The 129161-nt window shown below is 51.4% G+C and overlaps 4 protein-coding genes across 7 annotated transcripts; all 4 read left to right on the forward strand.

The window, feature by feature from the left end:
* Positions 1–15565: 15565 nt before the first annotated feature.
* EDA (ectodysplasin A) lies at positions 15566–95966 on the forward strand. 3 transcript variants are annotated; one of them, XM_054839764.1, is made up of 8 exons: positions 15566–15877; positions 64075–64180; positions 81724–81753; positions 85350–85529; positions 86885–86919; positions 87305–87356; positions 90265–90395; positions 92429–95966. In XM_054839764.1, the coding sequence occupies exons 1-8, from the start codon at positions 15596–15598 to the stop codon at positions 92678–92680; spliced, it is 1068 nt and encodes a 355-aa protein (XP_054695739.1). In that variant the 5' UTR covers positions 15566–15595; the 3' UTR covers positions 92681–95966. The 3 variants fall into 3 exon arrangements, with proteins under 3 accessions (XP_054695739.1, XP_054695740.1, XP_054695741.1); XM_054839765.1 differs by having other exon boundaries at positions 90265–90389; XM_054839766.1 differs by having other exon boundaries at positions 90274–90389.
* Positions 95967–97837: 1871 nt separating this feature from the next.
* On the forward strand, positions 97838–100764 carry LOC129211940 (transforming growth factor beta activator LRRC32-like). Its single transcript, XM_054839756.1, has 2 exons — positions 97838–97989; positions 98753–100764. The coding sequence occupies exons 1-2, from the start codon at positions 97870–97872 to the stop codon at positions 100733–100735; spliced, it is 2103 nt and encodes a 700-aa protein (XP_054695731.1). The 5' UTR covers positions 97838–97869; the 3' UTR covers positions 100736–100764.
* Positions 100765–109536: 8772 nt separating this feature from the next.
* On the forward strand, positions 109537–116264 carry LOC129211944 (protein Wnt-11b-like). Its single transcript, XM_054839762.1, has 6 exons — positions 109537–109553; positions 111976–112108; positions 112613–112848; positions 113288–113565; positions 114221–114513; positions 115063–116264. The coding sequence occupies exons 2-6, from the start codon at positions 111978–111980 to the stop codon at positions 115235–115237; spliced, it is 1113 nt and encodes a 370-aa protein (XP_054695737.1). The 5' UTR covers positions 109537–109553; positions 111976–111977; the 3' UTR covers positions 115238–116264.
* A 6457-nt stretch (positions 116265–122721) lies between these two features.
* IGBP1 (immunoglobulin binding protein 1) lies at positions 122722–128145 on the forward strand. Of its 2 annotated transcripts, none has more exons than XM_054839768.1 (6): positions 122722–122937; positions 123185–123490; positions 124951–125146; positions 126156–126241; positions 127242–127354; positions 127618–128145. In XM_054839768.1, the coding sequence occupies exons 1-6, from the start codon at positions 122750–122752 to the stop codon at positions 127764–127766; spliced, it is 1038 nt and encodes a 345-aa protein (XP_054695743.1). In that variant the 5' UTR covers positions 122722–122749; the 3' UTR covers positions 127767–128145. The 2 variants fall into 2 exon arrangements, with proteins under 2 accessions (XP_054695743.1, XP_054695742.1); XM_054839767.1 differs by having other exon boundaries at positions 122742–122937; positions 127621–128145.
* The last annotated feature ends 1016 nt before the right edge of the window (positions 128146–129161 follow it).

Consider the following 129161-nt stretch of genomic DNA (forward strand, 5'->3'; position numbering starts at 1 on the left):
CTCGGCATGCAACAGAGCTAGGACACTCCGCTCCAAATTGAATGCTGCATGCCAGGCTGCAAAAGGCCATGTCGTAAAACTCTGAAGTTACACTTTGGCCATTCCCACCCCGAGCTGAAAATTCTCAGTTTGGAAAGAAGATGAGGAAAAGAGAGGGGTGGGGAGAGGGAAAAAAAAAAAAAAAAATCGTGAAATTGGACGGAGATGGAAATAATTTTTTAAAAGCAGAGCGGTGCAGAAGGCAAATGCGAGGGGAGGGCGCGGGAGGGGAGATGTGGGGAGCACGGCCGGGGAGGGGGGTGCCTGGTATGTAACTGCACAAGGGGCTGGGCGGGCAAATAATTAGCGGGATATCTCACAGCTGGAACCGAAGGCATCATTTCCTGGCCTCTGACAAGGTTCTTGTTCCTCTCTGCCCAAACCAAACCGTCTACACGAGACAGGTTTCCTTTGTGGAAAGGGAAGGGAAAAGGGAAGGGAAAAGGGAAGGGAAAAGGGAAGGGAAAAGGGAAGGGAAAAGGGAAGGGAAAAGGGAAGGGAAAAGGGAAGGGAAAAGGGAAGGGAAAAGGGAAGGGAAGGGAAGGGAAGGGAAAAAAATTGCCCCACAATGAGCCAATATCCACATTCAGCCCTTCAGCTGCAAAATCCAAAGTATTCCAGGGCTGGCCGTCCCTGCCGGCAGCACGCACACGTCCCATGTGTGGCCGCGGGTACACGCGCGTCTTCCCTGGCCACCAACGGCGGCAGGTGGGTGGGTGCCCGGGTTTCATTTCCACGGTGCTTTGCTCGGGGTGCCCGCTGCCTGCGTAGAAGATGGCATCCCACCTCCTCTCAGAGGGAGCCGTTTCGTTGATATGACGGCTTGATGGTCTCTTTGTCCTCAAAACCCAGAGGCAGGAGGTTCGGGATCCGGGGACGGGCAGTTGGGAGGGTCACGGTGCTACTCCCGGTTCGGGCAGCTAGAGACGGGCATTATCCAGCCCGTTTTTAACTGAAACCACTCTGTTCACTTGTTTCTTAAGTCACATCAAGCCACCTACAGCCTCTCACAAGGTCTCCAGCAGCAGTAACTGCGAATTCCCACCCAATTCCTCAGGTAACCCTCACGGCTGTGGTAGGGAAGGGGGGGACGGTGCAGATGCCGTACAGGAGCGTTGCCGTTGCAAACCAGGGACGGCGGCGTCCTTTGTTCCAAAATCCTTTTGTCCTGCTCCGTTCCAGCCTATTGTTCTGATTTTCAGAGAGTACCATGTTCTGGTGCTGCTGATGCGTAAAAATAAGGCAAAGTCAAGATGTTCTCCAGGATGAAGCGTGAACATGAACATCTAATGTAGATGCGTGATGGCCAGCAAACAGAACTGGGGGATCTCATTGTTTGCATAGAGGGGATCATGCTCATCCCACGGACAAACAGAAAAGCGTACACCAGAGGCTGTCTCCAGAATAGTGCTCAGGTGCCTCAGGTTAGCACATACCCTGCTGAAGGCACTTAAATCCCACTCAGGTAGTTGCTAATGTGGCCCCTCCACTTGCTTTTAATCTGCTCTCAGTAGTGGTTCCTCACGGGTGTGTCCTGATCTGGCCCCAATTTGAGCAGCTCGGGGCCTCAGCTGGGCTCTGGAAACTACATAGAAGAGTCCTGCAAAGGGCTGGAGCTGGTAAATAGCCTCAGGACACAGAAAGTACCAGTTTTCTCAGAAAATGTGTTTGGGATCACTTTTTCCTTTGGGAGTACTGCTGGCAGGATGGGTCCCAGCAAGGCACATGCCATCGTTTGTTCCTACCAACCTCCAACCGCAGCGATGAGCAAGCACCGGCTGGCGTCTCTGCTGTGCTCGGCACCGGGTAGGTGGTGGTGGTGGTGATGAGCTGTGAAGCCTTTCAAAATGGTCCTGCTGCTGGACATCAAAAGCTTGAGTGCCTGGGAGGGGGAACGTGGCCAAAGGGTGGGAGATGCAGCTTGAGCTGCTTGCCTAGGCTGTAGGAAATAATGCCATGGTGTAGCTCTGCTAGGCTGGGCTCAGGGTGTGCTGCTGTGGCAGAGGTCTAAGGAAGCCCTGTGAGGGTAGGGCAAGCATCTAGCAATGCTGCTCCTGAAATATCCGTACACTAATGGGCAACTAATGGGATTTCTGAGCCAAATACAAGGGATTTCCTGGTATGTCTTTATGTAACAGCTCTGGATTGATGTTTCACCGCTGAATTTGCGTTGCTGCGGTCTTGGACCCAGCCGCTCCCCCGGTATCCCCCCTCCTGTGGCAGTGACTGCTGGAGTGCTGCGTTGCATGCTTGAGAAGGTGTTTGTTCTTGGCAGCTCCTTTTGATGCCCCTGTGTCCTGATATGAGACGCTGCGTCCCTCAGCCACGCTCTCCAGGTCTCTCCTGGTTGAACAGCCCCCAAGCCTCTCTCTCCCCTTGCTTGCTGCCTTTCCAGGGAGAGAGGTACCATGAGTGTGTCCCATCTCCTGCCCCTGGGATGCCCTGAAAGAGGGCAGGTCCTCTTGGGGCTTGGAGACTGTATAAAAAGAAGCCAAGACTTATGGGGGCCAAAAGATGGACAACTGCCCAGCCTGGGAGGCGGCGATGCTGTTCCTGAGCTTGCCATGAGCATTGGGCAAAGCGAAGAGTCTCAGCGGCCATGTGGTGATCAAACTGATGCAGCAGCTGAAAATCCACCCGGGAACTTGCCAAGTTCCCAGGGATTTCATTAGCAGCCATTTAAAGTTGATGCGAGTTAAGTGGATATAAATTTTCATGCCTATAGGCCTGCAGACATCAAAGCTGGAAGGCGGCGTGGAGCGAGAGAGAAATCTCTCGGCTATAAATTTGCCTTGTGACTACATAAAAACTGAAGTGGGCAGCGTGAAAATATTTCTGCTGGAAAGAACATGGAAAATGCTGCACCCCTGAGAAAACAATACAAAGTGCTGCAGTCCCAAATCGAACTCCAGGCTTGGAAATGCTTTGAGGTGCAAGATGGGACCCTCCAGACACTGAAATCATGGCTGGGGTCTGGATTTCTAACATCGTCTCTTCTGGATGTGAACTAGGCATTCTCTTTGTTCCTATATTTACTGATATAGTTTAATAGGCAGCAACCAAGGTTCTGCATTCTGGTTTATCAAAAAAGAAAAAAGCATTACGCACGCGCATCCTGAAATCGTGCTAGCTGCGTAATTTTATATCTGAACAATTTCATAGCTCCTGAAGCTTCTCTGGCTTCCCTGGGCACCGAAATACTTGGGATTCACGAAAATCAGGCAACTTGTTAACGTGGATCTAAAAATGTGCGTGAGGGCCTCGTCTTTCACGTCCACGTTTGAACGTGTGAGACTAAGAATCCTGACGACAAACTACGTTTTACCATCTTTCCTACTCTTCACCCTAGCAATGCAATTTCAGGCTGTTTTCCGCCTACCAGGAAGCTCAAGGATGTTTCTAAGCCTTTCAAAGTCTGCATGTTCTGGATCCATTCAAATCAGAGCGCCTGATGTAGGCGAGGACTTGTTAATTTATTTTTATGTGATCAAACAGGTATTTTTTTTTTTTTTGTGGGTTTATGGATTCTGTGACTGGAAAGCTAGTGTGATGCTGCCTCAGAAAACTGATGAAAATCTTGCAGTTCAGAGTTGAAGAAATTATTAATGATCATCATTTTCCACATTTTTTGCCTGGGGAACTCCTTTGTTCTCTTCTTTTTGTCTAAAATTTGCGTTAAGTAAGAGCTTACAATTTATTTTTCACTAGCAACCCCCTTGCCATAGCAGAGCAGGAGTTGCCTGGATGGGCTGCAGGAGGTGGGTTTATATGGTTTTGTATGTCAGATGCCGTGAGCCAGGTGGATTTTACTGTGTGGCTTCATTCTCTTTCTCTGTTTTTTTTCCTGGTCTCTCCTTTGCCCACGTTGGATCATGGCCTCAACACTGCACCGACGATCTGTGTCATTCTGCTAGATCTGTTTTGGTTAAATGAGGAAGATCAAGGTCATACTGGTGTTTCCTCCACTAAAAACATCGGTGTCTTCAATACAATTAAAGCTGAATTAATAAAGTGAAGCCCCTTGATGGGAAAAGGCTGGGAATGGGGTGATTTTCCTGCCTTCACCTGAAAGCAGTAGAAGTTCCTTTCTTTAATCTATATTCATAGAGATGCATATTTCAAGGAGGGGGTCAGGCACAGAAGGAGAAGGGTCTGCTGCTGCCACGTGGAACTTGGATGATTGTCCTCTCTCATGAGCTTGCCCCAAGCCGGGAGTTTACTCAAAAACCCTGTTAATTACACCATATACAGGTGAAAATGTAGGTTCCCAGTATTCTAAAATAAATAAATAAATAAATAAAATACAAAAAATCAAAAGCCTGAGTGTGAAGCACTGGACATGGGATGACCTCAGTCATTGTGTTCCCGGAGTCTACAGAAGGGCAGATCCCCAGCTACTGAGAAGATTTGGTGGTGGTCAGCAGGAACGTGCTGGTTCCATCCTGGGCACCTCTCTTTAAATAATGGCAGAGGAGACGAGGTAAGGTTAGGCTGGATGTTGTAGGCTGAGTTTGGGAGGGACTGGGCACAAGCCTCATCCTCCTGTTGCCCTAATGAGCAAATAAATCTGGAAAGTGGGACATGCTTAGGTACGAGTTATTTCCAGTCCAACTGTATTACCCAAAAAGAAGTCTACTGTTGTGTTTTATTCCCTGTCAAGCCCCCTGCTCTTCTTGGGCCCCAAGGAGTCTTCCCTCGTGTAGCCCTGTTCCAGCTATAACCCCTCAGATCGGTGTCCTGTTCCTGTCCTCCACAAACATCTCACCCCTGTTATACAATGAGTCGTACGGTGAGAAAACTCACTTCTGGTGAGAGCAGTCAAGAGTGTTCAGCTGGTGAGGGCTCACAGGAGGAGATTCTGGAGGGGAATTTGGTGGTGGGTTGGGGAGCAACACAGACGTGCCGCATCCAGGATGCCACGTGGCTAACGCTAGATGAATACAGCACGGGTCCATCCCTTGCACTCGGGGCAGCTTCCTGTAAGGAAAAGTGTGTGGGATCTGCTCTTCCTTTGAAGAGCAAAGTGTTAAGTGCAAGCAGAGATCACAGACCTGATAAATCCAAGGGATGTCAAATTACAGCAAACTTTCTTCTCCTAATGTGGAAACATCAGGACTGTTTGTTACGGTGCTCTAAACTGTTGCTGACTTTTACTTGCTATTCTGCTTAATGCACGTATAAGGGAATTATCTTGATAAATGCACCGTGCCGCGTTAGGGAGAGGTTATCTTTGTATTATCCGTGGCACATCGCCTCATTTACACCCTGCTTTCCTTTTCCCTGCCCATCTCGTTCGTGTTTTTAGTGCAAAATGGTCCCACGTATGTGATAATTGGGATTATAACCTCCGTGTGTCTCTCGGGCTTCCTAGCCACCCTTCACACCTGATCTGCCACCTTTTCCAAGCTTTGCTCTAGCAAGTTCTCTCACTCCCCTTCCTCCAGTCTTTCTCAGCCTCTTCCCACCACCCTCCTCTATCACTCAGCCTTCTTTCCTCCAACTTGGTCTTTGCTCCAAAACTCACTGGGGTTGACCCACGCCTTCTCTACGCAGGCGTCGTTCGGGCATTGCTACCCCGGCATTTGTTCCTTGCAAAACCAGTTAGCGCTGTCTTCTACCATGTCATGGTGCTAAGCCCAGGCTAGGACGAGCGTACAGTAAAGCCACAGGTAAGCCTGAGACCAGCTTGGAGGAAAGTCTTGCTGTCAGAAGATCCCCTGACATGTTTGTACTCACAAGCTTGTCAGCATTTGGCTCTTCCCCCCCCCCCCCCTCTTCTCTTGGGGAAAATTGCTACTGTTTCTAACACCATTTCAGATCCTCCTAGCCTAGTTGTGAACAAGTCTAGCATTGGTGCTAAAACGCCAGATGCCGTGGAGACCCGTTCTGGGTGAGTCCGTGCTAGAAACTGTCACTACGTTGGCATTGGGGATGGTGGGGTTAGGGAAGCCAAAGCGAGAACCTCTTTTATATAAACTGTAAGTTTTTCATAAAAGCCTTTCTAATTTGTACCAAAGAGACTCTAGCACACCCTTGGGACTGGTAAAAATAATAATAGCTTAAGTGGTAGAAGACTGTGAATTTGAAACAGAAGGTTATGAGATTTAGAAGTATTACAAAAACGTCAACATTGTATATCAATAAACGTAATTTAGATATACAAAGGAGATAGCAGAGATTTCAACAAAGAACTGTCAAGTCTTACCTCTTCAGATCTCTCTGAAATAAAGCAGATGTCTTCATCCAATTGATGCGGAGAAACTGGCCTTCGCATCCAAAAGTAGGTTATTTCAAATCACAAATGAATTACTCCTTTCAAAAATTACATGGTTTGCTATTTTTCAATTTTTTTTTTTTTTTTATTCTAAGATGAAACACACATGTTTCTATTGGCTGCTTTAGCCTAGAAATGCAGCATTCCCCAAAGCTAGCAATCCAGAGCTCGTGGAGCCACCACTGCCGGACCCGTAATAAAAGAGATGAAGGCAAATGGCACTCATTAGAGCTGTATCTGTTTGCTGTTTGAAAGATGCCTTTGTAATAAGCAATTTAATTCTTACTATTCCATACCATAACAAATGGCTACTGCCCCTTTCCAAATCCTCTACCCGATGCTCAGACGGTGCTCTTTATCGAGCCTTGATCCGACGTGGGCTCCGCAGAGGAAATTGCTGGTTTAAGGCTGTGTTACTATAGGATATTATGTCTGAGCCTTGTGATCTTTTTCCTCGCTTAAATCTGCGACTGCTGGGATGCATCTAAGAACAAACGCTTGGGGTTTCCTTCCCCTGGTTATTGCTGTCATGTAATATTAACAGTCTCGAGGTTGCAAATCACTGAAATCCCAGGTCACCTGGGAACTAAGCCCTTTACGTGGAGGTCTCGTAGGTGGATCAGGGTCTTGGGTGTGCAGGGGTTTTTTTCTGCTCATTTCTTGAGTTATTGGATAGTTCCATATGTCCTCCTTATGACCACTTTGATATAAATTCCTTGGATTTATCCTTTCCAAAGCCAGGGCTTCAGTTCTTTACCCTGGACTCACTCCACTTTACCTGAGATGCTTAAAAATTCAAGTTTAGTCCAAAACTACGTGGGAAGACTCTGGTCCCTGTCTCCCAAGAGCTGCTGAGCTCTCCTCCCCACGGGCACCTTCGCAGGCACAGGTTTGGGGGGCAGAGAGAAACACTTGACCTTCAGGAACGCTGGAGCCGGGGCGTGCGGGGGCTTCCCTCTGCCATCTCCCAGCCCTGTGGGCTTGGAGAGCGGACTGAGGCCACACGGTGGCTGCGGGCAAGGGCTGAGCTGGGACCCTCCACATCTGGCCACCGAGGAAACACCGCTGGGAGTTACCAAACTCATGTGGACGTCCTGTGTGCATCAGGCATGAGGGCACGCTGGTCACCGTGCTACCAAAACCCACTGCGATCTGGCTGATTTTTTTTTTCATTATTTCATTTTTCTTCAATGACACTTAATTTTTTTTTTTTTTTTTTCCTGCTTAGCCCCGAAGAGCTGCTTACAGCAGCCTAAATCATCTGTGGAGCTGTGACCAGAGAGACGTGGTGAGTTATTGTACCAGAACGAAAGCTGCCTTAGGAAGTGCGGGGACCTCCTTGAGACCCGGGGCTTTTGAATGCTGCTAACGAAGCGCCATTAGCGCATACGCACCGCATCAGAGATGTGGAAGGGATGCCTGAGCCAGGACAGGATGAGTGCTCCTTGCAGGGACCTGGGGCTGGTGGCTCCAGGGGTGGTTCTGGAGGGCAAACGGGTTTGTGTGACATTCCCACCGGGTGACAAAGAGAGACCGCAGCCCACAACGCTTCCCCCATAGCAAGTGATGGTGCTTCGCGTGCTGACTGCTTGTCCTGCGAGCCCGGGCTCTGGGAGAAGGGATTAGCGAGGGGGAGATGGGATGTGGGGCAGCCCCACGGGGCACCCCAGAGCCCAGCTGGACACCTAGGAATACCCTGAGGAACTGCAGCGGTGCAAGAAAAGTCTCTGGGTTTCCTTCTAGGTGCAGAAAGCATGTAAGTTTAGTCCAGGGAGCACCAAACTTGTAGGTGAGCTGAGCTCTGGGACAGGGCTGTCAGGCCAGGACAGCGCAGGGCTGGGAAGAGCCCCGCACGGACTGGGCTGTATCGGGGAGAGAGACACGAGCACAGGGCAGTAATCGAGCTTATGTCATTTAGAATTAATTCCACCGACACAGTACTGTGTTTTGTGCATGGACTTATCCCTGCAGAGCAAGTTGTAATCCCGGTTTCATGGCCGTAATGTCCCCTCCAGCCAGAGGGAAATCTGACGGGAGATGTCCTGGCAACCCCCCTGCCCTAGGTTTGGGGGGGGTGTGGGGGGTGTGTGCGTGCGTATTTCAGCCTCTCCGGCTTCTGCTTCTCTTGCTTTAGAGATTTAAATTCTGTGGATAATAATTTAATCAGGATTGCTTCTTCAAAGAGGTAATTTGTGCCGTGCATTAACAGAGACAAATATCAAATGACCAAAATCACTTGCAGATGGAGCAGGGCTGCAGCTTCAGCCCTGGTATGGGTGCAGCGAGCTGCAAACCCATCTGCTCCTGCTTTGAGGGCGGTCGTTGCGTTCGGTTTAGGTGGGAAGGGGCATGCTTTGGGGGTCTCCCACCCGGACAGAGCGAGCGTGGCTCTGCGGGACGGCTTCTTTCCCCGCGAGCAGCACCTAGGGAGAGGGGAGCAGCAAATCCAGAGCCGTGCTCCCTGGCAGGCAGGTCAGGCAAACACCTGAACCAGAAATGCTGGAGCCTGGGGAAAGCCCTGCCATCCTCTGGCAACGGGCAGAGGAGAGGAGCACCCTCCTCTTGGTCCGCTGAAGTCAAGCTGAGCATCAGCTGCACGGCGCAGCTCCCTCCTCCTTGTTTTCACACGGGTTGTTGATGACTATTATCGATGCAAACAAGGGGCAAACCAGGCTCCGGGCTTTCTGAAAGGGTGTCTTTGATATATCACGTATATTCCTTCAGGCAAAGATCATATCCTCTTTCCCTGGCAACAGCGAATCCCGAAACCGGCATTCCAGGACAATAACTTGGAGGACTCCTCTGCTGCCCGCTCGCCTGAGCAACCTGGGATGTGGGGAGCCGAAGGGTCGGGGGCGACGAGGCGGCGAGTACCGGGGAGGTTGTATAACGTGGTGTGGAATATCATTGTTCCAGCCAGGATGAGTAAGAGCGCAGCTGACGCTGGTCACCGACTGCACTTCCATGTGTCTGAGGGAGGGGGAGGCTGAGAGACGGTTGCACAGTTGAAAATAAAGACAATAAGTCTATAAAAGTTTAAGAACTGAATAGATTCCTAACATTTGTTTCTCATTATCACCAAATAACATATAAATAAACATACAACAGAACCAAGAGCAACATCCTAGTTACCCTCTCTAGAAGAAGCTGTGTTTAGGCTTAACGTAGCGTTCTTTGGCCAAACCTCCTCCTTGTACGCTCTGTAAGGGAACAGCAGGGCTGGCTAAGCAATTAGGCCTCCATCTTCCTCTAAAACAGAAAGCAAAGCAAAGGCCTCTCTGTACAGGAAGGCCAGACGTCAAGGTGCTGCTAGTTCTTAGAAGTCAGTAGTACGGGGGGAAGAACACGTGAAAATAAGCACAGTAAGCGTCAATAGACCCTTTTTTTCCCCCCTCGTCAAAAGGACGTGAGCATACATAACCCCCCTTTATTTTTTTTTGTTAGTATTATCGCTTGTTGATAATTATTAGTGTGTCTCAAAGGAAAAAAGGCTGTCAATACATAGCGGTAGGTTTTGCTTTTCCTGTTTTCATTTTTGATGATGTAAAATGGACCTCGAGCGATGCTGTACGTATTGTACTCTGTAAGCACTGCCTAGTGCTTATGAGAAAGAAAAAAAAAAAAAAAACCATTCAGGCTTAAAATGCGGTGGCTGCTTAGCTGACACTGGGCTATCGAGTGTTTTCTGATCATCCTCTGTCCCGCACATCTCGTCGAAGCCTTTCGCAGTGACTGCCAGTCACGTGGGGGGAACGGGGTGATGCTGGTGCAGGGGACGTTGAGGGCTGAGCGGCTGGGTAGGTGTCCGTGCAAATGACGGTTATAAGGATCCACGGAGTAAGATGAGAGGGACAGACATAATGGTCAGTGATGGTCTGAGAGGGGGAAAAATCTCGGGAAAGTCCTGGACAGAGCCAGGAAAGGGGCATCCCAGGAATGCAATTGTTCTTATAATGTGAACGTATTGTTCAATCCGTGCCCCTGTGGAAGCAGTTGGACACAAATAACCACTTTTCCTGCGCAGGCAGAGCTCATTGTTATTAAAAAGACAAGCTTAAGTAAACCAGATTGTATGAAACATCTCGGCTCTCACCGAGGAAAAATAATTGTAATTGCAATGATGTATGGAGGCTTTATAGAAGACAGGACCCTTTGTCCTGGGGGCTTATAAACGTATCTGAGGACACGCTGTCGGTATGCTATGACTTCAGGAGGCTTTATTGTATTAACGTTGTTGGTAACATCACCAAGAGAGTAAAAGAGATGGCTTTCCTGCAATTTAGCGGAGCTTTCCTCAAAGGAAAGTCATGAATTCCAAAGCTTTTAGGTCACACATGTTAAAATCTACTCTGTTGCTGCTGCAAATATTACAGCTGTTGCCAAAATGTAAATGGGAAATGGGCTAAAATCTTCTTTGCAACATCCTCCTAAGAGATTCACTGACCTGTTAAATATGCATAGCAATTGGCACTTGGGCCTGCCATAAAGTGCCCTGTGTTATGCTGAGAGAGTTTTACCCATTCCAAAAGAAAGGGAGATCTTCCAAACTGACAAGGCTGCTGTAGCAGCTATAGGTCCTCCTCCCACCTTTGTTAAATAATGCTTGGATGGGAATGCTCCGTTGCACCGTGATGCTGGAAAAGCCAGCTAGCGTAGGAATCGAGAGGAAAACAGTCCCCTGGCATTCAGAGATGTTGCCTCTGCGGGTTCTTCTCCTCTCCAGCCTCTGCCCACCCTCCAGAGGACTCTGTCGCACTACGTGGGCTGGAGGGAACAATGCCTTTATTTTTGGAATGTTTCCTTTTTTCCTAGATTTCTCTCCATTGTTCATGGGTAAGAAAAGCAGGGGCAGCTGGACTCAATAAAGTCTAGCAGATAGAGGCAGAATTTGGGTGGGGGGAACCTCTTCCCTGTGAAAGAAGTAATGCTATTTTCTGATTAAAAAGAACTGTTCTTTATTTTCCTGTTGTGGACCCTGCCTTTGATCAGCCCATCCAAAGTATTACGATTCTCTGTCATTTCTGCAGCCGTTACGAGTTCAAGGCTTTTCTGTCCTCTGGCTCCTGCTTCTCCTGGACCAGGACTCCTCGGAGCGATGAGGCCGGGCTGCAGAAGACAAACATTTGAAGTTCTTCATCCATATAACGCAGTTTATCAGGTATGACATTGTAAAAGGGGACGGAACTTGTGAAATAAAGGGCACTGGTTGCGTTTGGCAGAGAAAGAGGACTCGTGGCTCAGAGAGGAAGCGTCTGTGGCAGGGGAGGGCTCTCCGCCGCGCGCTCCCACCAAAGCCTGAAGCTGGCGGCAACGCTTAGAAGAGGAGAAATTAAAATAAAATACTGGAGAAACAGTGCAACGCCTCTGTTTGTGGGGCTTGACCGGCGCCACGGGGTCGATGCGTGAGGACCTCTCTCAGGTCTGGGATGACCTGTATTAATTATATATTATATCATCAGATGGGTTTTCTTTTTAATTGGTGGGATGCTGCACGATGACCTGCTCCAGGAGGCAGAGGTAGCTCGTTTTGAGGATTTGGCAGACGTCCCTAATGAGATCCGAGCAGAAATGGTGAACTCAACTCACTTCTTATGAACAGTTAATATTAATAACTGATTGACCCAGCTACGCAGCTTGGACTTAAGACATTTGCAATACGGGCCTGTCTTTAAGACGCCATGAACATATACGGTACAAAGTATTTCAGGGACTTCTGGGCTTAGCGGACCTCTAAAATTCATCTTAAAAGTAACACAAATTACTCTTGAAAATGGAACCAGGCTATGGCAAGTCTGAGTAGGTCAATGTATGATTGTTTTTAAATAATTTGGATCTCTATCTTGAAAGACAGTAACAACCCTAAGCATTCAAGTAATTATAAATGGTTCTAAAATAATTACAGAGTTTTGTACAGAGGGTTCATTGGCTTTTATTTGCTTTTTGCTCTTGAGTTGTTAGGGTTGGCAGTGGGTAATGCTTCCAGTTTTTTCTTCACAAATATTAGGGAAACATTTCTTTCTTAAATGAAAACAGAGACTCTCATATAATTTCATGACTATTACACAGAACTTAAAGAGGAAAAAAAAAAAAAAAACCACTGCAGAAAAATAAGGCTAGGAAGGACTACAAGGAGGTCATCTAGTTCATCCTCCTCCCCAAAGGCAGGATAAACAGCAACCATACTATTCTTTATGGCTGTAATCTATGAAATACTGAGCGATGAAGACCCCACAAATTCCCAGGCAATCTGTTCCAGGACTTGGAAGACTTTTTCCTGAAGAGGCCAGCCCCATGTAAAACTCGCCCTACCCCTGGGATGACGGGAACGCAGACCTGCAAGGGACCGGGTCCAGCCCTGCAGCAGCAGGTGCCTCCAGGTGGGCTCCCAGGGCAGGTCCCTGGGCATCACGGGACACGCGGGACCTCCCCACGGCACGTCTAGCGCGGGACCTTCCTGCAGCACGTCTAGCGCAGGGCCAAGAGCCGCAGCTCCCGTGTCCCAGCGGAGCTTCGCCAGCATCGGCCACCCGCACCTCCTGAGCCTCGCGGCTTTGCTAGGCGATAGTCCTCGGTGCCGCTACCCTTCCTAGGGATCCGACGATAATGATAACGTTCCCTCTCAGTGCTTGCTTCCCCAGCACCGATGATCTGCTCTGGGTTCTCTGATCCAGCCCGGCTGGAAGCGCTCCTCAGCAGTGCCACCTAGCCACCCCTGCCTCCCCTCTGCAGCCTCAGCCGCTCCTTCTGCCTTGCATTAAGGCCTTTGCCTTCTTTTTTTTCCCCCCTCTCCTATTTTTTTTCCTTTTATTTTGCCAAACTGTATCCTATTTTCTTCAGGCCACCTCTCCAATTTGTTTAAGATAATTTCTAACGCTGCATTCAAACTTCCTTGCAGCCTGTGTCGTGTGGGCATCACACAGAAATTTATTCATCTCGCTCTCTATTTCATTATTGAGTAAACCCACTGATTGGTAATAGAACCAGGAAAGATTTTTGCAGAGCTCCTTTTGGTATGTTGCTTTCCTGACTGTAAACTATCGATAAACTGCTCCCTGGGGTGCAAATGCTGATTTAAGGGGTGTCCCTTGCTCAGCCGCGGGTTCCTGCCTTCCTCCCGCATCTGGTGGGATGGTGGGCCTTGCGGTGACCCGGAGGAGGGAACCGGTCAGCAGCAGGAATGTCAAAGCATCGTGGAAATCAAGATAAAGCAGTTGCCAGCTTTGCTGGTCACCAAGGAGGTCAGATTGGCCTGGCAAGGTGACCCTCAACAAATCCCCGCTGGCTGGCCTTTCCTTCTCACCGGCCGGGTGCTAACACGCACCGTGATTATTTGCAATGTTTTGGGGATATTTAACCAAGCCGTGTGGCCTCTATAATAGTTTCCCAATGTGTTATTCATCCTCACACGGTCTTCTAAGCTCTCCCTGACCTCACAAATTCCCAGTGATAACCCCTAATGATTTGGCTAAAACATCGTCGTCATTAGGCCCAGCTAGTCGCAAAAATCCTCGTGTTTCTATTTCTACTCACCTTCCCTCCCTCGCTCTTACCTGGGGCTGGTGTTACCGCTTGCCTGACTGAAACTTGAGGGTTTTTTTTTAAAATTTAATTTCCCACTAAAATAGTCCCAGCCCTTCTGTTCGTTTCCATTTCGGCTCTGCGTGTTCCTCCTCGCTGAGAAAACCACCTGGTTTTTCCTCTCCTTGTTTACGGACATACTTGGTGGTGGTTCCTTATCTCCCCGCGCCACTTGCTGTCTGTCCTCGCGCTCCCCCGCGGCCGGAGCCTTGCTCCTTCCAGCTCTTGTCCCCACATGCTCGAGCCATTCTTTTACGCTCGGTATTAGGGCCTGGTCTGATTTATACTTTCTGTGCGTGTTCCTTATTGTGTTCGAGATGACCAGGCTGATCTCATGCTATTCTTTCTATCTCGCTTCTGCATTGGGATGGTCTGCAGATGTGCCATTACTCCAATTCCAACAAGGAAGCGGCAACTCCCTGGGCGTCTTCCCCCACCCCTTGTTTTCTGAGGGATATATACCCAAACTCACGGTTTAGTCAAGCCTGCTTTCTTCAAGTTCACAGTCTTCCCTCTCAAAATCCACGCTTCTTCCTGATTAACTTTTGCCCAAGCTGCTTTCCACTTTGATTTGTTTCTAGCAGTCAGAAGCCTTAAAAAAGCTGGAGCCCCAAAACGCTCATAAAACATTCTGGGCACCCAGCACTCAGCTGCATTCACCTTCCAAGCGGTGCCTACAGAATTAAAGTCTGCCTGCTGAGCCCTGGGTGTCTTTGGCATCTACTCTCAAAAATCTTCCTCTGGTTTCTCATTGCAGAGAATCCTCCTCACATGCAGCCGCCTGGCAGTGAAACTCCCTTTGAGAGGCTAATTTGCCTAATGCCACCGCAATCTCAGGTGCTTACAGTCCCAAGGGGGGGTGCAGCCAACTGCCCTTCCCACCAGCCGAGCTCTCGGTCTCCACGCTCGTCTCGCTTGTGATGTATATAGAACTAGCGATGTATATAGAACCTGCGCCGAGCAGCCGCCCAGCCCGTTAATGATTTTTGGCTTTGGTCTGTAACTCTTTGCCCTATTTGCTTAAAGAAAAGCACAAAGTCGTGGCTGGAGGCCGGAGGCGTGCTGGGCCAGAGCAGGGGTACGGCTAACCCGGCGGAGGATGCCTGAGAGTGGGAGATGCGGCATATGGCGTGCAGCGCGGGCACCGCCTGAGCCGGGGGGCTACGCCTGGGCATTTCATACCCCTCGATGGGCTTTTGCTCCTGCGACGCACATCCCATCCCCTGGGAGCTCTCAGCATCCTCAGCGCCTCGTGCCAAGACACCGCACCTTCACCCAGCGGCGCGTAACGCGCTTACAAAATAAAGGCTGCCCGGAGGAGCAGTGGCGGTGGCTGCAGACGTGACAACCCCTGCCACATCTGCGGACATCCACCCATCCACCCACCCATCCACCCACCCATCCACCCATCCATCCATCCATCCATCCATCCATCCATCCATCCATCCATCCATCCATCCATCCATCCATCCCTCCTTCCGTGCTCCTCCCGCGGGGCCGCAGCCGGCGGCGGCCGGACCTGCCCGCACCGGGGCGGGGCTCTGGCGCGCTTTGGCCCCGCCCCGGCCCCGCCCCGCGCGAACCCCCGCCCACTGGCGGGGCGCTGGGGCGGCCCCGGCCGCGCAGCCCCGCGGCGGCACGGCGCGCCCCGGCCGAGCATGGAGCAGTAGCGGCTCGGCGCCTCGCCGCTCCGTACCGCCGGCCATGGGTGCGGAGCGCAGGGGGGAGGCGGCGGCGGCGCCCCGCGGTGGCTGCGCCTGCGGCGGCGGCGGTAGCTGGCGGCTCTTCCTCGGTTTCTTCGCGTTGTCGCTGGCGCTGCACGTCCTGACGCTGGGCTGCTACCTGGAGCTGCGCTCCGAGCTCCGCCGCGACCGCGGCCCGCAGCCCGCCGCCCCGCCGCGTCGGGACGGTACGGCGGCAGCGCCGGGCTCCCCGGCCGCCGGCCGCCCGCAGCGGCCAACCGAGGGCGCGGAGCGGCGCCAGCAGGTGGGTGCCGGGCGGGGGGCGGGCGGGGGGGGGGGGCCCGGCCGGGCGGGACCGCACTTGTCACGGAGCCCCGCGCACCCCACCCTGCCCCCCCGCCCCGGGCACCCCGGCGGTGTTGGCTCCATCTCTCCGCCCGCGGATGCGGTTTCGGGCCGTCCCACTGCCGTAGGCGCTTTTAAAAAAAAACACCACCAAAACAAAACAAAACAAAAACAAAAAAACCACCCCTCGCTTGTGTTTATTTAGAAAAAGGGGGAAAATAGCCCCAAGCCCGGAGTTAAATTTGGAGTGCGCTTAGTTTCCTTTTCCGTGGCTGGAAAGCGCGAAGGGGGAGCCGGTGCCGCGGGGGTCTCCGCGGGGCTGCCGGGGGCCGCCCGCGCTCCACCTGCCGCCCGCCGCTTTCCGGGCGCTCCGTCGTGACAGCCCGCGCTGTCGGCTCCGCTCCCGACACCCCGGGCTCGCCGGGACAGGGAGCGGGAGGCAGCGCCTCTGCCCCGGGCGTTCCTCCGCCGTCGGTGGGGGTCTGCTCCGGGCGGGCGGTACCGCAGCTGGGCACGGCTCAGCTTTAACCCCGCTCCTCCTGCCCTCCTCGGTTTGTGGGGCAAATCCTGTTCCCTGCGCTTGTCTCTCTGCTCCTGGGGCGGTTTTGAGTATTTGAATTTTTTTTTTTGGGCCCCCCCCCGCCCTGCCGCCAAGGTGCACCAGCCTTTTCGGTGATGGCTCGGCGTGCCCCCCCCTCCAGGAGCTTGTAAGTGGGAGCTGTGCAGGACAGGTTGGCTTCTGCCTCCGGTTTTCCTCGCCGGTGTACGGAGCCCCTGGGAGCGGTGGTGCCCGGAGGGGCTCGCCTGTCCCGAGAGCCTCTGGGAGAGCAGGAGCGGAGCTGGGGCCTCCGCTCACAAACTTAGATCATTTTTTCCAGGCACGAAACCTCGCTGCAAGCAGGATAAGCTGGAGGAAGGAGTTTCCTCCCCTTCGAGCCTCGCAAGCAGATGGCCTGTTCCCCGAAGGTGCCGGGTGGCTTTGCTGGGGGGTCCCGGCAGGGTCCCGCGGGTCAGGGGGGGAGCAGAGATGCACAGCCCTGCCGCAGCGCCCGGCAGTCCTCGCCTTGCTGGTTATCAGTGTGTGTGGGGGGGAGAAGGACAAAAATAGCTTTGATAAAGCTGCGAGTTTGGAAACTCTTCCTCCCGCTTGGCAGCGGGCAGCCGTTCCGCTGCGCTGGCCTCGGCTGCTCCCGGGAAAGCCGGGCTCACGCCTTCCAGCGGGTATTTGGATTCTGCAGCTTCCGATAATAAAATCTAAGTAAGCATTGGACCGGAGAGAAGCTGTGCTATCTGGTCATCGCTTTTTTTTCCCCTTTGGTACTGAAGCGATGTGAACGTAAAGTGAGTCGGAGCAGCTTGGTGTCGTGTTTGAATTCTTAGGTTGTCTTGTAATAGCATGTGGCTGAAGTTCCTTTCGTGTTATCGTGCTGGATCTGCTTAGTCTTCAGAGCTCTTCTTTCTGTAGTGAAATACCAGGGTAAATAGTTGAGGCATTCATAAATTACAGCGTTAGATAATTTGTCTCTGGATGCATATGAAGATCCAAGCGTCGCTCGCTACAGCTGACATACTCCAGATAAGGTAACGCTAATTATTTATTTCTTTATTTTACATCTGGCCTGCCGGGCGAAAGACAAAAAATTCTTTCGGACATATTGAAGCAGTTGATTGTGAGAGAAAGTTTCCTCGTAGTAAGGGCATGTGAAACGCTGAGCTTACTGGGCAGCGTACAGCTCGCAGCCCAGGCGCTGGCACCGACAGCGCTCTGTTGGGAAACTGGTGCTGTGACAACGTGTAATTAATATTATTTGTGGTAGCGCTGCTCTCCTGCTTCTCACTGACTCTTCTGCCTCGCCGTTCGCTCGAGTCTACGAGCAGCTAAAACCAGCCACCTTCTGTCTCCTAAGGTGCTGTGGATGTATCCCTTCTGTGGTTAAAGGAACTATTTGCAAACAGCTTTATTTAAAAAGTTATCGTCGGCAAGGTTAAAACCTTCAGGGTGGGGGGGGGGTTCCTAGCTGCTTTCCAACCCGTAGCAGCCAAGCTGCGCTGCTGGTAAACCCAAAGCGGGGTCCCGTGCACGTGTATCAGGAGACGGATGCTTACATAAATTAAGCAGAAATTACTAAATAATTACTTCAAGAGATTTGATCAATGGCATCTCTCTCCCAGGAACCCGCGGGGGAGCGGTCAGAGTCGGGGTGCGTTGGGGGGACCCAGCATCCCAATGAACGCGGTGCTGTGAGCCCTCAAACGCTCCTTTCGCCGTGTTTAGCTATGGAGGCCGAGTAATGACCGCGTGTATTGGGACTGTACGAGCTGATATTAAAAAAAAAAAAAAAAATACTCCTTTCCTTGACCTTTTCCCCTCCCCTTCCTGACCTGAGGCAGGAGGGAGAGGAGCAGGGGGAAGGACGGGGAGCGATGGTCAGCGCCGAGATTTTGGCAGAAATCTCGCCTGGCCGCGTGCCAGAAATGACCTCATGACAGGAGTGAGATTTGGCAGCTCGATAACACCCCGCTTCCCTATCTTACAGGGTATTCAAATATGTAACTCATTTAAGATACGAGGGCAATTTTTCATGGCAAAGGTTGAGGCATCGTAGTTCACATCTTTGTCCCAGAAGCTGCCGGGCGTTGCATCGCCGGCTTGGCGTCGAGATGAAAACTTTGCTCGTGCTGTCCCCTCCGAGATGCGAGAGCGGACCTGGGGAGCGGTGACCGTGGTACCGCGGTGGTACGTCCAGCCTTGACCCATGGTATCAAATCAAAGTAAGGATCCATCCTGCAGATGGATGCGCTGCGGAACACAAAAGCGATTCTGTGCGTCTGTTCGTTAGCGTTTGGTAGGCGCTTCGCTAATGACTCTGCTGGTGGAGAACTGGCAGCAGGGTACTATGCGCAGCTCGTTAAAATATTTTATGCCTAAACTAGATCGTGTTTTGCTGTCAAAAAAATCATCCTTGTAACATTGAGACTCACGGAGCATCGCCTCCGTGCTTTTTCTCCGAGCGCGTCCGTGTTGCGCTACGTTTCTGCAAAAACTTGTTTTTTGCAAACGCTGGGCGAAGCGCACGCCCTTGTGAGTGTCCCGAGACGGGCTTAAAAGTTGCCAAAGTCTGCTTCTTGGACTGGGATCAAATATTCATCAGATATGTCAGATCAAACTAATTGTGGAGGCGCTTGCGGCTGGTCGGGGGGGGGGGGGGCGCGAGGGGCTGCCGAGTCATCCGAAAAAATGTGCTGAGCAGGAATTTGGTTACCATCCACACCAAAGGTGTCCGTTCCTAGGTCTCCACCTCTCGTCTTTTTAACGAGGGATGTACTCGCTTTCGAGTAGCGCTTACATCAGTGTTCCTGGCGCTATCATTGCTTTCCTGCCAGTATTTTTTAATTCCACCAAAGCAACGTGTATAAACCCCCTAATTGTTCCTTTACTTGTTTTTCTTCCCTTTCCCACCTGTATCCCTCCACCTCCTGAAGCCGCGGTCGGGGTCCTCCTGTTCCAGCAGTCGTTAAGGGGTACACGGCCACCTTAATTTATCTCTGTCTTCTAAAAGCCTGCTCGCTCTTTTGATAAGGAATTTATAGGAATAAAGCTTTAGAGGCAAAGTAGTATTTTGCTGGTAGTCGCGGATAAAGAAATATAGTGAGAGCGTGCAACTGAGATACGCGCGCTGCTTTTTGTTAGATTTAGTAAAAATGAATAACTGGCTTTATTTGAGGGGGAGGCAGGAAAAGATTTAGGGAGTAATATACAGGTTTTTCCCTGTTTCTGGTCCGGATGCTGTGGCGGAGTAATTCTTGGTGGATTATTTGGATGGAGAAGGGTTTTTCACCTGGTTTTTTTTCCACAATTATTTCACCTGGAGAAGGGTTGTGGCGTGTTGGCCTCTAACTGGCCGCGGGCAAGGGCCGTTGGTCGTAGAGGACAGGCGGATGTCGCGTTGTCTGTCACACTTGGCCCTGTCGCCCGTTCTTTGCCACCCAAGGGCTGTAACCGAAAATAGGGAATTGCGGCCAGGTACTTGCTGCCGTCTGTTCTCAAAATAATTGTACGGTGTTTCTCAAAATAACGTTTTGAATAATAAATATAATAATAATCAGAAAACAATAATAATAGCGTGAGTAGCTCTGTGCTGAAACGGAGTTTGGAAGGTTGGCCAGAACTTCTGGGCAAGACCGATCCTGGTGTAAAAGCAGGAGGGTGTTAGTGCTCCTTGGTGTCTTTTGCCTCACGAAGGTGAAACTGCAATTATTTTGCCCTTTCTTCTTAGTTCCAGCTCCGCAGTGAAAGGCAGCGTTCCGGCGCGATTTGCACAACACGCTGTCAGAGTCTAAAAGGCATTAACGCCGCTCCAGAGACTTCTCCCTCCCCGAGCACGCCTCCAGCTCATCCACGTGCGTTCATCCCCGCGACGCTTGTCTGGTTCCCGCATCCCGAGATGGATCGGGGTAGAGCTGGGACCCGACAGCGCGCCGAGAGCTTTGAGCAGAGGGTTTTGTTGGAAACGCTGCTCCAGCATCAGCCTCCTCGGGAAGCAGCATCCCTGTGGGGCGCAAGCCTGGAAATACCTGTTCAGGGCTCCTGCTTTGGGATTTCCTGACTTCTGATCCGGGGTTCTGGAAACCCCGGGTCCGTGCGGGCGGGCTGCGGAGCAGAAGGAGGATGGTGTTTTGGGATGCGTTTGTCGGTGGGTTTTCCCTCGAATTATATTTGGCGGTCTTGGTTGCAGCTGAAGGAAGCTCTTACAAGGGCAATAAAGGGAGACCGCGGCGCGCTATCTGGCTAATCACACGTCGGGGCTCTGGTAACCTTCGTTCGCATCCCTCAGCAGAGCGGATAACATTCCTGAGGCTGCCTGAGGTTTGGGGTCTGTGCCGGGGAGAGGGGGCTGCAGCGGGGTTGCCCGCCATCAAATAGAAAACATATTTCTGCTACTATGCCTATGAATATTCTGTGCATAACCTGGCACGAATCCATCAGCTCCTCCCTTTAAAAAGAAAATGGTGCAGAGCGTCAGGACAAGGGTAGTGACTGCCGGGTACGCCGCATTAATTGGAAAATTAAGTGCGGCGTGAGCTTTGCCTGGAGGGTTTGAGGTGCGTCCGTGTGCATGCCGTGGGTTTAACTCCCGGCGTGCGGAGGAACCGTCTCCTTCTCCTTCGGCCGCGTGGGAGCTGCCCGGCCGGGGACCCTGTGCCGAGACCGCGCTGCCTTAGGCACCTTCTGCTCATTTGCAGAGATTTACGGTGCTGCTTGGGTGCCTACACCGAGGAGGCGAGACGGACACCGTGTCGTATGCGGTGGGATGTCACCACTCCCGAGGTGTTCAGGAGCTTCGGAATTCCCTTTGGAAAGGGGGAAACTGTCAATGAGAGGGAAAAAATAGCTGCGGCTCTGGGGTGTCCAGCGCAGGTCGGCTGCGGGCACGTCTCGCTGGGGAAACCCTCAAGGTGCTGGGGATGCTGGTGAGAGTAGTGAACAGGCGGGAAAAGGAAAATCTCACGTGTAGGAGAGAAGAGGCGGTTGGAAAACATGGAATTTATTTTGCAACTGCTGTCTTGAAGCTTGTGTCAGCCGGCAGCAGTATGCAGGGGGAGCGCGGGCAGCCGTGCTCCGGGGCCGGTGGGTGCTGCCCTCTGTGCTCGGGTGCCCCGGAATGAAGCTGCGGGGGGACACACGACCGATTTTGGAAAATAACTACAGGAGTGAGAAAGGAAAGAGTAATTTTTCTGGCCAAAAGCAGAGGGAAAGCGGAGAAGGGTCAAGGAAGAAATTAATTCAGCGATTCTCGGAAGCTCACGGAGAAATGTGGGGATGCTGATGTCGTGCTGGAAACAGAATAATGCAGGAATAATGCAGGAATAATGCAGGAATAATGCAGGAATAATGCAGGAATAATGCAGGAATAATGCAGGAATAATGCAGGAATAATGCAGGAATAATAACGCATCCATTGAGGCAGGGTCGGCCCCGGCATCCTGCCTGCGCGGGGAGGAGCGGGTGCGGGTAGCAGCGTGCACAAAGCGCCGGTGCTATGGGAATAATTAAGGGAGGGAAGAAGCGTGCGGCTGACCAGGGCACCCGTTGCTGCAGCGGCTGGGCAGGGGGTGGACGTGGAGCACGGGGCTTCCTTCCCCGCGGGGCTGCTCGGGGCTCTGCCCCGGCCTCCCCTCCCAGAGCTGAGCCGGCCGGCGTGTCGTCTGGATTTGTGTATTCTGCCCGTTCCACGAGGGATAAAGATTGCAAGTTTGTGCAAGGACTCGGGACTCTTTATCAGCATTTATTGAATTCCTTGACGGAGAAGGTCGTTGTTGCCAAAGTAAGTGTTTGACTGACACGTGACCAAAGTTGTGGGGTTTTTCCACAATTTTGCGATGAGCTAACTGGCAAACGCTCAAACCCATGTTTCTAAGAGCACTCGGTGGCATTCCAGAGTTATCTTTCGCTTAACCTCGGAGTGCATAGTGCTTTATCAAACCGATATTATTCTAACCTTTTAACATTATTTTTCTTACCACATAATACTATAAATCTTCTCTGCTCTTCCATACACATGTAGTATCTTGTAATGCTAATTAAACTGCGCACTATCCTGATTTTGCACTCCTACTAATCCAATATATTTTTCTTGACTGGAAGCCAAACCTTGAGAGCTTCAGAGCATGCGAAGCTCTCATTCCAGTCTTATTATATGTTAATGACTTTATATTTTAATATCTTTCAACACTTCAAGAGGATGTTATTTTTAGAGGTGTCTGGCTGCGAAAGGTAACCCGTACGCGAGAGGCTGAGGGGGTTTTGTGAATGTAAAGCGCTAAGTCAACTTGGTGCAGTGAGTAAGTGGTAAGCGTGTCTCTGCAGATGTGTAATCTGTCAGAATTCATTGTGCACGACTACAAAATGACAGTGAGATTTGGATGCAATTTTAAAATAGTTAACTGTCTTTATAGGAGAGGAAAATAAAACTCTTGCCTAGACTTTTACATGTTGCAGTCGTTAAGTGCTCTCTTGTTAAACTCTTGGGGAAACGCGCTGTTTTTGTATGCTGATGGTGCTGATGCCAGTTGGGCCTGAATGCTACTAGAACAGCAATAATTACTCACAGATGGGTGGATATTAAAATGAGCTCTTTCCATAAGCCCAAATAAAATTCTGTTGTAAGTGCAAAGTACTAAATATGCAAGATTGTATTGATGAAATGCCAGTGCTGTAATGTATTCCAAATGGCAAGTGCCAGCATCCTCCTGCTGAAGCTGCACCTCGGCTGCAGCTTGTCGTTCTCCAGCATCTATCTGCACTTCCTCCGAAAGGGCTCTCGCAGCAGGAGGAGCGGGCCGGCAACTTGCAACGATACGTAAATCTGCAAGCGATTTAGCTCTGCGCGCTGTGCCTCCTTGTGTGCGCGTGGTAAGGAGGAATACCGTGCAAAGCTGAACCCCGGCCTCCAGCGCTTTCTTCTCGTTTGGATTCATTTCAGGAGACTTAAATGTGCTGAGAAAATTGTGGGACGCCAGCGGCGGGCGTTGTGTTGCATGGCTTTGCAGCGGCGGGTGCTGCATGGTGTGGGGTTGCGTTGCATGGCTTTGCAGCGGCGGGTGCTCCATGGTGTGGGGTTGCACGGCACGGCTTTGCAGCGGCAGGCGTTGCACGGCACGGCTTTGCAGCGGCAGGCGTTGCACGGTGCAGGGTTGCAGCGGCAGGGATTGCACGGCGTGATCTTGTGCCGCATGGCTTTGCAGCAGCGAGCGTTAAGCAGCACGGCGTTGCGTGGCTTTGCAGGGGTTGCTCGACGTGGTGTTGCAGCGGGCGTCGCGTGGCGAGGTGTTGTGCTGCACGGGATCGTGGTGACCGCGTGTTGTCGCGTCGCACGGCTCTGCACGGCGGGGCTTTGATGGGGCGGCTGGTACCTGCTGGCTGGTTGCAGGTGCGGGAGGAGGAAGAGGCGGGGGGAAGGCTTACCCCCCCTGCCCCGCCGGGCAGAGCTGCCTCTAGTTTGGCCCGAGCGTGGGCTAAATTTGGGCCAGCCACAGAAGCGATGGCAAACGCGGCTTTGCAAGATCAGGCCCTCGTCTCTGCCGCGCGTACCTCTCCGCAATGCCCGCGGTGCCCCCGGGCTCCCCGAGCCTTCGCAGCCCAGGCGGGGTTACGCGCCCGCTGCCCTGTGGCAATGCCGTGCTGCCACAGCCCTGGCCCCTGCCTGCAGCCTTTCCCTGCCCGCCTTTAATCCCTCTTTGTGATTCATGTCACCGCTGTGTTTTAAATCTTGAGGCACAGAGCAAGGGGGAAGAGAGCGAGAAAGTTTCTTAAGCCAGCGCTTGAAGTAAAATCCACCTCGGAGCACGTAACAGGTTTATAATGGTAAATTATATGGGTGGAAGCAGCGGCTGTGTCGGGGTTGTGGTCTGCACCGTGGCCAAGGCTGAGCCACGTCCGTGGCAGCTCCGGCTCCGTGCTGGGACCAGCAGTGATGCTCCTGGCCCCGCTCCGGGACGTCTCGTGGCTTTTCTGGTTGCCCCGTGACGGTTAAGCTGGGTGCTGCTGCTCCTGCGTGCAGCTCCCTGGCTAAACCTCATCACGCGTCGCAGTCAAGGTTTTATTCTCTTATCTCTTCTCCATTTTCCATTTCTTATTTTCAGGAGGGCAGTGTGGGCGTTCCTTCTCGGAGAGCGTCTCCTCCGCTCCCTCGCAGCCCCCCGCCGCTGCGCCGGGGGCTCCCCCAGCCAGAGCCCCGCCGTCAGCCGTGCCGCCCCCAGGAATAAGCCTTGCAGGTAGAAGGGCAGTCCCTTGGCTTTCGGGTGTCCGGTTGTTTTATTCAGCGTTCTCCATCCCCGTTACAGTCAGTATTTCTCTAGAGGTCTGCACGTGTGGGGGTTTTTTAATGTGTAAATGATACCAAGCGCTTGCAACAGGAAAAAAAAGATGAGACCAGCGCTCCTGATGGTAGGTGCTGGAGGAGGAAAATGGGGGTTAAAAAAAAAATAACGTCACGCATCCAGATACACAGCAAATACCTGATTAGCTTAAGGGTGAGATGATGTACCTTGTCCAGCAGAAAAGAGAAAAAAAACCCAAAAACCAAAACACCTTTGAATTCTTCCTTTTATTTTCTCATCTGTGAAGCGGCAGCGGCTTTTCCCGGGTTTCCCAGGGAAGGGAGCGTGGGGCCGTGGACGCTTCGTGGGGCAGGCGCTGATGGCCTGAACAGACTTTGCGTGATCCTTCCCATCTTCTCCGCATGCTGGGCTCAGTGCAATTAATCCAGAAATAATCTTGGAGCAATTATTTCCTTCAACCTCGCAAGTAAGTTGCTGAGCTACTGCTAACCTTAACCGGCACTTTTTTCTTTTTTTTTTTTTTTTTTTTTTTTTTTTTTAGTTTTCCCATAGGATAAATCATTTAAAGCTGATGGCTGGAACTGTTGCTGACACTGAGAGGACTAAACAGTTCAGACTCAAAAATGAGATTTTTGTTTTTCACTGCAGTTGCAGGGTGCCACCGTTCTGCCCGTTGGCGTGTTTACCCGGAGTCTCGTTGGGATTTAAGAAATCTGGGGCTGCAGGAGTTAGGAGGGGTGGCGTTTCTGCCTGGAGAGCTTTAATTCTCATACTTTCCCGTAAAACGTACCCTATGGCGGAAAAAAATCAGATCAAAATAGGACTTGCTGGACGTGCAGCTGATGAGGTGTATCTAGAGAGCGGGGTGGAAACCCATAAAGAAAATAGTTGGTTTTCAACTGCAGCTGTTACTATCTTTTTAGTGATAATGAAGTAAATTAGTACGTTGGCTGCCTTGGAGCTATGGATGGGCTTGTTGGTGCTTGCCGGGCGTGCGGTGTTAACTCTTGCCGGGGAGATCCCGGCTGGGGAGCCCCACGCACGGCTCCTACCCGGAGCCGGATTTGCTCTGTGTGCCATTGGAGTAAAGTGAGGGAGACCTTCTCTTCTGAAGATGGAAAGGAGACCTTTTCTGTGTGCGGGGGAAGGTAAAGATGTTAATTGTCATTTTTAAAGGATTATTCTATCATTTTAGCGACATCTTTATCGCCGACTTAGAGTTTTCTTCCATTTCTTCTGTTGTCGAAAGGAGTTGTCGTAACTCAGAACGCGGCTCGTGCGCAGATCCCCGGACTGTGCAGAACTTGGCGGCGTTCAACAGAACGAGTTTGAGGAAAGTGCCGCTGTTTTACTGGTGATGCTCTGCTTTAATTCCAGCTCCTCTGGTGGGATCCTTGCTGGTCCTCTTCGGTGGCTGCCGACCCCTCCGCATCCTTTCCCAAAGCCCCTCTGGGTTTGCGAGTCGTGGAAGTTAATTTTGAAAGCCCAAACAGACGAGTAAACTGCCCGTGAGAGATCTGAACTCAGATGTAGGGATCAGTGAGTTTTGCAGCGTTGCTGCAGTTTTCCAGGCTCTGACGGTAGCAAAGGGCAGGTAAAGGAGGGGAAAAGGGATTTTCTGCACCAAGGTTCGTGTGCCAGAGCTCCGAGGCGCTTCTGCAGGAAAACATTTCTGATGTGGCAGTGATGGGCTTTAAGGCGCGGGATGCTGCGGCACCGAAATGGGCTGGACGTGCAGCATCACCCCAGTGAGGCTCAATCCTGCTGCTGCAATAACTGCTAGGAAAAAAATGAGACACTCGAATGTTTTGGCTTTTTTTTTTTTAAAAGCAGTCCTGGGTGACTCGTGCTTCCCGAGATGTGTGCTGTGGGTAGCGGGTGTCTCGTGGGGCCGGGGAGGGCTGGGTGTCCTGGGGTGTTCCTGGTGGGAAGAGCATCCCGGAGGCTCGCTGTGCCGGCGCTCGCTGCTGAGCAGCCCTCAGCCCGGGCAGGAGCGAGGTGGCCTCTGCGCTTTCCCAGACGTGGCTAGAAGCAGGTTCTGCTGGCTGCTGCTTTGGGGCTTTTTTGGGGTTTCTTTTGGGTTTGGAAGGAGAAGAACAATCCAGCTGGCCTGCTGCGTGAGACCGAGTAACCCCGAATCACTTTGTTCTGGTGCTGCTTCTGTCGCTGTTGAATTATTCTTCTGGGGAAAGCTTACATCGCTTGAGCGCTGTCCTGGGATTGCTTGGGGTTTGGGAGGGTTTGGTGGGGGTTTGGTTTGTCTCTGTTACTGTAAGCGTGGGAAATCCCAGGAACGCTGCTAGTGGACAAGGCGTTTGGGTAGCAGAACTCGCGGGAGGATGGAGACCTTCCCTTGTTGAAAGAAAACGCACACAAACCTCTTCCCTTCTGCGTGCTTTTCTTCTAGGCTATCTACCTTTTCATGAGTGAGTTTCCTCTCATTTTTCTTAAGCAAAAGATGCAGTAAGTCACAGCTGGACTTTGCTTTTACTGATGCGGTGACGGGATTCAGGCTCATTCGTCAGCAGTAACGATGCTGAGTCTTGTTCGAAGCAGAAGAAGGGAACGTGTGCAGGAAAAGTCCTTTGACTAAAGCCTGTAGCTGAGCCTCCGGAGGCCCAGCACTAACCTTGCTCAGCTGTGCTTGGCCTCTGCGCCTGGCAGGACACCGGATCGATGTCGAATACCAAACCTTTTGCTCATGGGGTAGATTTTCCTTAGGAGATGGAGGGAGGCTCTACGCTCAGTACTCACAGGGATGCTGGTGGGTTTTAATCCCTAGGGACCCCGTAGCGAATCCAGCACCGCAAAGCCCTGGGCTCTGCCCTGCACATCGCCTGTGCGTGCCGGCACCGGGGCTGGTTCTCATTCCAGGCTCAGCACCGGCGGCAGGCGGGAGGGGGGGACAACACCCTGTAGTGCCGTGCTGCTCCGCACCGGGAGCCGGGCTGGGATCCCCGGCTGCACCCTGCTACCTCGGCATCGCCCATCGCTGCAAATGTCCCAGCCGGCGGCGAAGTCACGTAGCGGGGAGCAGCAGCCGGTGCACGGCTCTGAAGAGGAAAGCAGCACGCCCCTAATAAAAGCAGGATCCGACTTCAAACAAATGTGTACTGCACAGTTGTTGTTAGCACTCTTATGTGCGGCTGCGAGGCTTGGACAATTTATAGGCGCTGCATCAAGCGCCTTTAGTCGGTTCCATATGTGCTGTCTTCGTGCGCCGGCTGGTATGAAATGGTGGGATGAGCTCTCGGAAGTTGAGGTCTTCAAGTGTTAAATACAAAGTGTTGCTCTTGCAGGCTCAGCTCTGCCGATCCAGGCGTCTGGCACACATTTCTAACAACCGTCTGGATTTGCCAGAGAAAATTACGCTAGATGCAGCAAATAGCTGTCAACTCTTTCCTCCCTAGTCTGCCGGTCTGCTTTTCTCTCGCTTTTCAGAATAACCGGGCTGTTTGGAAGCGATGGGGAAGTTAGGGTGTCTCGGTGCCTCGTGATGCTTCCCCTCGCTCGGCCAAGCCCCATCCCCTTCCCTCCGTCCTCGCGGTCCCCTCCGGTTGGGGACAGCCCACGCCAGGGCCGTTGGGTCCCTCTGCAAACCCGTTGTGGAGGTGGGGGCTGAGGGTCACGTCAAGCTAAGAAAAACTTGAGTTCTTCTCCTCTGGTACATAAATATTGGACCAAAGTATTCAAAGCGGGGATTTTGGCTGAAATATTAACTAGCTCGTTCCCATTTAACGAAGACTTTTGGGCTTCTGAGCCCAGTTGCACGCAGGTGGCTGCAGTTGGGCTCAGAAGAAAACCTCCAGAGACCCCCGGGCTGGTGTCCCCCCACCTCGTGGACCATGAGCTTCTCTGCTCTTGGTCCCTCCTGACCCAAAACCATTTCTTCTTCCCAAGTCTGAAGATGCTGGCAAACTAATTTTATATAAGTGATAATTGTGATCCCAATAGTCGATGGGGTTTGTTGGGGAAGTTAAAGTGTCCGTCGGGTTCCGGTGAAGGTCCTGTGTGGCTTCAAGCTACTTGTCTGGATCCGGTACTCAAGGAGTTAACTATTCCTGCTGCTGGTGTACACAAGCAACGCCAGGTATCTTCCAGGGGATCCAAGTTTGCTATCTGAAATCTGGCAAATAGCAAAAATTTTTATGTCGTGAACAGAAATCAGACCCCAAGGCTACGGCTGACAGGGAAGGTTTCACTGACATATTTACCTAGCAATTTTGTTATCGTTAAGCACGCTTTCTCAAACAGCCCAAACCTCGAGAACAATAGCAACTGAAAAAAAAAAAAAACAAACCCACTGTAGGTTTTGTGAGCAGATGCAGCTTCAAGATAACAAATGATTTTTTTTGCTCTTTGTTTGACTACTTGGCTTTTAGTGGTTAACTAGAGCGAGGCCAAGTATAGTGAGATAGAGTTTTAAAAACACTGGAATTGCAGGGGTTTGAGTTATGCTTTTTCACTTCAGTGCATGAGGCCGTTAGAGGCAGGCAAAGCAGGGGTTTAGAAACAACTAAAAATAAACATTTGTTTTGGACAGTAAAAGAGGGAGTGTGGAAAAGGGGGGAGGGCGGAGGGGAGCAGCTTGTGCAGCCCGTCCTGCGGGGACGTGTGCTGGGGGGGGTGCTATGGAAATGCCACCCGAAAAGCCACCCGCCCCGCCGGGGCTTCACAGCGTCGCCTTGTGCCGGGACTGGAATTGGGCTTAAACGTTGCTGGGAGGAGGTGGGCTGCCGTGGCACGTGCTCGTCTGCCACCTCGTCCGTCCTGGTCCCTTCGCTTGTTCGGAGAATGAAGCAAAAAGTGCATTTGTAGTAAACGGGGGCACTCTGAAAAATCAGTAATAATTGTTCAGGTTATAAAGCGGGGTATCATTAGTTCTGATCCGGCTGGTCCCCTTTATTTCGCCATCATTTTATATGGTACAGAAAGGCACTGCCATTGAAGTTGGTCCGGACGGAGTCTGGGATGCTCCGTTGACGCTGGCGTGCATCGTACCGAGTAATAAAGCCTGGCGTCTAAGCACGGACGCAGAGGGTTATTGTACGAAGAAGGGCACGAGAAACACGACACTCAGATTGTGATTCCTGGCAGAAATGCTTTGCAATGGGGAAATTTCAGTTTGGTTAGGGTTGCTTACATGCCTTTCTTCTAGCTGAAGGGCAAATGACACTGCTGGTGTTCGATGTTAGTAACTGACATCTCAACGTGAAATATGCCTTACGTCTCCAAAATGGAGTTGGGAGTTACTGCTCTTCCAGAAATTCTTCTTCCCTGGTCTTTAGTTTTGCTCTTGCCCCCAAATGGACCCAAATGAAATGTTCATGCTAATAAAGAGTTTGGTTGTGAAGGAAAAAAAGAGATTAATTGTGCTCCGGGGAACGGTCTGACAAAGAGCAAGTGAAGGCATGGGGTGAGCTGGACAGCCCAGCCCCGTGGTTCCTTTGGTCGGCTCCTGTGGGACCTCGTGTCGGGCTGATGGGTGCCTGCAATGTAACAACAGTAACAAAACCCAGGGCAATTTCTTGGGTTTTTTTTTTTCTGGTTGTTAGTTTTTCTAAGGCCAATACTCTGGATTTTAATATCTTGGACTTTCATGGGGAAATTTTATGGTGGTTAACCAGCGGTTTAGAGATTGAAGAGATTGTCCGTGTTGTAAGCGATGTCCTGTTGGTCCTGTGTCCCAGGCAGCTGCTGTCGTGGTGGTTCTCAGGCTGGTCAATATAGCTGGGCTCGATGTACTAATGGCTTTCACACCTTAATGAGCAATTTCAAATGAGTGATTTAGGAAGAGCTGGTGTAGGAAGCTGTATTGATGTAGGTTGACTGAAAGCTAGTGATGATGTGTGTTTGACAGCTTGAGTTGCAGGAAGGATGGACAGTCTTGCATAGCGCTCAGTTTTAGCTGTAGGTGCAGTGAAGTATGCCGCTCGTTTCAGAAATAATGAATCGGTGCTTCGTTTGGGCTGAGTTTGGGCCCTTCATCCACAACAGTTGTGGTTTTTTTCAAAATGGTCAGCCAAGGCTGCAGTCCATGGGGAAGACAGAGGTGTCACTCTGTTTAGGAAGTGCTGGTTGCTGCATCTGCAGAAGATCAGCAGAGTTGGGCTTTGCTCGTAAGGAGGCTTCGATGGCACGTTGGACTTCACTGCATCTTCCGGCATCTTGTTGAAGAAAGTCAAGAAGCAATGGATTGAGGGTTGGCTGGGAATGATGGCAGGTTGGGTTGTCAGCTCCACCTCCAAGACTGGAGAGAGGTCCGGCAGCGTCATCGTGGGAGGGTTCACCCACTGTGGTGGCCGGAGGGGTATTCTGAGCAGTGCTGAGCCTTGGTGCACACTGTCGGTTTGAGACCCGTAGGCTGGTGCCTCTTATCCCTTTGAGTGAACCTCTGAGCAAAATAAACATTTAAAAAAGCAAAGGAAGACGAGTTGGCTTCTTGGTGGAGCTGTTAAATCTCTTAGACGTTGTCCGCTTTTTTCAAGGTTTGTCTACTTCTGTGGGCATTCTTCTCTCTTTATCCACAGTATGGTGTTACCTGCTGCTCTTCTGGCCAGCCTGGATCTGTTTTGCAGCAACTAACTAATATTTTGAAAGTTCTCGAACTTTGGCACGCTTCAAAACTGTTTTTGTTCAGTTGGAGGCAGCGGAGCATGTAATCTGGCGGGGTGGATATTTTTTCCAGGCAGCACTATACATTTTCAGTTGATTATATCAGTGAAGCATGTTGACAGCTCTGTGTACCATTCGGCGTTCAGGGCTCGTGTCTGGACCGCGCGGGCTGTGTCGCGCTGTTGATTCCCTACACAAAATAGCTTTCAGGCCTGTAAAGCTGTCACTCAATCGGTAACGGCTACGCCGAGCGGCGGCTGGGGAGAAATTGTTGGATAAAAGCAAGTGAGTGCACGTGCAAATTGTATGTCTGTGGCAGGATTTCCCTTTTGCTATTCTCCTGTTCCCTCCTTTCTCCAAGACCCCGATGAAATGACTTTCAACGGGAGTCGGTATTTACCACGGTTGACCCTCAGGCTGCGTCCACCCCCCGAAAAATCACTTTTTCTGTTAGTGCAGCAGAGTTTTGTAGAAATCTTTCTTTTTTTCTTTTTTCTTCCCCCTCCCCCCCCCCCAAAAAAAAAATCCAAACCAATTTTGGCGAGGACCACAAAGACCTGTACCCGAGGTGAGGTGCAGCCGCAGGAGATGCCGCGCTGTGCCGACCGTGTCCCGGTGCCGCCGAAGGAGAGCAGGCAGCAAGGTTTGCAGGATCTTCGCTTTAGCTTTTGGAGCGCTTGTCCGTGTTTGTAAATAGCTGCAAGGAGAATGAAACTTTTTCTTTGCAAATTTACCTATGGGGAGGTTGGGTCGTGGGTCCTTGAGGGGCGCAGAGGCAAGCCTTGGCTCAGTCTCTAGAGCATGACTTTGTTAATACCAAGCCTCAGATACTCTGAAAAATTTGCTTTAGGTTAAAACTGGATTAAGTTTAGCATTTTCATGCTACCCAGTTGGAAACATGTCTCTGTGTATGTTTTCCACTTTGAGGATCCCTTTGGTGAATAAAAATATTTTGCTTTTTCTCAGTCTCATGCTAAGAATGAGGAAGATTATTCTCAGGTTTCTGCTATCATTGCACAACGCCGACATTTTCAGATTGAAAAAACTTGGGTTATTTCTTACAGGATCCTGGTTTTCTCTCTTTTCTTTTTTTTTCTTTTTTTTCCCTGCAATATCTCCATAACATAACTGTTTGCACATAAATTAAGCAGAATTCTTTGGCCGGCTCTTGTGCACACCTGTGCACTCACGTGTTCTGCTAATAAATCGCTGCAGTTAAATGTTGCTTCTTAAATATATGCTGAGGAATGATTTTGGAAATCTAAAAATTATTCTTCTAAGACTTGGACTTCCATGGTCATTTGTGAATCAAAGCTATGTGAAAATAAGTTATCGTTTAAGCAAATGAACTATTCTTAAAAGTATGATGTTGGGTCTTTTGGAGCAGCAGCTGAGTCCCGTTTCTTCAATTCAAGGGTAAATTTGTCAGTGCCCTGGTGTCCTCGGCACCCTGCCTGCCTTCTGCTGCTGGGAGAAGTCCAGCGTGGGGGTGGATTCCCTTCTTCTGGAGCTCCAGCCATCAGGAGGGACTCTTCGTTCGTTGACGGTGGTTAAAGCCACCCTCATGTTGGTGAGCATCTTCTCTTGAGGAGTCCCCCAAAGATCCTTCCCACCAGCACCGCTGTAAGGCATCGTGCTGCTTCTGACCCCGGCCAGGGTGGTGGGTGCTCGGTACGGGTTTCGTCCCGGGGGCTCGCTTTCAGGTGACCTGTTCCCCTGTGGTCCATCGTTGCTGGCATCGTTACCTGCTTGAGGACCCACCTGCAGACCTGCAGGCAAGGTGTTAACCAACAGGTCTGGAGGGAAGAATATGCTAGGGCAGATGGGGAGAAGCGCAGCCGAGTCTGGAGCGCTCGGTGAGGCAGCGCGTGGTCCAGGCTGGGGCTGGAGCGACGTCCTGGAGATGTGGGGCTGGCCCAGGGGTGCAGCCGGCGTGATGGAGCCGGGACCGGCGAGTCTGGGGAGAGCTGTAAAGAGAATTGGCCTGTTATGAAGTAATTTGGCTTTTGGTAAAGTGCTTCTTTCCATTCACAGCTAGGATGTCTCTCGGATGTTGAAGAATGAGTGCTTCTATCTATCGCTTTCTAATTTTGTGCCGTCTTTTGTTACTTTTGCGTGTTCCTGTTACCCAAATGCCTGAGTATTTCCCGTAATTATTTGAGGCTCTTGACTGTAGTGATACCTGATAGCAAAGAATTCCCTAGGTTCAACTTTTACCTCTTTTAAAACCCCAAGATAATTAATCTTTATAGTTAATGATTATCAGGATGCGACTGTGGTCTTACGTGAAAGGCTGAGCGCATTGGATTTTCCTGTCGTTCCCTGCTCTTATTTCAAGCTGTTTCAGAATTGGCAATTATCTGGACTGGCCGTAGAGGTTTGAGAACGCTAATTACCGTCCTGGTGACGAGGAGTTACCGTAAGGACGACTTCTTGCCGGTAAGGTGACCGTCCACTGCTGTTGGTAACGTTTAACCCGTACAGTTGCTCAGCGAGCTGGGTGCGCAGGAAAGCTGCTTGTCATTACGTTAACGACATAGCACAGCACCGAGCTTTTCTCGGATCGCGGCCGTGCGCCTTGGAATAAAAGGGGGCGTTTATGGCCCCGTATCCATCACCTCCAGCCCGAGAGGTCTCCCGTACGCCATCGCCTTTCCCAGGGCTCCCTATCCCGGTGTCTGACCCTCGCCGGCGCGATAAAGCGATGAAAAACACTGGGCTTGAGGGACTCTGATGAACATGTATAGGATTATGTACTTTTTTTTTAATAGCTCTCTATCTGTCGGCGGCGGCTAAGGTTAGCCGAGGTGACGGGGGGAAGATGCTGAGGGTAACGCAGCGAGCCCCCGCGCGCTGCAGAGGTAGGATTTACAGTAGGAGAATGCCCTCCGAAGAGCGTGTGTTTGTGCCCACAGCCATTAAGCTTAATAATCTTGCTGTCTGTATCGACTTACAAATGAAAGCTTGCAGTAATTTGGAGCAGCATTTGAATTGTGAGTGGTAGTGATGATGCTGAGCTTGTCTTTTAATGCTGAGTTTGGAGTCTTTGAGGTTTGGATTAAAAAAAACTTCAATGAAACCACAAAAAAGACATTGGAAGCATAACTGAACAGGTGGAACAAATTTGTTAAATCTGTTATTGGGAAAACAGCAACTTGCTTTTAAGAAATAAATCAATCTGCAGCTCAGTGTTTCATAATGAGGAGTGGGATAGGAAAATCTAAAAATATCTACAAATGAGAGCTAATGCTCTGAAGGAACAGATCCAAACTAGAATATAATATTGCCCATTGTGGTGACAATAAGTATTTTAAAGTTCATTGAGATCCTTGCTGTGATGCAGATGGGACTGTAAGAGCCAGCATATTTCACTTGGCTGAGTCCAGTTTTTATTTGCATAATAACTTATTATATGTATTGCCAGTAGCTCGCGGAGCCCCTGGTCAGGATTGGGAAACCACGATGAGTTCATACTCCTCTGCCTGGTGAGACAATATAGTCAGCGAAGAACTGGGAGGGAGGCGTCTCTAGCAACTAACGCGAGGGATTATGCGCTTGAAGCGGCAGGAAGAAGCCCCAGCTTTTAACCCCTGCTTTGGGACGGGCTGCCCTCTGCCCGCTCCATCGCCGCTCTGCTCACCGGGGTCTTCGTTTGTCCCCCAGCCTGCGGCACCGGCTCGAGGAGCTTGTTGTAATAAAGGAAAGGAGCTTGGCCGGGTGATGGGAAACGTGTCCGCCGGCACCCGGGCTGTCAGGAGAAGGGTATCGCTGCTGTGGGCTGCCTTCTGCTCGTTGTCTTAATTCCCCCATCACCGTTTGGGCAGCAGAGCCAACTCTGCTTCCATTTTTTGGCTACGCCATAGCCTCATCCCTCTCAGCGGGGTCTTCCTCGCGTTATTCCAGAGCTTTCCTTGCTCAGCTGAGCCCGAGAGCTCCGTCGCAGCCGGCTAGGCGAGCGTTGGGCATTGCCCTCGGCTTTCGTGATCTGTCGTATCTTTCTTTGATATTTGCCGAGGGCTTCTCTGCGCAGGGGGTTTCTCGCGAGCGCCGTTTCGCAGCGGCTGCTCCAGAATAACTGAATCCACATGGACAGCTGTTGTTCAGAGGGGAGTAGGTAAGTGCATCCATCGAGCTTCGGTTTTCTGCCGGAGGGAGCGTGGCCGGTGCAGCTGGTGCACGGCGATCGCCCTTCTGCAGAGCCCCAGGCGCCGGGGAGCTTTTCTTAACGGCACGTAAAATGAGAGGGGCGGGAAAAACCAAAGCGACCCTCTCCAACTTCCAAATTCTGGTTGGTGGGAGAATCCAGGAGTTCTGGAGATGTGCTGGGACGGTGACGATTGCTCAGGGACCGAGCCCCTTGCGTGTGCCGCCAGCCGTCTTGGGGATGCGGCAGCATCCCAGCAGCAGCGGGGCGGCACAGTGTGCGGCGGCACGGCTTTTGCAGCACGGCTTCTTGGTTTCGGAGAAGGTTTCACCAGGGCAGGCGGCAATGGCGACGGAGCATCTGGGTGCCAAACGCCGCCGCCATCTTCTGCGGCAGGTCGAGGTGCCCTCGGGGTGCCGGAGCACAGGGCCGTCGCTGCCTGCGCGTTTGCCGGGTTCGACGTTAGCGTTTGGCCGGGTACGAGCAAAGCAGCCGGGGCTGCCATTTTGCCTTGCAGGAGGTGCTGAGGGCTGTCGCCGAGTCGGGGAGCACAAGGGATGCTTTTGCATGGCTGGGATTCCCTAAGCGTATTGCAACACGGCTTTTTGCCCCAAACCTCATTGCAAACTTAAAGGACTTTTTTTGTTTTTTTTTTTTTTTTTCTTTTCTTCCCCCCCTCAACTAGCTGGGCTTTGGAAAGCCAACTCATAACCGTCATCAACCTGATTATTAATGTGCTGGGCTCTGGAAGGATCCGTGGTTTTTAGAAACTCCGCCTGTTGCTTTAATGAAGAGTGGGGCTCTGCTTTCGGGGTCGTGTGGCAATTGTGCTGACTCCTCCTTATGCCGCTGGAAGCCCTGCTCGCCTTCTGTTTCCGTGGTTTGCGAGCGCTTTTATGTGATGCTCGGGCCATGAGAGAGCATCTCCGCTCCAGCCATGAGGAGCCGCACAATGGTGATGGGCTGCGCCGGGGCCGGGGCGGGGGGGACCCGCTGGCCGGGAGCCACCGTGGGTTTAGAGCGGCTGAGGGGCAGGGAGCTGGCACCCATGGGTGCCACGGAGGTGCGGAGGCTTTCAGGAGGTACGGGGGAGTCTCTCCGGCCAGGCCGTCGGCGATTTTTCAGAGGCCAAAGGGTTCATGGAGGCTTTGTGTTCCCGCTTTGAAGCTCGGGTCTGAAAGTGTTGTAATGAGATTTTATTATGTATTCTGGCAAGGTCTTGTTATTTTGTGTGTGGATTTATTGTATAATGAATTGGGTGATTTTGAAATGTTTTGTGCAACGATTTTTTGGAAAGGACATTGTATTTTGTTTATGGGATGTGTGAGTTTTTATGAAACTTTATTTAGCTTTTAGCAAGAATAATCTTTATTCAACAAATAGTGCAAATAAATCTTTAATTGAACAAATATGTGCCAACTTTCAAACACAGTAACAAACAATGACATGAAACAAGGAAACTTTGGAACAATATACAACTTTAAACATAGTATAAAAAAAAAAAAAAACCAAAAACCCCAAACCCAACCCCAAACCCCTAACAAAGCACAGTTTGGGCTGCAGAGCAGGGCAGCGGCTGAGCGCACGTATACGTGGGACCTGCCAAGCTGGAGGGAGCGGAGGAGGGAGCTTGGTGCCCATCAGCTTTCCGGGGGTACCCGGCGGGTCGGGGGGCGGCGGGTGACCCCCATCTCCCCCCCCCCCCCCCCCCCCAAGCTGGGGTTCGGAGGGAGTCGCCGCCGCCAGCTCGCACCGGGCTGCCAGACGTGACTGGGCTGCCGAGCGCTCGTAGCTGTGGGGCGATGTGGAAACACGGTCTCCAGCAAAGCCGGCTGTCTCCGCGGCCGCTCCAGGAAACGTTTCATATATGTCCCTGTCCTTTCTCAGCCGCCTTCCCCGGGCGGCCGATGCTCCCCTCCTTTTGGGGCACCTCCAGCCCCTCGGCCTCCCCGAGGAGGGTGGCAGGGTGCACCGAGGGTCGAGGGCTGCCTCGTCGGGGCTTTGCATCTTCCACCCGCCGTTATTTTCAGGCTCTCTGCAGGCAGCCGCGTGCCTTCGGTCTCTGTGTGTTGCTGCATCTCGTGTTCACGAGTCTCGCGGTAGGTGCAAACTTGTGCAGGCCGTCGCTCAGCCTGGGAAACGACGTCAGCATCCCCTTGCTCCTCTCTATCGCATCTGCTATCGCCCGTGCTGTCGTCGCGGTCCATCTTTCGCTCCTATCCGAGCCCGCTGCAGGCAGTGAGGCAGGGCAGCGGCGAAGGCGAGATGGGCTTTCCGTGCCCCGTGCTGCGAGGAGAGCCCTTCCCGCGATGGGACGGACGCCCGTAGTTGTATTGCGGGCGATAACAAAACGGTCCGTGTCGCACGTGTGGTTTTTCTCTCCCATAACGTGGCCCGAGGCACCGTGCTTCGGTGGCAGTGGTCCCTCCTGGTCCCCTCTCCATCTCCACGTGTCCCTGCCGCAGAGATCTCCATCCCTTGCCCGCTTCCATCCGCCTGTGAAACTACCGTGACCTGAGTTTTGGGGCCGATTACTTCTTTGTGAGTAAAAAGATGCCTAGATGTTGAAACACGGGCGGCTAGTGGGACGCAGCCATCAGAATCCCATTTCTTGGCTGAAAATTACTGCAAAACTCTCGTATCCCCCGGGAAAGGGCTTTAAACGAGTGGAGGAAGCCGAAGGGAAGTAGTCCCTCACACCTAGAAACAGGCAGGCTCGTAGTATTTTGTGTGCAGGTTTCTAGAGCTTTGTTAAGCCACATCCTCCAGCTTTGCTGAATTTTACTCCTCTGTGAAATCGCCTTTCACTTGTCTAAATATCTTTATCAGGAGTAAATATTTGCAATTGATGCTGGATTTCCCAGAGTTTTGCATCAACTCTGCAGAAAGAGATTGCCGTAATAAACTTCTCATCTGTAAAACATACATTCGTTTCCAAAAAAAAAACCCAAAAAAACCCAAACCAAAAACCCTTCTTTTGCAACCTAAGTGACTTTTATTCCTCTTTTTACCTAAGGGCTGCCTCAGCATTTGTTTCACTTCACTTTTTGGAGTGTTAGTCTTTAGGGAGGAAGGGCAGAGTCACCTTTCTCTTTATTTCTGCACTAATCTGATTCTACTGGATTTCCTTCCTTCTTCCAACACCGTAGCTGGGTTATGCTTTTCTCTTTACATGCCGATAATTATCCTAAAGTATGGAAGGAGTTTATTAACGAAGATGCTCATATCCCTATATGGCTGCCTCTTTTTCCTGGGGTTCGTGGGGTTCCTATGTTGAAGAACAAAGTAACTCGGCGGTTTATGGCAGGAGGACACCAAACTCTGCTTTTAAGTGGCTTCCCTGCACTTTCTGACCCCGAAAGATCGGGAATATGAAGCCTGATACGGCTTATTTCTGTGGGCAGTCTGGTGTAGCGAATCCCTCGTTATGGGGAGGAGCGTTTGCAGCCCTTCATTGGCCTTTTCAGACCCTAGAAATTTTAACAAAAGAGCTTTTCTTCTAATAGTGAGCAATGGAATTGGGTGTTAATGAAAACAAATTAATTCTGAATGGAAAATTCCTTCTCGTCTGTGTTGTGCCATTCTCTTTTTATAGCGTAAACCTACCAGATCTCTCTCTAGCTGCCCGTACTTTTCCAGGAAGAACAAATGAGGCTTATGTTTCCAGAACTCTGAGCTAGAGGCATCTCGCCTCTCCACGCACCCTTGGGTTGAACCGGCCCAACCTTCTTCAGACCTTTTGTGTGACCCCAAGAGAGCGTGACGCTTTTCTGTGCACCTCGCTTTTAAACACGGCTTTTTCTTTGGTTTTGGCCTCGTTTTCTTTGTCTCTCCCAGCCTCAGCTCCTTCCTCTTTCTTGCACGTTGTGATTATTTTATAGACCTAGAGAATCTGACCAAGGCTCTTCCTTTTTAACTGCGAATACAGGCTTTGCTTTTTGTTTCGAGTCGTGTTTGCAATGTGGGTGGACTTTGGCCTTGCAAGAGCCCTGCAGAGCAGGAGGAGACCGGTTGGAATGGGGACAGTGCCGCCCCGGTTCCTAAATGGAAGATGTCGGTGCAGAGGAGACTCGTTGGCCAAAGGTTGCACCGGATTCTTGTGGCCGAGCTAACGTTTTGAATCCAGATCTCCTGAAGTGCAGCCCGGTGTGCTGAGACACCATGCCACCACCTCCTGTGTGACTTTCCTAAAGCTCTCGGTAGCTGTTCTTGCATCTAAAATGGAGACAAAAGGCCACCTGCAGGAAAAAGCACCTGCCTGCGAGTTTTATTTTGAAATCCCTATTAACTTATGAGATCAATGAGTTGATGTCATTTGTACCGTGCAGAAGGAATCACGGAAAGCCATCGGTGCGCCAGATGGGCGGTTGTAAGATCTGCCTCCTTCGTGGCTGCGTGGGAGCGGAGCGCTTGGTGGTGCTTTGCCCAGGATTTCTTGTCTTGGGTGAGGGCAGCAGGTAGGGAGGCGGTGACTGGAAAAGACTGCGAGCGATGGTCTCCGCTCTGCGGTAAACCAGCCAGCGCTTGAGCCACGGCAGGCAGGGAAACGGAGATCAGGCAGCAGCGTTTGCTGGCAGAGCATTGGCGTTTCAGCAGAAAGTACCTCTGTAATGTTGTTTGTAGGATTGTTCTCTAAACATCTTTTTCCTTAGGTAGGACGTGGCCCGAATCCATAGAACAGCCAGTGATGGTGCTAAGGATAGACTTCCTTGATTCACAATATTTTTTTTTAACTACTTACCCTCCTCACTGAATGGGAAATCATAATTCTCCTTAGGATCAAACTATAAGGATCAAAACTATTTGTCTATGCCGAGCAGGTGCTCCAAAGACAGCCTTTATACCTCCATCCAGCAGAAAGCAAGACGGCGATCTTGGTGTCCGGCCTGTTGGGAGCCCTCAGTGAGGAGAAGATCCACATCCTCCTCTTCCAGACGAACCAGCCCACAGCGCTGCGCAGAGGAAAGGGACGGGACGTTCCTCGGGCTGAGGCTGCATCGTCCCATGTCCCGGTGCGCTGAGGACCATGAGGCCAGTTGCATCTGGTGTTGGGACTGGTCTCCTTCTGAAGGGCAGGAGAGAAGGAACATCAGCAGGGTCTCCATGCTGGTGCTTGGTCAGCCCTGTCTTGTTTGGAGATGGGTGCAGATTAAGGATGGTGAGGTCCAGAAACCTGCTCACCAGCAAGGTGCTTGCGTTCATGTCGTTATCTTGTTTCTTACCTGTGAGACAGAGGTTTTCCTCCTGCTCGCTGACTATTTGAGTGCATGCCTTTGCAGGTCTCCCCACGTCTCCGTCGCGGTGCACGGCTGCAGAAGGTTGAGGGCTCAGATCTGCCTCTTGGGCCGTGGTGGCCCTGGGCAGGAGGACGTTCGTGCATCCCCGTGGGATGTGCGAGCATCTGCGTGTCACAGCGCAGGGCTGCCGGCCGGGTTTCCCTCGGATAGATCAGCATCCCGTGCAAGGCTTGGCTGGCAGCAGCGCTGCTGTATTTCATATCGGCAGATCCTAGCAGCCATCACCTGCTCCTTGTTGGAAGTGGTAAGCCTTTTCTGGCTTCGCGTCAACAGTATATCAGGCATGGAAGCGTGTTGGCAGGCACCCTTCGTCTTTCTCAGGCTTTTGGATCACAAGGGGAGGATCAACCAGATGTCCTCAAAATCCTGCGTATCCTGTAGCTATCCTGCACTCAGCCTGGAGTCCAGCAAGGAAAACTTCGCCGCTTGGCTCTGTGTCCACGTCTGCTGAATCTCTCCAAGGTCTCGTAAAGACAGGACGCTTTCGGATCTCTGCTCCTGCCCTGGATCCCTCGGCCGGGGAGCACCGCGCCCCTGCCCGGGTGGTGCGGGCCGGCGCCGGGCGCTTGGTGGGGTTTCGGCAAAGCCCTTCCCTCCCCGCAGTCGCCGGCCGGGAGCTGGAGCCCAGGGCTGTCGCACGCAGCCTTGCGCCTCTCTCCATCCCTCCGGCCTCTCCCGTGGGCTGCAGGCTGAGAGCAGGTTAAGGTGAGACCTTATTGCATCCACGTGGAAGACCAGAAGGGTGCTGAGCTTGTCCTGCCCATACCGCAGGGGAACGAACGCATTTAACGCTTCAGCTGTTTTCCTCTACAGACCTGGGAAAGGGGATCAGGGCTGCATGACTTGGAGGATGTCTGCTGCTCGAATAAAGAAATGGTTTATTTGCACCAACCTTGGCATTTAAATGGTCAGGGATAAGAGGAAATAGTGAGGAGCGCTTCATGGTACCTGTCTAAAATAGCCCAGTCGGAGTCCGCAGTCCAGATGTTGAGGTTTTCGGTTTCCACGTCTTTGGTTTCAGACCGTCTGCTTGCTCCAGGATCTTCCTTTGGAAAGAACGCGACGTTCTGCGTCGGCGCTTGCAGCTCGTAGTTGCCGCAAAGATCCTCGTCCTGGTTTTAGGATAAAGATTTTGATCTTAACCTGTGAGTCAGAGCATGCACTTCAACAGCATCTTAATGAGCTTATGGTTCAAAGCTATTTATTATCTGTTATAACAGGCCTTTTATTACACTGGAAGACTAATTTGCATTGCTTGTCGTAATTAACACTGTAAAATGTTTAAACAAAAGTACAGATAGAAATTAAATTTACAGGCATTGAACTCAATAGCATTAAAATAAACCTTTGATTTGTTTTTCTCCTTTGGCAAGAAAGTGATTAGCTCAAATTAAATTTACGGAAAGCTCTCAACTTGGAACGAGTGATTTAATGAAAAAAAGGCATCCCGAACTGCCAGAGCAGCTTGAGGAAGAGCCCGGCTTTCACTTCCAGAAGGCCGTCAAAGCGAAACTTAACCGTTTCGGGTGGGAGAGCTGCACACCCCGAAAACCCGCAGCAGCCACTGCCGTCGGGACGTGCGTGGGCAGGGTGGAGGTGGCCCGGCTTCTCAGAGCAGTTGGTTCTGCTTTTCCCCGCTCCGGCAAGTAGTTTGGAGGAACCGAGGGGTTTGTATGGAGCGGGACCGAGATCGTTGTTCCCTGTTAAGATCCGCACGTGGTGGCGAGTGCTGCGTCGCGTTTCAGAGCGGGATCTTGCCCAGCGCGATCGCCGGATGCCGGCACCGCGTCGTGCCGTCCCTCCGAGCCGCGGGGTCCCGCGGAGGTGACGTGGAGGTGGGCAGGGGTGGCGGGGAGCGCGGCGTGCTGCGGCAGTCCTGCTCGGGCGGGCGCGTCGCTGCGGCACGGCGTCCGGGGCCACGTCTCGTCGTAGCTGAACGGGGGAATATTGTGCCTCAGGTTAGCCATCGCATCACGTTAAATTGAAAGGAGTTGCGGGTTATTTGGGGTGTTTTGGGGTTGGTTTTTTTTTTTTTTGCATGCCACTTCTCCCTCTCCACCGCCGCCCGTCCTCTGGCAGGACGGCGCGCGTCTTCCTCCTGCCCGGCGTGTCGGGTACGGGCAGGCTGTTCCACGGGGACGTGAAGCGTGGTTTGGAAGATGAGCTTTTTCAATTGCAGCTGCTCCCCGAGCAAAGGGGCTGGGGATTGCACCGTGTCCCCTCTGCTCCCGGGGCACTGGAGGCGGCGGCGCGGGGACCCCTGCGAGCGCGTGCCTGCCATCGGTACATCTCCGCCTGCTTCAGAGCACGGCAGGTGATTCTGGAAAAGTCTTTTTTGCACTAGAAGAGGCTTCGACGTGTTCATCCTCAAATGAAGTCATCAAACCCAGGCCGTTTCTGCTCTGATTTATAGAGCAAGCTTTGACAAAAAATTATATTGCGAGAAAATGGTCTCCTGGTAAGGTTTGGATTCGCTTCTATTGTTTTGAATTTTTTTTGTTTTATGGCTGTGATTTCCATAGTGAGAACTAATTTGTACCGTCTGGGACCAGGGCTCTGAGTTGTCCGTGTGCTGGTATTGAGCTGCTTCAGAGATTAATGGGTGAGTACGTGTTCCCTGGGGTCAGGGCTCCCGTGATTTATGGCTTATAGACCTCTCGGGGACTGCTCCGCTCTGTCTGGCAGAAAGTTACGTAGCCAGACAAATAAAAAAGGTAGGGCGTAGCATGTCTTCATCTCTCCTCGGGTCTTCTGTGAGGCCAAGTTGCCCAGGACGGTTGGGTTTGGAGGGCAATTTTCAGCCCCTGGGAAGTGCTCTGCCAGCCCGAGGGTGTTTGTTCAAAGCCTCTTTAGTGGGGTGTTGCTGGAGAGGACGTTCAGCAACAGGTTTGGGGTTGAATAAGCTACAAGCAGTTAAAAACAAAAAAACCCAAAAGGTTCATAGGATGAGATTTTGGGTACTGAGGAAGCGGATTGGAAGTTTCAGGTCTTTGCCAGCTCCTGGGCAATTGGGTAGCATTAAAACAGCATTTCCTCCCAAAATCCCTCCCGTACCAGGGTGAAAACCACCGGCAAGGGCCTGCCTGTGGAGAGGCCATGAAAAACAGAGAGTGGCTTTGAAGGGACCTTTTTTTTTTTATTATTTTGCACAGTTCTCCTACATCCATGAAGGTTTAAGAGGGCAGCAACAAGGCAAAGACCAGCCCCGGGGAAAAAGGAGCAGTCCCGGGTTGCCTTTTTTTTGTGCGCTAGCTGTGTAGTTAACAGACAGCGTTAGAAAAAAGTAAGTTTATGTGGTCAAAACATGAGGAATTGGCAGAATCCTTGTCAAGTAGCGAATGTAGCTAACACAAGCTGCCTTACCAAGGCAGAATGGGTGCAAAGGTGCTTTTAAATACACGCGACTCATTTGCGATTGGCGCTAGACACTAATCTGCCAAATCCACGCTCAATGCCGCTTCGTCCTCTCTGCCGCGGCTCCGTCCTCGCTGCCGCGCTCGCTCAGCCGCAGCCGCGGTACCCGTTGGTGCGCCCTGCAGATGTGTTCCAGTCGTGCCGGTGCATCGCCTCCCTCCGCTGCCCTGGCCCGGCGTTCGGAGGAACTTCGCTCCTCAGGGATGTGGTTTGGGTTTGGGGGAGCTCTCTTCTCAGTTCCCCCTTTGTGCTCGGCTGCTTCTTCCCTTTATTGGCTCCGGCAGCTGGCGGAGGAGCTGCCCTGCCTGCCCTGCCTGCCCTGCCTGCCCTGCCTGCCCTGCCTGCCCCCAGCTGTGGAGCAGCGGCAGCACCAGCCCTGATAACATGCACCAATGCCTTGAGTAACGGTGATGGAAATCATAGTTTCTTTGGCAGATCATGCGCAAACTAGATATTTTCTTTTTCTTTTTTTAAGTTTCCATGACTCTGCAGCAGGTAGTTTTCCGTGTTGGCTTGTTCTCTCTTTTTAAGTACTCTTATTTTTAGATCAAGCTCATATTGCTCCTCCATCCAACAGTTGCTTCTCGCTATTTTCAAAATAAATCTTTAAAAGTTCAAGCATCGGTGCGTTAGCTGTGTTAATCTGGAAAGATTGTCAGCTGATACAAAATCTCTTTCAAACCCTGCCAGAGTATTCAGTAACCTTTCTTCTTTTCTTTTTTTTTTTCTTCCCAAGGCTCTTTGCTTATGTAGGCACTGTGTTTATGTGCTGTTCTTTCTCCAGATTATATTGTAAAGTCTCTTAGGCAACATATGACTTCAAGCTGGCGAAATGCATTTCCAACCCACGTGCGTATTTTCGTTACAACTGTTTGAAACGATTCCTGAAATTGCATCGCTCCCGCTGAAAGCCGAGCGATAAGCCTGTAAATCCGCCGATGGGTGGATGTTAGCTGAAGTGGTGTAAATGCAATACGGAATTCCTTCTCGCCCCAAAAACTGCTGTACTGGGTCCTGCAAATAGAGGGTCCGATAGCGAGACGCCGCGGCGAGGAGCAGGCTCCTGCGCGCTAACCGGGGGTGCCGATTCCTCAGCTGCGCTGTGCTTGTGTCTCAGCTCTTTTTATTTCCTCCTAATACTAGTTTTTTTGAATTTTTGTTTTCATGTTCATTATAATAAAGTATCTCCGTGCCTCTCCAGTTTATTCACTGCGTGCCCCAGGCACCCAGTACACTTGAGATGGGCATTGTCCCTCTACCAGAAGAAAGACAAAGATGACCTCAAGCCATATAAAAGCTCATGTTTTGTGTCTTAAGTACTTTTTTTTTCTTTTTTTAAGGAAAAAGCCAGCCCTTCAGACATTGGGTAATGGAGCTTCCAAGCGTTTGCTCCACAGAAAATGAGAATTAATTTTGCACAAGTCGTTTGACGTAGGATAAGCTGGAAAGAAGGAACATCGTGCTAGCTGTGACGGTGTCTGCTCACAGAGCGCTTTTCTGGTTTAGGAGGGATTTGTCATGCCCAAACCTCTGATTGCAAAGCACGAAAAAGGTGTGGGGGGGTTTCCCCTCTCATTTTGCTTGGTTTTGCTTTTTAATGTAATGGGCCACTTAGGGCCCTGTTCTCAGGATTGAAGTTTAAGTCTCTTAATCAGTTGTTAAGAAGAGGAAGGTTGTGAAATTCGTGAAGATACAGGATTTAATGCCTAGAGTTTGAGAATTGTTTTTTGTTGGGGGGGGGGTGGTTTTTTTAAACTTAGAGGATTTTGGTAACACGACAAGCTGGCGGTACGCATCAGCGGCGCAGGGCTTTAACTGGAAATTTGTTTTTTCTGATAGTGGTTTCTTTAAGAGCAGATTCTCTCCATATTTACTGTCAGGCACTCTGGCTTTCTCTAGCAGCACTGTTATTTAGAAATTACAAGTTAGGAACAATATTGTTAGAGTTTGGGGGGATGGGTTGGGTTTTGTTGGGTTTGGTTTTTTTTTTTTTTGACTTGGGCAACGGAGATGGAGTTTTTGGCTGATGAGCCCACGCTGAACATTGGCCAGGAGACTCCGGCAGCTGGTGCCTCGGTGCGTGCCTGGGCAGACGGCAGGAGCGGAGCAGCTATGCAGGGTATTATCTCGACGTTATTCATATCCCTCTCCTACCTGGGAGTGAGAGATCCCTGACTTGATTGGGTTGATATCGGAGGGTTTCCCGGGGGTGCTGGTGTGGGGTGGGACGTGGGAAGGGGGAACCGGGGTTTTGGGGGGGCCCCTGTGCTGCTGGGAGCTGCGTCTGCAGGGCTGCAGGCGAGGGGATGTGAGCGTGGAGGTCTGCTCCGGAGCGCTGCTGTGGGACATCCGTCTTGCGCTCTGGGTTTCCAGTGCATGCAACCCGGGGGTTTACTGGTACGCTTTTCTTTTCCCCGGGCTCGGAGGTTTTCTCATTGGGTTACGGCGAGAGGTGTCGATTACCCTGACCCTGTCGATGGAAAGACTCCAGCACCGCATCACGATGCATCTCAAAATCTTCTTGCTAGTAAATAACTGGTCTTCAAAGGTACGGTCTGACACTGGCACCAGGAGGGGATGCTGGCACGTGGATGAACCACAGCTGGGGCCCTGCGATGCGCTGGAAGCTGACCTGGAGATGCTAAACTAGAGATAAAGGGGAAGAAGAGCTTCCATCAGCGCCTGCTCACACGTTCCCCTGCCCCGCTACTTAGCGCTCTGCGTGCAGTAAGTGGTGAGTGCTTGCTTTTTCACTTGAAGTTAAGGACTTTTGAGAGGGTCTTAATGAAAACCGGTGCGTCTCCTGGATCACGGGGTAGCACAAGAGCAATGACTGTTTGTTACGGTGCTCTAAACTGCTGCTGACTTTTACTTGCTATTCTGCTTAATGCACGTATAAGGGAATTATCTCGATAAATGCACAGTACAAGTACTGCTCCTGGCTAGGAGGATGATAGCAGCTAATCCACAGAAACATGCGCAGCCCAACCTTTTGTTGCTTTCCATTTTGCATAATTCTGCAGAACAGGATATGTCAACACTCGGGTGTCTGACAAAGAGCCACTTAAGGGGTGTGGGTGAGACGATAAAGCAGGACCGAAGGGGTAGGTGTTGGGACATGCTGCTGGATATCGTGTCTGCACAGAAACAGCTGTTTTGTAAATCCCTCCTCTCTCTCGTTAATGGAAAACTGACAGCATCCCAGAAGAAAGCAAGTTCAGGAGGTGCAGGGTGGTTTGCACGTTCAAAGTGTAATTGGTTTCTTAGCAGAGTTAACTGACTTTTTGGGGGTTTATGTTTTGTGCTTCTGGGGTGCTGTACGTATTTCATCCCTTTCAGATGCTCTTTCTCCTTTTCCCCTTTTTTTCCCCCCGACTCTAATAGTTGAAAGAGGACTTGGGCTGCTTCTCCTTTTGAATGTTGACCTTGCTGCATGAAGTTCTCTGCCTTTCTGCTCTCCCCGCCGAGTGATGTATGTGAGCATCTGGTAACGAGGAGGGGGCTGATCATTAGATTTTTCTGAATTTCCAGAGCTGAGCTCACGCGCGTACGCCAGGATCTCTTCCCAGTATTGCTGTACTGGCAAAGCATCCCCGCTGCGTGCGGGGCTGGAGGGCAGAGCCTCGCCTCCGAGCAAGGCGAAGTGGGAGACGTGCCCTTTTGGGGGTCCGGTGTTTTCGGGTATTGCTAAGCGTGTCTGAATTAGCCCCGTGTACGCATCAGTTATTGGAGTTCACCTCTGATCTGAAGCAGTACGGTCTCCTTCTGCCTTCCTGGGCACGTCTTGGGTGTTTTGGCAGGCTGCTATATGTCATCAGTATTGGTCACGATGTCATTATTGGCATGATGACGTCTTTAGGGTTCCCGTTTCGCTGAGCTCGAGGGGTTGCTGTGGGAAGGGGGGTGGCAGACAAAGGCTTGAGCCCCCGTCGTACCCGTCGCAGATGTACCTGGCAGCTCTGGCCTCTCTGGGGAGCTGCACTGCAAAGCCCCCCCTGCCCCCCCCCAAAGCTGGAGACTCCACAGGGTCTTCCTTCACTCACATCTTAAAAACTTGACCTCACCCGCTCTCTGGCAGCGGTTAATGCAGAAGGGAGCGTTGCCTTTCCTCAGCATCCCGCTCTTCTCCCCACGACGGGGCTGCCGTAGCTTTTCCAGCAGGAACGCCCTGCTGGGGACCAGAGGTGACGATCACCCTGCGTTCGGCACAGCGGCTTTTTATGTCCTGCCTTGTCCTTTTGGGATGCTCACCTGAGCATCAGGACGTTGCCATGCGTGCTAGAGCCCCCATCTTAACTCCTCGGTGGGTTTGTTCTTCCGTAGGACGCTTGGAGGTCGCTCCCTCCGGGAGGTGGGATTCAAATCGAATGTGGGCTGAGCTGGGAATCGGTTGTTGGCGTACCGAGCGAACGAAGCGCGGTCAGCCCAAGTTCATGGTAAGCGGCAGGGTTACGCTTTAAATAGGTTAAGCCCAGTCTAGTTAAATATTTACCTCGCCTGGTGCTGCGTGTTTGGCAGGTGGATTTCTCTGATCCCGAGGAGAAAGCTGGGAGCAGGGGATCAGACCGTGCCCCGAGCCTCCTCAGTCATACAGCACTTTTAATTATTTACATTAAAAAAAAAAATTCAGCCGCTGAGCTGTGGGTGACGGTGCCGCCGGGGGAGCGGGAGCGACCCTCTTTGAGGGGCACGAACCCTGTGGACTGCTGCTGCCAAAATACTATCGTCTAAATGGGGGTGGTGGTCCAAAATAATTTTTAATAAGAAATAATATTACTAATTTCTACTGCCCTGCCTCTTAGCTGTGGGCTTTTTCAGGGTAAGCAGGTAATGCTTCCAAATTGAAGTTTGGCTGCGTAAGGTGGTTTCTGGCCACAGTGAATTCATTCCCCGCGGGCGCGGGGACGTATCCCATGTGGTGTTCTCCAGCGCAAAGGATTGTTTAAAACATCCATCTGCTTTATCTGCTGATGTGTTTACAATTGCCCTTTGTAGTTCCCGGCAGCATCTTGTCTCCTCTGCTTTGTGTTTATTTAAGGTTATGGTAAAATATCCCTTTCCTTTGGGGGCGCGTGGGAGCCTTTCCCAGTTTGGCTGATCCCGGGGGCCAAGGGAATTAAAAAAAAAAACCCATCGTGACACCAAGATCATCCCGCGAGCTCCTCTGTGACCCCGCCGTGGTGGTTCCAGCTGGTCGCCGATGCCGTTGCTCCTCGGGATCGGGATTTTAGCCAGATCCTGCCCTTGGCCTGTCTCGGGCTTTGCAGGCGATGTGGCTGGCTGCGTCCGTGTCCAGTTCTTAGCAGATCCAGTCTGTACTATGGGAAAAATAAAGGTTTCAGTACACTTAATTTGTAGCAAAACTTGGCCAGTGGAATAATTTTTGTTTGGGTATTGAATCAGTGTGATGTCCCTGTTTGTTTGTCTAGGATGATTTAGAAAGCCAGTTTCAGCTTTAGGAAAAAAAAAAAAAAAATACAACAAACAAACCCAAAGCAAACTGTTTGAAAAATCCAGTGAGGATATATTTGATACTTTTTCCTGGCAAAAATTAAACAGTTTCCATCCTTCTTCAGTTTCAAGCCTTCAGAAGGTTTATGGGTCCTTCTTTAGCACATGTTGCTGCTTGTCCTTGTCCGTGCTGGCACGCGTGGGGCTGCACAGGCTTTGGAGTTTTGCACAGGTTTTGTGTCCCCATCACGGGCGAAATATGACCTGGGGTGACATTTGGAGAAGTTGCAAAATTCTGTCTGTAAACAGAGACAGAATTTTTTTCCTTAGCCTGAGCCCGAAGCCACGTAGCTGTTTGTCTCACCTAGAAAAGTAGGAAAATACTCCCTGGCTGCGGGAGTGGGTTGTTTTCCTAACGTTCCTCTGCTGCGGCACTGATTCCCCGTGAACAGGGCACACGCAGAGCGCCCGGATGAGACCCCCCGTCCGTGCGCCGCACCGAGGTGCACGGTGGAGATCTGTGCGACGTGAATTCCCCAGCCTCTGCTGCTGGGCTTCTTCCCTGCTTCCCAGTGCCAGAAGTTGGTCAAAAAAACTGCCGGCCAGCTCCGGTAGTGCGGGAGTTCTGCTGGCGTCGACGTGCCCGCGATGGTTTGCAGGGAAGGGTAAACCTGCAGCTCCGCAGGTGTGATACGGCGAGTTGGCATCGGCCGCGGCGGGTCCCCAGATGTGCCGGAGCAGGTTGTTTGCCGTGCGCGCTCCGATGTGGCCGGGGAGCGGAGCCGGTTTGAATGCTTGGCACGTTCAAAGCCTGGCTTGGGTGCCCAGGGTGCCTGAGATACCTAGAGAGATAAATAAATACAGATATCCATGTATATTGTTGAAGCCTCGCTGCCAGCACAGGACGTGATACAGGAAGACTTGTCTCTTCCAGATCTGGTAGCCAGCAGTTCTCTGGGTAAAAAGAAGAGGATAATGATAAAATGAATGATTGTAAAAAAAAAAAAAAAAAAAAAAAAGAGAGAGAGAATGGCAAGATAAGATTTTCCTGGGGAAGAGTTGGTGGGGTCCGCTTCAGAGGAGCAGACCAGGAGTATCCTCAGGCACTACGTGTACACTGAGAACTGAATGTTGAACTTCAGACGATTGGGAGCAAGCTGCGGTCAGTGGTATTTCAGAAAGACTTGAGAGCCAGCTTGCAAATCTCACAAGCCAGCTTAGTCCTCATTTTAGGAATTGGGCATGGACAGAACTGTTTATGAAATTTTTTTCCCGATTCTTTTTTCTTTTTTTTTTTTTTCCTTTTTAACATCCAGAAAGTCACTTCATCTTTCAGTGTCTTCATCTGCGGTGTCCGTACGATGGAGAACGCAGCTAGTGCGGTGGCACAAGCAGTATCCACCAGCTTACAATAATACCTAAATACTTTAACTCGTCTTGACAAACCAGTAGGACTATCCAAAAGCATTTTGTTTCTGCGTCAGAAAGGAAGAACCTGTAAGCGAGCCACGAGCGAGCGCTCCCCCAGCGCTGCTCTCGCACAAGAGCTAACAAAGCCCGAGTCGAGGCAGCTGTGCAGCAGCTGGCCTGGCTGGCTGGCTGGAAACATCTGGATGGCCTGACAGCGTACGGACCCTCGCGGCATGAGACGCTGTGCTGACTGCTGCTGTGTGCAGCATCTTGCTGTCGCTGCTCTCGCCTGCTCGAAAGACATGCTCTCCGGTTCATCACATCAAAGTCTGAACCAGAAAGGCTTGGCTTGCACAAATCTAACACCTCTCCTTTCTTGTCTAGTGCTGCTGTGTCTCTTGCCCGCAGCCGGAGACCGAGTGCAGTAATTGAGGTTCGTTTGCTGAAAAGAGAATGTAATTCCTTTGCTCAGCTTCGAAACGCACTTGCTAGTGCTGTGCCAGCTGCACCTCCTACGCGATGGACGGCCGCTCGGATGGTGGGCTGGGTCGGGGCAGTCGTGCTTCGGTTAAAAGCAGTCCTTCTGCTTCCATGCAGAGACTAAACGGAGAATGTTTTTCTGATGATGAATCCGTCTGGTCCCTCCACCGGCAAGTGGAGCTGGGTTATTTGGCAGCCCCAAAGCTCAGCCTAGAACACGGCTGGGGATGTGCGCGTTGCCGGACCAACTGCGTGAGATAGCGTCTTACGGAAAATTCAGATTCCTGAATTCCTCCCAGCTCTCTTCCAGTAGTTTCCACTTCTACAGCACGTCCCGGTGGTTCTCGTTCGGACCGGCCGGGCACCGTTAGCTCCTTCAGCGCTCGGTTTTCTGCCGTTCCGCTGCGTGTGCAGGGGTGGTGCATGATGTCCCTGGGCAGACCAGCAGCGTTCGCTCGGTCGGTCTGTGCGGCACCTCACCGGGCAGTGCCGGCGCGGCGATCCGGCGTGCACAGCCCCTGCCTGTGCAGAGCCATCGGAGTTACTGAAGGGAAGGTGCCGAAGGAATGAAACTCCATTTCAGTGGGTGGTTGTACATCCGTCCTGCTGCACTCTGAACTTTCCCGGCGTTCCTACGTGCCACCTCTTGCTCCCTCGGCTGCCCAAATAGCACAGAGCACGTCGGGGTGGTGGTGAGGTGGCACAGCTGGCAGACGAGGGCAGGCTGCCGTCGGCTTTACCTCTTGAAGGAGCCATACGTGAAGTGCTGTGGGTGTTTTTATTCTCCTTGATCCCGCGGTTTCGGCGGGTGCCGGGGCCGTGGGAGCGTGTTCCGGGTGTCTGTGCTGCCAGAGGAGACGGCTCTGCGGCTGAGCTCGTGCGGCCAGGGGAAGCCAAGCCAGGAGGGGACTAAACAGCAGCGTAATTTCAATTTTTGGCAAGAACATTTATCTGGAGACAACTTGCTTCCCGGGTGCCGCGTGCTGAGCGGTGCTCGGGGCTCCCTGCTTTCTGGAGCCAGGGCTCGAGGGGACGTTCCCTCTGTCCCCGTGCTGTGTCCCGTTGGCTTCCACCGAGTCCCGGTTTGCACCGCTTTCCTCGCGGGATACGGTGTTCTGCAATTCCCACGCGGAAGGAGCATCGCTGGCACGCCGCGGCACCGCGCCCCGGCTCTGCCTTGCGGTGACTTGTTTGCATAGCCGTGCCCCGAAACAAAACGAGCGCTTTCAGAGCTTTTAATCCTGTTTGTATGAGATCATAGTCTCTTTTGACGCTAATTGCAGTGGATCTGATTAATTAGGCAACAAAGCATAATTTATTTAAACAGATTAATTTTATAGAATGAAACCGGCAGCCGCCGTCTCCCACCACAGTATCGTGCGTTCCTGCAGGTGTGGGAGTCGGCATTAAGACCTTCACCGTCTGAGGAGATGCCTTTAAAAAAGCAATTTGAGTCCCAGGTTGTGGACTGTCTGATGTGCCGGCCGTGCGCCGGCTCGGCAGGTCTGGGCACACCGCGGTGCCGCTGCCTAACCCCTGCGATTAGGGGTGCTCTGCTTGCGTGATGGGAATCAGCAACTGGAAGGCGGGCAATTAGTTCATTCTTGATTTTCTGGCTTTTTCGTTCGGGGCTCAAGTATGGAAGCTCTTTTAAATGCGTGCGCAATAATTTGATGGAGGTTATTTCCCAGTTGCTGTGATGAACTTTTTAATCCTTCTATCGGATGCTTTATTTCATAGATCTTACATTTACAGTGGACTTGTTTTTCTTTTAATGGTAATACTATTTGATTTGGACTACTTGATTCCCTCCTCCTGTTTCCTTCCCTTCCGTTTTTCTCCTTCCAATAAAATGTCATAAAAATTAATCATAGCTGAAGGCCAATTTTAACATCCAGATTTAAAAAAATAGGATTTTTAAACCCCATGTGCTGAAAGGAAAAATGCGCTCTAACAGGAAGGCTTTGTTTTGTTATGGAGCAAGGAAAAATGTTTTTAAAACTTTATCTCCCTGAACAGTTTATAGCAAAACGATTTCAAAATTATGAAGATTTTTGAAGATTTCCAAACAAGGGTACGAGTGAATGTCTGATGGCAAGGGCAGAATTAAGTTCATCAGTTCCAGTGTCTGACAAATGTTCTCCTGTAACTTTCTGCTGTAGGAATCATCTCGGTGAGTGAATCCAAACCCATTCTTTGCTGCAGCGAGACCCATCTCAAGCAGTAGGTTTATGTAGAACTTGATAGATAAAAGAACAAATACCAGAGAACTGAAAAATGTCATAAGTTCAGGTACTGCAGCCATATTCTCCATGGAAACCTCCAGAGCAGGATCTGGTTGCGTCCATTCTGCTGGTTGGTCACTTCTCGCAAGAAGAGAGGTGGCTTTATCACCTTGAGTGTGTGTCTGCTCTGGAGACGGGGTTCAAAAAAAGAGAGGACGCTTCATTCAAGAAGCTGTTCTCAGCTGTCTCAGATGTTGGGACTTCAGCGCTCCTGTCTCATAAGATGCATCTGAAAGAGGTGCAAGTTGAAGGTGTTGGGTAGAAGAGAAACACGCTCAGTGGAGAGTTGCCCAACAGCATCCTCTGGGAATGGTCTCTCCGTCTCATTATGGTTCATGTTATATTGGTCGTGGAAGCCAGATGAGATCAGTGTTTCTGTCATGGCTGATGGAACATGCCAGGTATTCTGAAAAACGTTTCCAAACACAGCAAAAGGAAGCTTTCTCCTAAGGAGGAGACCCAAGGATGGTTGTGGGCAGGCCTCTGCAGGCTGGAGGGACCCCAATTCTTTATTTCACAGGTCAATGGAGGTGGTCTAAGTAGAGCAGCAAAGCCCTGAACCTCTTTGCTGGAGCAGTGCCTTGTTTCAGGAGGTTTTTAGGATGTGTTATGGCTTCGAGGAGGCTTGTGCTGTTGACCTTGTGCTGTCCTGGATGTACTGGAGAAGATCCAGGTCATGAGAAAGGATGAGCAAAGGCACAGATGGAGAAACAGGCAGAAAGAGAAAATATGGCTAATACCAAGTCCCTTAAGCTTACAGGGTTTCCCCCCAAAGCAAGTGTGCACAGCGCTTTTTAGAAGTGCACAAATGCTTTGATAATATAAATGCTAAAATAAGAAAAGAATTGCTGTTGGTATGCAGGAGAAGAAACCGTGACCTCCATATGGAGGGGGACGTAGCCCAGCTGGCTGAAAATGGGACTGAAAAAGACTATGAAGGCTAATTAAAATGTGAAAAACTGACAATTCATGCTAATGGACAGCAGATCTCTGTCTGGCGCTGGTTCACAGCTAAATTTGATTTCCTTGGGAGACGAAAGGAACTGATTTAAGTTCCTTACCTTGCACTGACATCGATACTTTTCAGCGTTTTAACCGGCGTGTTCCCAGCGAAGTGCTCTGTTCCTGCAGCTCTGCTGTGCCCGGACGGGGAAGCCTGCAGCAGGAATCTCTTACTTTTGCTACCATTACAAAATTCACTACAGGTGTCTTCATATATGGTGTTAAACTCAGCTTTGACCTTGTTCTGCCTAACATCTGGGTTGTGGTTTTAGCTTTCCCTTTCCGTGCCAGCAGGTGTAATAGATCAGAAACCCCAGCCCTTGCTCCGTGCTGTACGTTGCGTACGCGCTGCTGAGGTCGGCGTCTGCCTGCAGCGCCAGCGACATTACGCCTCCGTCCGACGTCCTCACGGGACGCACTGGTCACCGCCAGACCAAGGTAGCTCCACAGAAGGGTGTCTTAAGATGAGCGTTTGGGCAAAGAACCTTGTAAACCAAATCTCGGTCTTCTAGGCTTGAGGTGGTGCTGGTTTGGTCTCAAATTTAGCTATTTAGGTGCTCCCACAAAGGCAGTCGTTGAAGTTGTGATGTACGTGTAACCCAGGGATTTGGACTCTATACCTGATTCCGTGTTATGCTAGAAACAGATTTTGTATAGAGATTTATGACAGAAGCTGTGTTTCTCGGGGTCGTATGGGTTATTCTGCCTGTGCTGAAGGAACGCCAGGACCCTTCCTTCTCCCAAGTTACACTCTTCCTTTCTCCCGTGAAGAGCAAACCCGCTCTGCCGTGTTCCTACTTGTCAGGGGTTGAGTGCATTTGCTTCAGGTTCCCTGAGTTGATAGAAAGTAAAAAGCAAGTGGTATGTTCAGTTGGATCAGGTTTTTCCCTTCACTTGCACTTTTATTTCCTATTCTTTTTTTTTAAAAAAAGCGCAGAAGACACCGCTGTTCGTAGAGTTGTTCAATGAAGTCTGTTCTCCCATGGTTGACTTCTGTTTTCGACGTGCCAGGGTGAAATCCTTGGTAGTCATCCATGCGTGTGGCGAAGCCGCTGACCGTGGTCAGCACACCCTGCTTCCAGGTGGAAGTGGGGGGATGTTGTACGTGGACGTTGGCACCTCTCGTTCCGTTGACCCGCAGCCCAGATGTGGCTGCTAAGGGAAATTGTGAAAATGAGGAGTTATTCTCCAAAGCAGCTCGATAGCGATGTCGGCCCAGAACCGCTTTCATCTTGCGTTTATCCCGCAGCTCTGACCTGAGCCTCGAGTTTTGTCTCCTCAGCAGCATCTGTGGAACTCATGCTTTAATTACTGCGGCTGAGGGTTTTGCGTGGGTAAAACTCTCCCTGTAGGCTAAAGTCATCTACCAGCAGCTAAAAATATGGAAGAGCAGCCATAGCCTGGATAATAAACCTTGTAGAACCCCCGGGCCAAGACAGAGTGGTCACCGGAGAAGACTTGGACTCCCCAGTCAGCAGAAAGTCCCGTTGCCTGGTAGGACCACTGAACCAGGGGCTGGAAGAGTGGACCTTGTGCCTTGCTGTCTGGTGGGCTGTGGTTGCTGGGGTTCAACCTGGAGGATTTAAAGCACGTTGCTATGAAAACTTCTTTTTGTGCGTGCAGTCTGATTAACACAGAAATAGATGGAAAGAGTAGAGCTGATGCCGGTCTGATCCTTCACAAAGAGCCGTTAACGGAAGAGTAGAGATGAGTCAGTGGTGGAAATATAAATACTTGGTACGTTGCATATCGAACTAAGCTAAACGTATGGCATGTGCAGAAGCTGGTTTGATCAGCTGTCTAAAGCCTCCTGACTTGATACAGCCAGAGAAGCCACCAGGTTGTGTTGTTGGAATTATGTGGTGAGGCACTTCGTATTGCAAAGTACCGACTTAAATCATGAGCTGGGCAGTTTCAGTAGTAGTTTAGTTGGTGTGCAGCTTTAACTCACCTTCCCGCCTGCATTGCTGGAATTTGCTACCTGTAGTAGATGTTAAGAGAGCAACCTGCTCCTGGTTTTGACGGTCTTTTGGTGGGGGGAAAAAAATGCTTTGGTTATAAAGATAGACTTGATTCTGGAAAATGGTGTGGGATTTGGTGTAGTGGTTTCATCTAGCCATTTTACTACTGAAGCTCCAATCAAATTTTAAAATATTTAATCTGTGCTCTGGTTTCCCTTCGTTGGGACAGGTGATCAATTTTGGCTGTAAAAGCTTGGTAGCTGCAACTGTGGGAGTCTGCAGTATGGGAGAAGATGACCGCTGTCGTGCATCTAGGAGTGCTCCTTAAAGCTCTCTAACACATTAAAAAAAGGAGAAGGGGAGAGGAAAGTTTCCGGGAAGGGTTCAGGTCTGAAGGAAGGTTTGAGAGTTGCGTTACACCCTCCAATGGCAATTAATTCACAGGGTTCGTTGGTTTGTAATGAGGCTTGAACTGATAACTGGCAATTGGATTTAATGTTCTGTGCTGAAAAATACAGTGGCTTTCCTGGGTAATGAAGTTAAAATACCAATAAAAACTTAGGAAAATATTCTCCCTCCTCTTTCATTGTTCTCTAATGATTTTCTGTTACCGCAGTGCCTAGAAGACCCGGGAGCGTGACTCACTGGCCTTCTGAAAACTGGGATTGTGCAGTTCTCTTTGGAAGGGCTTTTCAACTTAAGGACAGAAATGCTCGACAGATCGAAAGCATCTCAAATCCGCTTCTTAAAAGCGGTGGTGGCTCGGTAAGGGCTGTAGACTTACCAAGACGGGCGTTCCTGCCCGCTGGCGGTAGCTGGTGCAGTGCCACTGGTCCATGGCATTACCTGGTCCACCTCCGTCTATGAGACCAAGGTCATTTCTGTTTTCTAAGGGTCAAATACTTGCTTGGTTCCTTGCTCGTCGCTCGTTACGAAGCTCCTCATGAGTATTGGGACGGAGGTGGCTCAGCTGTTATAGCTCCTGCTCGGAGGCGTTGCTCAGTCCCTTGTTCCACCCAAACTTCCCAACTGGCTTTGGATAAACTCCTTAGCATCGCTGGTGCTTTTATTCTCTAGATTATAGAATTGCTTTGCCTCGTAGCTTTGGGTGGAAAAAGCTTTTAAAGATCACGGTTGGATGTAAAAGCCTCAGCGAGGATCCTTGCGTGCAGATCAGAATGCGGAGGAATTGTGGTGGGTTTTGTATCGACTCAACGCTGACGGTTTGTGCCCCAGGACCTCGGGCTTCAGCGTGAAGAGCTGGCGAGAGCGGGGACGTGGCTGGCGTCGGGAGGGGAGGAAGGGTGACGAGGCGCGATGAGAGAGGTGAAGCATTAGGGACGAGAAGAGCTATGGGCAGTCTTGAAGGAGAGGACCATACTTGAGCTTTCACGCCGGTGAAGGGGTTTGCAGAGGATGGTGTGTAACCTACTCCAGACCCCTGGAAAGGATGCACGCAGCCGAGCTGGGCTGAAAACACCAGATTTGGGGGAGGAAGAGGGGTTGTGAGAATTCCGGCTGAGAGAAGGTACAACCTCTGCTCTCTCCATCGCTCTCTCTGGCCACGTCCTGCCTGATGGCACGTACCGTGCTACAAGAGTTTTGCGTTCAGGGCTGTGGCTTGTCTTGCAGACAAGGCATCTGTATAAATTTTTTTCTGTTAAAATGGGAATTGTTTACTTTTTCACTTCTTGGGTTTTATGAGGAAAAAGTAATGACAAAAACAAGACTTAAAATATATTGAATGGATTTTTTTTTTTTAATAAAGCATAGCTACTCCCCAAACTTTGTTCTAATCTGTGTGAAAATAAATAATCCGCTTGATTTTTTTTTTTTCTTCCCCACCATGTGTTACTAGAGGCAAATTTCTGATGGAGGACAATGGGGCTGATATTCAAGTAGCTGCTACTCTGAACCGCAACCTCCGACAGCTGAACTTCAGAGCGCCAGAAAAACAACAGTATTGCTTGCAAAGAATGCCTCGACAGAGCTTAGGCTTGTTATTAGTCTTCTCACACTAACGATCTCCAAAATTGCAAATGATGAGGGAATTTGACTTTAACAATACCATTAAAGAATAATGCACGAGGATGATTTCACCCTTTTTTTTTTTTTTTTTTCCCTCTGGTGCTTTAGGATTCTGTGCTGTAGGAGAGCGCGGGTTTTATTGATTAGATCTAAAGCTGGCTGGGCTAGCTTTCCCGTGATTAATTGGAAGCCGACTTTGTAATACAGCATGCGGAGAAGTCTTGGGGGGTTTCGTTAGTGATAAATATGCCTTGAAAGACTTTGCAAGAACGTGCTTTTCACTGAAAAGGGCTCGCGCACCTGAGCGCGTGCGTGCTTTTCCCAGTTCTGCTGTTAATTGGGAAGAAGATGCTGGTTCTGCCTACCAGCTTGGCTTTGCTCAAGGAAAAACTGTGCCATTTGTACATAAGTGCACAGGTTGGCTGATATTTTTCCCCTTTTCTCGTGTTCAAGCTGTTGGACCGCTGGGAATACATTCCCTTGGTGTCCAGTGGATCTTCATTCCTGTAAAGAGTTTCTGAGGGATGGGCGTTATCTTGAGGCATTTGCAGAAGGATGCAATTAAATATGCAAACCTTCACAGTTATTTCAGCATCCCAGCATTGTTTTGCTTATTGCACCTGGTTTGTATATCCAGCTGTAACTCCTTAGTACATTTGGGTTTCATAGCTTGAAAAGGTTCCGTAAAAAAATAAGTTTTTTGTATATATTTATATACCTACATATCTCTCTATTCTTCTGTAGAGTGTGGGCAGGCTACGTTATTTTGGGGGTTCCCTGACATCCCAGAGCAGCTTTGTTCCGTGTTGCCAGAGCGGGTTCTGCAGAGAAAATCACCGCTTTTGTATGCGTGCCTTTGTTTTTCTTTATTTTGCTGAGAAGAAACCAAGGTAGAGCGGATTCATTCTGGGGAGGCATGCCTTTACTATTGTTTCACATGTTATTTTGAGGTATGGTTTCCCCTGGGATTTTTCCTCTCTTGCCTTTTTGACCTTTTCCCATCCTATAGTGATTTTCTTGATTAAAAGTATGGAGCTTGTAATGGGTTTACATGGTGTTTCTAAAATTAAGGTAATTCGAGGGCTTTAGGTTGAGGGAGGAGGGAAGTGGTGACTGCGCCAAACTTTTCTGTCGCTGTTGCGTAACTACGGAGAAAAGGCGACTTCTGTTTTGGGAGCAGGTATGTGTTACTAAGCTCCTCCGAAATACTCTCGCTCTACAAGCGCAGAGGCCGAATCGATTCTCCGTGACTTTGAGGAGGAGGAGTTTCAGGGAAATGATGGACCAGGAGGGTCACCGCCTTTAGACCTCCCCAGAGGGCTGGATGCCGCAGCCGGGGTGCTCCAGCGAAGCCCTGCCCTGCTCCGCCTGCCTTGCCGGGTGCAGGGGGCTCGGCCAGTGCCGATGTGTTTGCACAGCACCCAGATTCATCATCCTGCTCCACCAGCTCCAGCGTCTCGCCTCCTGGACGCTTCCATCTCCAGATTGCAAGTTGCAATTAGGGGGACGAGCGTGGGACACCCGAGCTTAGCGGGGAAAATGCCTGTTCCAGCCCTGCAAGTGTGTTTGCTCCACGTTTTCCTGAAAGGATGCAACTGATCCTTGTGCAAAATGTTTCTGGGTGGTTTTAAAATGCTGGGAAGCTTTCAGCCGTGGGAACGGCCGCAGTGGGTCAACCGAGCCGCCTGCCCAGCCCACTGCTTTGCTCCCCGCCGAGGGAGGGAGCCCGCAGAAGCCATTCTTGCCGCCCAGCGTGTTTTTCAGACGTGTGAAGCGTTGCTTTCAGCCGCCCCCGTGTCGTAACGCTGCGCTAGCGTCCAGCCAGCAGCATTTCGCTGAAGGTTATTTCTCCTTTTGCATCTGTCTGTGTGGCTGCATCGTGTTTTGCTAGATGGGTGGCAAACATCTGCTCATTCTGCTCTGCAAATCCTCTCCCTCGTTGCGGCCACACCAAATAACAGCGAGTAGATGAGTTTAATTTGAGGCACAGCAACATGCACCCTTACGTCCAGACCAAAAGCTGCGGAGTCCAAGAGCTGCGAGCGAATACATTCATCATATCTCAGGGGGTGGTGAACGGAAAAAAGCATCGCTCGCTTTTCCACCCGGTGCAGCTGTGCCAGCCGCCGGTTCCCAGCTGGACAGCGCGGCCCTTCAGGGCTGACCCGGCGGCCGAGCATCCCCCGACCTCCCGCAGCTGCGGCCGTTGGAACAACGGACCCCTTGAGTCATCGGAGAGAAGCTTCGCCTTCATCGGCGTGGGGAGCTCGCAGCTGAGGGGAGCGTTTCTGGGCCCGGCAAGCCCCTTGGCCATCCCTCGCCCTGCCCCGAGCTCCACGACGTGACCCTGAGCAGCTCCCTCCAGCCAGGGGTGGACCTCCTGGAACCCCCGTACGCCGGTCTCCGTAGGTTAAATACCGTTACTCCCATAATGAAAAGTTCTATGGAAATCATCCCTAGGACAAACTCTGTCTTTTTGCTCACACCGGTTGTGTCCGTTGCCAGGCCAAGCGTGGAGTTCTGGTGTGTTCGTTCTCCAGGAGAGCGTGGGTTTGTGGGTTTGGTCTCAAGGCAGCATCTGCCCGTAGCCGGTGTGGTCGTGATTACTGCCACAAGCTCTTTTTATTGGTTTTTTTTGTACGTAAAAGGTATGTTTCGGTCATTCACCCTCCCTGTCATTTCTCTTTCTGACTTTGAAAGACCATGTTTAATGGGTAGATTACTTTTAGCCAATATTTGGTATTTTTCTGACTGATCCGTGATAAGCGTGATACAAGAATTAAACCTGGGCGAGAAGAGAGTAGCAGAGTCGGGGTTCTTCAGCCTGGAGACGAGGAGGCTCCGGGGAGACCTTCTTGTGGTCTTTCAATAGATAAATGGGCTTATAAGAAGGATGGAGAGAGACGGCTCTTGCTGCATCCATAGTGGGAGGAGGAGGAGGAGGAGGAAGGTCCGACTGGGTGATGTGCTTTGGTAGCTGTAATTTGAGTTGGTGTTTTATTTGCTTTTTTTAATTTAATCTAAGGTTTCACGTTACTATTAACGCTGACCAAAGCATGCTTAAGAGCCCCGTTACGCAAGTTTTGTGAAGAGAAACGTTATTGTGATTAACCGTCCAGGAAAATAAACGCATTCTGCCCATCTCTTGTATTTCCCCTTCTGAGACTAAACATAAATAGTTTGGTTCAGTTTGTGAAAAGCCTTCAAGTCTCTGAAGAAATGTTGATTGTTTCACTGAAAGCAACAAAACCTGTCAATCAAAATGAGAAATCGGGGTGTTTCATCCTTTCCAAATCCTTATGATTTTCCAGGTGAAACTCTTCTCTGAATTCTTCCAAGCCCGCTAGCGGTTCTCTTTCTTTACAGCACGGGTGGGAGGGTGGCACGTGAGGATCCTGCTTGTACCTGGCAGGAAAAAATACCGTCCCGGTGTATTTAACCACGAATTTCTGGGCCAGTGCCCAGATGCGGAGGAGGAGGTGGCACGGGCTGAGCTTGATATTATACTGGAGCTTTTCAAAATTGTGGCTGTTGTTTTAAAACTGTATTGGTAATAGCAGGGAAAGGGAACCCCTTTGTTTTGACACAATTAGGGTTGTGCCGTTAAAAAAAAAAAAAAATGTTCTTAAGATGAAAAAACGTTGGGTTTAGCCTCAGCGCTGGGAGCAGCGAAGGGTGATGCGGGGCGGGATGCCGCGCGTCTGGTCCCCCACCGCTTCATTTCCAGTGCTTTTGTTCAGTCCTGTTTTGTAAAGCTCAAATAAGAAAGCCAAGCAATAACGGCGTTCAAAAGCAGCGCTGATGATTTTGCTGAAGTTTTAACCTGAACTAAAATGTAATTTGCCTCTTCAATTAGTTCTATGCTATTTCGACCTGGTTTCCCAAATCCCCGTCCCGAGGCTGCACTGGGGCTCGTTGGAGTAAAGCAAGATGCGAATGTAAAGTCCGGCGGCTGCTGGTTCGGAAGCGGGACTGGGATGCTGGAAGCAGAGCGTGGGTAGGGAAATAACTTGGGAACAGGCGTTTGTGTGCGGGGCGGAGGGTGCACCCCCTGCACCCCAAGGGTGGGAGAGGGCAGGCGAGAGCCCCGGGGCACGTCAAAGGCAGAGACACCTTTAACGATCATTTGATACGGACTTTTATGGCCCGTAGCTTAACGAGCCACTCTTTTAACTAGCGATTCAGGGAAGGAGTTGGTTCTTCTCTGCTATCTCAAAGATGCTTTTGATGCTACGGGTTTTGTTCTCAGAACAATAGCGCCCTTGATAACCTCTGGTGCTGCTTTTTTGAAGCTTCTTCATTGTTTTTTTAGGCTGTATTTGGCTCGTGTGTGTATTTATGGCTTAAATAACTGTGACGGGGTTTCTTCAGTGGAAAAAAAAAAACAAACCCATCCTGGTCAGAGCATCGCTGGTGGGAGGGTGCGGCAGAACAAGGTGTTTGGCTCCTAATTCATCTTTTGTGAAATTCCTTATTTTAGGGAGTGGAAAGAGCTGGGGGAAATGCTGCTGGTGATGAGCCGCCTGGCCCTGGGGTAGCTGGGAGGACTGGTGAAGTTTCTAAAGCGAAATTCCAGTTTCTGGGTAGGGATGTTGATTTAATAACTGTCAAAGAGTTTTTAATGCGGTAACTATTTTTTCATGAATAAGAGGTCGCTACATAAAATTTTTTGCCTCTTGGCAAAAACCATGTTGTAAAGACGTACTTGCTCTAGGTTTAAAGTGTTAATTTATGTGGTATACTGAATTGGCTTTAAAGGTCCCTGAAGACCTTTGAATCTCAGTAGCTAATGAGCCTTGCAGAAGAGAGCTTGAGAGAGAAAAAACTTACTGGCAGTGAGTAATACTGGTGAAAGAGCTCCAGGATTGAGCAAGTTTTGCAGAGAAGAATTAGAAATGATCGCATCGGCATTTGGGGCGTTTGATTATTTCCAGCTATAGATCTCCCCTGACGCCGCCTGCGTCCCTGTCCCTGCAGCCCCCCGTGCCCCGGGGGATGTTCCTCCCTGCCAAAACCCTTCAGGTTGAGTTATCCCAAGTCCTAGACGGCTTCCAAGGGGACACAGCTCCTTGGGATGAGGAGGGCATCCATGTGCAGCCCCCTCGCATCTCCCCCTCGGCTCGGCTGAGCTGTCCCCGACGGAAAGGATTCGGCGTTCAGGCTCCGATCTCTCTGCTCGGCTAAGCCGTCTTTGCCAAAGATGTTTAAACTTGTCCTCCTTCTTCCAGCTGGCCTTGCTGAACTTCTTTCACCCTGAAGAAAAGCTGCACGTTGGAGAAGAAGGTAGACGCGTCCGTCGAAATAAAAGGAGTAAAGGCAGCGAAGGGCCAGACGGTGAGTCCCGCTTCGTTCCGCGCAGCTGCGCTGCTCGTCTTCGCCCAGGCGAGCAGCAAACTGACGGGTTTTTGCAGGTCATGGTACAGAATTCTGCATGTGGAGGGAGAAAAAATTGACATCTGTGGCTTTTAATAGTTTCCTATCTGATTTTGATTGCCTTCCGGTTGAGGAATTCCAGGCGTTCTGATTTCTGCAACTGTAGGTCTAGTGATTTTGTGCAAATTAATGCCGCTTAGTAATTTCATCCTTGGCTCTTCTTCTCTAATAGCGAGGCTCTGTGCTCACTTACGGCTATAATTTCTGCTTATATACCTCTGTTTGTTGTTCTGCTCCTTCCCTTTGTCGTCACCGTCCCTTGGCGAGAGCATCGTCCTCCGTGTCCTGCTCTGCTACGCTCAGGCGCCAAAGCCCTTCTCTTGTATCTGGTCTCTTTGTTTCAGACCTTCTCGTTGGTTTTGGGCTTGGTGTCTGACAACGCGCCGGCCCTACACGAATGGTCCCACCACCCGCTCCGTGATGGGATGGGCCATGCCGTGATCCGTTGTATGTGTGCTTTATGCGAGTGCTAAGCGTTACAACGTGATAGGGGTTTTTCTTAAAAATGTTTTTAATCTGGGAGACGGAGGCCGTTCCCGATGGCTGTGAAGGCGTTGAGCTGGCGTGGAGGACGCGGCGGTGGGAGCAGGAGCCGGGCTGCGAGGGGTGGTTACGGCTTCGCAGGGCGAGGGACCCCCATGGGCTGCTGGTGGGTGAGGTCTGGGAGATACAACGTCGTTAGAGAAAGCCTTCTGCCTGAAAGACTGGGAGAGGGCGGCCTCGGGTGCGCGGGAGCTCCGTTTCGAAGGTGCTCGCCCCAGCGGGGTCACGGCAGCCGGAGCTCTGTACGGAAGGGACGGGGAGGCAGGTGACCAGGAGACGAGGAGCACGTCCCTTGCGTGGGTGATGGCGTGTGACCCCTCGGACACGGTGGTGATTCCCAGGGGCTCTCCGGGAGCTGCGCTCCGTGTGCCGAACGGCTGGCTCTTCACGCGGCAGGTGTCCTCTAAAGCCCCCGGGCGTCTGAAGGGTGCTTTAAAATGGAAAACGAACCCCCAAAGAATTGTATTTCATGCTTGAGGTCATGCAACGTCACCTTTTTTGTTCTTGGAAGAACAGCACCAAAATCCTTAGGTAGAGCATAACTCGCGGTAAGTACTGCGACATCTTTATTGCACCAAAACCACTCTCAACGCTTGCTGAGGACTGAAGTAATGAATACCAAAATAATTAAAACTAACTTCACCTTCAGCCCCTTCCCCCAGCCTGCATCCTGCCCATTTCAGTATCAGGAACTTTATTTCCAACGCTGTCTTTCCGTGATTGTCGGACTGCCTCCCGTGTCGAGCTCCTGGAAGAGCTCCCGCGCTTCCCTGCTGCAGAGAAGCAGCGCTCCGTTTTTATACGGAGAGGAGGAGGAGAGCGGATGCCAGGGCACGTAGGGAAAGAAATAATGAAGTAGTGGTGTGTGCGTGGCTTGGTGCCTGCGAAGCCCAAGTCCTGGCTGTGTTATAACCCTCTCGGCTATCGTTAGTTTTCCTCTCCAGCTCCCTGGCTCCACGAGTTTCCCATCTCCCCCCGAAGCCTTCGCGATTTCACAGTGGAAAAGCGTTTCCCTGTGGCTCTGCTCCAAGAAAGAGCTTCGTGAAACTCCCCGGATTCCTCCTCCCCGAAACGCTGACAAGTATGATGCATTTGGTACAGACTCCCTGAGTGATTCCAGCTCGATGTGGTCCATCATCTTCAGAGCCGGTGTCGCTCTGATGCTCAGATGGCTCAGGCAGGATCCAAGTCCTTTTGCACCGACTCCTTGAAATCTATTCCAGCGTCTTCGCAAGGCGCTTGTAGAAGTAGCAAGTTTCCACTGTATGGGAGCGGTGTCAACGCAGCGCTGCGGGCAGATGTGCGGAGGAATCGGCCTCGTCCGTTAGGCTGCCTGAGCGCTGCCTTTCTATTGCCAGATGTGCGGAGCATCGCCGCACGGGGAGGGGCAGACGCTGAAAGTCGGTGGGCTAACGAGGGCGTTTCTCCTCACCCCTGTGCCCGCGTGAAAACGTGTCGTACTTTCATCGCTTGCACCCATTTCCCAGATTTCCTTTACGTTCCTTGAGTGCATCGGAGTTGAGTCGCTCCAGAAATGTAGCACGCTTCCACTGATTATATGGGGGTTTCCTAAATTAGGGGGTTTGACCCCGTAAGGTGATAAATTGCCAGAGTGACGGGTCATTTTCCTCGTGCTGTTAGCAAGGCGGGTTATGTTGGCAAGCAGTTACTTCGTGTTTGGCCGTCTCGGTTTTATTAGGTAGAGCAATATTTAAGAAGTGAAAGCTGTCAGGGCAGGGATTGACCTTGTAACAACCCTAAAATCAATAAATAAACAGAATAGCTTTCTTGTGTAACTTGGGCTGTTTATTTTAGACCTGCGTGAAGGAATCTTACTTTTTTAGAGAAGGGCAATGAATCATTAAAAAAAATAAATAAATAAAATCATGTCACGGTATTGATAACATGCTTTTCTTCCTGAGTTTTGTGAAGGGAAAGTTGATCGAATCTTTGATCTCCAAAGAGCCTCCAGAAGATAAAAGTGGATGAACTATAAATTCCCAGAAGGAAGGAGATGTGCTTTCCACTTGAGGCCTCACTAATATTTGTCTGGAATTAATTTTATGAACTTTCAAGTCCTTTCACACATGCAGTGAAAGACCAAAGTGATCCGAGTGTGGAAGCCGTGGTTGGGGGAAAGCTGCTCGGTCCCCTTGCACGGCTGCGCGAGTCCTGCTCATCTTGGTGCCGTCAGCGGGACGGCTTCAGTGATTTATAAACGTCAAGGATAACACGGTTCCTTTCCTTAAAAGTTTTTTTTTCTTTTAGGAAAACTTGCTCTCAAGCCCTCTGCTGTGAAAAAGGTGGTTCTGAGACAGGTCAGAGCTGGTCCCGCGGGGCGGGAGGAGGGCGATGGCCGCGGCTGTGCCCAGAGCCCCGGGGATCTGACGCGTTGCTTGTCGAAGAACCCCACGAAAAATGGTGTGCGACAGTGCAAAGCTATCGGTCGGATCCTGTCACTGCCAAACATGACTTCGGTATTTTGAGGGCTCCAGCTTCAGTCCTCCCACCCGCCCGTTACCTTTTCTGATGGCGTTTGCTTAACTTCTGCTCGCGTCGTCCCCGCGCAGCGCCCCGGCAGCGGCAGAACGGCGACGAGGTGCCTGCCTGGCTGCCCCTGCCGCGGGCAGACGGGGTTGACGGGAGCCTGGGGACGCCTGTCCCGGTCCTCAGGAGCGCAGATCGTCTTTCAAGCCAGCTTCCTCTCCGTGCCACCAAAACCAACGTTTGCACAACTTTAAAAATTGCCGCTATTTCTTTCTGCTTCTGAAGGACCGGGATTATTCCCTTTACAGCTCCATTTTACGCTGGTCTTCATGCGCAGTGTCCCTGACTCCACCTGTCACTTAATTTGCTTTAGTTCACTAAACCTGACCCTCTTCGATGTCTCTCTCTTATTTTTCTTCTTTTCCCCTCCTTCCTTTTTGTCTTGGTGTGTTTATGCTGCTGTGGAACCGCTGTTGCTCCCAGATTAACAAATCATTCCGGAGCTGGTAATTAGCAACAGTTGTGCTAAAAGGAACCATCAAGAATGTTAAATTAGTCCACTTTTAAATAAACTGTGTATGAAATGTTAGATCTCTATTCCCAGAGCACCAGTAAAAATGCTGCTGGCTCTTTGCTAACGAAGCCAAAATATGGGAGTAGCATGGTTGTAACTACAGAGACAATTCCGTGCTCTTGAGGTTATAAATAATGACAGAGCATTTACAAAGCAGATGTCAATAGGACTCTTTAAAAAACATTGTTTAGAAAAAAAAAAATAGTTTCTTTTTCTCCTACTTTCATCTCTGTTCCCAGTTAGATCCCTGCCGTGCTGCTTTCCTGGTTTGTTTGGTTTTTGCTTTTTGGTTTGGGGTTGGGTTTTGGTTGTTTGTTTTTGTTGGGTTTTTTTCCCTTTCTAGATTTTTTTCATATTGAGCTTGGTGAGAAACATAAGCGATTGTTATCCATTCTTTGATTTGGAGCATGGCAGCTGGGAAGAGGCTGAGCAGATGGCTGTCCTTAAGCTGACAACAATTTGGTTCCTACTACTTTGGCAGTCCTTACTGCCGAGGAAAGTCCTTGATGAGAACTCGTGGGTTTCAGCGCTGCGAATGGCTTTTGTCGAAATGAAAATGAAACGCTGGGGGAGCAGAAGCTCGTCTCGGTCCTTGCCCCTACCTGGGGCTTTGGAAGTGATGCACCAGCTACGTGGGTCCGGCGTTTCACCCCGTTGTATTTGCTTGGTGTTTTTATGGTGGTTTTGGGATGGTTTAGCAGGCAGGTGATGCTGGTGCCTGGCTCCCTCCGTCCCCCCCGGGCAGCCCCGGTCCCGCAGGTGCCGCCACCCCCCCACCGACCTGGCGGCGCTGACGATGCAATAGGGCTTTTTTTTTTTTTTTTTTTTTTTCTTTTTAAATATCCAGATCACAATAGAGACTTTTCCTGCCGGCTTCCTCTCCTTTGGAAAGGGCAGGTTCGTCCCTCTGCCTCCAGAACAATCGGTGCCTTTGTGTCGGCCCCGTGCAATTCCCCAAAGCCCAGGCATTCCCAGAAACGCAGATGTATGAAGGGCGATAGAGCCTTATTGTGCTCCGAAACCATGGTGATGAGCGCTCAGTAAATACAGAACATTTCCTGGATACTGGAGCGCAGGGGACGGTCCCAAAAGAAAGGCTCACCGCAAAGTGCTTGCACTTACTGATTGCCCCCAGAATTTCTCTGTGATTTCCCCCAAAATGAGAGAAGGGAGGAATTAAGATGGTGTTTGAGTCTTCGTGGACAATGTCCATCCCTTCCCCGTGACGTCGCTGTCAGTACTTGTTATTACTACAGTAAAATTAAGACTGCAGCTCGTTTACAGATCCTTACCTACGTGTTATCGCTATGGTTATTATAATAAGGCCAGCTGTTTGTTTACGGTTTTGTACCTCGGGCACTTTTCAGCCACGAAGATGCAGTGATCAGTATGTAGGTAGCTTCTTTCAGCCCGCAGTCTTGTGTCTGTGCTCGTTTCTAACCAACGTTTCCACTGAGACTGATCCGGAGAAGCTTAGCGACTGTCTGAAAACCCAGGATGACGTTTAGGTCGTGGTTTCGGTTCTGTTTCAGCAGTGGTAGGTTAATACCGTGTCGTTTGTGGAAACAAGTGAAAGCAAAGGTGAAGATGATATTAAAGGGCGTCTCCTTGCTTTAGGTATAACTCTTAAGAGAATACATTTTTAGACATTATCTTTGGTTCAAACTACTCTGAATTCTTTTTTCTTTTTAATACTGAAATTACTTTGAGGCCAAACTCGCCGTCCATTAACGACCTTTGCTGAAGCCTGTCTTGGGAAACCAAAGGCGGGTGTTTGTCAGCCAGCAGCGTGGTAGATACCCAAGCAAGACGGACTTTGACGGAAGCTCCACATAGCATTGGGAAAACAGAGGTGTTCACATCTAGGCTCGAGCCAATTTGCTATTTCAGTTTAAAGATTTTTAGGGTCGCTTTCTGTACCTGGAAAGCGCGCGATGCTGGAAGCCTGAGTGGTGAGGTTCATTCCCGCAATACGTGTTGAGGGTGGTGATGTTTTCATGAGGGTGCGCTGCATCACCCAGCGAGAAGAAACCAGGGTCTGAAAACTGATGGAGTCCACAATTCTTCATCAAACTCTGGTATGTTGCTATCCTAATTGGACGTTAAAGATTAAAAGCAATTAACTTGCTGGGAGAGGTATGAGCCTAATCGTGTGGTGGCCCTGATGAGGAACTGTTCCAGGTCACAGTGTAATGGTCGACATGTCCCGATCCACACGCAACCTCCGTTAGCCTCTTGTCTTCTTCACCAGCCCTTCCAGTTGTGATCCGGATTGTTCCATAAGAAACCCTACTTCATTATTCTTAATATTTACAAAGCCGTGATTAGGTGCTGTTGATTTCTTCCATCCACAGAGCTGCTTTGGTGTGTGTTTGTCCTTCCCTGGTACCTCCCGGCTGGTTCAGATGAGGTGCTGGGATGACCACTGAGAGGTTTGGAGATGCCAAGGATGTTCAGAAGGCTTGAGAAGGAATTCTCCGGTCAGAATCTCACCTCAGTTGCATTTTCAGATACTTGCGCTGATTCCACTTCTGGGTGGATTTCAGAGTTGTCCTGATGGATCCTGAGTCTGTAGCCTACGGTGTGTTCTGCAGCAGGCTTTGCTGAAACTTGAACGAAACATTTACGCTTTTTTTTTTTTTTTTTTTTTTTACAACTGCATGTTAAGCAGGGACCAACGTAATTAGAAGTGACTGGTGATTCCGTATGAATTCCACTTCTGAAAACCAGGGCTTTTCATAACGCCTCGGGTCAAATACTGAAGTTCAGGAATCTCAGATAGTTTCTTCTGTTACAAAACACAGCCAGGACTAATGAGAGGAGAACAGATGTTCCAGCCGGGCAGGAATGCGATTGCATCTGAACTATGTGTGCATCTGAACTACGGATGCCATGCAGCAAGCATTGTAAATGCTGAACTCAACTAGTAGCTGGTGATTTCTTTCCCACAGCATGAGAGGCTCTATTGTCTGTCGTACTGAAGTATTTGCAGCTGAGCTTTGATTTCTGTGAATAAACTGCCTCTCTGGCCACATCCATAGAGTATTTTGCAGGCAGACACAAGTTTGCTTAGCACATGCTCCAAGTCCATCTGGTCGCCGATCAGCTCTAGCACAAAAGCTGAGGAACTGGTGCTGAGCTGGAGCACGTACACCTTTCCAAATGAGCAGGTATGGCAGGCCCGGCTCCGGATCCTGCTGCGGGGATGACGGGGCGTCTGCCTTCTGCAGATCTTGGGCTGAATAAGCTTATTTTTCTGTCCGTGGAGGCCAGGGTGGGACTGAATAGCCAAACCCAGAGCTGCTGCGCTGGTGATGGGAATTGTGAAGTTGTCTTCAGTTGTGGCCTGTCTGGGCGCTCGTTAAACATCTGCTTGGTTATAGTAGACCAGATACATTAGCCATAAGAAATTGCTGTTGCACAAAGCCAAAGAATACCACCACCAGGAAACTCTTTGGGGAAAAAGTTGTGAATGAGGCACGACAGTTGCATGTTTTCATTAGGGCTTTGTTGGCCGTGATGTATAGCGACATTGTTGGATTCGTAACTGATCTCGTTAATACGAGCAGGATTTGAAGTCCCTTAATCTGTTTGAAATGCTGTGAATGGATGAACTCGAGAGTTGGCTGAGCCAGGCAACGCTTCGCTGCGTCATGACTGCTGCGGGGACTTGACTTTGGCTTCCCAAGGAGTGGTGGTGCCTCTCTTGGGTTTCCTTCAGACCCCTTTTCAGATTCCTGTAAATGGAAGTACACGTATATGCACACAAATATATCCGAATCTAGATCCCATGCGGTTAAAGCGTCAGATTACAGAGATTTTCGATCTAGTTAGGCAGAATTACGTACGGGAGGAAGAAAAACATGTGAAGTTCTGCAGGGATGAGATAGTCGCAGAGATTTCCTCCCACCTGCCCTCGATTCCTTATGGATAGCCGTGGTGGGGAAGAGTGCATTTAAAACATCCAGCAAACAATTTAAGAGAGCCTTTCGTACGCTTGGTTAAAACCTTGCTGCAGCACCACTTGGGAATCATTTCTACTGGAATTCATGACATATGTTAGTTGTTTATCTTAGTGGGATATGACTTAAAATGTCAGAATGTTTTGTGTTAAGCAACAACCGAATAAAACAAACAAAATAAAAACACAGCTGTAATACTACGCTTTAAATTGTTGAATTCAAATATGTGGTATTGATAAAGTAAGCAATAGGGTGCAGTGGTGTATAGAAAAGAAGCCTTGTGAGTCTGGCCAGCAAGCCAAAAAAAAGCCATGAGATACTTGACTTAGAAATAGTAATGCTGTTTGTCAGCTCCGCTGTAAAGATCCAGCGTTTGGAATCCAACCTAAATGCCTGAAGGAAAACAAAAGGCACATCATCTTCTTCCATCGCCAGTGAGAGTGCGGAAAATGAAATATGATGGCCACAGGTTCTGGTGCGAACCCCAGGAACTTGGCTGGGATTGATTATGTGGGAGCGGAGTTAAGAAGGGTGGAGATTTATGTTTGATTGGTTTTTTGTGTTTTTGAGAAGGCAGTGCAATATTATTTTGCCAGCAACAGTGGCTCTGTAGTTAATTGGGAGCAGGATTTTGTCTTTGCTCAGGAGCACATTTGCACTGTGGTGTACTTGCACCTAGTCAGTGGGGACTGGATTTTATTTTATTTTTTTTAAAAGCCTTCGTGGTTATCAGTAGGCTGTCCTGGTACCTTGCCGCCGAGCCCAAAGTGGATCTGGATGAGGAAATAAATCAACTGGTCGTTCTTTATGTCATATCAAGTGATGGAAGTTCCTGTTGCAGTGAGTAAGGATACCTCTGCTGTACTCGAGAAAGCAGGGAGTAGTGATTTTCAGCAGAGCTCTGGCTGTCGGAGAAGCAGAGCTGAGGTCATGGAGTAATGTAGAGTGGAGGGGACCCCAGGAGGAGACTGGATCCATCCTTCTCCCCCAAAGCGGGATCAACAGCAGAGATGACACGCTTCTCAAGGATGGCTGCTCTTCCGGCCTGGTGGTTCTGTGACCCCGCACCTATCTTGTTCCTCAAGCCAAAAAGCCCTTAGGAGGCACGCAGGGCTGGTGGGTCCCTTCAAACAGCAGCTGGTGACCCACAAGTCACACTGTCCTTTTTAAGGTGGAAAAACCCAGAGAGTAATTACATTTGTCCTACGCCTTCCTCCTCGCCTTTACCTGGGCCAGCGAAACAGGTTGTTGACTGATGGTCTCCGAGGTCTGTCTCTCTTGCTCACACTTCAGTTCTGATCATCTTGAACTACAGGAACTAAAGATTTTTTTTCCCTTTAATATGATTAAAGATCAGTATAAAGTACACCACAACTTATTGTCGCTGTAGTAATATACGTATGTCTGTATATTTGCATTTAACTGTCCTCCCATTCCTTATGAGCTTGACCAAGTTATTCCCTGATGTGAACAGTCCTGGTTTTTAATCGTCAGACCAGGCAAAAATCTCTCTGAGTATTGGCAGGAGAGAAAAAAATAATGGCAGCAACAAAAAAAAAACCTGTTACGTGATGAGATCTTACATAGTCTGAAGCTGTCTGAGGAAGAGAGAGTGTGGCTCTCTGGCATCTAGTGTCACTCCAGGGACTCGAGAGATGGGGCAGGGATGAGCTGTGACTTCTCTCCGTTTGTTTTTAGACCGATAGCCTTGAACTGGGGTCTGGTGTACGGGATCAGAGGAATAGGGAGGGAGCAGGCTACTGATCCATGGAGCTCCTGGAGCAGCATCTGATCATCTGGATGACACATGGATGTAGGCTTCTCCTTTGACGGATTGCTCAGAGGAGAAGAGCAGTGAGGCAGCAGAAAGCTGCTCTCATACCTAACTCACCACAAGAGAAATGATTCTCAGCCTTTGGTGTTGATGCACAAGCTCTTCTCAGACCCTCTGGCCAAGCAGTGTAGTGTCCCAGAAGTGTCGGGGGAGACCTCAGTGTGGGATACTTCCCATGGAGACATACAGAGACATGAAAAGTCCTTAAAGAAGAAGAAGAATAGCCTCAAAAAGTGGATGTAGCCAAGGGAGTGCCTCAAAAGAGTACAAGATGAGCCGCAAACTCTTCTTGATCTCTCCGGCTGGAGGAGACCGGCTTTAAACGTTAGGCAGTTTAATTCAGCGCCGGGGTGGAGTATCAGAAAAAGTGTCAGCTCAGCTATAAATTGGTTCCACACCAGTCTTAGGGACTGAGCAGCCTATAACTCCAGAATGTGACAGGGCTACCGCTAAGCAAGGACCTCTGAAATGTAGGGCTTGTGTTTCTACGGTGCACAGAGTCTACGTGCAGTGAAGGTAGAGCAGCAGGCTGGGATGTCCTCCAGGCGTGACGCTGGGTGCTGCTGCAGAAGGAAGATGCCGTTAGATGAAGGCCAAGGAGGGGACGCTGTTTTATAAGATGCCGTCATGGAGCATCTCAGTTTAACCAGAAAAGGACACTTAAGGGTGACTGTGTTCACACATGAATTTTGAAGAGTTTAAAAGAAAATTGAAACAAAAGCAGAGGGAGAAGCAACAGTGGTGGCTGAGGAAAAGCTGAGTAGCCTTGGGCTCTGCCTTACATACTAATACATCAAGCGGCACTGTTTCATCCTTCCTCCACTTTGTACAATGAGCTCCCCATTCTCTTATGTAATATATTCACTATATTCTGATTTATTGAAATTAGTGCTAGCCTTGTACCGGGGACATCGCATCCCAAGCTTGGATTCAGCCATCCTGCCTGTAATTGCGGGCAGCATCTTTCCTCCACAGTTAGCAGAAGACCTCCCTTCCTCATCCCACACCCCCAAAAATAAAACCACTCTGGCAAGGCATGCCAGAAGTTTTGAGTAGTGCACAATGTCTTTTAGAATCATAGAATCATTCAGGTTGGAAAAAGACCTTTAAGATCATCGAGTCCAACCGTAAACCTAGCACTGCCAAGTCCACCACTAAACCATGTCCCTAAGTGCCACGTTTGCTTATGGGCTATTTCCCTACATCTATAATTTATCATATTTTCTAAATATTTTTGAATAATAATACCAAAGCTGCTCTTCAAGATCTGTTGCCTTTTTCTCTGGAATTGGTGAAGAAGCGCTTTCTTTTTCGGGAAAGGGAAAAAATTCATCTTGTTTCAGTATTTGTATCGCTGACTGATATTTCAGTAGGGTCCAAGAAGCTTTCATCTGGATAGACCAAATTTCCTGAAAATGTTGAAAACATATTGGTTCCAAACCTCCCCCCAAAACCACATGTTCTAGATTAAGCATGTGTTTGGGAGCTAACATCCTTCTTTCCCCAACTCCACCATAGTCTGGCATTAATAACGCCGCACTTACTTAAAAATATTTGAAAAGCCTTACATATCTCAGACCCATGTGAATGAAGTAAATATCATTACACCAGTTCTGTAAATGAAACAACTCAGTTTTGGATGTTTGACTGAAGTGGAGGGGGTTTTTTATTCATTGAGACAACTTGTATCAAAGAAGGTAGTAGATTCTTCATCACTTGAAATCTCAAGTAACACTTGAGCTTTTCTTTCTGCCTCCCCCTTTAGTATTGGTCAAATAGAGTCAGAGAATCATTTAGGTTGGAAAAGACCTTTAAGATCATCGAGTCCAACCACAAAGATGTGGAGATTGATAGGAGGCTTAACGGGTAGGACTTCTTTAATACTTGATCATCATAATGGTTCCTTCTGGTCACAATGTCTGTGAAAGTTGACAGGACCGGTTAATTCCTGATTTGCCCCTCTTTTTTAGGAAGCGCCAAGTGGCAGAGAACTTCCTTCCTGGAGAGGTGGGAGCTTTCACAGCTGGAGGGCACTTGGTGGTCAGAGCTTTCTAGGAGAGATGGAAACACCCTGTGTTGTTGGGTTGGATGGTAACCTGAGGGCTAGCAGGACTTGAGTCCTGGGACGCTCCTCCGCTGCACGACAGAGGCTGGTTCTCCTGCTCGGCTCCTGTTTCTTCTCTTCCCTTTGTGCGTTGCGTTTATTGAGACTCCAGGATCCTTGAAGAAAAACATCCCTGCATGCAAATGGAGAATAACTTCATTTTGGCCTTACGTGTTTCAGTAACTCCATTAATAATGATATCCCGACTAACGTCCAGGAACTCATTTCAAATTCTGTTAGCTGTCTATTCTCCAGAAGTTAGTGGTGGATTTGGGCAGTATTCAGAGCTTTGTCTGAGATTCAGCAAGTGGTCTCTTTGTTAAACCAGATGGTTAGCAGGGTTTGGGAAAATACACAAATTTCCATAGCTGTTGAGAACAGTGACCATTAAATCTAATATTATTTTTCCAACTACAGCCAGAAGCTCATACTTCAAAGAAAAAGATACAATTTCATTTTTTTAGTGCACAAAGATGATACCGTTTTGAAAATGTGCGTGTTAGATATGTCACATAGAGCTCCCTGCTTCTGTTTTCATCTTCAAAATTAGATGTTCATCTTGAAAGTAGCTGTAGACTTAATGTATTTCAGATTAATTTATGCTTATTTTATGAATGAGTGAGAAGTGATGCGGTGTTTCTGGAGGACACTAACATCTCATTAATCATCAAGATTTTGTCTCTGATTCTGTTTGTAACCTGGGATGAGGATAACTTCTCAGTACCTCCATCTTCTCATCTCGGGGGCAGAGCGGTGATGGTAGCATGGAAGTGGCTCAGTTGTATTAGCTGGTCTTACATCTCCCCCAAACCAGAGCCGTGCTTAGGTAAGAAGACTGATGATATACTAATTTAGTGCTAAGAAAATAGAAAAGGGATGCCTTAATAATCCCAGGGGCAAGCAGTGAATGCTGAAAACGGGTTGGCGCAGCTTATAGAGGACGCGGTGGTTGCTTTTCCGAAACGGATTGAACACCTTGAAGACATCAGTAGATGTCTTTGTTCTGAATTGAAAGTGGACGCTGCTAGAATACGGTAATGGCACTCGCTGGCTTTGTTCTGCTCTTGGCAACTGAGGATTTTAGAAAGTTCAGCAGCCTTCCTAGGTACTTGTCCTTTGTTTGACTGATTTCTATAATGGTCAACCTTTTATAGGTTTTATATAAAATAAGCGTAATTACAAAGATCTGTTCCCATCAATAAAACCAGTTTGAACTGTTTTGCAGGAATTTAAACTATTTCTTGTTAATCCACACACATAACTAATAAGTGAACGCAGGGGTTTTTTAATATACTATTTATATCAGCATATGTCCTAAAGAAGTTTTTGATATTTTTGTATTTATAGTAAATCATAGCAGCGTGTAGCATGCAGAAAGAAAAATCGGGAGGGGGGGAGGGAGTAAACTCTATTAATCTTTCTAAGAGAAAACATGTCATTTGTAATATCCTCGAGTTGCATCACCATCTGGTAGGGGTTGTTTTTTTTTTTCTGAAGCCTTTGGAGATGATCCAGCAGATGCTAGGGCTGCAGGAGCTGGGGGCTAGAACCTGCTCCCTGAAGCACGGTTAGATGTCTTCTGCTGCTTGCTGGGCCACAGCTGTGGTTTCACACAACAAAACCCCCTCTATTGCAAGGATTTCCTTTAGCTTAAGCGAGAAGCTTGCATCTGAACTGGCTCATTGCTAAAACCTGTGGCCATAGTGCTTCTGCTAGAAGCAGCGACTTGGCGTTGCTTGGAGCCTTCCCCTTGCAGGTGCCCAGCTGGATGGCTCTACAGGCAGAAGGTTTCCAGGGTGGCTGTTTTCTTATCACATAGAGCTGTATTTTCCTGCTTGTGCCTTTCCCTCAAAGTTTACCACTCTTGCTGGTTTTATATTCCCTCCTTTTCTGTTCCCATTCCCTTTTATTTTCCCAGCGGACGTGGAAAATAAGCTTTTGAAGAAGTCTAGACCTTCGAGCGCTGTTCAAAGCCAGGGCTGTCAAAAGCCCAGTGCGCGGCATTGCTACTCCAGCACCTTTGCTGGGGAAATCCTGTCCTGTGATGAAGAACTCTCAGGCAGATGATAGAGCTGGCCTGAGTTGTTACAGCGGGAGCTGGTGGGCTTTTCCCGCAGGAAATCCAGTGAGAGACATTATAAATTTTAGAAGTAGATCAGGTAGCTAGCTTAAACTTTTCAAGTCAGGCTAGCAGCCTGCTTCATAGATCAGTAGTTATGGCTTTAGTAGTTAGGCAAAAAATAACCTCACCGCATTCCAAAGGGACTGATGAACTTTTGAGAGACTTGTAAGCAGTGACTCGTGATGCCGGAGGGCTCGCTCTGAGCCAGAAGACCCCCCCCTCCGAACCTGTGCTCCTCCTTCTCAAGGTTAGAAGAAGCTTCCTCATTCCTAGCTTAATGGTCTTGGGCAGCAATTTGCACCCGTGGGGATGTGCCAGCGCTGTCCTTTAAGCCCTAACAGGTCTTGTCCCTGCGTGCCCATCACCGTAGCCTTTCCCAGTGGTTCTCTCACCCCTTTCCCAGCGTTGATGGCCAACCAGGCAAGCTCTGCTTGACCACTTCTTGACCTTCCCAGGAGCCCTTTGGTGAAATTGTTCTCATTTAAATTCATCTTTCTGTATGCAGATGATCAGGATTGACTGCATTGCTCCCAGGTTTTTCACCCCCACCTACTGAGTGGCATCGGTGTTGTCCCACGTCTGCCAGAGGTGTTTCCACTGCTCTCTCTTAGGATTGCTTTGCTACCTTTCCTGGCTGTGTGACAGCAACTCAGCACGTGCAGACGTTGTCCTCCACAGCTCCATCTGAGGAGCTCCACCATCCAGCAGAACAGTTTATGATTCCCTCTGTATATATAATTTATAGGACTATGCATTTTGTATGACTGAACCTCATTCCATGCTTATTACTGTATCCTTCAAAGCCATCCAGCCTGTCCTCTCTGATATCCTGGTCCTCTTCTGTATTAACAGTTCTTGTCAACTTTCCTTCCAAAGCAAAGCTAGAATGAAGGGTTGAACAGAGTTGACAGCTCCCTCAAGGACGGATTAGAGTGTAAGCATAAATTTAATTTCAGATGAAAGACAGGAAATGTAGAAGGGGATGGACTTCCCTAGGTCTGGGGTCTGGTTTGACCTCAAACACGAGCAGACAGCATGCGGAAAGGAGGTGGGAGATAGGTGGGATTGGTAGGAAGACGTACAAAAGTCGAGTGCAAGCACATATGCAGAAAAATAGCTACGCTTGGGTAGCTGTCTCGTTTAATGCCAGCAGTCCAGACCATGAGCTGGATATCTTGCAAGCTGATAACAGATACTGTAAGGAATTCAAGAGGAACAGGGGTGGTGTCAGAAAAGTGCAGAAAAGCAATCTCGAGGGAAAAAAGGTGCTGGGGAGCGGCTGACCGGTCGGGTTACTCTCAGATCCCGCCGGGACTGGAATAAATCCTCAAATGCAGCAAAGCCCCTGAAAGCGGAGGTGAGAGCAGTAGCAGGCTGTTGATCAGTGGAGAATTCTTGAGGTCAAACCAGTTTCCTTCAGCGAGAAGATGGTAGGTCTTGTGGACTCCAGAGCAGCAGTAGGTATCCTGTGACTTGGTTTTTTTCTAAGGCTTTTGATACTGTAGAGGATCGTAGCGTAGTCTGCATCTTGGGGCGAAAAAGAAGTATCTTGTCATAGGCCTTCCTTGGAATCAAGTCATCTAATGGCCTCCATGAAACTACGCTAAATAAACGTGGGTTGTGGGAAAGGCTTTGAGACCAGGAGCCTCTCCGCAGGAGGACTGGGATGGCGAGGCGGGGTTAACGGTGTAGGAAAAGACTCTAGGAAAGACTTAGGTATTTAACCTGCTCCATCAACTAACAGATACCCAGCAGGTCGCGTACATTCAGCCACTGCAGCATTTAACGGGCTTTATTGCCTAAATATTGGGGTGCGACCTCGGAAGAGCACGTCAGAAAGGATTTTCTCCTCTGCACGTACACGTTGGGACAACGTATATCGAGTAAAGTTTCCAAGACCTTCCGTACTGAAGGAAATACAGATTTGTTATTTCGATGGAACTTGGAGCTCTGCTTCCCAAACTCAGTAGGAGACTTTCTCACCGTTTTAGACTAAATTGAGAAAGGTCCGATGAGTTTACCATTTTGAGCAACAATGAGGAAAATTCTGTCTTCTGGTGTATCGGATGAACCTTATGGCTCCCCGCTACAATTAAATTATCCACCCCCTCCTATTGGGAGACGAACAGATGCAAACCCCAGCGACTCAGAAGCTCCCAAGGCTAATAATATTGTGTTTTTTTTCATGTCAGAAGTATTTTTGTGTTTGTCGAAAGATTCACTTGCACAGCCGTAACATCTCTCTCTGCCGTGCCTGGAACAGATGCGTGTGTTGTAATATAGACTGTGAACATTGACATCGCATGTGGTTCTCATTCCTCCCATTCATCTTTGAAGCTAATTGGTTCCATCCATTTCAAATGTGTTTGGCTCGCCGCAGCTATTTGTACTTTCACTCTGGTTATAGCGCTAATGGTGTGATATATATAACATGAAATAAACTCTCGTGACTCCGAGGTCTGAAGAGACACATACGCAGCACTCGCATTTTGCTTGCTGTGTTGGGTTGGGTTTGGGTTTTGGGGTTTTTTTAAAATGATGTCGCCCAGACAATTATTTTCTCTTCGCTGAAAATGTTATTAACTAGCTGGTGCCTAAGACGAGGGCTGGTGGAGATCGCCGGCGTGATCGCGGCTCGTTCTGCATCGCGGGAGCTCAGAAAACGCAAAAAGAGGAGCCCGTCAGTGTTTGCCAAACAGAAAAGGGTTTGCAGTTCATCTGCTGGTTGGCTTCAGTGTCGCTCCCTGGCCAGGTACTGGGACTGGCGTTGTGAGAAGCCGATGTCTTGTCCTAGATACGTGTTTTCATACTGTGAATATATGGATTAGTAAAAAAAATAGTCAATTAACAGAAATAAGAAATTAGATAATACCATAATTTTCCCATGACGCAGCAGCATGATGTAGGCAAATTAATATTCCTGTCGAAAAGGCACCAGTAAGGTTACTGGGTGTTTCACTGGTCCTTCTCTCACCTTTCCGTCCAGCCCTGGGAACGCGGCACTTCTGTACTAATCGGTAATTTGTCTTTCTCTGCTGACTCAAAGCAACCTCGTTACCTTCCGTTCGTTATGAGCCTATCTCAGTTAAAGGAGATTTCAGTCTTCGATGGGTGTTTAAACCCAGATTGTAGAGGGATTTCACTGATGAATGGCGAGGGAATATTTGGGGATTTTTACAGTTCGTTCCATCCCTGATTAATTTTTGAGGAAGCAATGGAACACGTTTCACACTTCAGCCTCTGCTCAAAAAGTCTTGTAGTTTCTCAGCTTCACTATAAATATTTTCACTTCTTGCTAGGGAGGCTTGTATTCCCATTGTTTAAATAAGTGAGTTCATACTAATTCTTTGCTTTTGTTTTGGGGTTGGGTTTTTTTTGTATTTTATTATTATTTTTAAACAATTCGGCCCACAAGTATTTGGGTTACTGGTCTCAACTGAGTCATTCTAACTTTCTTCTAACCCATCCTCATCGGGAAGTCAAGTGCGCCAGCTTTAAATGTTAAACTTGGCGATTGCAAGCTACCAGAGAAAAGTCATGTATGGCTGCGTAGACCGGCGTTGCATCCATTGTCCACTTGAAAAATAATCCGCTGTTTGGGGATCGTATTTTCAAATGGGTTTTGTTGAGTCTCAGGAATTTCTGCTGTCTGAAGGTTTGATGTGAGACGTCAGGGGATACCTACGGCAAATTTTGGGGCTTTGTTCCAGCTCTGGAGAAACACCCTCTGGGTCGGTGGGTGTTGATGGCACTGGGGATTTTCCAAGATGAAATGATTGCTGAATTTCACTAGTTTTCTTTTTTTTTTTCCTTTGTAGGTCCAAGTTCAGTTAAAAACAAGAAAAAGGGTAAGTTTGAGTTTTAATTTAATTTTCCTTTCTGTGCCTGTGTTACCCAGCTATGAATTCTCTTTAGCCAACGTGAAGGGGAAACCAAGGGCAGGTTCCCTCTCCGGGAAGGGCAAGGACTAACGTGGTGCATGGTCCCACAACGCAGACCATGAGCCGTGCTCGTGCGCCCGCATTGCCATGGCAGCGTAGCCACTCATTAAAGCCTTCCTGAAAAGCTAAAGGAAGTTAATTACGTTATATAGAAGTAATTCTGAAGATGCTATGATTAAATAGTTGAGTGGAATTGAGTCACGTACCAGGTCGTCTCTGCTGAAACAGCTTTAGCTTTCATCCCTGTCCTGCTGTGCATCTTCAGACCCACCAAAGTCAACGTAGATACGCTCTGCATCTCGCGTCTCGTTGTTTATTAACCTCAGAAGTATTATTTTATTATTTTACGTGTCCATTTTGAGCGTTGGTTAGCCCACAGGTTATTTTGGCTGACTTTCTTGCGTTCCTCCTGTTTGCAGTGGGTAATTGGGTATTTTTTTTTAAAACGCGCGTCGACGAGTTGTCGTGACTTGGGTTATTTGGGAGGCAGCCCTGTGTTTCCACGGGGTGTCGGATGCCGTCCCTGTTTTGCAGGACTCCTGGGCAACGCTCGCAGCCACACGCTTACCTGTTACCGGGAACCTGAGCGAGTCCAAGGGTCCGAGTTCCCTGATTTGAGGGGAACACAGCCAGATGACCCATTTTTGCTGCTCGTAACTGTCAAAACACTTCTGTGCACATATTAAAAATTGCGGCGCGTGCTCGCAGCGGGTTGTGGGTTACGAGAAATGCAGAAGCCGTGTGCAGCTCGGGGTTGCGCTGCCTCTGGAGCCCGGTTTATCGAGGGGCTGAGGCAGGCGTTGGCACGCAGCGTGGCCAAGCCCGTGCCACGCAGCAGAGCCAGGTGCAACGTCAGCTCTCTGCTTGCCACCTACCGCACCTCACGTATCTTTAATTAGCAGAAGAGTTAGCCGTTCGGCACTTCGCCGTGTCCCCCGAGAGACCTTCCCACGCGTGCCGGTACGTGGGATGGGCTCCAGCCCGTCGTCGCGGCCGAGCTTTGCGTGTCTGTGCTGCTTTCAGAGCGCGTCAGATCGCTTTTAATCCTCGGATACAACCCCAAAATTTACAGCTGAGAGGCTGAGACAGGCCACGGTTAGAAACTTAGTTTATATTTACTCTCAAAAGCAGCATAAAATTTTATGTTTGAGAAGTTTGTCCTAACAAAACCCTGAAACCCTAAACCCGTGTTAAATCAGCCGAACTAATAACAAATGATGACTGTGGTATTCCTAGCAATTCTGGAGTAGCAGGGGGATCTCGTAGAGCTGTATTATATGCAGCTGTAGCGCTGTACAAAATAGCTTAATGTTATGGTATTGTCACATTTCATTTTTTTTAGAGTTAGAGCTTATTGTTCGGCGTACGATGATTAAGGAAAACTTACTGGTTCTGCCTGCTTTGAGTTTGGGAGCCTGCCTAGCGCACGGGGGTAAAGACGGAGACTTGGCACGCTGGGACTTGGGTGCCGGAGACCCTCCCTGGAGAGCTGCCTGTGCTGGGGTCCCCTCGGTTAGACGATGAATCGAGAGCTTTATGCTTGCTGAATATCTATTTTTTGCCTCCTGACTTTAACGAGCGGGGTCCCATTGATGCAGAATAGTAGTTGAAATTACTTGAAGGAGCAGGAATGCAGAGAAAATAAGTGTCCCTGTGTGGCATCAGAATTATGTGCAATTGTTTTACTGCTAAACTAGCAGCTCATTTAGTAGCAGACCAAATTTCTGAGACAGATTAGTTAAACCAGCTGTAACGCGTATCCCTCTTGGGAAGGAAAGCAAGGAGCGACAGCAGCGGGATTCCTGACTTACTGCATGTGATCCTTCCTTCGGATGGCCCAGATTGGAGGGGGTGTGAATGACAAGAGTTCAGTAAGCGTGCTCGAGGGGAAATAGGTGTAAGGGGGTTGACTCCAGGTGACCATTTCCAAAGCATGTCGTTATCCCGAGGAGGAGGAGAATTGCTGGATTAGAGCAATTGGAACTGGAAGGCACGGCTCCTAATCTGGGCAGACATACTGCTGCGAACCACCCGTCCCCTTAAGCCTTTGCCCCGTTTTTTAGGATACCAGTATGGCTTTAATCACCTGTGCTTACTTTAACTCAGTTTTCTGCACGTCGAAACCGAACCGCGCAGTTGTCCTACGCCGATTTCCGTGTGCCCTTGTTTGTGGCTAGTGGCCGTCCCGAGATTTCCACATCTGCGCTAACTAAAATATACGGGGTTTTCCTTGTAGTTTTGTTCCATGACAACGATGGATATTTAGTAGAGAAACAAGTAGATAAATGTACTCAGAAACCATTCCAATGACCATTATTTCATATCCTAACTGCTGCTGTCATCTGAAGTGTTTAATTCTGTCCTACAGCGGACTTTGTTTCAGCAACTGAAGCAATTTTGCTAAGTTAATAAAGCTTTTTGGCATAAAAGCTGTTAAAGTTGCATTTTAAAAACTACATCAACAGAACATAATTTCTGTCAGGGATCTGGAAAACCAGGAGAGCGCGGTCAGGCTCTCCCTGCAGACCTTATTTCAGTCCACTGTGTGTATGCCCGATCAGAGTCTTTGCTTACATGGTTGTGCTGTCTCTCTCCTGCGACCGCGAGATGAGATGCGCTTGAGGACGGTGGCAATTCTTCAGTCCTTTCATCCTCCCGATTGGGTTAGTCCTTCCCTTACCCCTCCATCCAGAGCCCAAAAACGTACGTTTAATTATTCTGAGGCGTTGCGGCATCTAAGTCCTTCGTGCGTGTTAAGCGCGTCCCCATCGCGGCGTAGGAGCGTGCGGCGGCGGGGATGGCTCCTGCACCGCCCTGGGCGCTCGGCACTGCTGGAGAGGAGCTGAAGTTCAGCTCTGAACTGCCCTCTGGAGGCACCTCTCTCCTTCAAACAGGAGATCAAGCCGTGGGGATTGTGCGCTCATGCATACGTACGCAGCAGGTAGGAAAGATTGCAACTGTTTTCCACCAGAAAACGGACAACTGAGAAGCTGCGGAGCGCTTCATCTCGACTTTTAATACTCCGGCTGCGACTGCGTTGCATCGCAGCGTGCAGCTGGTCAGAGGGAGCACCTTAACCTTGCCGTAGGGGTGCGACCGGCTCTCGGGCACGCTGCCTTTGAGGGCTGCGGGACCTCCCAGCCCCGCGGCCAGGGGAGGGCTGTGGCCAGAGCTCTGGGGCAGAGACTGTCCGACCGAGCCCCCATCTCTTGGGAGGCCGCGGAGAGTCCGTGTGCCTCATTTCAATGTAGCTACGTGTGCCGGAAGGAATCTGCAAGACGGTGACCTGCTTCTGCCCTGCCGGCAGCGTTGTCCTCATGGTGCGGAGCCGTGGGACCCCCACCCCAGCCGGTTGGGTGCTCCTCCTTGTTCCCTGCCTTGCAGTCGGCAATGAGCCATCCCCCATCTTCCGCTTTCCTCGTTCCCAGGGCTTTCCTGTGGGTAAAAGACCGTCCCACGCTCAGTGTGTGCAGAAGCTAATGGCTGACCTTCTCTTTTTTCAGGTAAAAAGGCTGGTCCTCCAGGGCCCAACGGTCCCCAAGGGCCACCAGGTCCTCCTGGGCCCCAGGGTCCCCCCGGCATTCCCGGCATCCCCGGGATTCCCGGCACAACCGTGATGGGACCACCCGGCCCCCCTGGCCCACCAGGCCCTCAGGGACCGCCCGGACTGCAGGGACCCTCAGGTAACCGGTCTGTGCCCTTCTCTGCCGGGGGGGGGACGCAGGAGATGCCACGGCGGCACCGCTGCTGTACAAATAAATAAATAAGCACCAGGTTTCCATCTGAGGAAAGCGCAGGGTCCGAACGCGATGGTGCGGCATCCTTGCGTCAGACTCAGGTGTTCTGGGCTCGTCCTTGCACCCACGGGGCGGGGGGGGACACGACACGAGGAGCAGCAGCGGTTCTGCAGCCCCGCGGGAGCCCGGCAGCGCCGGTTTAAGGTGCGATGCCACGGGCGAGGTGGTGCCTCTCCGAGGAGGCTGCAGAGAAGGAGCAGCCAAGGCCTGCGGAGCCTCGGTTGCTTCTCAGCATCCCACTGGAGTCTGCTGGTGACCGATCTGCGTGGGTGCAAGCTGGCTGCAAGGTGCCTCTTCCTGGCAGTGACTCGGTGTCTGCGTTAATCCCTCTTAAGCTGACGCAAAGCCTAGCTTTGCAGCGGGACCGGGAAGGCTGACCCTTAGCACAGCCGCTAAGCCAGCCCAGGAACTGCACGAAGCCAGGCAGCTTGCCTCCCATGCCAGCCAGATGAAAATATGGTTTTTCTCCTGCGGCTCTTGGTTTCATTTTTCTTTGTTTCTTTGTATCTGCACCATATTGTTCCTCCACAGAGTCACGTGCCAAATATTTTGTTAAAATCCCTGGATTTAATAACTCTTTAAAATGCAGATTAGTGGAAGTTCACATCCGTGTTGTTTGTTACATATTCGTGAACAGTCTAGTATTAAAAAATGTATTTTCAGAGAAATCGGGGCTATTACCTTACAGCTCGCACGGCTCTCAAAGGAAAACTTGGTTGACTTCTCAGTTTATATCTCAGAAATTGCCAAAGCAGAGGCCAGGAGCAGCATGAGGTCCTTAGCACTCCAGAGCGCTGCCCACAAGCATCTCCTCTTTAATAAGAGATTTGGCTCTTGGAGAAAAGAGATTTCAGCATGTAGCTTGAACGCAGTGAATGACCTGAGTTACTGCAGAGTGAAATTGGTGATCTCTGCGGCCAAGAGGCTTTATTGCCACTACCGATCAGGAAAAGGCTTGTGCAATTTGTCCTTCTGGTGCAAACTGGTTGAATAATGCTGGGGCGTTTTGGCGATGTTAGACAGAAAGGTAGGAATAAAATAGGAAAAAGTAGGATGAACCTTTTCCTTGTTTATGTACTTTTTAACATTAAGCTGCACCCCATACCGCTGTTATTGTCCTCTTTCTGTTAAAAATGGGAGTTCAGTGGGCTTTTATGGCGTAAGAGAAGTTTTATTTATAGGAGTGTTTACTGCAGCTCTTTCAAGCTTCCTCTTCAATGATGTGAAATTGCATTTTGCAGGTGCCACAGACAAGGCCGGCTCCAGAGATATCCAGGTTGGTTGATCTTTCAAAGGAAAAACCCAGCTTTGCCTGGATTTTTGTAACCGTTACCGGCTGCGTTCGCTAATGTTGTGCTCAATGGAATGGCTCTGAAAACAACCCCGCTCCTTCCTGCATGTGCTCAGCCGTAGCTACGCAGAGTGACTGCCTGAGCTCACCCGTTTTATTGCCCAAAAGAAAGCTTGGGCTTGGGCTCACCTCTTCTCCAGTACTCAAACATGTTGCCAGCTGCTCTGATCTTCTTTTCTCGTTTGTGAAAAGCGCTAATGATCTCAGGGTACCGTCGTGCCTCTGCACTGGTCACCGGGGCTGTGTCGAGTGACTGTAAAATGCTGCGGTGTTCCCCATTAATTTTAAATCCCTATCGTCTCGTTCGCAGCCAGCTGTGGTCCACCTTCAAGGCCAAGGCTCAGCAATCCAAGTGAAGAATGGTAAGGATCTCATGATATACGCAGTTACTGAAAAGAGCCCACCCTGCGCCCGTAGCCTCGTATCTGGGTCTGAGTCCGTCCTGTAACGCGGGTCCCTGCTGATCCCTGCTGTCGGCCTCCCCCCGTGCCAGCCTGGTTTGCCTTGCCCAGACCCCCTTGGGCTCAGAGGAGTCTTTGTTGAGTCTCCAGCCCCGCTTCTCCTGTGCTCCTGATCTCCCAGATTCTCTCTGTCCTGTGCACCCCAGTAATTCCATCCCGCTGAATCTCCCTTCTCCGTGACCTCCAGATATATGACGTGCCTCCTCCAACCTGCTGTTGTATCATCCATTTTCCTCAGCCCCTCGGTGGCCAGCCTTCTTTCCCACTCTATTCTATTTTAAGCCCTCAGTCTATCTTTTTCCTGTCTCAGCCCCAGCAGCCTGTGTTTTTCTCCAGTTTTCCCAGTAATTTATGGCAGGGGAAGGCACAGCTGTAGTGTGAGGACACAGAGGTGCGCAGCCACTGCCGCCTCCTGCGTTACGCCGCAGGCGTGCGCACACGCGCAGCCTCCGCGGTCCCTCGTGCATCTCTACTCCCTCCGACGGCCTTTGAGCCTTTAAGTTCGAGTCCTGCCGAGCCATTTCACGTCCGCAGGCAGCTCTTTGCTCCCCTCCTTCCTCCCCGGATCCCTATCCAATTTCTGCTCGAGTTCCTGCTCCTCTTGCCAACAGCTGGGTCTCATTCATTAGCTGCTGCCTCCCCGCTCGCGATGTCTGGCTGTGCCGGAGAGGAGCTGGCTGTCTTGTCCCCCGCCGGAGTCACCGCGGGCAGCTCCCCGGGGAGCGCAGGCAGCAGCCCTGCTGCCGTGCCCCCATCCCGGACCTGGAGGGCTGCAGCTCCCAAGGGTTGGGGCAGCAGGAACAGGGTCGCGTGAACACCCCCCCCTCCCTGTCCATCAACTTCTGCCCCACGCACGGGATGGTGAGGGTTGGCCAGCACTGCCGTTAAAGGCAATTTCTCTCTTTCAGCAGACGGGAGCTGAAATTTCTCATGGTTAGGGAAGTACGCCTGCAGCGGGGTGGGTGAAAGCTCCCCAGAACAAAAAGGAAACCGGCCGTTCCTAAGAACAATACGAGGGAAAAGATGCTGTTTTGCTTACGTTCAAAAAGTAATTATCCCTTTATTAGTGGGAAGCCTGTATGTTTACAGAGCGTACGCTACTCTCTAAGAGTGGGAATTGCCCTGTGAGTGTACTTCCCTGCTGCTCGGGAACAATCCGACGCTGTGAGCCATGAATGCTGTCCAGCTGAGAGCCGGCAGAAACAGCCTGGCTGCTTTGCAACTGGGGGCAGGGAGCTGAGAAGCAGATGAAGACTGGGAGGAAAAGAGTTGGATTTGATAAAACCAGGCACCTAGAGAGAACGGCTCTGTCCTGGGCTCGTAGCGAAGCGTGTCCCCTGGACCTGGGTTGTTGGCCCGTCCAGAGAACAGAGGTCTGCTCGTGTTGTCGCATATTCCATTGGCTCCAGTGCCAGAGGGCTGGGTGGTGGATCTATAAATCCCTGACCGTGTTGAGGACCCCAATTAGGGGTTAATGTGATGTGATGCAACCTTGTACTTTGTTGTTATTTGGGCTTTTAAAAACCCAGGAAATGTAATGACAAAGCATTTGTTAAAATAATGCTAGTTACAAAGTCAAGAATGTTGAAGTCAAGGAACACCAGAATTAAAATCCATTGTGTAACCCTAAGTTGGCCTCCACACACAGATGTGTCCTGAGAGACGGCGTAGTCCCGTAGTTGCACACGATTTTTTTCCATAATACTGTTGTCTCCCTTGCTGCAAGGACTAGTTTTCTTCTAGGGATGATCCCAAGGCTTAAAGTGAGGGTGAAGGCTGTATTGTGACACTTCTGCTGAGAACATCTTCCAGCCCAGCAGCACTGGGGGGCGGGCAGACAGATTGGCCACGTGTAGTCCCGTTCCCATGAGGACAGGAATCACCTTGTCATCCTAGCCTTGCTGTGGTCCTCAAGGATGTACCTGTTGATGTGGTCTTCAGCACACCCTCTGTGTGAAGCTCTGCTTTGTTGAGCGTGGAAGCTGGGTAGAGAGGCGTGGAGAGGGGAGTAGATGAGATGGAAAGTAGAGGAAGAGATTTAATGGTCTCAAGGCTTGGGTGATGTCAGTTGAGGATCTTTCTTGGAGAATTGGATCCTGGTCCTACCTCTGCTGCAGAGTTTCTTCCACAATACCAGGGAAGTTGCCAGTAACAAAGCTTTTACAAGGGCCATGAACAGATGCTCTGCAGCCTGAAGAAGAGCTGTTGTAATCACATCTGCGATAAGTCGTTTGGGATCTGTGGCCGAACGTACAAAAGGAGTGTGAAAAATCAGCGCCTGGCCTCTCAGGTGAATTAAGAAAACTTAGCAAATACCTTACAGTACTGGCGTTGATTTGCATGTGCCGGAGCATCGTTGCTCTGGAGTGGGGATGATAACTGGGAACGTGTTTTCAGGCCCGTGAAATACTCAAAGATGACAATAAGCTCAACTTAGTGCCAGGAGGAGGCAAGCTAGTCTATATCCAGCGCTGGGGATGAACGTACTGCAAAAGGCCGTACGCCTGTTTTCAAGGATGAGGAGAACTAGTCTTGACGAGGACAAGTAGAGATGTAAATCAGTTGTGCTGTGCACTGAACGGAATGGGTGTCCACCAGCAAGCGGTGGTGTAATTAGAGCTATAGAGAGGGGTCCAAACTAACGCACCGTAGTCTTTAATTCTGGGATTTTCTTACCGAGTTACTTGACTTCTCAACTTGAGTCTGTGCCAGCCGTTGTGTATGAAACCTTGCAATGTGACTGTATTTCTGTGCTCCTGCGCTTTTCATTCTGACGGGTACTGAGTGACTGCCGTTTTCTCATACTGAGATCTTTCAGGTGGAGTCCTCAATGACTGGTCTCGCATCACTATGAACCCCAAGGTGTTTAAGCTGCATGCCCGCAGTGGGGAGCTGGAGGTACTGGTGGACGGCACATACTTCATCTATAGTCAGGTAGAAGTGAGTACGGTCCTAGGCCTAACTCCTATTCTTGTGTTCCAATGGAAGCCTTGCATGAACCACGAGAGGGCTCCAGACAACTAGCAAATGCCAAGAACTTGTATGTACTTTTAACCGCTTCGTGCTCTAGGAGATGTGTGTCGGAGGAAGACGTTAGACTTTCGAAGTGCAAGGTCACACGTTTCGCCGTGACACCAGCTGCAAGAGATTAGTTACCGAAACACACGTGCCCAGCCAGATCCCACACGCCACCAATGCCTTTTTTTAATCCTCCATATTGTCTGTGCAGTCATTCACCAGCCCATCTAAACCTCCTTGCAGAACAAGGGTCCCAGCAGGACGCTAGGCTCTGTGCTTTAAAAGAGATGTAAGACCAAAACCCCGACAACTCGTGATCATTGCGATGCCATGTCACTCTTTGTTAAGCGTAGGACTCTCGGCCCGGCTGGTTTGGCCAAACTCCAGCCCAGGTAACTCCATTTTTGCCTCCACCTTCTTCGTGTAGCTTCAGACCGACACGATGCGCCAGCAACCGCATCGTGCAGCGGGATGGCTCAGCTCAGCTGCTGCTTTAGTTGGTACCGACGATGGCCGTACGGACCTGCTTCTGTAGAAAGGGTTAAACAAAGTAATAAATTATTGTATTATGATTTAGTGTGCAGCTAATTAAGACATCATTTCCTCTCCCCATTCAAATAAAATGCAGGAGACGGACTGTCATTTAACGCACTGCTCCCAGTGTCTTGCAAATCTCTGAACAGAATTGCTGAGCTGCGTGGAGTCTGAGCTACAAAGCTCTCCCCTTCCAGAGCTTGCAGGGTGTCCACCCACCCGCGGACGGGAAAACTGTCCAAGTTCTGGGACAGATTTTAGCGAGACAACCACAGTTAAGCAAGTTCCACCTTGCTCCAGGCTTCTGATCTTACCTCCTGCTCATGATTTGCCTCTGTTCCGTTGGCAGCCCCACTGGGACGGTACCAAGTCAGATAAAGCGGGCTGTGGTTAGACAGGAGCTCTTCCATGGAACTGGTCACATGTCTGGTTTGGATGGGGAAAGGAAAAATAACTCCACATATATAATTGTTTCCCGAGTGCTTAGTGCTAATTGCTGGCCACAACGTTGTGCCTCTGAAGCCTTTGTCATTTGTAGTCCACCAAGGAAAAAGGGGACCCAGTCTTTGTGTAGCCTCTGTGGTCGCAGGGTGTAGGCTAAGAAGAGCTAGCAGATGCATCCAAAATGGCTGGTTTTCTTCTACCAGGAAGAAGCAGCTCCCTGGGACTGACTTCTCCTTGGACAGGTCTTTCTCATGCATCTCGCAGTTCTTCAGAATCAGTGTGTGGGAGAAGGTTAAGTAACGAGTAATGGAGTCATGGGCGCTCAGGCGCCAGATCCAAGAGCTAAATCAGTACAAACGCTGTAAGGTCGTTTGCTTCCAAGCTGTGGAGGTTGGGAGAGTGTCTTCCCTGTAATAGCTAATGCCTTTGAAAGCACCTCAAGTCCAATTACAAAGGTGGCAACTCCCAGTACATCTTAGGGCATTTTTGATGTCAACACTAAAGGAGGCTCATGGGACCCAGAAAGCAGGACTGGCCAGGTAAGTGAAAGAGGACTTCAGTTACAATATTTCTGTTTGCTTGTTGGATGAAAAACTGTTTGTAGCAGATAGGCTCGTCTGCGCGTTGTTGTAACTAGGCCTGTGCAGGTTTGTAATTTTTCCTGTTTCCTCACAAGCAGGGTCCGAAACGAGGATTGTAGCTCAGTCTTAGATGTGTGGATTGCCGGACACTTGCATGCTTGTGTTAGTATGAAGTGGAAGACAGCGTTTCCTCGGGTTTGGTTGGCTTGGGGTTCTCTCTGCCTTGAACAAGTCACCCACCCGTGAATATCGGTGTCCCGGGGCCAAGGAAGGGATCGTTAGCAGAGGGAGCATATATGTATATATACATACACACACACACTGAAAGGAATGTGGACTTGTTCCTGGTGCGCAAATACACCCCCTAATATCTTTCTTCTTCCTGCTTCACATCAGGTATACTACATAAACTTCACAGATTTTGCCAGCTATGAGGTGGTGGTGGACGAAAAGCCCTTTCTGCAATGCACTCGGAGTATTGAGACCGGCAAGACCAACTTCAATACCTGCTATACAGCTGGGGTCTGCCTCCTCAAAGCCAGGCAGAAGATTGCTGTGAAAATGGTCCATGCTGACATCTCCATCAACATGAGCAAGCACACAACTTTCTTTGGGGCCATACGCCTAGGAGATGCACCAGCATCCTAGATGAACTTGGCGTGTCCAAGGATACTCACAGAACTGCACAGTGCTGCTGTTCATAAGCGTATCAGTATTTCAGGGGGTTCTGTAATCCGGCCATAAAGAAAACTGATCCAGAGCTATTTATTCCTATATGTGAATGCAGGAAGCACAATTGTCTTCTGTGACTTGCATGGAGACTTGGATCAAAAAGCTAGTTGAAAAAGCGTTGCGAGGAAGAAAGGCTGTTGTGTCTGCCTTGTCTCAGTATTTCAAGTATTACTGCACTGATGTTCTGCTCTGTGATCTTCACACGAGGCTTCTTGAGAGTGGTGTGGGTCTCTGCTTTTATGTTGCACTAGCAAGAGCATCCCAGGCGGTAGCGGGAGAAGACAGGCTAACGTCCAAATTGTCCTATCCAGGCACTCCTGCTTCTGCAGGCTAGCGAAAGCGAGAAAGGGGGTTTCTGGTTTTCTGCCTTCCCAGTTGGAAGTGGAACGGCCACGGGGTGCGAAGGGAGGTGAGCAAGACAGGCTCAGTGGTGTTTACATTCATCCTCAGGAGCGCGAGCAAAGAAGGCGAAGTGCCTCTGCCTAGAGCTTGGAAGCGGGCTGCACAAGCAGTAAGTGCGAGAGGAAGGTGAATACTTAATAGAGCAGGCTTAGCAGATAGGAAACTGCCTCCACATTCCAGAAATCACAAAAGTCCCAAAGAAAATGCCGATTACCGGTTCCAGCGCCTCTGCTACTTTCAGCTCCTGCCATTACCCCAGAGGTGTACCTTGCCCTAGCGGGGGCTGCCTTAAAGTACTGCTGCTGATACAGCAATTTGTGTTTTGTTGGGTTTTGGTTGTTGGTTTTGTTTTTTTGGGGGGTTGGTTTTTTGTTGGTTTTTTTTTTTTTTTGTCTTTTTAATTAATGTTTTGCAAACCAGAACACATTTCTACAGGCTTCACCAAGCCACGAGGAGCGGACACAAGTACTTGTGAAAACACTCTGAAGTTTGTCATGTTTAAGAATAAAATATTCAAACAGGAATTTTTTTTTTTTCTGTTTTAATAGCAACTGTCCTGCTTTTAGATGTGGTTTTTATCCTTCCTCCCCCCACCCCTTTCCTCTTGGCACCCTTCTACCTAAAATGCTCTAATAAGTGGTGATGGAGTCTCTAGCAAGAAAAGTTGTATTTAAAAAGCCTGGTCCAGCATGAAGTCACCACTTTTTCTTTTCTCTGAGCCCTGCTGAGTCTAGTCGTAACTCGATTTCTGGTGACTAATAGAAGAGCTGGGACGCTATTGTTTCTTTTGGCTTCTTGAGCAACTCTGTCCCGTTACCTCCCCTCAGCTGGGGAGATCTAAAGCTATAAGATGTGCTCGAGCTGAGGAAGAGGCTGAAGCGCTAATTGCTCTTTTGTGTCGTGCCTTGGGTTGTGCTGTGTTGGTTTTGTTGGGTTTTTTTTTTTTTTTTATAACTGGATTTCTTTTGCAGAGCACATTTTTTTCTTTAAAGAGGGTAATGAAGTTTCAGCCTATGTAGCAAATGGGGCAAGTCCCAAACCCACGTCTTGGTGATGACCTCCACCTCCAGGCAGAGGTGTTTCGGCCGTGGTCACCTGCAGGGACGTGGGAGCGGACGTGTCTCGGCACCGTGCTGTAGCGACCGATCTGCCCGCAGAAGGGTCCGCCCTGGCTGAAGCTTTCTTGGCTCCATCGCTTTTCCCCATCCGTAGCGAGTGATCTCACTTGCCAAGTATTGCAGTTATTGGGAGATAAATATTTCTTGGGGGCACCCAGCTTTGGCTGCAGCCTCGCTATTCACAGGAGGCGTGCAGTTAGTAAAATAACTGCATGAAAAATTGCCTGCTATTTCTTTTTTTCAATACGTTCTCCTTTCTAGCCTTAACATGTTAGACTAGCAAGAGCCTGAGGGGCACTTCACTAGTCTTTGTGGTTTATTTCCTTTAAAATGGGTTAAGAAGGACATGTTCCTGTGACAAGAACGAATCAGGACAACTGTGTGTAGTGAGAACATTAAGCAAATCATTAACAGAATTGCTTTAGAGTACAGCCCGAGCAGCAAGACTTAGGGGCAAGCATAAATAATGCCATGACTTGCGAGAGCACGATGGATGGAGTTTGCATTCCTTGTCCCCCGCTGGCAGGATCTGTGGTTTGCTCCTGACCGTGGCTGCGGGCAGGAGGATGCAGAGGGAGAATCCCTTCTCTCTGTGAAAGCCCCATGCATCGCTGCCCGGTTCCCTCTCCGGCATGGCCCTTGGATGCGGGAGGAGAGCAGAAGGGAGCGGTTCCTGCCCTGGAAGGTGTTAACGGGCTTTTTCTGATGCTCGTGTTACACCAAAGCGTGAGCTCGGTGTAGCCGAGTTGGAGACGTGGAGTTGGAGAGCAGAGGATACCCGACTGACTGCAGGTGGCCGTGGTCCCCAGAGCCGTGCTCATCCCTGGGGTGACACCGGTCCTGCGGCGGCCGTGGAGGATCTTTATACTTGAAACCCTTTGGCCTCTCTAGCAACAAGTTCTCATTAATGAAGTATTAGTGCAGGTCACCTGGGCTGTAGTATAGCTGCTTCCATGTGATGCTTCTCTAGATGGTGTCCCACCATCTCTGGTGCCTCTTCCCCTTAGCTGGAGCTGCAAAGGCCTGGAAGCAGCTCAGAGGGGGGTGAGGAGGATGCGTGCGGGAGGGTTTAACAGACTCCAGCAGGAACGGGACCTTGCTCCAGTCTTTCCCTCTGATGTCTTTGAATTTTGATGTATCTCTCTTCCGAGTGTGGTTGAGAAGCAGGCAAATGTCTGTGTATCTGAGATGGTGGACACAAAACCAGTCACCGCTGGCTTCCCACGTGCCAGCCTTCCTCTCCGGTGGCACTTGCTGGCTCTGCTCTTCCCTACGTGCCTTGGCTCTGCTGCCCAACTTTCGGCTGGACTCCAGCTGCAGAAATGTAGCAAGCAGCTAATGGGTATATAACGCATCGTCTGAAACCCTTCTCCCTCCCAGGCTGTGCCCCCTTATGAGCCTGACCCCCACCCACCCCCCCACCCCGTGTTCATGACTCCCAGGCTGGGGGGAAGCCTCTCGGACTCCCCAACAAAAGCGTTAACGGGAGAAGAGTTGTGGGAAGAGGGACACGGCTCCCCCCGTTACCTGTCAGAGCTGCACGGTGATATACTGATGCTGTTTTGTGCTTCGACAACTTTATTCAAGACACTATCTGTATATAAAATATACATAATGTATATAAATTAGGATGTAAGTTTATGTAAATTGTCAATATTTTCTTTGCAAATAAAGCTTTTTCCTGATCTCGGTGTTCTCGGTGGGATTTCTTCCCCAGCCAAACCAGGAGTTTCTGTGGAAAGTCAGTACGACTCTGCAGCAAAGTACGTTGACTGCGTGTGCGACGGGACGCGGCTGAAAGGCAGCGCTCCTCTGTCCCTGGGGGGGGGTGATACGCAGCTGCTGCGGCCGCCCATGCGAGAGGCACCGGTCCCCTCGTTGGACTCGGAGCTGCTCAGCTTTTGCCTCCCAGCTGCTCTCTGCAGTTGGGGAAAGTGCAGAAAACAGCATTTCTGGCACTACGTACCGGGAAAGATGTATAGATTTGATGTACTTCGATAACCAGTCACTCTTCTGCCTCCTTAACGTCCAGGATGGGCGCAAGTGGCTGTCACCCCGTGGTACGGCTGTGACGTTGGGCGAGTGGCTTTATCCCCTTTTCTACCAAGCCTTTGTCCTGCTGCTCATTCCTCCCGTCCTTTGGAGCCCTCTCCCGTGAAAGCCTCGGGGGGGAACATCGGCACCTCTCTTTACAGACCACTCTGGAGCCCTGGGAGCCAGCCTGGAGGCCAGGAGTGGCAAGAAGCACGGGATGCCCTGTGGCTTGCGGGAGCAAATCCCTTCCCGTTCGTGCCGTGCGGTTCATTCCGCCTTTGGCATGGTCCGTGAAAAGCCTCTCGGGATTTGCAGGGCACCTGGGACGGCTCTCGGTCTGCACCCAGCTCGCTCTGCCAGGTGCTCCTGCGAGGGGAGTTCACAGCTTTGGGATGCAAATGCCCAGGGATTCTCTGCAGAAGTCCCTGATCAAAATCAGGGACTTTTCAGCTGATTTCATCGGCCGTGCCCACCGTGCAGACCCGTGCCCAGCAAGTCGGGATACGGGGAGGAGAGGGCCGGCCGGGGTTCCCCGGGCAAAGCGGCACCGGGGCCGGGCGTGCCGGGGGTTGGAGCACTTGCATGGCACGGTTCCTCCCCTGCGCCACCTTCCGCTTTCTGGGCTCCGTGCTCGGCTGCTGATGGGAGACAAGGGACGCTGGAGGCAAAGGTTCATCCAGAGGTCCGTGTTTCCCTGGCCGGAGCCTACAGGATTTCACATCTGCACAGATGTGCTATCCTCACCACGCCTCCGAAAACAACGGCGGGCTGTTCGCTCACAGCTGCCTCTGGCTCCAGCTGCTGACAGAGCCCAGGTCCACCGCGGTGAGCGGAGAGGGCGTCAGCCTAAAACACCGGCCCCGGCCCCCCGGGACTGAGCCCGGCTGGTTGTCACTGCCGCCGTGCGTGCCCCGGCTGGCTGGTGACGTTGGGCTGGCGCAGGGCTGAACCGCATCCCGGAGCTGGCAAAGTGCTCCCCACCACGCCAGCTGTCAGGAGGGCGAGGGGCAGCAGAAGCCAGGCTGCGTCATCTTCCACATGCGTATGAGTGGGCATATATATATTTTTATATATATATATGTATTTTTTTTATAGATATATATAAAAATTTATTTTTTTTCCTGCCAAACCCACCTAGGACTAGAGCAACAGCTCTACAGCTGAAGCTACAGCAAAACGCATCCTTGGGCAACCATGCAGCAGCCTGGAGGAACTCCCCCCCAGACCTCGCAGCTATCCCAAGCATCACCTCTGCCTCCCAGCATTCCGTTTCGGTGGTCGGTCCAGCCGATCACCTGAGCGCCGGTGCAGCCCTGCCTCCTCCCCATCCCGCCGTTTCTCTTTCCCTTCCTTGTGGCTTTCTGTCCTGTTTTTCCCCCTCTGCAATCTTATGTCTTTCTTTTCCCACTTCCGTAGCTACGAACACCCACAAGCATTATCTCCTTCCCCCATCCCATCCTGAAACCTATTTATACAGAACCCGGCTCCTGCCCAGCTTGCCAGAGAGCACTGGAGGAGCAGGACGGGGTTGGCAAGTGCCTGCAGCCCAACATGCTCTTGTTTGAACACCGGCTGGCTGAAAGAGGATGCTTGCTGCTCTGGCTGCTCCCATCTGTTCTCAGAGCCCAGTCTAACGAGGAGACGAGGTCCAGGACCGCGCCGTGCCAGCAGGTAAGGCTGCTTTCCGACGAGCCCACTGGGCTGTGAGCATCCCTCTGCACAGTGCATCTCCTCGCCACGGCTCTCGCCTCCTTCCAGCCTCCATCTCTTTAACCATCTCAGCTTTGATCTCTGCTTTCCTGGCTCCGAGTCGGTCTGGTGGCACCTTCCAGCTGTCCCTGCCACAGGGCGGTCACGGATGTTACCAAGGCAGTCAGGAGCCTGGACGCGGAGCGGTTGGTTTCTGTCGTACCCCCCCGCCACGTTCGTGGCGGGGGGGTACGACAGAAACCAACCGCTCCGCGTCCAGGCTCCCAATTCTAAACTGGTGGAGGAAATCAGGATGGTGGCCATTCTTCTGCCCAGACAGGACAGAGATGCTCTGGACCAGTCCCTGGGCTGTCCCAGTGGCCTCCAGACACTGGGTTTGCCCCACCAGGTTGCTGCATCTTCAGTGCTTACGCTACTTTTTGGGCCCATCTTGGAAGGACAGCTTGTGGGGTGAAAGACTAAGTCTTCTCCTTGCTCCATCAGAAATGACTCAGCGGTATCGGCCAGAGTCTCAGAAAGCCCACCTTAACCTTGGGGACAAGTTGTCTCTGAGCTGTGGCATTAGGTGGTGTGGCTCCTTCCCATCCCAGGCTTGGGGGGAGCGATGCTTTGTAGCAATGCTCATTTCCACATTGCTCGTGCCCATCTTGGACAGCAGCTGGCTTGGCTGGAGCTGTGGTTTGTAGCCTCTCTTGCGCTGACAGCTTCTCCTCTCTCTCTGTAGAGCCCCACGAAGGTATCTTGCAAAGGGGCTGGCCTGCGCAAGTTTCCAAAGGAGCTTGGCCAAGGAGTTAAGTACCTCGAGCTCTCCAACAACTTCATCCAAAACCTGTCAGGCAGCCGCATGCCAGAGTTTGGGCAGCTTGAGTACCTGGACGTGTGCTTCAACCAGCTGGAAGCCGTGTCAGCCACGACCCTGGCTCAGCTGCCCCAGCTGCGCTCTCTCCTCCTGGGATCGAACCATCTGGACCGCAATTACATCGCTAACGGGCAAGCCTTTCGTCTGCTCAGGAATATAGAGGTCCTGGACCTGTCGGCAAATAACCTGGAGAGCCACATGGCAGGCTGGTACATCAGCAACCTCACCAGGCTGAGGATGCTCGATCTCTCCGGGAATAGGATGACCAGGCTGCCGGCGGGGATCTTCTGGAGCACGCCATGGCTGCGCGAGCTTGACCTCAGCAACAACTACATCATGGAAATCGAGGAGGGAGCTTTTGAGGCTCTGGAAGAGCTGGAGGTGGTGAACTTGGCTTTGAATTCCCTCCACTGTATCTCTGGCTTCAGCCTCACGCAGCTGCGAGTTTTAAATCTCAGCTACAACGCCCTGGAGCTCTTCGTCTTGGAGGAGGGAGCAAAGCCCTACCTGCTTCAAGTGCTCGACTTGAGCCATAACAGACTCCTCTCTTTTCCAGAGCTCCCCAAAGCCCATTATCTCACACACTTAAACCTCTCCAACAACCTTATTGCTTCCCTGCTCCCAGGCTCACACCATCCGGGGGAGTTTGTACTTCGCTACGAGGAGATGGCGAGGTTTAACAGGACCTTGCATCCCACGGCTGGTCTGACGCGTGTAGCTGACCTGGATCTCAGCAATAACCGGCTGCAGCTGTTCCCATTTACCTTCTTCCACAGCCTGGGCTCTCTGCACAGCCTCAGCTTGGCTGTGAACTGTCTCCAGGACATAGCCGGGGAGTCGCTCGCCGGTGGCATGGAGCCCGGTGACCGCTCGCCCACGCCTCCGGAGCGTGCTGCCCTCTCGGTGCGGTCGCTGGACCTCCACGGCAATGCCATCCACGTGCTGCCACGCTGGTTTTTCAGTTCTCTGCCTCAGCTGGAAGTGCTCGACCTGGGCTCCAACAGCCTCCAGCCTTGTGAGAGCAAGGGCAGCCATCAGGGAGGGAACTCGGGAGGGGGCTCTCGTGTGCCAGCCCCGGGAGACACCTGCACCCCCTTCTACAACGTGCCTCGCTTGAAGCATCTGAGTCTTTGCAAGAACAACATTATCAGGCTGCACCCCTACGCCTTCAACCAGACCTCGCTGCTCTCCCTGGACCTGTCGGGGAACAAGGACTTGTTCGTGCCTAAGGAAGCCCTGGGGGGGTTGGAGTTCTCCCTGCAGAAACTCTCTCTGAGGGGCAACCAGATGGACAACAGCAAGGCAGAGCTCCCCTGCCTGGACACACTCAAAGTCTTGGACCTCTCCGGCAATAATTTGAGCGTTTTGCCCACAGGTCTTTTCTGCTCCTCGCTGGAAAGCCTGGATGTTAGCAATAACGACCTGCGGACGTTGGAAAAGCCGGCACTCGTGAGCTGGCCCCCCAGCCTGAAGGACATGTCCGTGGCTGGAAACCCCTTCAGCTGTTGCTCGTTGGCCTGGCTGGACACGCTGCGGGTGGCCGGCGTGGGCGTGCGGGACCTGGACGAAACCTTCTGCGCCTACCGGGACGAGAGCAGGAACTTCTCAGCCAAGATAACCAGCAGTCCTTGGTGGCTTTGTCCACGTCCCAAGGGCACCAGCTCGCTGGCTTTGCTCGTGGTCGTGATGAGCCTTTTCTTTCTTGGCTCCGGGGCTTGCTGCCTTCTGAAGAAAGGGCAGAAGTCACCGGAGTGTGCTGGACTCCACAGCAACAGGGTTGGGGTCTTCCCCCACCATCCCAAAAGAGAGGAGCCAGCCGAGGCGAGGCCAGCAGTCACCAAAGTGTAGCCCTGCCCTGGGGAGCAGGAACTGTAGCGATTGGTCAGAACTCTAATTATTATTAATAATATTAATTATATTATTGTATTTTAGACCTCCTCCCGTCACCGGTATCCTGCGTGTTTTGCAAACCCAATAAAAGGAGCATGGTTGGTGCTGAGCTCTGGGCTGGGCAGGGTGGTCTCTGGGCCACCTTTCCCTCTTGAGAGGGAACATCTGCTCTGTTCCCTGTGAGAAATTAAACGCACTATAAGCAATTGCGGGTGGGTTTCCTGCCCTGCCATCATACGTTCTCACCACCCAGGACAAGAAACCAAGGCCTGGGCTGCTTGGATTGATCTGCATCCCCTCCCGGCCCCATCAGATGCTCTTTGTGGGATGGGAGTTGTCTCCAGTGGTGCCACCTGCGTGTTTCCCAGCTCTCCCAGCTGTCACTATCTGCCCGTTAAGTAGGTTCAACAGCTCGGTTAAATGCCTGCTCGCCTGCTCCTGCTCCCCCAAGCATTCCCAGCCCAGTGCTGGGGGAGCGGGCAGCGGCAGGGGACGGTGCTGTCGGTGGCTCTGGCAGCGGTGGGTCACGGTGCTGGGGCGGGAGGGGGTTGTGCAGGATCCTACCCCCCTCTCCTCTGCCTGTTCCTGCCAAGCTGTCATCTGAAGGGGGGTGTTGGGCTCAAACTGACCCCGGGCACTGCTGTGGGTGCAGGAAGGAAATCTGCCCTGTCCTCACCCGTTGAGATAGCAAGAATGAGAGGGGAAAGCCCAGTCTGTGCTGTCCCTGGGTGATGCTGGGTCACGGGCTCTGTCAGGTGGGTGCAAGATGTTCCACCCCCAGCACTGGACTCCTGAGTCTGCGGTGGAAGGGGCAGCTCGGTCTCCATCACAGGGGGTAAGTGCTGGCGGAGCCGTGGTCCTTGGTGTGTCTGGCACCCCCTGAGCATCTGTGCACACGCAGCTGGTGTCTAATATGGGGGGGGCTAGGACCCCAGCGAGGGAGGGTGGCAGGAGAAGGTGCTAAGGAGCCTCACTGGCCACACAGGACGGCTGCTGTCCTGGTGTGACGGGTGCGACGCTCCCGGTCTGTGCACAATGGCCAGCCGTCTGCCCTGGTGCAACACGTCCAGCTCCCCAGGGCAGGGTGGTGCTGCACACACACACACACACACACACACCCCCATGACAGCAGCCAGGTGCCCCTGAGCACCTGAAGGGCTGGGGCCAGCTCTGGGGCAGCATAAAAATCAGGCTGCAATAAAACCTCTGGTGTTTCACATCTCTCTGGTTCCACCTTGAAAGTCCCCAGCTGGCCCAGGCCACCTACTTGCCCACATACCTGTTGGGTTAGAGGATGTGAGAGCAGGAGGGCTTGGAAGTCACTTAAAATCCCAGTTACTTAACTTTTTTTTTTCTTTTTTTTTCCTTTCGAGTTTATCGTGGTTTTACTGTGAAGCAAAGGGCATTTTTGCTGCAAAACATATGCCTTCCCCATGCTGCCGCGTTGCTGCTGGGGCTGCAGCTTCCTGGCCTTTGATGGGCATCCAGCTCCCGAGGGACCCCCCCGCGCCTTTGATGGCCCCGTGTTTCCATCCCTGCCTCAGTTTCCCTTTGGTCTGACACTCTGCGCCTCGTCACGGCGAGCAAACGGCCGTGCCGGTGCCCGGGGCATCGCGGAGGAGCCTGGCACTGCGTGCCACCACCCTGCAGGGACCTGTGGGGTGGGCAGGCAGCCTGTGCCGGTGGTGAAGACCCAGCGTCCCGCTTGAGGGCAGCTGTTTGCTGGATCTCCTGCTCCCACACGCACCCTTCCCCTTTTCACTCCTGCTCCCGGTTCCCTCTCCTTCGCCAAAATCCCGGTGCGTGCCAGCCACGCTCCCACCGCCACCGCAAGCCCTCGTCCTCTCCCAACCCAGCGCTCCCCGGCTCCGTCCCCTGCTCCAGCGTGGTCCCCAGCTAATGTGCACGAAGCACGGTGTGCCAGAAGCCACCGTGCTCCTTTGGTCACTTCTGCACTTCTCCGCAGCAGGGTCCCCTGTCCTCAGGGGCACCCGAGCTCCCTGGGGCAGGGACGCGCTTTCCTGCGTGCCCGCAAAACGCGGTGACAGCAGGTGGGTGAGCTCAGCCCGGCTCCGACCCATCCCTAACGCCGTGCCAGCCTCCTTCCCCATCCTGGGCCCTTGGTGACATTACAGGGACGTTCTTCGGGGCTGCCTGACCGGAGTCCAAAATGCTGCTGTTGCCTTCGGTGGGTGTTTCTGGTACATTTTGTGTGGCCTCTGTTCCTCATTTAAACCCCCTCCCGGGCTGTACTTTCCATGTGTGTCACCGTGAGATGTCCTGCTCTTTCTGCTGCTTCTTTACCGACTCCCACCAGCGTCCTCCTCGCGTTAAGGCTTGCGGAGGGCTGGACCAGCGGGGATGCCGCGTACTGCGTCGGTGCCAGGCGCTGCTCCCGAGCCGTGTTTATCCAGCGCTGTTGACGCAAGCTGTGTCGTGTCCCTGCGCGGTTGGGACCTGACAGCTTGTCACCCTGTCGCGACCCTGCTGGTGGTTGGGATGATGGTGCTTGGGGTGATGCCTGATGTTTCCTCTGGGGATTAGAGCATCTGCTAAAGCATGTGCTAACAATAGGAAAAAGGATGATGGTACTGGTTTCACCCTGCAGGGAAGGCTCCCAAAGACACATAAAGCTTAGGGTGAAAGGGGTGGGAGAGAGATGCTGGCCCTGCTAAGGGACCGGGTGCTGCCAGAGCCCAGGGGAGGGAAGCTCTCAAAACGACACAAAAGCCTGGAGAACCCCTGAGGCCAAAGAAGGGTTGCGAAGGTCTGGAAACCGAGTCAGGGAAATGGTGCGTTGGGTTATTAGCGTTGTCACTGTGCGTGTGCTTTCCCGATTCAAAGAAAAGCAGGATTCCTGGTTGTGGTCTCCTGGGTACTACCAGAACTCCGTGTCAGCAATGCCCCCTTCTCCCAGTGACGCGGAACGCAGCGTGGTTTTAGCTTGGCCGGGGCTCGTGCTGGCACAGGGGGTGAGGAGCTGCGACCAGGCTGGCCGGACCCTGCCCCTGCGAACCGCGTTCGTGTCAGCAGAAACCAGCACGAGTTACCCACCAGGTCAAGAGAAACCCGGCTGCGGTGCTAACAGCCTCCTGTCCGGCATTGCTTCTCAGCCTGAGCTTCCCGCGGCTTGGGGGAAATGGTTTCCTTATCCCAGGGGTGTCTTGGCATCTCAAGCTTCTTCGTGATCCGAACTGAGGGTAAAAGATCTGTAGACTATTGAAGTTCAAACAAATAAAGCGATAATGCCAAAAATGATGTATTTTCATGTCAAGCTGTAAGGCAGTAGGAGTATAAATTTTGGTCTGAAAAAGAGCAGTGGTGGTTAAAATATTCTGGCCGTTTACAAATTTTCTAGAGAACTAGTTGAGAAATCCATCAAAACTCATTCTTTCCAGTGGAAAGCCTTCACATTTCACTGGATCTGCATTTTCAAAGAAAAATAGATTTTATCAAAACTTTCCAACTAGCCGTTCTGCTAACTCATGTGGAAATTACCTTGTCCGCAACTAACTCGAATTAGAGGACTTCTTTTTTTTTTTTTTTTTTTTTTTTCTTTCCTCTCTCCATTTTCCCTTTCCCTCCATGGAGATGAGAACCAGAGTTTCATCCGCTTCGAGAGCTGAAGAATTTCCTGGTTGCTGGCTGGCAGCTATTGCTCCTCGAGCTGCCCCTGCCCAGCAGAGCAGTGAGAGCTCTCCTCATCCTCAGCACAGGTCAGCCTAAATCTCCCCGACCCTATTATAAGGGAATGCAAGAGAAAACGTGCTTTACGCGTGAAACTATCGGAGCAGTGAACGCTGTTTTCCTCCCGGCAGCTCCTGCCCTGGGTTTCACCCAACGGAAGAGCTCAGGTAAGTCCACTCCGGTGCGCAGACCGCAGCAGAACGGCTGCTGAAGGTATCGTTTCTTTTATTTTTTTTACTGATACTGCTGCAATCTGCGTTCCCAAATGAGGCTGATCTCAGAAACCACCGTCCTCTTACCGTAGCCTGGCTCCCTGTGCCAGGGTGGCTTTAACGTGCTCCGAGCTAACGTGGCACTGGGACGGGACAGGAGGCTGGTGGCAGTGGCTCGTCCCCATGTGCCACCTCTGGGCCACCAGCCCACCTGTCCCTCCCACTCGCAGGGCTGTTCCGCTGCTGCTTTCCATTATCACTCACTGCCACAGCCTCTTCCGCGTGACTCAACAAAACTCCCCTGGCAGCAATTTGTAGCCTAGTTAGTGAGGTCAGGCGTGTTATTCATGACACTTTCTTCCTCTCTGGTGGGGCTCCGGCCAGGCTGGGACCCGCCACCGGCTCTCCGGCACGCAGACCTTCAGCCGGAGGACACTCTGGCAGGGGGCAGATGGGGAACGCAGCTCCCAGCATCTCCCCTGCCTTGCCAAGTCCTGTACTGCCTTCTGCAGCATCGCTCGCAGGGCTGCTGCGGGGGGAGTGCAGATGCCAACACATGTTCTGCAGCTGGATCCCCCCCGCCCAGCCGTCCCGCGGCCCTGGGGACGGGACGTGCTGCAGAGCCTGCTCTGGCCTGCCTTGGTGGGTGCTGCCTGCAAGGGGACACTGCCACGGTGCAGGCAGCCCTGGTGACAGCAGCTCGTGGAGTGTCACCAGGTGCTCTTGTCTCCTTACAGCTTGAACCCCCACGCAGGTGCAGCCCCGCGGTCCCTGGCCCCAGCTGTGGGACTTCTCTAGGCAGACGTGTGGGAGCAGCCTCGCGGCGAGGCTGGGGAGCCACGGGCCAGGTGAAGCTGGAGAGCAGCATCGTGACTAAGCAGCTCTGGAGGAGATCAGCTGGCAGGAGCGCGTCCTTGCAGGTCCCCTCCACCCCCAGCCTGCTTCTCAGTATCTGTCCTGTGGTGCGGTTGCTGACTCCACCACTACATCGGAAAGAGGAAGGAGGATGGCTTTGCTAAAGGAAAGCAGCCCTCTGCAGCAGGACAGTCACCTGGCATCCAGGGTGACCCTCACCAGCATCTCCAGCCTCCGGAGGGGACGGGGTGCTCCCAGGCGCCCGCCTGCAGCAGGGATCTCATCCACAGCCTCGGGGACGTGGTGGGAGCTGGCCGGGGAGCATGACCTGCCTCTTCACCAGGATGTCAGTGCCACATGACAGTGTGCCATCGCCACCTGTGTCATCACAACCTGCCGCAGCCTGCCAGGGAAAAGGATGTGGCTCCTCACGTGGTCGGTGAGCGTGGGGTGGGGGAGCGCCGAGGTCCCCAGGGAACTGAGGGGACAACGGGCAAGTTGATGGCAAGGGGAACCCATGGAAGGTCCTTGTAGGAAGCCTGGAAGCCACGAGCCATTGCAAGCTGGGACGGTACGTGGGGAGGGGTCCCCATGTGCTTACGCAGGTCACAAACCATTCATGGGCATTTGCTTTGGCCCCTGCCCGAGTCCTGACAGCGGGACACGCAAACCTTTGGCCATCCGGGAGACCCGCTTGACGTTTCTCCACTAATTAGCTGAATCCCAGGAGCAAGCTCTGTGTGCAGGCAAGCCCTGCCCCAGCAGCAGGTCTTCTCCTTGCCCTCCCCTGAGCTCCTCCTTGAGCTTTCCCCTCCTGGCTGTGTCCCCAGGGCAGCCTACACCAGGCAGGCAGTCAGGGGGTGACATTTTCCAGTGTCCCCCCCTGCTCCTCACCTGCTCCCCTCTGGCCTTTCCCTCCGCTCCGTGCCTGCAGACAAATCCCCAGCAGCGCGGCTGCACGTTCCCTGCGGTGGCTCTCCGGCGTGGGCAGGCTGGGGAAGGGAAGGCTCTCCCCTGGGCTGGGAATCCCCTCCTGCCCCCCCTTCTTCCCCAAGAGAGAGCCTGACACAGAAGGGGAAGGGGTATTTTTAGCACTTACCCTCGGTTGTTTCAAGGATTGAGCTAAGAAGAGGAATTGACATCAAATGAAGGATTGCTTTTGCTTTAAAAGGAAGCCTTTTTTTTTTTTTAATCCTACTACTCAGTCATTGCAAAACTTTTCTGTGAAGAGGGATTGCTAAAAAACACCTTTTGTAGGAGGCAGCAAGCTCGAGCAGGACACTGGCGTCACAAATCACAGGACACTGGCGTCACAAATCACTGGATGCTGTTCCCTATGCAGGCACTGGCTTCTCAGGAACTTGCCCAGCTCCCACGGTGACCTCGCATCCCGAAGGAAGGGGACACGGTGGTACTAAGCCCCTCTGCCCCAGCTCTGGTCACAGCTCCCAGCACCTGCGAAGCTACAAGGTGCCTCCGCCTGCCAGACCGTCCTCGCACGTGTCCTCGCCGCATTCCGGCTCTCCAGCAGCTTTGGTGACTGTTGCTCACGGCTTCTCCCAAACCCCCTGGGAACCCAGGTGCTCTCGCCGTCCCAGCTGCCATCAGACCCCAGTATGCACTGGCTATGGAAACCCACCTGAGATCCTCCAGCTCCCAGACTAAGATGCCATCCACACCTGGAGGAGTTTGCCTGAAAGCAACATGGTTAATAGTGGAAAGAAGTGCCCTGCTGCAGTGTGAGACTTGGCAGCACCAACAAGGCAGGCAGGAGCGTGGTGAGAGCAGGTCCTCCAGGGACTCCAAGGGGAGATGGTGGCCCTTAAAAGCAAAACCACTGGCCAGAAGGTGGCAATATCCCCTCTCCTTTCTGGGCCTGACACTGCACAGAGCAGAGAAGGGGTCAGCCCCTTGTGCAGGATGGGTCCATTTTGGTTTGGAAGCTCTAACCCCACTCAGACCCACCTTTGGATTGAACAGCTCAGGCAACAGCAGGACAATGCTCCATGTCCCACTCAGGTGTCCCTGACGTCCATCCATCTCCTGAAGCTCAACCTGCACCGGCCATAGTGGGTGCTGGGGGTGCAAGTGCCACAGCACCTATGGGGTGCACCAGCGGGGAGGAGGGGGTTCAACAGGGGTGGTGCAAAGTCCTGCCCCAGAGACAACAGCCCCAGGCACCAGCATCTGCTGGGGCCACCAGCTGGGGAGCAGCTTCACCTAGACAGCAACCCCAGACCTACACGGAGGTGGGCTTGCACTTTGCCCGCCTTTGTGTCTCGCTCAGGAGAGACGAGAGGACTGCTGACCTTCCTGACCCTCCTGCTGAAATCCTCTGCAGGATCTCGTTGTGCTGACGGTCGCTTTTTTCTTGGGCAGCGCGGGGCCGTTCCAGGCAGCTGATGAGATAACGTTAGAAATCACGCCAGAAGGATTAGCATCTCCAGCAGAGCCTGTGTTCCCACCGAAACCTCCTCATCCCTCACAGAGACGTGGCGCTGGGGCGCTTTGGAGCAATGACCAGCAAAGCAGCTCTTTGCTGCTGGGTGCAGAACACTTGCTGCAGAGGAGTCCAGGGCAGAGTGACTGTAACTGGGAGGGACTGGAAGCCAGTGGAGCTCCTGCGTTCCTCTGGCTGGAGTCAGAAGGAGGAGGTGTCTGGTCAGACGTGCCCAGCACACAGGATTGCCTTTGCTTGGCAATTCCTGCCTTGCAGGTGCTTGGTGAACTGCTGCCCTCCCTCTGCCCGCTGAGCACATGATGCCCAAAAAAGCACCCAGGCACCTCCCAACACTGACAAAAGCAGCTTTTCCTGGTCAGAAAGTTCCTAATCCTTCCAGAAGCTGCTCAGATTTCCCCGTAACGTCCCCCTCGGAGCCCAAGGCATTTCCCCATTCCCCAAGGCTGAAAAGGGAACTTACAGAGAATGTGATTTCATAATATCAAAATCCTCGGGGTTAGAGTGAAAGGAGCGCTTGGGCGAGCAGGAGGGAGAAGTGCGGACACCGCATCTGATTTCGGATCCAGGTAAGAGACAGATCTGCAAAAGCCATGATTGGGAAGGTGAGATGCTGAAGAAATATCAGGGACTTCCAGAGCATGGTGAGTACCAGCAGGACCCAGCTGAGCCAAGAAGGGTGAAAGCTGAACTGTGTCACTCTGGTGCGACCAGCCTGACTTCGGTCTCACCAAGCACGACGGATGACTTCATGGCAAAGGACCCCAGCTTTACCCCAAGCCCTAAGGAGTCTCGCAGCACCCAGCCGTTTGTCATACGGCAGAGCCCCAGGCACCCCAGGGTGCTGTCACCCTGTCCCACACAGCATCAGCATCTGGCCCCAACAGCGGGTGCTGCTTCATGGGGCTTTTCTTCCTCAAACCTCAGGGTCCTGTGGTGCGTATAAGCAAAATCCATCATGCCAGGGACTTAACGGGGACTGTCTCTCATTGCAGAGCCCTCGGTAGAAGCAGACCAGGGTCAGAGATCGGGTCCATCTCTGCCACGTGCCGCCTGCCTGGGATTGGAGCCAGAAAGAGTTTGATCTTCCACGGGACGGCGGTACCAAGCCTCAGGTACCACTGGAGCAAAGCAAACAGCAGCTTCCATGAACAGCAGGGATGCTGGAGGGGACTTTGGGCTGATGAGGGAGCAGCTGAGCTGGGTTGAAAATGTGGGGGCTTGCAGAAAACTGAGGAAAAAGGGTGAATTGCATTGTGGAAATGATCAGGGTGCTTGAATTGTGTCTGGGACCATAAGGAAGCCTAGAGAGTGAAAGATGCTCTAGGGACTACCCAGGCTGAAAGAGCACAGCATGTCCCAACGCTCCCTCATCTCCTCCTGGCAGGCTTTCCCGGGCGAGCCCGCTCCCGCAGAACATCCCTCCCGTGGAGGCCGGTGCGTTGCCAAGCAGATCACGTTGCCCCTGCAGATGGATGAAGTCTGCCCGGATGCCTCTGCTCGACCTCCCTGCAGGCTGAGAGTTACACATCCCGCGGCTGGGGATCGCTAACTCTGCTAGGTAGTGTCTGACTTGCCATTACATCGTCCTCCACGGGGCAATAATCGGGGCTGGAGAGGGCAGCGGAGGGACAGGACCGCGGGTGCTGGAGGACTCTTGTACCTGATGCTTGGTCTGCAGTGGTTGGGAGCAGCACGTGCTACAAGAGAGGGACTGTTGTGATTTTAATCAGCTTAGTTCTCATTTTAGAGACAGAAACCAAAACGTGGGGTTTGGTGTTTAGGGAATACAGACTTGGGTTATCCCTTCTCCTCTCCAACAGGGACTCTGCTTTCCGCAGCCAGGAAAGCATTTCCCACCCTGAAATACTCAGGGACAATTTTCTAAGTACCGGTTGCAGTGAGAAAAGGCCCCTCTTGCCCTAAACCGGGGAGTCCCAGCCCGACAGTGCAATGTCCAGGCAGTGGCAATGCAGCCAGCGGGATGTCCGGAGCAGGGCAGGCTTCCTGCTCGGACCTCTCCGAAGCAGAAATCCCTGGATGGTGCTTGCTGGCCTCCACGTGCCCTCTGCAGAGACATCCAAGCTGCGTAGCATGACGAGCAGCTCAGCGAATTTGCTTTTATCCTGTATCTTTCCTACTCTTGCTGAAAAATCATTGCTCAGCTGACGAGGGCTCGCTGTAACTTCGGAGCCTTTTGGTGTCTGTTTGCAGGCGTCAGGGAGAGGACGGTTAATGGGATCAGAGCCAGCTGATTCCAGGGACACTGAATACAGCATCTCTTTCTTTTCTCTCTGTCCTTTAATTAAGCCTCATGTAACTCTGCTTGGGATTTGGGAGCGACCTCGGTGCTTTCCTAGCAGGACCCTCGCTCATGGGCCATTGCTCCGGCACAATGCACCTTGGCCTTTTCATTCCAAGGGAGCAGTTTGGGAAGGTCAACAATTCAAACTGCATGTCCTAGTTTTAGTGCACATGATAGCAAGTCAAAGGGAGGTCACGGGGGGGATGCTAACCAACCACCCAGTTAGGCCCTGGAAAGGGAAAGCACCTTTCAGTCAGAAGGGAAGTTGCACAGCGAGGGAGAAAGTGAAAGCCCAAACTAGAGGTCTTCAACCTGTGACTGTTTCCAAAAAAAGCTGGTGTCAGCTGGACTTGTCTCTTAAATGTCACCTCCCACTGTGGCAAAATATCAGCCCACCTGGTTCCTGCAGGTCTTCACAGCTGCAAGGTTGCACTTTTGTTTTCTGAATCTTTCCCTTCCTTAAGTAGAAAAAGTGCACCTCGTGACAAGCATGTGTGAGCCATGGCAACATCACGCCAAACCAGCCCCTGGCCGAGCAGGCGCCGTTTTCCCAACCGCATCATTTCTACCAGCTGCAATCTGGTCCCTGCAACAAAACGGGCACTTCTGCAGCTGGTACCTGCGCCCAGTGCTGCCTCGTGGCCCACGCACGCTCAGCCCACAGCACCAGGCAAACTCCCCTCCGGGCTGCCTGTGAGACAGCCAGTGGACTTCAAGCTCTTTTTTTTTTTTTTTTTTCCTTTTTTTTTTTTTCTTTTGGCCTGGAGAGGCAAATTGCTGTGGAAGCTGGTTATGCTATTTTCAGGAGCCTGGAATTAGCAGTAGGTATCAAAGCATTAGTCCTGATCCGGAAAGCCCAGTGACAGGGTCAAAGCAAGGTTCTTCATCTGTCCTTCCTGCCCCCGTGCACTTTGGGGTGCTGAAGGCAACAGAAAGCCCCCTGCCAGCTACGGACTGGGGTTTGCAGCGCTGACAAGCTAAAGACAGCCCCATGCTGAGTTAGATCCTGCTCTGACCACATGTTTTCTAATGGGCGCGTTCAGTTTTAGGGCTGTTTCTCAAGTTTGCGCGGGCAGGGCTGTAGAGCGGAGTGCGGTGGAGGGAGCAGTTGCACCGCAGCCCTGCACCTTCCCGCAGCAGGGAGAGGTTGCTTTAACCCCGTTACTTTGAAATGTGCTTGTGGGGTGCACGCCGAGAGCCCTCGCACGTGTCCCCTTCTGTTCACCCTCTTTCCCTGCAGTTACGAAACCCACTAGCAGCTGCCAACGGCCTGACTGAGCGTGGGTCAGTGAGATGGTTTGTCTGTAAGAAAAGGGGCTGAAGCTGTGAAGTCGGTGCCCAGGGGCCGGATTTCCCACGTTCAGTCAGCTTTAGTCCTAGCACAGCCTTTGGCTGGGTCCTCTCCAGGCTGGTGGGACCAGTGCCCGTGCCCTGATGGACACAGATACATCTGGAGTCTCGGTTATTGCAGAATCCCTCCCGGCTGTCCTGGTGGGGCTCCGGAGACAGAGGTGGCAGATGGCTGAGACTTTTGCTCTTTCTGGTTCAAGGAAAATATTTTTTTTTTTTTTTTAAAGCTTCTTGCAAAGAAAATAAGAAAAAAGCCAGAAATTACTATCAGCCTGTGCCGACCCCTTCTGTCCGTTACTAATGTCCTCCCGCTCTGATTCCTGCCAGCCAGGGATGAGTGTTCACCTGCTGAGCAGAGCCACGCGTTTGCTTCGTGATCCGATGGCCAAAGGTGGAGAACGCCACGGCTCCGGTGTCGGGCCCATTGTGCGCAGCATCTCTACGCCTTGCGGGGGCACGGAGGGGTATGCGGCAGCTGAACGCTTAGTGGGGTGACCCGATGCCCCCCAGCTCCCCGTCACACAGAGCCGCTCCGTCCTGCAGCGAGTCATTTCTTAATTGCTTCCCAGGTGCTGTTTTGGGGATGGTCACAGCTAGTAACAGCTGTACCCCCCCTCCACCGCCCAAACCCACCCCCCCCCCCCGGCCCTAACCCGCTGTGAATGGCACCGAAACCGCCTTTGTTCCCCTCCCCGGGGGGGAGGACCGCGCTGCCCGCGGCTATAAAAGGGGGCGGCGGCCCCGGTCCCGGCCCCATCCCCGGCCATGGGCCGCCCCACCGCCGCGGCCGCGCTGCTCTGCCAGCTGGGGCTCTCCGCGGCCATCCAGTGGCTGTGAGTAGCGACCCCGGGGGATGCCCCCCCACACCCACCCCGTACCCCCTTTTGGGGCTCCCCCTCTCCGGCTGAGCCCCTGGAGGGGTGCCTGTGGTCCCCCCCCCGCGGCTGACACCCATCCTCTCCCCGCAGCGGGCTGACGGAGAGCGGCAGCGGGGTGGCCTGGAACGAAAGCCACCACTGCCGGCTGCTCGCCGGGCTGGTGCCCGACCAGTTCCAGATGTGCCGCAGGAACCTGGAGGTCATGCACAGCATCGTCCGGGCCGCCCGCCAGACCAAGAGCGTCTGCCAGAAGACTTTCACAGACATGAGGTGGAACTGCTCCTCCATCCAACGTGCCCCCAGCTTTGGCCCTGACCTGCTGAAAGGTAAAGGATGCTTCGTCCGCTCTGTTCATGCTCCTCTTCCTGCCCCAGGTCCCTTTCCAGGCAGGCAGCGCTTTAACATGCAGCGCTGCTGTTCAGCTGATGGGTGTCAATTTTGGAGAAACTTGCTGCCGTTCCACTGGCGTCAATCCTATGCAACTTAGATCTGTGGGAGATGACTGACAGTAACTTCTATTTCAAACAAAAACAGCTGCTAGAGGCTCAAAAAAAAAATGGGGGGAGGGAAGAGGTGGGGGGACAGGCTGTATAGTGAGAGCATAATATGATAGACGGCAAGGTTAAAAATACAGCGCAAGAAAAACGCCGGGCTGTAGTTTTATCCTGTTGCGAGGAAAAAACACCCCTCATTTGCATTGTGAGCTCTTTGAGAGGAGTGTTTGGCTGGGCAGGGAGGAAGGACGTGTCCCCCTCTTCTTCCCAGGAACCCGGGAATCCGCCTTTGTCTACGCGCTGGCTGCTGCCGCCGTCACGCACTCCATCGCCCAAGCCTGCACCTCGGGAGAGCTCCCTCTCTGCTCCTGTGGCCCCATCCCCTCGGAGGTCCCGGGGCCGGACTTCAGATGGGGCGGCTGCGGGGACAACCTGCGCTACGGCCTCCAGCTTGGCACCGCTTTTGCTGACAGTCCCTTAAAATCCAGCAAACCGGGGACACAAGCGCTCAAGGCCATGAATCTGCATAACAATGCGGTGGGCAGGCAGGTGGGTATGGAGCCCACCTCGGATTGCTGCACACCTTACAACAGCCTGGGGGGCAGAGGTGCCTAATGCGAGGAGGTAGACTCCGGCCAGGCTCTTGGGATGCTGTCCTTAAAGTCAGAGGGGAAACTAAATGGTTAAAACAGAGTTAGGTGTGTTTGCAGAGACATCCCCCACTGCTCCCACCTCCCAAACATCCCCGCACCCTTTCCACAACTAGCACAAGATATTTGCCCACTTCACACCAGTACTTCCAGTACTTCTTTCCACCGCTCTCGTGGGAAGCAGAGATCCGTCCCGCTCCGCTCTAGCTGGGCTCCCCAGCCCTGCGGAGAGCTGCAGGGTTTTGTGCTTTCAGGCACTCGTGTTCCCCAGGTGAGGACGTGGCTGTCCTGTGTCTGCATGTGGTGGCTAGGGAAGCCACCAGCCCCGCTGGAAGCTCCAGCAAGGAGTTCCCAAGGGTTAGGTTCTTATCACACAGGAGGATGAAGCAAGGTTGAGTCCTTGATTGCCCCATTATATTCATTTAAAGGCGGCAGTACACAGCCGAGCTCTTTGATCTCTTGAAACTTCCCATGCATGCTCTTGCAAATCAAACCATAGGGTGGGTACCAGGAGAAAGCAGAAGCAAATTAATCAGTTTTCCTGTCCTCTGCAGGTGCTGAGTGACTCCCTGGATACCAAGTGTAAGTGCCATGGTGTTTCAGGCTCCTGTTCGGTGAAGACCTGTTGGAAGGGACTGCCAAACCTGGATGAAATTGCCTCTGACCTCAAGTCCAAGTACCTGGCAGCCATCAAGGTGACCCACCGGCTTGTAGGGCCCCGGAAGCAGCTGATTCCCAAAGAAACGGACGTCAGGCCAGTGAAAGGGACAGATCTGGTTTATCTCATCAACTCTCCCGACTACTGCACGCCAAATCTCCACCTGGGGTCTCTGGGGACCCAGGATAGGTAAGAAACTGCTGCAAATATGCTCTGAGCCTCCTGTTTTAGGAGTATCTGTACCACTGGGTTTGAGAGCGCGCTGCGGGAAGCTGGGGTGGGTGGGCTGTCCCCTGTTAGAGGTGGACACCGCAGGGACTGCTGCGAAATCTGTGCATCTTTAAGTCCCAAGGGCAGGAAGGCAGATATCGTTCTTACAGAGCTATGCAGAGTCCATCAGCTCCACTCTCCAGCACAGGATCCAGCCAGTGAGGAGTCAGAAAGGGAGGCATCACCTCTCCCTGCAAGCCTTTGGGTGCTGCCTGCCAGTAACCAGAACAGTTCAGCAGCCCTTGGAGTCTGCGGTGCTTCCCAGATGTTTCCTTTCTGGAGCGATCAGCCTGGGGGGGCGGGGGGGGGGAGTTTTTAGAGGGATGGGGAAGCCTTGTGCCACCTCCTGCGATGGGCACGTAAGCTCTGGGAGGAGGCCAGGGCAGATGATAGCTGTGGTCGGCACCACGGCCGTGGGTGGGCAGGCACGCTCCCTCAGCTCCCACTCGTGCATCCTCCCCTCGGCAGGCAGTGCAACAAGACGTCCCTGGGCAGCGACAGTTGCAACCTGATGTGCTGCGGCCGCGGCTACAACGCCTACACGGAGGAGGTGGTGGAGAGGTGTCACTGCAAGTATCACTGGTGCTGCTACGTGGTGTGCAAGAAGTGTCGGCGGAAGGTGGAGAGATACGTCTGTAAATAACGCCAGAGGCGTCGCGGCAGGCGGGAGGACTCTTGCACTGGTATCCTCCGGAGCACAGCTGGAGACCAAACGCCAGCCGCATGGGATGCTTTGAGCTATGGCAAGAAGAGGGCTGTGCGGGAAGCCTGGGCTCTCGCATCACCACAGAAGATCTCAAACTGAGAGGTGCCAGGAAGCCTGAGACCGGGGGCCGACCTCTGCTCCATCCCTCCAGAGCAAGACAAAGGGCTGCCCTCCTGCAGCTGATGGGGAGCATCCAGCCCTCTGTCTCCAGCTGGGGACAAACCATTTATCACTCCACATGCACAGGCCCTTTTCTCCACGGGTGAATGGGGACCCTGGGCTGCCATTGTCTCTTTGCAGGAGGTTTCTGACAGTGGCCTGAAAGCCAGGAGTGATGGATGGGAAGGGGGAAGAGAGTCATCCGTTGGGAGAAGGCTGCAGGGGAAGAAAGCTGCTTCGGGTGAGGGGGTCACGGGCAGGTTTCTGCTGTGGGCTCACCCAACACCACTGAATGTTCCTCCTCAGGGGCAAATACTGGTCTGGTGATGCAGCAGCATCTGAAATGAAGACCATGCTTGGACACAGGCGGAATCAGTTATTGCTCCAGAACTCATCAATCCTCCCCATGACCTGCATGGAGATTGCCGCTGCTCTCACAGTAACGAGCCTTCGTCTTTGACTGATGATGGCACGCAGACCCAGGGCCAGGAGCGGGCCCGGAGGCTGCCGAAGCAGGGCAGCGTGGCAAAACGGCACCTAGCAGCCTTGTGCTGACAAGGCAGCCGTGGCAGCACCGTAGCTTCTGCCCTCTGGGCTCGTGCTCGAGGTGGAAGCCCGCTCAACACGTGGCACACTCGTAGCTTGTCCTTCCTGCCCCTCCTTCTAGACCGCTAAGGTCTTCAGCCCACCCCTTCCACCCCTCAATACCAGGTGTGCTGGCACTCTGGCCTGGAGGGGGGACGCGACTGCGGGGTCCTTGGAAAATAAGAACGAACCTTTTGTCTCTGTACGTAATGTAAGTGGGATTCTGGTGTGCATTTCTTGAATAAATGTGTTACGCTATACCTCTCTGTGGCACATTTCCTACGACAACCTCCCTCCTCCATCTCCTCCTCTGCTGGCCACAGAGAAAGCAAGGCTGAAGGAGAGCCTAAAGCCCCGTGTCCGTACCCTTACACGCAGCGGGGGGACCGCTTCGGTTTTAATTCTTTCTGCTGCTCGTTGGCCCAGGTTTGCCTTTAATTACAGATATCAAACATGTGGAAAAACCCGTTGGAAGGTTTCTATTGCTCGCTTCCTCAGGTCTCTGACCAGCCAACAAGGAATCCGGCTTCCTGGGATCCAGCGCCAGCGGCTGGAAAGCGAGGCAGCCCGGGATTATTTTCTGATCCTTGTGAACGTGGGCAGGAGTAGCCAAGCGTGCGTGTGTGTGAACAGCCAGGATTTGGGCACCAGGGAAGGGGGCTCTGATGCCCCCCATTTCCCCTAGCACAGAAGCTGGCCAAGCGCTTGCATGGGATAGGAGATCCCTGTTCATGCGGTCTTTGGAGAGGAAGGATGAGTCTAAACACACAGGTGCTGAGGAGAACCCACAGCACAAGGAGGACAGGTAACCGTGATGGAAAGCCTAGGGCAACTTCCTGCAGCTCACACCACGACCTAGAGACTCTGGCGGCTTTGCGTGCGCCTTGGTTTATTTGCGGTTTGCATTGAATGGAGTTGGCCGCGTTCAGCCCCGGGTCCAGCTGTACGATTACTCATTTCCATATTCATTCAATCATTTTTAATAGCCTCTGCTGGGTCACGGAATCAATTCATGAGCTTTTATTGTAAACCGTCCCCTCCACTTAATGTGCTCCAGGTTTCTGTATTAAGAGCGAATAAGAGCCGAGAGTCAAAGGTGGCTCAAGACAAGCCTGGGAGCTGGAAGCCGAAATGCTCAGGGGTGAAGCCTATGCTCACATAGTTAACCAAGTAAGTTAACTACCATTATCAGTTGTTAATGTGCCATTGACTTGATCTGGCTGCTGACATCTAGCCTTCCCAGAGTGACAGTAAAGCCACAGCTGCAAGGCTTCCCTCACAGCTGCCCAAGGCCAAAAAGCCATCTCGAGTTTTTCTTTTAAAATGCAATTAGGGGTTAGTCACTGGCATTCCTCAGGAAAGGGTCTTCAGCTGCAAAATAGCCGCGGTTTCTGTGGCCAGAGCCAGGCTGAGCCGGGAGGTGGTGCAGGTACTTAATTAGGAGGATTGCTTAACTACCTTCCCCATAGCCATCTCGCTGTGCATCCCAGATCAGAGGGACGTGAAACCGGGAGGGGCCGTGAACTCCGCAGAGCATTGCAAAACGAGCTGGTGAGAAAAAAAAAACCAAAAAAAAACACAAAACAAAAAAAACCAAACCAACAAAAAACGGGAAGGATCTTGTGGAGTGAGAGATTCAGCCAGGAGGGTGGGAAATGTGATTTGCATTTGGTAACTACAAACACACATGGCCTGGGGTAGAGGAGAGGAGCCACAATAGCTAGGAATGCCCCGGGGAGATGCCGTGATCCCCTCCTAGAGAGGTCCCATTTGAATTTCCGCCTGGGAAAAGGCAGGGTCAAGTGCTGAATATGCAGAGTCCTCTCCTCCTCTGCTCCTTGCATCTCGACTGCAAGCCCAACGGGGAAGAGCTGGGAAAGGACTGGAGGGGTCAGTCAACAGCGAGGACCTTGGGCTCCGTGCATGTCCTGCAGGAAATGGGAAAGCACTGGAATTAGTTGAGGGGTGCAAAGGGTCAGGCTGGCAGGAAGGACGATGGCGGGGAGGTGACAGTTAAGTGACAATGCTCTGAGTGGGAGGTGTTGTAATCCAGACCCACACCTGGACTTACCAGGCTGGTGAGATCTGCTGGACTGGAAGAGTCTCCTAGGGAGCCAGAGCAGACAACATCCGACGATGGATCCGGAGGGAATAAACCCTGTGCTTGGCCCCAGGGGCCAAGGGGATCCATCTGACTGGATGCGTTTTCTCTTTCTAACCCTGCTTGGGCAGAAAAGCCGGCAGGAAGGTGCCAGGGGAACATGGAGCCCCTTCACCACCCCCAGGCTAGCACAAGCACTCTCTGAGGTAAAAGGTGGGAAAACCTGGACCCCGACATCCCCCTCCAGTGCCTTCCAGGGCCAGTCAGTGCACCCTCTGCCAGAGAAATCAGTGCAAGAGGGCTTTTCTCCAACCCTCTACACCTTCGCTGCCACCACAAACATCTCCAGCTCTGGCAGATCGCCCTTCAGGACCTGAATAAACCTGGGCAAGGACAGTAGCGGTGTTCCTGCAGCCGAGAGCATCCCTCTAACAACTGTGGCTTTGCAGCCCTTCAGACGCTTCCTCACGTGTTTCTTTTGTCCCCCCTTGGCAATCGGTCCTCTCCAGACTGTGGTAGGCTGCTGTCATTACCCTCTGCTTCACAAACCCTCGTCGGGCTCTCTGCTAATGTGACAGATCTACCTCTTTGACTTTCCTGTCATTAGCCATTTTTCCCCCATGTCTTGTGGCTTTTTGTTGATCTGTCTCTCTGGAAATGAGACTCCCCAGAGCTGAATTCTCCATGGCCATGGCAGAAGCCTTTCACTTTGTGGTGCTGTGAAGTGACGTGGGAGAGATGCCTCTGCAAATGGCTCGCATGCAGAAGAAAACCATCCCTCTACATGAAATGCGGTGAGAACCAGGCAAAGGGTTTGCTCTGAAAAGCCTCCTCTGGGTTCCTGCTTGACTTTTAATTTGGGTTTGAAAGGAGTATCAACACTGGTACGAATGTGATCGTTCCCTGCTGGTTAGACTTGTGCAGACAATGAAATCTGGAGGAAGGAGAGTGATTTTCATGGACTCTTTTGACGTTGCTGCTAAAGCACTGATTACTTACTTTTTTTTTTCTCCTTTTACTTCTTTATTCATTCAGGAATGCTGCATAACTTACTCCAGGAGGATAATTCTGAGCGAGGGCAACAAACTGTTGGTAATCAAGTAAGCATTTTGGAAGAAGAATGACTCCGTGTTCAAGAATGTGTTGGGATATTTCTTCCCTACAGCCCTGGGTTGCAGCTCGGACTGGACGGTGGGTCAGGACCTCTACCTGCTTTTTGCTTGTGCTCTTCACAAAGTGAGCTGAGCCAGAACGAGGAGAAGGCACGGAACGGGGCCGCTGTCCGGGGACTCGGCTGTTGATCAACATGTGTACTGCTGTAAATATTTGGGGGATGTTGCTTTGACCTTTGGGATGGTTAGTGCCTACACTATCACACCACAAGACACAAACATGAGTAAACACTTGTATTGAAGGAAAAACCCTTGCCTCTCTGTTCTCCTTTATTTCTGGGGTGTTCAACAATATCATGATGCCCTAAGGATGACAAATAATAATAGGGATCGTCCTTATGGGGATCTTCGGGGACAAATCAACGTAGGTGAGTAACAGCCATAAGACCCGATGGGGAACTAGGCTGCAGACCGAGGGCCCTTGGGCATAGCTTGGAGGGCAGTGGCGGTGATGGCTGTGCGGGGTTCCGAGGAGAAGCAGACCTCCATCCCTTCTCCCAGACTGAGCAGGCTGGCGTCCCTTCCAGCTCTGAACCCCGTATTTCAGCAAATTGCTCAATCGGAGTGGAAGAGCCCCAGATACCACAGGTTTGTGGTATCCCTGTCACGTCTGCCGGGGCCGGGAGGAGCAGGGTGGCTGCATTTCTGAGAACCCCGGTCTCCCTTCACCAGCCTGTATTTCTCCCTCTCGCTTGTTTAAATTCATCCGCGTTCAGTGCGGGCAGCGTCCCAGGGGCTGCTCACGGTGGACTTTTCAAATCGCCTTCCTGCCAGTGCATGGTGCCATGGCCGCCTCACTGTTATCAGTAAATAGGATTCCCTTCGTGCATCCCTGGGGACGCTGCCTCCAAGGTCGGTCAGAAAGTGAGTTAAAGCAGGGAGGGAGCTGCAGAACCATCCCCTCTGATGTGGACCCATGAGCCACCCCGGGTGGGCTTTTCCAGGAGCATTTTGCCACCAGCCCAGACCTGGGGCTGTACAGAGTTTGAGGACTTTCTCAGCTTGTGTGTGTGTGTCAGCTGTGACCACTGTGCATGTGCTGTGTGGTGGAGTAAGGAATTTCCAGGCGTGCTTCTGGCTGGCTGGAGCAGCATTTGTGCTGTAGGATGACATGCAGAAGCTCTAACACTTTCCAGGAAGGCTGGATGTAGGTGTAACATGCTGGAGCTCCTGGGAAGCGCCGGACAGGCCTCCTGGATGTGCACGGCCAGATGTTCTACACATGTGCGATAAATGCAATACACTGTGGCGGTTGGTTTTACTACCTGTATAATGGAAAGCACGTGGGGATGTTTCATGTCTGGAAGTGGAAACGTAAGAACCCTCCAAAAGCTGAGGCTGATCCCTTAGACACTGACTTATGCTGGGGAGCAGAAGAGCCCGATCCCCGGTGTGCCAAAGCCCCGGGAACTCCCCTTTTTCATACACAGTGGGACTAACCACAGCTACTATTCCTGTAGTCTCCAGCTCAAGGCTCATCGCGGTGTGAACAGGGACTCGCTGGGTAATTATGCCTTCCAAAGAAGCATTTATTTCTAACTTGTGTCGAGGACATTAGCTCTGTCATTAGAAGGGGCAGTTCAACAAACCTGCCAGGCGGACCTCGGGCAGGAGGAGAACGTGTGCGGGTACGTGCAGTTTGCTACGCTGAGGCTGTAGGTGATTCTGGATGCTAACCCTCACTGATTTCATGCTCTGAAACCTACTCCTGACCAGTTGGCGCAACAGATAAAAACAGGGGGCTGATTAACTTCTAGCAAGGTGATTCAGGAGCTTCCAACAAGCTAACAGCTTGACCCTCTTGGCTCTCAGAGGCAAAGCCTTCTTCATCTCAAAGGAAATTTGGCCTTATGCGAATGTCCCACTCTCTCAGTCTAGCTTGCCTGGTGAGCCGGGATAATGTGCTGCTTGAAGCCTGTCCTGTGCTGCCTCCGACAATCTGGGTTTAAACTGCTTCTCCCAACCACCCCCAGTTTTAAGGGGGAGACCTCATGCTCCGTCGTCAGCCAATTCACAATTACTCGGAGAGCAAGGCCGTGAACCTGCCGGCCTGCTCCGAGAGGTGAAGGCCCCCAAGGGGAATGCCCTAAGGAGGTGTTTGTTAAAGATTAAACAGACATACCCTGTAGAAAGGTGATCTGTGAACTGCTCAGAGACTCTCTGGGTAACGCAAAGGCCAGTGTTCACTCCCGCAGGCTCTTCTGCTCTGAAACGTGCTGCTGAAATGTTGAATCTTGGCGGTTACAGGGGGTGGCGATGTGATGGGTTACTGTAGCTTTCACCTAATATATACGAAGGGGTAAGATGCTATATTGAGCGGTATTGCTCTGATGAAAGCGAATTGGCTGTAACTGTTGGGGATGCCAAAGCACCTCCTGCTAAGCGAAGGACAAACGGCTGTAGATTCCTGGCCCTGTTCCACCGCCAATGATTACACTAATTAACTTTCCCCCACTGCAGTGTTGGGGTGCAGGGCCAGCATGGAAGGAGGCAGCCAGGTCCTGAGGCAGCTCACGCTGCCGGCGCCACCTCTGCAGCCTGAGCGAAGGCGTCATGCAGAGAAGGGGGTGACAGGAGGGTGACACCCCCGCGGGGTACACAGCCAATGGGAACCTCAGCCCACAGCTCCTCTGGGGTTTACAAGTAACTCTTTACCGAGCTATCTCACGTCGGTGTGAAGAAAAACAAACAGGGTACATCATAAACTGACTCATTCTTGGCGGCTGAGTGCTTCCAGACGGCCCTGAATTATTATTACACAATCTACATTTCTCACACCCAGGTGAGACCTGTTTCCCTCAGAAACCCGTGTTGCCAAGGGACCAACATCAGTCCGCAGAAGCCCGGCTTTAACCCCTTCCTGTCTTACGCCTGTTTAAACTTCAGAGATCCTGTAAGAAGGGACGGAGGAGCTAAATAAAGAAGAAATGAGAAAGGCTGCTTATCTTACTTATGTTATAAAAAGAATACAGAGAGAAGAAACGGAAGGCGCAGTGCTTAGAAAAGCAAACGGCAGCACTAGGCTTCGTGCGCTGCGCGGTGCCAGGATCGCAGGCCATAGGCCCGGCCTGCACAGGCCCGTGCTGAACCCAGCTGCTGGCCTAAGGCTTAATCCGGGCTCTCCCTGGAGCAGAAGAGGCTCCTGCGTGTCACCTGCCGCCCCAGGCGGGGGGATCTGCCCTCGCACCCGGGGCAGGACACGCTCCCTTCGTGACCGGAGATCCCCGCGGGTCCCCGGGCGCTGCCCGGCGCGGAGAACCCAGCCCGGCGCCCGCTGCGGCCTCGCCAGGCCCCGCCTCCGGCCCGCCCCTACGAAGATGGCGGCCCCGCTCTTTCGGCGGCTCCCTCTGGCCTCACCAAGATGGCGGGAGGGGCGGAGTTTCTCTCGGCCGCCCCGGAAGTGGTTCGGGGGCGGCGCCTTTCCGGCCCAGCATGGCGGAGGGTGCCGGTGCGGGGCCGCGGCTGGCGGAGCTGCTGGCGGCGGGCCGGCGGCTCTGGGAGGAGGTGGAGACCGGCGCCGAGCCGTCCTCGGGGGCCCCAGCCGTGCAGGATAAGGTGCGACAGGGGCTGGACGCGCTGCAGCAGGCGGCAGCCATGGTGGCGCAGCTGGATCTGTTCAGGTGAGCTGAGGGAAGGGACGGGCCGAGCCGGCGGCAGGGCCTGGGCCTGGGCCTGGGCTCGGGCTCGGGCTCGGGCCTGGGCTCGGGTCTGGGCACGGACCTGCCCAGCGAGGCCTGCGAGTGTCCTCCGTGCCTTCTGCCACCTCTACGCGGGCCTCCAGGCCCCGGCGGAGCGGGCCGGGCCTGGCCGGGCCCGGCCGGAGTGGAACGGGAATGGGAACAGGAAGGGTCGTCTCTCCCCTTGCAGCGAAAACGAGGAGCTGGAGGAGATCGCCTCGGCCGACCTGAAGTACCTGCTGCTGCCCGCCTTGCTGGGGGCCCTGACACTGAAGCAGGTCGACCTGAGCAGGAGGCTGGAGCACCTGGAAAGCGCTCGGGCTCACTTCTGGCGCTTCCTCAAGCTCTGCAGGAGCTACGGTCTGGGCAGCTTCCACCTGCCCCCCGCCAGCCCCCCGGGAGAGGAAGATGCCGAGGGCCTGTCCCCGGGGGGCCCTGCTGCCGCCCAGCCCAGCCTGGTGGCCATGGCGTCGAGTAGACAAGCCAAAATCGAAAGGTGAGCTCTTGCTTTGCGGTGTTTAAAGGCTTTGGGGAATCTTTTTAGAGGAAAGGGAGAGCCTCAGGCAGTGTGAGATTGTACAGACAAGGACTGTCAGGAAGGAACTGGTTCCCTTGGTACTGGAATACTTTAATCACTAAACATTCATTTTAAGATATGCACCATGTGTTGCTTAATGATGTTGGAATGGGCACAGATCGGAGAGAAGCGTTTATGTCTTTACTTTCTGGTCTTTGAAGAAGACCTGTACAGAAGCTCTTACGATTAGTTCTTTAATCACTGTAACTGCATAAAGCCACCCCCGTTGGAAGGTTTCCACCAATGTGCTTATTAGATCTTTAAAAAAGGCAGTTGATGCCTCTTTGTCATGCTGTAATTGGGGATTTTGACAGTCTAGTTGTTGCTTATTGTGATAGCACTGAAAGGCCCAAGCTGGGCTGGAGAGCTGTTTAAATTGCATGAGTACAAAAATATGATTTATATTCTAGTAAGGAAACTAGCTGAGATGGGTTTGGGATGCTAGAATACATCAGGGCCTTTGGGGTCAGCTCAGCGCGGGCAGCTTGTCAGGAGTCTGAGCTGCGCATCACCTCCCGAGAGCGAGTGAGTTGTGTTGGCGCTGTAGGTAGGGCTTTGGTTACGCGTGAACTCCCCTCGCTGAGGGCTGGTGTTTGCCTCTGCCGTGACTCCTTCCTCTTGAAGACAAATGGGAGGTACCCACATTGTGAGCTCTGTCGTAAGCAGGTTAGTGCTTGCTCAGCATGAGACACTGCAATTACATTTGCTTTCAGTAAAACGTACAGACTGCACGAACAAAATTTTCCTAGGAAGACCTGTATCACCACACCAGCTCCCAACCTGTCACATCCTAGCTGCCTTTAGTCTCACAATCTGGTGCCCCAGCGAGCAGGTTGGGGTTGCAGCGGCCAACGGAAGAGAATTTACGCCTCTGCGGAATGTAAAGACAAAGGGGAATGGAGTGGTTTGGTTTGCCTCCCTGCAGGACAGGACAGGGCTGGGCAGTCAGGAGCCCAGCCGGTTAAGATGTGGTTTTCGGGGTTCTTGTGGATGCATTTGGTTTTTAGAATTACTCTTGTATGCTCCAGCATGGGCTGGTGCTGCCAGTGCTCCTCTTAACGGATGCATTCCTGTAAGTCTCTGCTCCGCTTCCCCAGGATTCTTCCTCATTTGTGAAATGAGTGGGTCCTCCTCGCACAAGGAGGTTTGTCAAAGACTCGAGGAGCTTTATGAGTATCTGGGATTTGCATATCCTAATGTGCACTGGTGAGCAACTGGCACCTCTATGAAGAGCATTAAAAGGGGCTTGGGGCAGGAGGTAGCTCTCTAACGTGATTGAATTTCAAGAAATAGGAAATTGTTTCATTTAGAAAACACTGTGTCTGGGCTGGGCTAGAGACAGGTTATTTAATGAACTCATTCTGTTCTCTTTGAGATAGATACAAGCAGAAGAAGGAACTGGAGAACAGGTTGGCCTCTATGAAAACCTTTGTGGAGAGCGGGCAAGCAGATGAGGATCAGATACGGGAATTTTACATACTACAAATCCAGAAATGGATCAACACTGGCCTTGAGGAAATTGAGAGTATTGACCAAGAAATGGTCATCCTGAGGAGCAGAGGTACAGCGAAACAGGTAGGAGAGATCTCCTGCGCTGCAGGTCCTGTGGACTCTGGATAGTTAGACCTGATGATAGACACGGTTGTGGATAAATGAACCTCAGCGGAATTCAGTAGCAGAGTCTCGTTTATTTGAATTCTTGACTGATATTTATTTGAATTCTTGACTGATATTTAGTTCAATCACAGCACAATTGGATGGGTTTGGTTTAATTCTGAGTGGGCAGTGGTCTGATTTTTGGATTGGTCACTGTCTGGTGCTGCCACATGTTCTGGACAGTCACGGCTTGTAAAATGCTGGAGCATTGAATGTCAGAGCTGAACCGGTCTGCGTGCAGAAGCTTCTCTCCGCTTTGCTGGTTCTGCCAGACCCTTAACTCTAAAGAACTAAGTACACTTGTAAATTAAAAGAAGTCCCTTGTGATTTCTTTCAAGCCTACACAGTGTCCAGATGTTACAGAGAGAAATGCCCGCTCTGAATGCTGAAAGCTTCTCACAGACCTGCAATTCCTATGCAGAATAGTGTTTCTGGGCTTTGTGTTACTCACCTAAAATGTCTGTCTAGAAATAAAAAATCTTAATGTGCTGACACAGACCATAGTCCAACTTCGTTGGCACGGCTGGTTTGTGCAGTTCGTTACTGGAGTTGCAGAGCTCTGCTCTTCTGTGGTGCCCTGGGTGATATCACTGGGAATGATGAGCTCTTCTTGCTTCAGAACATACCGTGTTTGATCCCTGGGAAAAATAAGCTCTGTTTCATGCTTTGATCTGAGCTGATCTGGTTTAGCTCTGTCAGCTTTCCGCTTTGATCAGAGCGGGTGTAACAGGCACACAGAGAAGTGATTTGGAGGGGCTCACAGATGGAGTTTACGATTTAAACTGGATTAAGGCCTGAATTGTCCATCTTGAGATGTCACTCTGACAGCAGAGGCATTTCTCTTCTTAATAACTTGTTTGGGGTGGGAAGCAGAGAAAGGGGATTGTCATCTACAGGATTATCTTGTGACTATTGTTTGCATCTTCAGCCTTCAGCACCACCACACAGCACTTCTCGGCAAGTCAGGGCTCCGTTGAAACCTTTCATTCTTACCCGGGACGCTGCTCAGGCTAAGTATGCCGTTTTCTGATTATTTAGACCACAGTATGATGCAGTACTCTGTTTTCACATCAAGCCTAAGATACTCTTTCAAACGCAGAAAACCAGTCATTACCTTCAGGCAGCTTGTTGCATTACGATGATGCATGTTGTGCATCTGGGCAGGGGATGAGGGAACGACTAATGCCTTTCTTCCACTTTCTCTAATTTTTTCCGTTATCGGCGTGCTGCAGTGTCCTGGCTAACACCATTTCCTCCTGTTGGGATGGCAGAAGAGGAGGTTGTATTAAGCAGATATTACCGTGTTAGTTTATAGGCCACGTGCTTGCTGTTTAGTGAGCTGTGGATCTGCCCCTCCAACCTCTATGTGATATCACGGGATTGTTCTTCACTCTTTAAAGAAAGAGCCCAGCAGTGAAAAGCACATGTGGTCTCTTAATCTAATGTCAACTCTGGAAGATTTCAGTGAATTTGAATCAGTGATCTTAGGGGCCGGGATGGTGTGATACCTGCCAGAGAGTTGTCACTCACAATAATACAGGTTTTAACCACAAAGCTTTCCCTGAAGGATTGAAATCTTAACGCTTTGTGGTGCTGTGAGATTCTTGCAAGGAATATGGCAGCAAAAACACAAAATGGGATAGAAACCAGATTTCTTGTCTTGCTTTTGACATGATTTGCCCTGAGCCTTCCATATATTTATTTAGCCAAGCCGTGCCTAATTCGGTTCCCAGGGGCCTCCTTGGCAAGCTGTGCTAGCACAGAGTGTTCTTCTTGGGGCTGGAGAAGCAATTTGAGGTCTTTGGACTAGAACAGTCCTCACCTCTCCAAACTAGTGGGATGAACTCTTTAAGTGCTGTTATGTCCAGGTTACTGGCAACTCTGTTGCTGATGGCCCAGGCTGTAGAAATACATTTGTTTTCAAGCGCTTTACAGAGTAGTTTTGTGCATGGCTGTTTCTGCTCGTTTGGAGCGATGTAAAGTGCCACCTTTGACTGTCTGTCTCTTTCTGTAGAGTGTTTGGAGCTGGATATCCTGGCCTGCCTACTATGACTGTGGATGACTGGTACGAGCAGCGCAGAAGGCAAGGAGTTGTGTCTGCTCAAGGCGCGCCTCAGAGGACACTGGGTACGGAGTGGCAAAGCAAAGATTGGGATAGAGAATTTGGGATGTCTTTTGAGGGGGGAAGGTGAACGGGGATGTGCTCAGGGTGTAGAAAACTCTCACTGGCTGAGGAAGTGGAAGAGCTGACTTTATCAGGCTGGGAGAATAACTGAACTGCTCTTTGGCAAGTCCTGCTTTCTGTCTAGACCGGCTCCTGGCAGGGCTTCTGTTCAGGGAACTTGACTAGGGATCTTCCGCTGCCCCTCACTCCTGTTCTTGACCTTCAGCAGGCGTAACTGATGAAGAGTTGCAGAAGCAGCAGCAGGAGAAAAAAGAGGAGGAGGATGATGAGGAAGCTCTTCAAAAAGCTCGGAACTGGGATGACTGGAAAGATACACACCCAAGAGGCTACGGCAACCGGCAGAACGTGGGCTGATGCTCTCGCTGCAGAGGGAGCGGGGCCTGGAAATCCTGTAAGAATTGCCTGTGTCCTGGAGCTGTAGGAGTAAATACACTGTACATACGGGGAGGTATCCGTGGCTTCTCTGGGAGGCACCGGACTCCGAGGAGTAAACGTGACAGTTTGCTTTGGTTTACATTAACTGTCAGGCTGAGCGCACCGGTCACGTATGGTGATAGCACAGAGCTCCTGTCGGGTGGAGCTCTTTCTGAGGGGTCAGACTGCCTCTGTTCTCCCAGAGGAAGTCCTTGAAAGAAAAGTACATGAATTTGGAAACTGCTCTTTGTATTGTGGGTGGATGTATTTATTTTTTTCCTCTATATTTTAAGCAAAATAAAATCTCTTGTGCTGCCTAGTTCTTGCTGTGAAAATTTCATCCCTTGCTCTTCATCCTAGGCTCTTCCAGAGCAAGTCTGTAAGGCTGGTTTCCAGCAACCGAGGGAGCTGGGGATAGGCAGTAGGAAATGTCAGACAGCTATTTTTTTCATCCGAGGCTTCTGAACACACCAGCTCGCAGTGCAGCCTTTACCTTGGCAGGGAGTTCTGTACACAGCCAGGGTACTGGCGGCCTTTCCACGGGCTCATCCCACCATGCCTCCCTGAGCAGATGCCGTATTCAAAAGCGAAGTTGTGCACTGGTGGTCAGTGTGCTTTGAAATCTGCTTACAGAAATACCCTGAAGGGGTGAAAACCTTGTCTGGATTCCTCCAAAGGTAGTTTAAATAGTTGCCGGTGCTAATCCTGAACTGAGTGAGAAGAGAGGGCAGGATTGCTCTGCTGAACCTGGCACTGGCCTGGCGCAGAAGTGAGGAGTCGCAGCTGGAAGCTCTGGAGTCATCCAGCGTGGGCTGGCAGCTGTGACTGCGGTTGTTCTAAACCTGTTACAAATGTTGAGATAAAAATACCAAACAAAGCATCACTGCTGCTTGCACGTGCGGTGGTGTGTTACCTAAAGGCAGTTACCATCTTCATAGAACCACAGACTGGTTTGGGTTGGAAGGGACCTTAAAGATCATCTGGTTCCAACCACCTTCGATTTGGCGCAGTCAGGTTCAGCAGCAGAGTGCTCCCTTACCTCAGGACGGGGATTCTGAGAGAATTGGGGGGGGGTTCCTTCCTATTAGCATGATTCAGGCACGCCTGAGGGGCCAGCTAGGCTGCAGGAGAGCCTGGCTGTTGTATATATAGCGATCTCGGCTCCTCTGAACTCATGTACATCTGTGAATGCTGGTGTGCCCTTTTTTCCAGATACTGAGTCTCTACAACAGCAGATTATGAGTTTTTGTGGGTTCCAAACTTCTCCTGTGAAACATGTTTTTTACTTTAACCATGCATGCAATCCTATACATGCATTTATCTCTTTCCTATGTT

Source organism: Grus americana, chromosome 12 (assembly GCF_028858705.1).
Source record: "Grus americana isolate bGruAme1 chromosome 12, bGruAme1.mat, whole genome shotgun sequence".
NCBI classification, from domain to species: Eukaryota; Metazoa; Chordata; class Aves; order Gruiformes; family Gruidae; genus Grus; species Grus americana.

Coding starts and splice junctions, on each gene's coding strand:
- EDA (XM_054839764.1), top strand. CDS start 15,596: ATGGGTGCGGAGCGCAGGGGGGAGGCGGCGGCGGCGCCCCGCGGTGGC. Junction 86,920..87,304: donor CCGGCTCCAGAGATATCCAG/GTTGGTTGATCT, acceptor TCTCGTTCGCAG/CCAGCTGTGGTCCACCTTCA. Junction 90,396..92,428: donor TCATCTATAGTCAGGTAGAA/GTGAGTACGGTC, acceptor GCTTCACATCAG/GTATACTACATAAACTTCAC.
- LOC129211940 (XM_054839756.1), top strand. CDS start 97,870: ATGCTCTTGTTTGAACACCGGCTGGCTGAAAGAGGATGCTTGCTGCTC. Junction 97,990..98,752: donor GGACCGCGCCGTGCCAGCAG/GTAAGGCTGCTT, acceptor CTCTCTCTGTAG/AGCCCCACGAAGGTATCTTG.
- LOC129211944 (XM_054839762.1), top strand. CDS start 111,978: ATGAGTGTTCACCTGCTGAGCAGAGCCACGCGTTTGCTTCGTGATCCG. Junction 112,109..112,612: donor CCTTGCGGGGGCACGGAGGG/GTATGCGGCAGC, acceptor CTCTCCCCGCAG/CGGGCTGACGGAGAGCGGCA. Junction 113,566..114,220: donor ACAATGCGGTGGGCAGGCAG/GTGGGTATGGAG, acceptor TGTCCTCTGCAG/GTGCTGAGTGACTCCCTGGA.
- IGBP1 (XM_054839768.1), top strand. CDS start 122,750: ATGGCGGAGGGTGCCGGTGCGGGGCCGCGGCTGGCGGAGCTGCTGGCG. Junction 123,491..124,950: donor AGACAAGCCAAAATCGAAAG/GTGAGCTCTTGC, acceptor TCTTTGAGATAG/ATACAAGCAGAAGAAGGAAC. Junction 125,147..126,155: donor GCAGAGGTACAGCGAAACAG/GTAGGAGAGATC, acceptor TTGCATCTTCAG/CCTTCAGCACCACCACACAG.